Source organism: Labrus bergylta, chromosome 21 (assembly GCF_963930695.1).
Source record: "Labrus bergylta chromosome 21, fLabBer1.1, whole genome shotgun sequence".
In the NCBI taxonomy this organism is placed as follows: domain Eukaryota; kingdom Metazoa; phylum Chordata; class Actinopteri; order Labriformes; family Labridae; genus Labrus; species Labrus bergylta.
The window spans coordinates 1,268,713-1,411,722 of NC_089215.1; the positions used below are offsets into that span (position 1 = coordinate 1,268,713).

General features: G+C 41.8%; 9 protein-coding genes and 10 long non-coding RNA genes across 26 annotated transcripts in view; 7 read left to right on the forward strand and 12 right to left on the reverse strand.

The window, feature by feature from the left end:
* Window positions 1-17,103: 17,103 nt before the first annotated feature.
* LOC136177258 (uncharacterized) lies at window positions 17,104-31,231 on the forward strand. Its single transcript, XR_010664888.1, has 3 exons — window positions 17,104-17,279; window positions 30,694-30,891; window positions 30,999-31,231. It is a non-coding gene; the product is annotated as an uncharacterized lncRNA (long non-coding RNA).
* On the reverse strand, window positions 17,275-76,943 carry LOC136177255 (uncharacterized). 2 transcript variants are annotated; one of them, XR_010664883.1, is made up of 3 exons: window positions 76,535-76,943; window positions 67,771-71,969; window positions 17,275-17,728 (listed from the first exon to the last, which is right to left on the reverse strand). It is a non-coding gene; the product is annotated as an uncharacterized lncRNA (long non-coding RNA). The 2 variants fall into 2 exon arrangements; XR_010664884.1 differs by lacking the exon at window positions 76,535-76,943 and adding an exon at window positions 74,857-75,588.
* Window positions 25,261-29,708, reverse strand: LOC109976696 (nuclear factor 7, ovary-like). Its single transcript, XM_020626715.3, has one exon. The coding sequence runs from the start codon at window positions 27,880-27,882 to the stop codon at window positions 26,494-26,496; it is 1,389 nt and encodes a 462-aa protein (XP_020482371.2). The 5' UTR covers window positions 27,883-29,708; the 3' UTR covers window positions 25,261-26,493.
* On the forward strand, window positions 32,909-38,635 carry LOC136177294 (uncharacterized). The gene is made up of 2 exons (XR_010664936.1): window positions 32,909-33,086; window positions 37,126-38,635. It is a non-coding gene; the product is annotated as an uncharacterized lncRNA (long non-coding RNA).
* On the reverse strand, window positions 39,131-41,944 carry LOC110004940 (nuclear factor 7, brain-like). The gene has a single exon (XM_065949829.1). It carries the CDS (start codon window positions 41,301-41,303, stop codon window positions 39,915-39,917), a length of 1,389 nt encoding a protein of 462 aa, XP_065805901.1. The 5' UTR covers window positions 41,304-41,944; the 3' UTR covers window positions 39,131-39,914.
* LOC110005222 (G2/M phase-specific E3 ubiquitin-protein ligase-like) lies at window positions 40,996-49,760 on the forward strand. 3 transcript variants are annotated; one of them, XM_065949831.1, is made up of 10 exons: window positions 40,996-41,125; window positions 43,013-43,185; window positions 43,390-43,628; window positions 43,723-44,061; window positions 44,465-44,659; window positions 45,116-45,369; window positions 45,451-45,576; window positions 48,586-48,726; window positions 48,919-49,027; window positions 49,181-49,760. In XM_065949831.1, exons 4-10 carry the CDS (start codon window positions 43,926-43,928, stop codon window positions 49,396-49,398), a joined length of 1,179 nt encoding a protein of 392 aa, XP_065805903.1. In that variant the 5' UTR covers window positions 40,996-41,125; window positions 43,013-43,185; window positions 43,390-43,628; window positions 43,723-43,925; the 3' UTR covers window positions 49,399-49,760. The 3 variants fall into 3 exon arrangements, with proteins under 3 accessions (XP_065805903.1, XP_065805904.1, XP_065805905.1); XM_065949833.1 differs by lacking the exon at window positions 40,996-41,125 and adding an exon at window positions 44,936-45,030 and having other exon boundaries at window positions 42,403-43,185; XM_065949832.1 differs by lacking the exons at window positions 40,996-41,125; window positions 45,451-45,576 and having other exon boundaries at window positions 42,397-43,185.
* Window positions 49,672-51,079, reverse strand: LOC110005223 (uncharacterized). Its single transcript, XR_010664935.1, has 2 exons — window positions 50,356-51,079; window positions 49,672-49,963 (listed from the first exon to the last, which is right to left on the reverse strand). It is a non-coding gene; the product is annotated as an uncharacterized lncRNA (long non-coding RNA).
* On the forward strand, window positions 54,120-59,287 carry LOC136177256 (uncharacterized). Its single transcript, XR_010664886.1, has 4 exons — window positions 54,120-54,306; window positions 54,414-54,657; window positions 55,200-55,327; window positions 55,549-59,287. It is a non-coding gene; the product is annotated as an uncharacterized lncRNA (long non-coding RNA).
* On the reverse strand, window positions 54,981-63,493 carry LOC109980142 (nuclear factor 7, brain-like). Its single transcript, XM_065949254.1, has 3 exons — window positions 58,478-63,493; window positions 55,543-55,815; window positions 54,981-55,338 (listed from the first exon to the last, which is right to left on the reverse strand). The coding sequence occupies exon 1, from the start codon at window positions 61,956-61,958 to the stop codon at window positions 60,570-60,572; it is 1,389 nt and encodes a 462-aa protein (XP_065805326.1). The 5' UTR covers window positions 61,959-63,493; the 3' UTR covers window positions 54,981-55,338; window positions 55,543-55,815; window positions 58,478-60,569.
* Window positions 67,235-84,355, forward strand: LOC114919828 (uncharacterized). The gene is made up of 5 exons (XR_010664885.1): window positions 67,235-67,437; window positions 79,077-79,274; window positions 79,382-79,625; window positions 80,168-80,295; window positions 80,517-84,355. It is a non-coding gene; the product is annotated as an uncharacterized lncRNA (long non-coding RNA).
* Window positions 72,137-74,863, reverse strand: LOC136177254 (E3 ubiquitin-protein ligase TRIM39-like). Its single transcript, XM_065949253.1, has one exon. The coding sequence runs from the start codon at window positions 74,759-74,761 to the stop codon at window positions 73,370-73,372; it is 1,392 nt and encodes a 463-aa protein (XP_065805325.1). The 5' UTR covers window positions 74,762-74,863; the 3' UTR covers window positions 72,137-73,369.
* LOC136177257 (uncharacterized) lies at window positions 79,951-80,649 on the reverse strand. The gene is made up of 2 exons (XR_010664887.1): window positions 80,511-80,649; window positions 79,951-80,306 (listed from the first exon to the last, which is right to left on the reverse strand). It is a non-coding gene; the product is annotated as an uncharacterized lncRNA (long non-coding RNA).
* Window positions 84,356-84,871: 516 nt separating the features above from the next.
* On the reverse strand, window positions 84,872-87,359 carry LOC110005212 (nuclear factor 7, ovary-like). Its single transcript, XM_029275353.2, has one exon. It carries the CDS (start codon window positions 87,044-87,046, stop codon window positions 85,658-85,660), a length of 1,389 nt encoding a protein of 462 aa, XP_029131186.2. The 5' UTR covers window positions 87,047-87,359; the 3' UTR covers window positions 84,872-85,657.
* Window positions 87,360-95,687: 8,328 nt separating this feature from the next.
* Window positions 95,688-103,443, reverse strand: LOC136177304 (E3 ubiquitin-protein ligase TRIM39-like). The gene is made up of 2 exons (XM_065949945.1): window positions 96,150-103,443; window positions 95,688-96,035 (listed from the first exon to the last, which is right to left on the reverse strand). Exon 1 carries the CDS (start codon window positions 102,833-102,835, stop codon window positions 101,501-101,503), a length of 1,335 nt encoding a protein of 444 aa, XP_065806017.1. The 5' UTR covers window positions 102,836-103,443; the 3' UTR covers window positions 95,688-96,035; window positions 96,150-101,500.
* Window positions 103,444-115,077: 11,634 nt separating this feature from the next.
* Window positions 115,078-132,937, forward strand: LOC114919728 (uncharacterized). Its single transcript, XR_010664942.1, has 4 exons — window positions 115,078-115,358; window positions 131,716-131,913; window positions 132,021-132,264; window positions 132,809-132,937. It is a non-coding gene; the product is annotated as an uncharacterized lncRNA (long non-coding RNA).
* Window positions 115,354-130,294, reverse strand: LOC136177305 (uncharacterized). Its single transcript, XR_010664943.1, has 2 exons — window positions 129,804-130,294; window positions 115,354-120,216 (listed from the first exon to the last, which is right to left on the reverse strand). It is a non-coding gene; the product is annotated as an uncharacterized lncRNA (long non-coding RNA).
* LOC110004807 (nuclear factor 7, ovary-like) lies at window positions 120,384-123,641 on the reverse strand. Its single transcript, XM_020660311.3, has one exon. It carries the CDS (start codon window positions 123,002-123,004, stop codon window positions 121,619-121,621), a length of 1,386 nt encoding a protein of 461 aa, XP_020515967.3. The 5' UTR covers window positions 123,005-123,641; the 3' UTR covers window positions 120,384-121,618.
* LOC136177306 (uncharacterized) lies at window positions 132,590-134,732 on the reverse strand. The gene is made up of 2 exons (XR_010664944.1): window positions 133,660-134,732; window positions 132,590-132,947 (listed from the first exon to the last, which is right to left on the reverse strand). It is a non-coding gene; the product is annotated as an uncharacterized lncRNA (long non-coding RNA).
* Window positions 134,733-139,109: 4,377 nt separating this feature from the next.
* The window catches only part of LOC110004894 (G2/M phase-specific E3 ubiquitin-protein ligase-like), a 7,326-nt gene continuing 3,425 nt past the window's right edge, over window positions 139,110-143,010 (forward strand). The window contains exons 1-7 of one of the 5 annotated variants that reach the window (XM_065949950.1): window positions 139,133-139,853; window positions 140,058-140,296; window positions 140,391-140,729; window positions 141,133-141,327; window positions 141,617-141,703; window positions 141,789-142,042; window positions 142,124-142,249. In XM_065949950.1, the coding sequence (XP_065806022.1) occupies window positions 140,594-140,729; window positions 141,133-141,327; window positions 141,617-141,703; window positions 141,789-142,042; window positions 142,124-142,249 (798 nt within the window). In that variant the 5' untranslated portion in view covers window positions 139,133-139,853; window positions 140,058-140,296; window positions 140,391-140,593. Of the gene's footprint in view, window positions 139,854-140,057; window positions 140,730-141,132; window positions 141,328-141,608; window positions 141,704-141,788; window positions 142,043-142,123; window positions 142,250-143,010 lie in introns of all 5 variants that reach the window. The other 4 variants (XM_065949949.1, XM_065949951.1, XM_065949953.1 and 1 more) reach the window with 4 other exon arrangements.

Sequence of the window (143,010 nt, forward strand, 5' to 3'; positions counted from 1 at the left end):
CAGGATACACAAGGCTGATGTCATGCGTTCCCGTATGCATAGTTAAAAGCAGTGTTTCTCAACTGGTGGGTCGGGACCCAGAGGTGGGTCGCTGAGCCATTTTCAGTGGGTCACGAATGTGTGCCTGGAAAGAAAACTTGTGTAAAAAAAGTCTGAGAAGCACTTTTTAAAAATGTTTGTTTTTCAGTTTCTTGCTTGTGTCACATGTTTTGTACTGACTGAGGTCCAAACTGAACCATTTTTCACAAATGAATCTGATTGGTCAAAAAATATCCAAAGTTTGGGTCGCGATCTTTCCTGGAGGAGTTGGTGGTGGGTCTCGAGACTAGACCAGTTGAGAACCAGTGGTTAAAAGCACGTTTACTCAGAGCTTTAAAGTCACAGAACAGGACAAACCTTTGCTTCATCCACTTTGCAGGAAGGTTAGAGTTATTGAACAAAAACTGCAAAGCCGTGCAGAATGCATGACGATCGCTTGATTTAGCATGAATAGTTTCTCCTGCAGTGACAGATACAGAGGTGTGTGTGTGTGTGTGTGTGTGTGTGTGTGTAATTCGAGTGTATGCTTGTATTTATTTTTTTATTTTTTTAGGACTCATTCCTGTGGCACTCTATAGGTGTTTAGTGAGAAAATTGACTTTTAAAATCGGGGTGAAATATGTGTTTTCTGTGTGAGTGTGAAAACCCTGAAGATTATAGAAACAGCATCACAAAGCAAACTCAAAATCTGTCTCATTTATGTTTTATATTTCATGTAGAGATCCACTGTGGCACTTCTCTGCACATCCTGTAGAGCAGTGGTGTCCAAACTTTTGTTGGGCCACGCAGGCTTAGGACAGTCAAACAATGGACTTGGGCCTGCACCTCTGTAAAAGCCTCATTTGAGTTATTCACTGAGATCACAAAGAGGCCTAAAAGGACTCTTAATCCCAGAATCCCCTGCGGTACTTCACACCTACGCGTGAAGTAAGGGGGGGACCGGAACCTCTCTCTCCTCATTGGAGGAGACCTGAGGTAGACCCCCATGGAGCAGGTCAGCCTACAAAACTCCAAGACTTCCATTGTTCTTCCTCTTTCCACGCGCTGACTTCTGGTGCTCGGAGACCCAAGCTTATCTCCTGTTTCCTGCAACAATCTTCCTTTGTTTTAAGTTTTTGGCGCGCAGGTAATCCGCGGCCGGCAGTGTTCTAAATTCCGAGCTCGGATTGTCCAGTGAACGCATCTCAGTTTCTCGGAGATCGTCAGACTATAACAGATTATCAGAAAGATAACGGTCTTATTCCGTCCTGCAACGAAAGGACATCAACGGACATCTTTCCACTCGACGGAGAACCAACGAAGCCGCTCTCGCCGTAAGGGACCCTCGCCGCCATCAGACGTCTCTGCACCAGGATGGACAGAAGATCTGCTCCATCGCCGGACTCTTTTCCTTTCACCAATCGCGGACAAAGCGATTCACATGTGAGGCTTAATTAGGTCTGGGCAGAATTAGCTTCAGAGAGTGTTTTTAACAATTGTTGATCGAATCAGAAACTGTAATTTTTATCTTTGTTGGACCGCTGCGTCCTGAGTTTTAACTGTTTAAAACTCTTGTTGTTGTTTCGGACCGCTGCATCCTATATGTGTTTAGCGTAACAGCGTTATAACCGGGTATTACTCCTCTGATCAGAAAGGCCAGTGTAAGCCGTATTAACTTGAATTCGGCTATTGGTTTGTTTCTGTGAATGAAGGGAATTACTCCGAGTTGTGGCGCAGGAGTCGGACTGTGATCCGGCCTCTTCAGGCACGCATTTCTCTTTTATTCTCTTTTATCCTCTTTTATTTCCCCTTCTACGAACATACACACACACACATATTCCTGTGTAAACGTACATCTGGAGACCAACTCCACCACCGCGCCATTACGCACAGAGATCTATACACTCGCGGCTATCCAGACGCCTCAGAGACACAGATCGTGTAGGGCCGAACTCAGTCTCTTTTAGACCTTAAGGCCACATTTAGGCCTTTGTTGGGTGTGCGCCATCGGAAGGGCGACCATGTGGGACGAAGTAATCTTCCCCCCCCTTCTCTCTCCCTTTCATCCACACGCGCACGCACCCAGGTCTTTGTTAGGTTTGCGCCATCGTGAACGACCACGTGGGAAGCCATCTCCCCCCCTTTTCTTCTTCCCCCTCTCTCTCTCTCTCTCTCACACACACACACACACACACACACACACACACACACACACACACACACACACACACACACACACACACACACACACACACACACCTACATTCACACCCCTTCCACAAGCCTTTGCTTGATAATGTTTGTTGCTTAGATTAGTTTATAATAGTTATTTGTTTAATTAAGTTCATTGATTTTGGATTGATGTTGCTTTGTTTAAATAAATCCTGTTATAATTTAAGAGAGCAGTTGTTTGTGATTACTGGTGTGTTTGCATTGTGATATAAGCTGGGTGCGAAGGCTTTGTGTACGGATTTCAAGCCTTCAATTTATTAAATATAGTTATTCATTATTAATAATATTAGTAATTAAATAACTAATGTGAGACTGATTTGAGTGATATTTTGGTTATATTTACCTGATTACAGGTTGGTGCCCCAAAACGAGATTAAACATAGTTTAATGATATTTTATTTATATTATTAATAATTAAGTATAACTATTAAAGAATATAACCAAAGTTGACTTGATACAACCCCAACAAATGGTGCCCCGTGTGAGGCCTTCAATAAACCAGCTTTATTGCACTGTTGATGCACAGTAATCCAAACTTTAAATCCTAAAAAGGATCCTTCTGAAGAAAATTTTATTTTCTTTAATTTTTGTGGTTTAAGCAAAGCAGACATCAAGCTGTGGCTTAGTTGTGTTGTATGTTGTTAGTTAATGGTTAAAGCCATAACTGTTGTCCCCTTTGGGTCCATACAACAATTGGACATAATGATGCAGCTAGTGTGACTTTATCAAGGAACTTGATTCGTTGCATTAATCTAGATTTTGATCCTGAAGTATTCTACTAAAGGATTGTGGTGCTCCTTGTTGTTTGAGAGCCATTTGGCCAGATGAGAGTGTAACCTCATCATTGTTGCATAGCCAGCTGTCTTAGAGGTGTGAGTTCCTCCCTTCCTTTGAGGACTTGAGGTGTGAATCCCCTCTCCTATCTTCCAGGATAGACTGCAGTGGTCAGTTGGGAAACTTAGATAAGATTTGCTCTTGTGTACACAAAAGTCCCGTTCCTAACAAAAGACAGAATGGGCGAGGAAAGCCCACATTACTCAGGAGCTGAGACTCCCTGCGGATTAGACGATCGTTCCATTCAAGATGTAGTTGCTAGTCTGATCCATCTCCCTATAGAGCAGCTCAACAGTCTGAACTCCTACTCCCTCAGTACATGTGAAGAGAAACTAAAGGGCTTGGTTGAATATGCAAATCAACCAACTGGGAAGCCAATACGCACAATTTCAGATGTTCTAGGCGAAATTCTTCTCCTTTACCAGCGCAAATCAAATGTGCAGAATAAGATACACGGGGAACAACTAGCCCGGGTACAAGAAGAAGGACAGATCCTGCGGGACGACTTCAAAGAGATGCAGGATAAACTAAAGGCCCTGCAGGAGGAGAATAAAACACTGCACGAAAGCAGCAAACTGGCCGAACAGAAGAAACGAAGTGATATGGTACCCAGAGTTCAGGACAGGCAGAGAAGGACTTCAGCCCCCAGATCAGATGAGGAAACCTCAGATGAAGGATGGGAGACCGAACCAAGCCCATGGAGGAGGGAGATAGACAGGTTGAAGGATCTGGAGGAGAGGGGAAGGCACCGCCGGGTCGACCCAGGCACAAAAGCGCCCACGTCCTTAGACTACCCGGTAAAGAGTGGGATGAGTAAAGAGGAAGGGCCCCCGCGTTCCGCAATACGCTTTGAACAAAGAGAACCCTCACCCTGCAGGAGGAGGGCCACGTTTGAGCCGAACACAAACCCCGCCACGGTTACAACCCTACTACCGTGACAACCACAGGGCTTACGATTCGTCAGATGAATCGGACGACCACCGCCAGCCTTCAAGTCAGGGCCTGCGTACCAGGCAGATAGAATCTCTGGCCAAAGATGTGGAGCGTTTTGATCCAAATAGCCCAGACGCAAATGTCGATGACTACGTCACAGAAATCGACCAGTGTCTCCTTGACCTGCCCTACGCATCATCGCGTGAAAAACTAAAACTGATTTGGAAAACGTCAACTAGGACGGTTCGTGCGTTCATGGGGACACTCCCAGATGAGGTCCGTCAGTACTACCCTGCACTCTGCAGAGCTCTGCGGGAAGAATATTCAGTCTACACAGACTCAGCAGCAGCTACCCTTGGAGCTTTCAGTGTTGTGCATAAGAAGCACGAGGCCCCCAGGGAGTACTATAGGCGCCTAAGGGCTGCCTACTTCCAAGGAAGAAAAGCACCAGGATTAGAGGAAGATGAAGCCTTCAAAGCTTTGTTCACACACAACCTGCATGACAGTGTGCGATACGATGTCGCCATGCATTGTAGAGACCGTAGCCTAACTATGCAGGAAATGAAGAAATACGCGCAAGTAGCGTGGGAAACACGTCTGCGCCCGGAGTCCAGGAAGCCAGAGAGCAGCCACAGTGTCCTGGAAATCACAACACCAGAAGTCAACTCGCTAGCACTTGAGGGCGACGAACTACCGTGCCCCAAGACCATAACCAAACCACAATACTCGGGACCGCCTCGCCCACCGGGTGGGCAGCAGAGTCAAAGGGACGAAGGGTGGAACAAATCGCAGTCTAAGTATCGACAGCCGCAACGAAATCACACCAGACCAAGAGGGAATTTCAGAAATGATCAACATTCCAGACCGAAGGATAGGTTTGGCGGCAGGCCCTACGAGTCCGCTGAGGGCAGAAATACAAACACGGAGATGGTGGATATGATTCGCCAGTGCATGACAGATGTGATGACACAGATGGGAACCTCCCATCAACCATCTGCACCCCTTGACCGTCAGAGGAAACCTGATTCAGACCCGAGGACAGCATGACTAACCCAAGGTCCTTCCCCTGTCACCGCTAAAGTCTACTTCGTGGGATGGGGAAGGGAGCCAAAGGAGTCCAGGGGGCCCCCTGGAGTTTCCCCGCCTGACATTTCCCCCACCTTCTTGACCTTTCTGGGAGACCTTGTCCGGAAGGGCAAGGCCAGACGGATCTACACTTCAGTAGTGCTAGGGGGTTGTGTCAACACACTAGCCCTACTCGACTCAGGTGCCGAAATAAGTTTAATGTGTCGAGAGACCTTTGCTAAACTTGCCCGAACAATGCTCTCCCTAGGTAAACCTCTGCAGGTGGAGAACTGCAATGTCAGCATCACCACTTACACCCAAGACATCTCACCAATCACCCAGCGCGCTTGGGTCGATCTCTCTTTTCGGGAAATGACATTGGTCCACCCAGTTTACATCTGCCTCCTGGATACAGAACCACTTCTCATCGGTCAAGACCTCTTAGATCGGGTGGCACCTCTAATTGACTGTCAACGGGGACATATTTGGGCTCAGGTAAATGTACCCAAGCCATTCTCGCCCGATAGCGGTCAAAACCCCGGAGGGGGACAGGTGGCCGTCGTCAGAAGGTCGGGCGCTACCATACCCATGCTTATGCCCCCTTTTGAACCAGGCCCCAGGACTGACCTCCCTCAACCGGCTCCATCCCCAGTGGTTGTGTCAATTCCATTCCAGGCACATCAGTCATTTCTTTGCTCACTAAGGAGCACCGACTCGTCATTGTACTGCCCCCTGTTGGTCGAAAAAGTCCGGTTGCATGGTCGCGAAATTTCAGAAGCTATGCTGACACTCTGGTCCGAAAAATCAGCAATAAGTTATGACCTGTACCAGGATCTGTGCAACCACCCTGTTCCCCCAGTGTTGGTACCTTGGAGTCACCGCATCTTGTCTGCGGACTCCCCACAAACTCTTCTTAAATCTTAAAATCTTCTTAAATTGGACAACCAATCGACCTATCTGCTTGTCCAAAATCTCACCCATACCGCTGTTCAGGTGGAAGCTCGGCAACCACTCGGGATGCTGATCAACATTTCGTTTCACAATTTTGAACTGACTATATCTGTCATCGGGGAGCTTCCCCCGTCCTTGAGCAGGATTGACCCTTCCAGCCAAGTCAGTTTCACCTTCCCGACTAACATGATCAAAATCGCTCGCCATGAGATGTTGCAGGATGAAGCCATCTGTAGCGCCTCCTTGAGCGATGAAGGCGACATGGTTGTATATGCCTTAGCCGCACAGCCGGCAAGCACAACATCAAATGACTCCAGCCCCGAACCATATCTCAGCTTCGAGTCAGAGATCGAACAGCAAATAGGAAAGGCAGATGCACTAACCACAGAAGACCAGAAGGACGCACTTCGGAGTTTATTCCGCGACTTCCAGTCTATCTTTTCACGTGACTCCCAGGACTGTGGAGTCACCAACCTTCACACAGTGCGTATCCCAACGGACCCAAAGGCCCCACCAACATTTGTACGACAGTACAAAATCCCATTGGCGGCATACGAATCTATCCAGGAAATCTTGGATAAGCTGCTTGAGAAGCAGATCATAAGGGAGTGTAACTCAACGTACAACTCCCCCATCTGGCCGGTGCTGAAACCTACTGGAAAGTGGCGCTTGACCATCGACTACCGTCCACTAAACAAACAAGTCCCGCTTTCTCGCTGGCCTATGATCCATTTGGATCAAGAACTGTCCAAGGTAAAGGGGGCTCGCTTCTTCTCAACCGTGGACGTGGCCAATGGTTTCTGGACCATGAGGGTGGACCCAGCCGACCAGTACAAGTTGGCTTTCTCCTTCGGCAACCGTCAGTACACCTGGAACCGTTGCCCCTTTGGGTACTCAAACTCGCCAGCTGAGTTCAACATCTTCCTCCACAAGGAAATGAGCGACGCCGCAGCACGTGGTAATCTCATTTATGTGGATGACATCCTGATGAGAAGCTGTTCATTCGATGAACACCTGACTGAGATCCGCCATGTACTCAACCAACTCTCTAACGCAGGCGCCAAACTGGCGATTGCCAAGGGCCAATGGTGCCGCACCAAGGTTGAGTACGTTGGTCTGACAGTAGGGCTGAGGGCATCGAACCCCAAACAGGGAGGATCCGAGCCATCCAAGACATCAAGGCCCCCACCAACGTGTCAGAGCTGAGGAGCTTCCTTGGAGTCTGCAATTACTCTCGGCAGTTCATTGAAGACTACGCAGAAATAGCAAGGCCAATGACGGAACTCCTGCGCAAAGACAAGGCGTTCGAGTGGAGCAAAGGGCAGGAGCAATCGTTCATTCAAATGAAAGACAAACTGTGTTCGGCTCAATGCTTAGCCTACCCAGATAAAGACAAAGAGTTCTACCTGGAGGCAAGCTTTTCTCCCCAATGCCTCAGTGCGGCTCTAGCACAAATGCATGACACCGACAAGAGGGTGGTGGCCTATGCAAGCCAACCTCTAAGCGGCGTGGAAATTAAGTTTTCAGACTGTGAGAAGGCCCTCCTGGCCACTGTCTGGGCGGTGGAACACTTCCGCAGTTACATCGGAGGACAAAGGGTGATCATTGAAACATGCCATCAACCCGTTGCCTTCCTCAACAGCCAACGACTGCGGGAAGGACGGGTCACAAACAGCCGTATTGCCTCCTGGATGATGGCATTACAGGGCTACGACATCGAGGTCAAATATGCACAGAACCTGAAAATGGCCCTGGGCCAGGGGCTGGCTGAATGCCAACACTGTGACTGCGAAGAATCTCCAAACTCCCAGCCTGTTTCAGTCACTTCCCCTACAATACCCTCAAATCACCATTACTACGATGAGAACATCTGCCAAGCTCTCCCCAAGGTCTTCGTGGATGGGTGCTCATTTCAACACGAATGCATGGATTGGTCACCAGTCCGAACAACCGGACCACTACCAACTCGGGCCCAAGACCAGTCAGTATGTCAGTATTATTTCGCAACTAGTGGTCTGCTCTGACTCCAACTACGCTCGTCATAGTTTCATCTCCCATTTCCCGGTCTGGAAAGGAAATGACATGAAAAATGCGAGGAACAAGGAGGTCAAGCACTCTGAGCTGTTTCTGGCATGTGACCAGCTTGTATCAGAACGAGGCATGACTGTATATTGGAAGAAGGTCAAGGGCCACTCCCGGATTTCAGGCCCGGACAAGGACGGCAACGATGAAGCCGACCGCTTAACCAAGTTGGGTGCGATACAGGGTACACCCTGGTGTTTCAAGACCACGTGGCTCCCAGAACCGGAAGCAAAGCAGGTTAACAGGTTCCGATGACGTGAGGGCTCTCCACGCTGACCTGTCACACTTCAAACTAGAAAAGGACTTGTTGGTCTACACCTGCGGGAAACAAGGGCCACCCCGTTGGGTCGTACCAACCGACCATAGGGGGGTGATGCTAGCCCACGCCCATGACTCTCCGATTGGAGGACACCGGGGATACAAAGCGACCCTCGCCACCCTGAGACAAGTGGCATACTGGCCAACAATGGCCCGAGATGTTAAGGCTTATACACAAGGATGCCTGGTCTGCTGCCAGTTCCAGCCCTCTCAACCCCTGGGTCGAGCCCCACTCCAACGCAAGGGAATCACATTCCCCTGGTCAAACCTTCAGGTTGACTGGATCGGCCCAGTCACGAAATCAGCACGAGGTAATAAATACCTCCTTACAATCACATGCGCCTTCACTAAGTGGGTTGAGTGTCTCCCGGCACCCAATGACACAGCCATGACAACGGCAGTATTACTGCTGAATCATGTGTTCAGCCGGTGGGGACTTCCCCTCTCCGTCGACTCGGACCGGGGCATGCATTTCACGTCCAGTGTAATGACATCTCTGTTTGACATCCTGGGGGCGGAGGTCAAGTTCCACATCTCTCACCACCCCCAGTCATCAGGCCAAGTTGAACGTGCAAACCGCACCATTGTCAACATGCTCAAGAAATACGTGAGTAGCAATGGTAAAGATTGGGACATTAAACTCCCTCTCGTACTAATGGCCATCAGGGTGACCCCGCATCAGTCCACTGGGGTAACACCATTCGAAATGATGACGGGGAGGGAAATGACTCTTCCCCTGCACGTTCTCTACCAGCCAGAGGACATCAGCGTGGCTACTGCATACACAGCACACCAATACATCTCAGACCTGCGCGACCACCTCAAGGTGACATTCGCATGGGCCCAGGGGAACCTGGAAGCCTCAGCTAAAGGAGCCAAAGCCTACTATGACAGGAAGTCATCTGATCGAGAGTACCAAGTAGGCGACAGGGTTTTCTACTTCAAGTATGCACAACCCGTAGGAATCTCAAAGAAATTCCTCCCAAGCTGGTTAGGTCCTTTCGAGATTGTAGGGAAGCTGTCACCAGTAGCTTACCGTATCAGGGTCTCAAGGCCAAAGCAACAACCCACATACAAATGGGTCCACGCAAACCAGATCAAACCATTTAAGCCGTATCCACATGCAGAAAAGGAAGCGGATGACACACCTGACGTGGGGACGCAAACCCCACCTCAGGATCAATAGCACCCCTCCGTAAAACCTTGGAGCTAGTAGCATGACTTAACTCACTGACTAACTGGCACTAACTCCAACCGCTATCCATCCATAATTGTACTTTGGTTTATTTCAGGATGGAACTCCCCCTGACCCTCGGCCTCCTACTGATCCTACATGTGGTCAGCTCCGCAGAAGTTGTAGAACCAGGGCCACCGACGGGTACGGTTCTTCAAGAGACACCTGGGCTTCTGATCACCCACTGCGGCATCTACACCCAAAGAATCTATGTACGCCTTGATCCCTGGGATGTATACCGCAAACACATCCGTCTACCCCCACAACTAACTGAAGGGAGATTAAGTGGAGCCCAAGCGCACGACACAGTCGAAAGAGCGAAACAAACCACTATCCATATTCTCGAACAACTGCAGAAGTTCTTAGTTACTGAGGAAGACCTCAGCGGGAAACAGCGGCCAAAACGGTTCCTCGGCGGTTCTCTGTGGGCCTCTCCGCTGCTAACACAGTTAGCCTCAGCACTCTCCAGAGACATATGAGCGAACTTAATGATGAAATGCCAGAGATCAGACAGAGACTCTTTTCACAACAAGAACAGCTACAACAGCCTGACACCATGTCAGTGGTTGTAAAGGAAGATATCACCTATGTAAGGGTAATAAGGGATGTGATGCAGGATCTGATTCGAGAAGTGAGCTTATCAGTAAATAATCTTAGCGGAGGAAAGATCCCAGCCTACCTGGTTTCCTTGAACCTGGTAGAACAGATACTGAAAGCAGCCACTACCACTGTGGTACAACCCTCACAGGTACACCTAGCATACAGCCTTGGTAGTGCAGTCCCCATTGCGGTAGATCCCGAAAATCTAGAAATAGGTTTTATTCTTAACCTCCCTATCATAGAATGACAGAATATATATAGAATGAAATCTATATTGAATGTTGGCTTTTGGAAGGGTAACACACATGTATATCTCAAAACACCATCCACCATCGCATACCATGATGAAGATCCTTCACTCTACCTCATTCCCAACCTAAACATGTGCACTAAAACTAAGAACATCCACTGGGTTTGCCCAAGCAACCCCTTTATTAGGGATGTCACCACCTACCTCTGTGGTTTGAGGGCTGACTCCCCTGAGCAGAAATGTCAGGGTAGTATGTCTACACGAGACGAGGAAGCTGAAACCAAAGTAAAAAGAGCAGGATATCGGTGGCTCGTCAGCACGCCTGTCACCGAAGCTTTGATGTCTTATGACCGCCATGATACAGTCACTAAGTTAACTTTACCAAACCAGACAGTCTTCATGACTGTCCCCCAGGGAGCCACTGTGCACATTAATGACATTGTCCTCCATCACCTCGACCCATCCCGACATGATACGGAGATCAAGATCATGGACGCATTTAAGGGTTACAATCTCACACTCGACACAACCCTGCAACAGCAACTCAGAGCTGGGGGAACTAAATTGATTCAGTTCAGCCTTAAACCGACTGGACTCACCACCAAATTTAGTCAAATGATTAGGCCGGCACCTAGACAAAGCCAGCCTATTAGTGAGATTGCACTAGGGCTTCTGCTTAGTGGCTGGATCATCACGGCTGTGGTGGCATATGTAATGTATAAATACATTAGGAAACTGCAGGCCAAGCTAGACTCAATCATGCTCATCCAGCCGCGTTTCACACAGACTAAAACCACTCCACTGGTAGACTCCAGCCTACTCTAGGAGTAAGTCCTAACAACCTCCACTGTTCTTTCTTACCCTGTCCTCCCCTCTACTTTACCTTCATGTTACCTTATTGTTTTACCTTTTCCATTTCAAAGAATGCACCTTGAGTAGCAAAGCTTTGCTAACGCCTGGTTATGTTTTATGCCTAGCTTTAGACATAGTTAGACAGTCTGCCCAGACTTTGCCTCAGTGTCTGCCCAGACCGAATGCCTCTCAAAATGTATAGACTTTTGCTCACTAACTATTTGAACATTTGTCTCCTAACACATGGACTGTTGGCCCTATTTGCCCTAAAGACCGCGACCCACAATCCCATTCTTCAGGACAAAGGGGGGATGTTGGGCCACGCAGGCTTAGGACAGTCAAACAATGGACTTGGGCCTGCACCTCTGTAAAAGCCTCATTTGAGTTATTCACTGAGATCACAAAGAGGCCTAAAAGGACTCTTAATCCCAGAATCCCCTGCGGTACTTCACACCTACGTGTGAAGTAAGGGGGGGACTGGAACCTCTCTCTCCTCATTGGAGGAGACCTGAGGTAGACCCCCATGGAGCAGGTCAGCCTACAAAACTCCAAGACTTCCATTGTTCTTCCTCTTTCCACGCGCTGACTTCTGGTGCTCGGAGACCCAAGCTTATCTCCTGTTTCCTGCAACAATCTTTCTTTGTTTTAAGTTTTTGGCGCGCAGGTAATCCGCGGCCGGCAGTGTTCTAAATTCCGAGCTCGGATTGTCCAGTGAACGCATCTCAGTTTCTCGGAGAGTGTCAGACTATAACAGATTATCAGAAAGATAACGGTCTTATTCCGTTCTGCAACGAAAGGACATCAACGGACATCTTTCCACTCGACAGAGAACCAACGAAGCCGCTCTCGCCGTAAGGGACCCTCGCCGCCATCAGACGTCTCTGCACCAGGACGGACAGAAGATCTGCTCCATCGCCGGACTCTTTTCCTTTCACCAATAGCGGACAAAGCGATTCACAAGTGAGGCTTAATTAGGTCTGGGCAGAATTAGCTTTAGAGAGTGTTTTTAACAATTGTTGATCGAAGCAGAAACTGTAATTTTTATCTTTGTTGGACCGCTGCGTCCTGAGTTTTAACTGTTTAAAACTCTTGTTGTTGTTTCGGACCGCTGCGTCCTATATGTGTTTAGCGTAACAGCGTTATAACCGGGTATTACTCCTCTGATCAGAAAGGCCAGTGTAAGCCGTATTAACTTGAATTCGGCTATTGGTTTGTTTCTGTGAATGAAGGGAATTACTCCGAGTTGTGGCGCGAGAGTCGGACTGTGATCCGGCCTCTTCAGGAACGCATTTCTCTTTTATTCTCTTTTATCCTCTTTTATTTCCCCTTCTACGAACATACACACACACACATATTCCCGTGTAAACGTACATCTGGAGACCAACTCCACCACCGCGCCATTACGCACAGAGATCTATACACTCGCGGCTATCCAGACGCCTCAGAGACACAGATCGTGTAGGGCCGAACTCAGTCTCTTTTAGACCTTAAGGCCACATTTAGACCTTTGTTAGGTGTGCGCCATCGGAAGGGCGACCACGTGGGACGAAGTGATCTTCCCCCCCCTTTCTCTCCCTTGCATCCACATACGCACGCACCCAGGTCTTTGTTAGGTTTGCGCCATTGTGAACGACCACGTGGGTACGAAGCCATCTCCCCCCCTTTTCTTCTTCCCCCTCTCTCTCTCTCTCTCGCTCACACACACACACACACACACACACACACACACACACACACACACACACACACACACACACACACACACACACACACACACACACACACACACACACACACACACACACACACACACACACACACACACACACACACACACACACCTACATTCACACCCCTTCCACAAGCCTTTGCTTGATAATGTTTGTTGCTTAGATTAGTTTATAATAGTTATTTGTTTGATTAAATTCATTGATTTTGGATTGATGTTGCTTTGTTTAAATAAATTCTGTGATAATTTAAGAGAGCAGTTGTTTGTGATTACTGGTGTATTTGCATTGTGATATAAGCTGAGTGCGAAGGCTTTGTGTTCGGATTTCACACCTTCAATTTATTAAATATAGTTATTCATTATTAATAATATTAGTAATTAAATAACTAATGTGAGACTGATTTGAGTGATATTTTGGTTATATTTACCTGATTACAGGTTGGTGCCCCAAAACGAGATTAAACATAGTTTAATGATATTTTATTTATATTATTAATAATTAAGTATAATTATTAAAGAATATAACCAAAGTTGACTTAATACAACCCCAACACTTTTTTCCTTGCGGGCCAAAATTGTCGTGTTAGAATCGCTCGCGGGCCACAGGTTTTGTTTTTTAAAATATAGTTTTAAAAATAGTAAGGCTTTGTAGATCAGAATCAAAAGGCTCGCGAAAGAAACCCTTTAATAAAAGGAAATCAAATATTTTGATTTCTTCGTTCTACTTTATTTGTTTTTTTCTCAGAATAAATCCTGTAACGTGGTTCATGTTTTTGGAAAAGCTTTCTGCATTTAGCTCAGGTCATTAAATGGTCAAACAACAGTCCGCTTGTTTGCAAAAACTTTACATACGTTTTTTTTCACAGTTTACAAAAAAATGTGGAAAATAGTAAAAGCTGTAGATTTAAAAAAAACAACAACATACACGTTACTGAACATTTTCTATTTTAGGAATATTGTTCAGCGCTCGTTAACATGAAAAAGAAAAATAAGAAAATGTGCCAATCTTAATCAAAATCTTCTGATTCTTCATTTGAAGTCACGAGCCGCAAAAAATCCCCTCAAGGGCCACAAATGGCCCTCGGGCCGCACTTTGGACACCCCTGCTGTAGAGTTTTAGAGAAAGGTCAGACAGTAATGAATTTGTCCCTGCAGAGCTCCTCCTCTCTCATGTCTCTCTGGGGGTTTTGGTACGAGGAGACGGTGAATCAGTCTTTAATGACATAATGTGAGGACGAGCTCTGAAAAGAGACGTGGAGGCAGAGCTGGAGGTCAAACTCATGCAGGGAAAACCGGTCTGATCTGCATCTAGTCTACATCTGAAAAGATAAACCCCGGTCCTTTACTGGAGGATTACAAAAGCTGGATCCTCTCTGTGTGTGTGTGAGTCATACAGTAAAAAAAAAAGAGTCCAAACTAGACGCTGTACCACTCTGTCTGCGGTGAGGCGGTGCGTTCACTGAGGGAAATGAAGCGAGGGAAAATCAGCTCTTGAGCAACAAGTGTGAGTGAGAGTAAACTGGAGGAACATATGAGGAGCAGGAGGAGCTTTTCTCTGAGTGAACTACCGCTCCTTTAATCATTGACAGAGCGCTCAGACGCACACAAATCATCACTCTTACTCTGATCTTTAAAATCTCTGTCAAAATAAGAGCACACACTGTCGGCCTAATGCTGCAGATTTATTCAAATTAGAGGAAGAAATTCATGATTTTCTTTCTGTCGGTCGTGATTTTTAGAGGATGCCTTAGTCTTGTCTTTAAATGTTTGTTTTTATGACACATATCAACATGTATTTTCAGAGAAATATCCTAACTGAAGACAGTTTGATGAAATGTAAATATACATTTTCCTAAATCCACCCAGAAGGTATGGAGGACTAAAAGTGCCAAAATGAAATATATAAATATATAATTCATTAAATCATTAAATGTGTCACCAATTATTTAATATTGGAAATGAATCAACAAATATATAAATAAATATATAATTGTGTCATTAATTATTTAAAATTGGTAATAAATAAATAAATAAATAATTTATGAAATACATAAATAATTAAATAAATGTTTAAATAATTATTTAAAATGTTCATTCATTCTTCTTGGAGTTATTTCCGCTCTCTCTGACCAAGATATTGACCGAAGAGTGTTCACAAACTTAGAAGAAGTTCTCCAGCGCTTCTCCGGTACGGGGCCCCAGCACACACCCGGAGCAGGGCACCCGGCTTTTGACATCCCCACTGCCGTTCTACAGCATCGTGTCCGGTGTGGGCTACCAGCTCATGCGGATCCTCTGTGATTGCTGCCATGTTTGTTTGTTTGTTTGTTTGGTGGGAAACCGCCTATTCTGGCAACCCTTCAGACCAAAGCAATGGTTTGTGACTCGATCAGCGTTAATCCCGCCAACTGAGTTTGATGGGAGAGGATGACAGATAAAATTATTTCATGATGAACTGCTGGAGCAGGAATCATGAAATAATTAAATAAATAGTGGAATAAATAGATGTGTTTTTACATAGAATGAATGAACATTTTAAATAATTATTTAAACATTTATTTAATGATTTATGTATTTCATAAATTATTTATATATTTATTTATATATTACCAATTTTAAATAATTAATGACACATTTAAATAATTATTTAATAACACATGCATTTAATTAATTAAATAATTATATATTTATTTATATATTTGTTGATTCATTTCCAATATTAAATAATTGATGACACATTTAATGATTTGATTAATTATATATTTATATATTTCATTTTGGCACTTTTAGTCCTCCATAATAAGGTATCAAGTGACATCAATGATCTTATGAGGCCGTGGTTTGAAAAGGAGAAATGAGTTGCTTCTTCAGCGCCCCCTTTTGGTCAGATCACGGAAAGACTTTTCATTATTATTATTATTTGGTGAAAGCTGCACAATTTGTTCAGGGCCACAAATACCAGAGACAAGAACACAACTCTAGGGAGAGAGATATCGTCATTTCGAGAAAAGAGAAGAGAAATATAAAATCTAATAATCCTGAGAAGAACTCAGTGAGATGAACTTTGTTGTTCCAGTGGGACGTTAAGCCTCGGACTTCAAAGTGCTCTGAGCGAGTCAGAAAATATCAAAGTACATTTGGGGCGGCTGTGGTCCAGCGGTAATGTCGGTCGTCTCTGAACCGGAGGCTCAGGGGTTACACCTGCGGTGTAAAAGAGCTTTGAGAAGTCAGAAAAGGACGATACAAGCTCAAGTCCTTTTCCATTCGTTCATCAGTAAAACATGTCCAAATAAATGTTCATTTAATTCTGTACAAAGTAAATAACCACCCGCTCTGACTCTGGGTGAAATATTCAGCAGGTTGGGTTCTCACATGCAGCTCCTCCTGTAAATATCAGGAGTTTTTCAGGAGTTTTCTGCCCGTGTGAAAGCCCCTATCAGTTGGTTTAATCTTCAGCACTTCATTGTGACTTTGCACTTGAGCTGAAATAATTCATTTAACTGATAAAGTTAGGAAAACTTGACCTTTTAATGACAATGGGATTTTTTTCATTTTCTGTACTTTGCTGCCAATTTAATGTGGCTGAACCTCCCTGAACTGCTGCTGGGGTATTACCACTTTTTCACCACCAGGTGTCACCCCCACTCCACACTGAGGTCAGAGGCTTTAGAGAGACTGAAATTACATTTGATGGAAAACATGAAATAAAATACAATTTAAATTTCTACGCGCAAAAGAATCAGGAATAGAGAAGTTGAAGAGCTTCTTAAGGTAGAACTTTTATTATAAGATATTGAAACTGTGTGTGTGTGTGGTTGTGTATAAGTGTGTGAGGTTGTGTATAAGTGTGTGAGAGAGAGAGAGAGAGAGAGAGAGAGAGAGAGAGAGAGAGAGAGAGAGAGAGAGAGAGAGAGAGAGAGAGCGAGAGAGAGAGAGAGAGCTCTTCACATCAGTCTGCTCGCTCAGAGAATCGCTCCTGTGGTTCTTTAACTTTTTCTCAGCCGCTTTAACTTGAACTGGATTCCTCTTAGACCAGTCTGATGTGGACTTAAACGAGACTCGGACGTGGTGCTGCAACTTTTTGTAGACTCTCTCAGAGGATTTAGTGTCCAACCTGCAGTCTGGAGGAGTAGGTGGTGGAGACACGTCACAGAGAAAACCAGCCACACAAAAACATCCAGGTAGGATCTCATTTTAATCACATTTGACTTTTTGATGTTTTTTCTGCATATTTGGAAACATACATGAACATTACAGGGGGAATGTGTGCATTCAAAATGTAGTTTTGTAGTTTTCTGATTAAGTGTGCCTGCTTGTATTAGGGATATTTAGGATGATATTGTGGGTCTAACATGCAGATTATTATGTGTTCAGATGATGTTGTATCCCTGAAGTTAGAGTGAATTCGGTAAATAATGGATCAATTTCAATTCAATTCAATTTATTTGTATAGCGTCAACTCATAACAAGTGTTATCTCAAGACACTTTACAAAAAGCAGGTAAAATACCTTACTCTTTGTCTGTTAACATTACAAAAGAGCAGGTAAAAAGACCTTCCTCATTGTTATGTTACAAAAAGCAGGTAAAAGACCTTCCTCATTGTTATGTTACAAAAAGCAGGTAAAAGACCTTGTCTCTGTCAGTCATCCGGTGGGGAGGGGGTTGTTCTGACAGGCCGTCAACCAACGATCTTGAGGAGGCTAAGAGAGCTCAAGAGCTCCCAGTAAAGTAGGTGGTTAGTGACTGAGATTTACAGATAGATACATGCAGTAATATGATGTACTGTATATGCACAGAGAGAGAGAGAGACAGAGAGAGAGAGAGAGAGAGAGAGAGAGAGAGAGAGAGAGAGAGAGAGAGAGAGAGAGAGCACCCTGACAAAAGAGAGCTACAATAATCTAACCTGGAGGTAACAAATGCATGAACTAGTTTTTCTGCATCATTTTGCGACAGGATATTCCTAATCTTGGATATATTACGAAGGTGAAAATAGGCTGTTCTTGAAACTTGCCTGATGTGAGAGCTAAAAGACATATCTTGATCAAATAGAACTCCTAGATTCCTAACAGTGGTGCTAGATGCCAGGCTGATGTCACTAAGGACAGTCAAATCACTAGAAAAAGTCTCTCTGAGGTTCTTACTGCCTAGCACAACTTCAGTCTTGTCTGAGTTAAGTAGCAAAACATTTTTGGTCATCCAGGTCCTAACGTCCTTAAGGCACGTTTCTAGCTGACATAACTGACTGGTGCCATCAGGCTTCATTGATACATAAAGCTGAGTATCATCTGCATAACAATGAAACTGTATGGAGTGTTTCCTCATAATATTTCCCAGAGGAAGCATATATAATGTAAAGCGAATTGGTCCAAGCACTGAACCTTGTGGGACTCCATAGCAAACTTTAGTGTGCATAGAGGACTCATCATTAACATGTACAAACTGAGATCGGTCTGATAAGTAGGATTCAAACCAACTTAAAGCAGTCCCTGTAATTCCAAGCAAATGCTCCAGTCTGTACAACAGGATCCGATGGTCAATGGTGTCAAAAGCAGCACTAAGATCTAACAAGACGAGAACAGAGAGAAGTCCCCCGTCTGAAGCTAGAAGTAGATTGTTTGTAACTTTAACTAGTGCAGTCACAGTGCTATGGTGGACTCTAAATCCTGACTGAAACCCCTCAAATAAACTGTTGTCATGGAGAAAGTCACACAGCTGATTAGCTACCACTTTCTCCAGGATCTTTGAGATAAAAGGAAGGTTGGATATAGGCCTATAGTTAGCTAGAGTTCCTGAATCTAGAGCAGGCTTTTTAAGTAGAGGTTTGATTACCGCTACTTGAAATGCCTGTGGTACATAGCCTGCCAGTAAAGACGAATTGATCATATCTAATATAGAGTTGCTAACTCAGGGAAAGACTTCCTTAAACAGCTTGGTTGGGATTGGGTCCAAAAGACAGGTTGACGGTTTCAACGCAGAAAAAATGGAATATAGCTCTGAAAGGTCGATTGGAGAAAAACAGTCGAGACTAATATCTGGTCCTGGAACTGTTTCTCCCATATCAGAGGTATCTGCACCAGGTAAGGGCAGGAGGTTACCAATGTTGTCTCTGATGTCTAGAATTTTGTTGTTGAAAAAGCTCAGGAAATCATTACTGCTGAGGGCTAAAGGAATACAAGGCTCAATGGAGCCATGACTCTCTGTCAGCCTGGCTACAGTGCTGAAAAGGTATCTAGGATTGCCTTTGTTTTCCTCGATTAGAGAGGAGTAGTAGGCAGCTCGAGCGTGACGTAGAGCCTTCATATATCTTCCATGACTATCCTGCCAGAATAAACGAGATTCTACCGTTTTGGTCGAGCGCCATATTCTTTCAAAATTCCGCAACGATTATTTTAGAGTACGGGTTTCTGAGTTGAACCATGGAGCCACTCTCCGCCGCTTGACAACCCTCCATTCCAGGGGAGCAATCGAATCAAGAGTAACTCTCAGCGAATCCACTGCACTATCAACAAACTGATCTAGCCGAGAGGGACTAAAGCTATCACAAGAGTTTCCAACTGGGTTGAAACACGGTACTGAATCAAAAGCAGCTGAAATAGCTTCCTTAAATCTAGCTACAGCACTATCAGATGAACTTCTAGAGAGCACATTTTTATTAAGCAGAGATAATTCTGGTAGGACAAAGTCGAATGTAATAAGGAAATGGTCTGATAGAAGTGGATTTTCTAGGAAAACTGTAAGGTTTTGGATTTCAATGCCATAAGCTAAAACAAGATCCAGGGTGTGGTTGAAACTAACCACAGCTAACACCGCTGTGTTAGCTGTGTTAGCTGTGTGGTTGAAACTAACACAGCTAACACCGCACCGTCTCCCGTTACCCAGCATTTTCCTCGCTAATGTGCGGTCTTTGGTGAACAAAATAGACGAGTTACGACTTCGCATCATCCACAGCAAGAGAATTATGGACTGTAATGTCATGATCTTCACGGAAACATGGCTAAACAACGGAGTACCGGACGATGCTATCAAGCTAGCCGGTCGCCACACACACCGAGCAGACAGAACAGCAGAGGACTCCGGTAAGACCAGAGGAGGAGGGCTGTGCATTTATATTAACAAAGCTTGGTGCACAGACTCTGTCATTATTGGAAGACACTGCTCAGCTAACATAGAGTTTCTCATGGTTAAATGTAGACCTTTCTATCAGCCAAGGGAGCTCAGCTCCACTATTGTAACTGCAGCCTACATCCCCCCTGATGCCGATGCTAAAGCTGCCATGAAGGAACTTTACACCGCTATCAGTAAACAACAGACTGCTCACCCGGAGGCTGCATTTATAGTTGCAGGTGATTTTAATCACTCAAACTTAAAGACAGTGCTCCCTAAATTTCACCAGCATGTTTCCTGCAATACAAGAGGAAACAAAACTTTGGACCATGTTTACACAAACATCGCGGGAGCCTACACCACGACCCCCCTCCCCCACCTGGGACAGTCAGACCATCTTTCTTTGTTTCTCATCCCCAAGTACTCCCCACTCATCCAACGTGTGAAGCCATCAGTAACAACGATTAAAGTGTGGCCAGCGGGGACAGACTCTGTACTTCAGGACAAGTTCCATCACACAGACTGGAGTATGTTTGCTTCGCAGGCTACCTTGGGCTCTCACACAGACATTGACACCTACACTTCTTCTGTGCTGGATTATATCAACACCACCATCGACAGTGTTACAACATGGAAGCAGATCACCACGTACCCAAATCAGAAGCCATGGATGAACGAGGAGGTACGTCTCCTGCTGAAGGCCCGCAACACCGCCTTCAGATCAGATGATGCAATGGCCTACAGCGTATCCAGGGCAAACCTGAGGAGGGGCATCATCAAGGCCAAGCACTGCTACAAGCTGAAGGTTGAGGAACACTTCTCCAACTCCGACCCCAGACGCATGTGGCAGGGCATCCAGGCCATCAGTGATTAAAAACCCAGCAACTCCACCCCGATAACCACAGATGTCTCCTTCCTGAACGAACTAAATCACTTTTATGCTCGTTTCGATAGAGACAACAGGGAGACACAGACCACGACCAGACCTCCTGCAGACAACCAGCCCCTCTCACTCACCTCCACAGACGTCCACGCTGCACTGAGCCGGATCAACGCTCGAAAGGCTGCTGGTCCAGACGGCACCCCCGGGCGCGTGCTTAGGGCATGTGCGGAGCAGCTCACTGGGGTTTTTACGGACATCTTCAACCTGTCCCTCGCCCAAGCAGCTGTGCCAGCATGCTTCAAAGCCACCTCCATTGTCCCAGTGCCGAAACACTCCAACAGGCCTGAACGACTACCGCCCTGTGGCACTCACACCCATCATAATGAAGTGCTTTGAGCGACTGGTCCTAGCACACCTGAAAAACTGCCTCCCACCCACACTGGACCCATTCCAGTTTGCCTACCGCAGCAATAGGAGTACAGAGGATGCAGTCTCCACTGCGCTGCACTCTGTGCTCACTCATCTGGACAATAACAACACATACGCACGAATGCTGTTTGTTGATTTTAGCTCAGCATTCAACTCTGTCATCCCCTCCAAGTTGAACACTAAACTCGGAGACCTGGGCTTCAACTCCTCCCTCCGTCACTGGATAATGGACTTTCTGACCAACAGACCCCAGTATGTTAGGTCAGGACACACCTGCTCCACCACCATCACACTCAACACAGGCGTACCACAGGGCTGTGTGCTGAGCCCATTCCTCTACTCCCTCTTCACCCATGACTGCAGACCTGTACATGGATCCAACACCATCATCAAGTTTGCGGACGATACAGCGGTGATTGGCCTCATCAGCAACAACGACGACACGGCCTACAGGGAGGAGGTACAGCATCTGGCCGCCTGGTGTGCTGACAACAACCTGCTCCTCAACACCAGCAAGACGAAGGAGATCATCGTGGACTTCAGGAGAGAAAGAGGAAGCACGCACAACCCCATTCACATCAACGGGATGGCTGTTGAACGTGTCTCCAGCTTCAAGTTCCTGGGGACCCACATCACAGAGGACCTCTCCTGGTCCACTAACACCTCCAGTCTGGTTAAGAAGGCTCATCAACGACTCTTTTTCCTGAGGACACTGAAGAGACACCACCTGTCTTCAGCTGTACTGATGAACTTCTACCGCTGTGTGATCGAGAGCATCCTGACCAGCAGTGTCTCAGTCTGGTACGGAAACTGCTCTGTCGCAGACCGTAAGGCGCTACAGCGGGTGGTAAAAACCGCCCAGCGCATCACAAGGTGTCCACTTCCTGCCATTGAGGATGTCCAAAGAACACGCTGTCTGCGGCGAGCTCGTGGCATCCTTAAAGACTCCTCTCACCCTGCCCACAGCTTTTTCCCCAGAGCTGTTTCTCTACTGAACTCTACCCCCCGAACTCTGAACTCTGTCTCTCTCTCTCTCTCTCCCGCTCTCTCTCTCCGCACCCTGCTGACCCCCCTTTCCCCTCCATATCACCTCACACCCATCATCCCCCCACCACTCCTCCTGGTCACACACACACATCTCTCATCCATCTGTATTATTGTATTATAGTATGTTCATATTCTTTAAATTATCTGAAAACTTGTATAACATGCTCACTGCATCTTATTCTGTATATTATTAGTATAGCATGCTCACTGCATCTTAATCTGTATATTATTAGTATAGCATGCTCACTGCATCTTATTCTGTATATTATTAGTATAGCATGCTCACTGCATCTTAATCTGTATATTATAATCCTAAGAACACACTTATTTTGTAGCATTACTTATTTATAGCATTTATTTATATTTATTGCATCCCATTAATCCAGCCATCCAGATATACCTCATAATTCACTTTTTTTTGTCTACATCTGTAAATTTTGCAATTACTGTACATAGCACAGAATTACTGTACATAGCACAGACTATTGCACTCAATTACTGTACATAGCACAGACTCTTGCACTTTCTGCTTATTTGCACTTCTGGTGAGATGCCAAACCTCATTTCGTTACTCTATACTTGTATATGTGTAATGACAATAGAGTTGAATCTCATCTCATCTCATCTCATCTCATCTCATCATCTCATCTCATCTCAAACGATGAGTAGGTTCATTTACACCCTGGGTGAAACCAATAGAGTCTAACAGTGACATGAAAGCTGTGCTAAGGCTATCATTATCAACATCCACATGGATATTGAAGTCACCACCAACAATTATTCTATCACTGCTAAGGACTAAATCTGATAAAAATTCTGCAAATTCAAATAGAAACTCATAATACGGTAAACTACAACAACTAGAACTGGCTGAAAGGTTCTTGAGACTGGATGTGAAAGACTAAGAACAAGGCTTTCAAAAGAAGAAAAATTCAGCTTTGGTCGAGGGTTAACTAGAAGACCAGAATTAAAAACAGCTGCTACTCCACCACCTCATCCGGTGTCTCGAGGTATATGAGTACTAAAATGACTGGGAGGAGTGGATTCATTCAAACTAACATATTCATCTTGACACAGCCAGGTTTCAGTCAAACAAAGTAAATCAATATGCTGATCTGATATCAGATCATTCACTAAAAGAGATTTGGATGCTAAGGACCTAATGTTCAAAAGTCCGCAGTGAATCTTCTGATTTTTTTAGCAAAATCGTATTCGTAGTTTTGATTCTAATGAGATTTTGACGATTTACGCCGTTTGGATGACTTATAAAAACGCGTCTGGACCGGGGGACAGACACAGTACCTATAGTATAACTACAGTTCAATTCAGAATTACAGCTATAGTGACTGGGAGACAGATCTAAGTGTAAGACTGCAGCTCTGCCTCCTGGTCTGAACTCTGAGTTGTTGTCAAGGTTTTGGACTAATAACCTCTGCTATGTTTCTAGATAATAGAGCTGCACCGTCCAAAGTGGGATGGATGCCGTCTCTAGCTAGCAGACCAGGTTTTCCCCAAAAAGACTGCCAGTTGTCTATGAAGCCCACATCGTGTGCTGGACACCACCTCGACAGCCAGCGGTTGAGTGATGACATGCGGCTATACATGTCATCACTGGTCTGATTTGGGAGGGGTCCAGAGAACACTACGGAGTCCGACATCGTCTTAGCAAAAGTACACACCGACTCCACATTAACCTTAGTGACTTCCGACTGGCGTAGTCGAGAGTCATTAGTGCCGACATGAATTACGATTGTATCAAATCTACCTTTAGTCTTTGTCAGCAACTTTAAATGAGATGCGATGTCGCCCGCTCTGGCCCCGGGTATACACCTAACTATGCCCGCTGACTTCACTAGCTTCAGGTTTCAGACTATGGAGTCTCCAATAATCAGAGTTTTATTCTCTGTGTGTCGCTGAGTGGGGAAAATTTGTTTGAAACGTGAAGTGGTTGGTGGGGAACGGTGAGCTTCGATTTTCGACTATGCTTCCCTCGGACAGTAACCCAGCCACCGCCTCCCGGCTACTCGGGAGCTACCGGGGGGGAAGCCAAGCTATGTCGGCCCGCACCGGCTACAGGTGGCTGGCTAACTACTGCTGCGTACGATGACTCTGACTCAATGGTGCGGAGCCGTCTCTCTAACTCAGACACCCTCGCCTCCAAAGCTAAAAATAAACTACATTTCTTACAAGTATCATTATCACTAAAGGAGGACGAGGAGTAACTTAACATCTGACACGTAGAGCGGGGGGGGGGGCAGGAGAGGGAGAGACAGAAAAAGAAGCTAACTGCTAAGCTAAGCTAAGAGTAGGTACACAGTAACACAGTACAGAGGAGAACAGAACAGGAAATGATGCAATACGCTCACCCGTAGTTCGCTGCTCAGGTGCTGCTCGCTGCTCGGACACGTGATGTTCATCAGGTCGTTGACCTTCAATCATTAACCCCGTGTTCTCCAGAGCTCGTTGGATCTCTGAATCTAACTCCTCTCTGACCTGACGGACGAGTCAGAGACGACACTGATCCACTGGATCTGAAAGGTTCAGGTCGCAGGTTTAGACTGGACTTAAAGAAACACCTGAAATAATCAGAATAACTTTATAATGACTGACAGAGACAAACTCCTCCTCTCAGGAGAGACACTCCTCCATGATGACTTTTACAAGATCAATGAAACACAACACGAGTCATAAAGACGGATTCAGATCAAGAAACTTTATTAATGATTACAGGAACAGGATTCACACTAACCACATATTTAAACTCTTTGTTGTTCTAAAGAACGTAAAGCGTTCTTCAGAGGAGGGTTCATCCTCTGAACATGAAGATGGTAAAGAAATATGAACAGTCTTCAGGTCTTATATTTGACATTTCAAACATGATAACAAACCCACAGAGCCGAACCTTTACAGGACGAAGCTCCAGAAAGACTCAAACTCAGAACAGGTGACAAGGACAGTTATACGTGTCACGTTCAGGGGAAAAACAAGGAACTGGACCCACGTGCAGAATTAACTAAATGTATTTAATAAACAAAAACTTACTTCCAAAAGTTCAACAAAAAAAACACAGGGTTCAAAAACAGAGAGCCACACAGGAGCACGAGCAAAAACTGACAAATACCAACAAACAATGAACTGACACAGAGGACAAGAAACACAGAGACTAAATAGACACATGGGGTAATCAGACACAGGTGAGACTAACGACACAGGTGAAGACAATGAGGGTCATCAACACGGAGGGAAACACACAGAGGCAGGAATACAATACAAGAAACACTGAGGACAACTACAAACTAAATCATGAAACACTAAAAGACACACAGAACTCAAGAATTAAACATTACCAAGAAAACACACTAGAACAAAGAAACACAGGTATAGGAAATACAAAATAAAAACACTAGAAACTAAGCTAGGAGACAAACTGAAAATACAAACTACATAAGACCAAATCATGACAATACGTTGTTTTTAAGAGAGAGCCTCGTAGTTTAATTATTTCAAACTGATTGTATTTAATGAATTCATGTTTAAAATAACTTCAACAAAACATAAACTGAGAAGAAGACGAGCTTTTTATGGCTCATTAATTATTCATCATTAATGGATCATTGATTGTTAAGGTGTTCAAATATCGCTTAAGAAAAATGAGTGAAATTTGATTCTAATCATCAAGATGTTTTTTTAAATCTACAGTCACAGAGATTCAGTGGTTAAGTCCTCAGTGGGAGTTCTTCTCTCAGTTCTGATGCATGCAAACTGTTTCTCAGTGAAAGTGTGTGTTGGTGTCAGACTCACTGTGATCCTCTGCAGCCTCTTCTTCACTCAGAGAACAGGGACAGACTCTACCCCCCCACAGTGTCCCAGCTGTGAGTCCCTGAGTTACACCAAACAGATCTGAGCTCTGTCATAAAGACAACCAGAGACATCAGGACGACACAGTCACAGAGATCTTCTCTGGTAACATCTTCAGTGAGAGTTTATCCACAGTGGTAATGAATGGAAACATCCTCTCAGTGAAAGTGTGTGTGAAGGTGTGTATGTGTGTGTTAGTATCAGGATCAGAGAAGGACAGCTCTCCTCTGTTACAGTCCAGATTCACTCTGATCCTCTGACGCTTCTTCTTCACTGAGAGAGCAGTGTCTGGATGTGGTGGGGTGTATGCTCTGTATTTACCATCACTGAACCATATTAACCATAATCCAGACTCTTTGTCTCCCTTCCTCTGTCCAGACTCTGCTAACACACCCAGGTTCCAGTATGTATTGTCTCCAACCTGGACGTCCCAGCTGTGAGTCCCTGAGTTAAAGCCCTCAGAGCCCAGGACAGAGCCGTAATAATCAAACCTCTCTGGATTATCAGGAAGCTGCTGTCTCTCTCCTCGTGTCACACAGGTCAGATCTTCAGACAGGATGAGTTTTGGATGAGCAGTGTTTGGGTCCAGAATGACCGGACTGTAGGAGACCATGTCCTTCATCTTGTTCCAGATGTTGAAGCTCAGGTTGCCCAGGTGTTTGGCCTGGTCTATCAGAGCTCCTGAGGGCAGCTGTGGATCCTCCAGCAGGGGGCGCTGCTGGACTCTTTCCACTGCAGCCTTGTAGTTTTTCAGGAATGAGACGTCTTCAGCTCTCAGCTCGTCCTCTGTGTCTCTGACTGTGTGTGAAAGAGCTGCTATCTCTCTGCTCAGAGCCTCCATCTCCTCCTTCATCCTCTGACTCTTCTGCTCCTCTTCCTCCCTCAGTGCACACAGCCTGGCCTCCTCTTCCTCTTCTAGAAACTGGTGAAGCTTCTTAAACTGCTCCTTAATCTGCCTCTCTGTGTGTCGGGCCTGGACCTGAATGTGTTCTGCTGTTTGATCAAACTTCACTTTAACTTCTTTAAAAACATTTAACTTCTTCTTTACCGGCTCCAGAGTTTCCTGAAGTTTCTTCTTGTGTTGTCCAGCAGCTTCATCGATGGGTCTGAATCTGTGATCAGAGTGTTTTTCTGAATCTCTGCAGATGACACACACCGGCTCCTGATGGTCCAGACAGAAGAGTTTGAGTTTCTCAGAGTGCAGACTGCAGAGATCCTCTGAAGCTCTCTGATCTCTCTCCTGCACAAAACTCTCACACACGTTCTTTAAAGTAAAGTTAGGAGGTAAGAAATCCTTTGAATGTCTCCTCTTACAAACTGGACACTCCTTGTTCTCCTTCTTCTTCCAGCAGTTCTTCACACACTCTCTACAGAAGCTGTGACAGCAGGACAGGATGACTGGATCTTTAAAGATGTTGAGGCAGACCGGACAGCTCAGATCTTCCTCTAACTTGGACGCCATTTTATCTCAAACTGAAGACGAGGAGACGAACAGCTGGGAGTCACTCCCTGTCACTCAAAGTTCCTTTAATCTGTATTCTTTGTTCTTTTTTTACCTCTTATCCGGTTTGTGGATTCAGTTTCGGGTAAAAGTCCAGATTAGTAATGTTACGTTTGACACCGAGGCTTTGAAGCGTGTGTCGAGTAGGAGGCACATTTCTAGCTGAGGCCCCGTATCGTAGTGATGTGAAAAGCAGTTCTTTTCAGTGTACTGAATCAGTAGAATCAGTTCAGTAAAGTGATTCGTTCAAAAGATTCGTTCACTGAATCGTTCAGTACTTCTCTGCAGCTCTGTCTGTGAATCAGAATTTAATAAACTGAAACACGGTTTAGTTCTGCTCGCGATCGTACTGAGAACAGCCGGTGGTGAATAATAAACCAATGAGCTGAGAATTTAGTTGATAAAGCTCCAGTTTGCAAACTGAAAGCTGCTAAAACATTCACATTTATTTTCCCCGAGCGTTCAGTTCAATATGTTCAGAACACAAATCACTCACTGACTGACTGAGAGGAAGAGAGAGAGGAGGCGGAGCACACACACACACACACACACACACACACACACACACACACACACACACACACACACACACACACACACACACACACACACACACACACACACACACACACACACACACACACACACACACACACACACACACACAGACTCTTTTCAGTAAGTGATTCAGTTCAGTTGGTTCACCCAGATGATTCGTTCGTTTTGAACGAATCGTTCATGACGACACATCACTACCGTATCGAGGCTCGTGTTATTTTAGGAGAAGCGCGAGACAAACGAGGCCTCACTTCGAGTCTACGTCATTGATTTGAAGCGAAACCCACTTGTCATGTCTCCTCGTGAGTTTGCGTTAGTTGGTTGTTGGGAGTTGTAGTTTTGGTTCTCTTTTTTTGGAGAAATGGAGCCTGTGAGAAAGAGGAAAACGTCTCCTGTTCGGGAGCATTTTGAGTTATAATCTCCCAATAAAGTAAACGTTAAAACCAGGCGCGGAGCCTGTGGGTCATTGCAGAGGGGGGGGGACCAATAGTGGGCCCATAAACTGTCTATAGGCTATATAGCATATGCTGTAGCCTATATAGTAATATAGTATATCATTTATGGTATAATATCGGCTGTATGGAGATACAAGACGGGGCGGGACGAAGAGAAACATTATCAACCCATTAAACCACACATTATCAACCCATTAAACCACACATTATCAACCCATTAAACCACACATTATCAACCCATTAAACCACACATTATCAACCCATTAAACCACACATTATCAACCCACGCACGACAACAAACTTTGTAAACAGTGTGACAGCAATGGCCTGCCGTTCATACAGTACGATAACCAGCAGACACGGCGGTCTCCAACACATGCAGCCACAAACAAAAGACCAGCATCTAATCTCAAATAATGATGAAACAACTTACCAATGAAGTTTTCATCAGCACTGTTGCTTTCCTGCAGCTAGCTGGGTGCTCCTCTCTAACATGTTTATTTGCTTGGTTAGTTTCGTTTACGTTAGTGGAGCTAGCAACGGGAGGAGACTTGCCAGGTTGAGTTGTCAATGAGAAAACATTTTTTATTTAGTTTTTTACACTTTTAATGTTCCGAAAAACTGCGAGGGAAACAGAAATGAAGCAGACAGACGACTAGCTTTTTAAAACTCCAGACAGCAGCGGGGGCCCAGCAAAGGGGGTGCTAAGAGGTGGAATCAATGACATTACAAACAGGCCACAGCACCCTGATGGTGCTGTTTGCTGCCGTAGTTGAGAACCCCCTTGGCAGTGGAGGGGGGCCCCTCTCTGCTCTACAAAATACATTGTGTGTCTTGATTGCGGCAAAAGAAAAGAGACTCAGACCTCGTCAAACTAACTTTACTAGATAAGGAGCTTTCTTTCAATCTTTCTTTCAATCTTTCTTTCAATCTTTCTTTCAATCTTTCTTTCAATCTTTCTTTCAGTCTTTCTTTCAGTCTTTCTTTCAATCTTTCTTTCAGTCTTTCTTTCAGTCTTTCTTTCAATCTTTCTTTCAATCTTTCTTTCAATTTTTCTTTCAATCTTTCTTTTTTCCTGGACTTGTAGTTCCCGTAAGTCCTCAAACTTGTTGAACAATAGATTTATATATATTGTTGTTTCATAGGCTATATCTTAAAAAAATAAGATCACCGAATGATAATATGATTATATTAACTAAGGTATGTTATAAAGTAATATTACGTGAATCATTATTGGTTGAAGTAGGTAAGGTAACTTTACTACAGTCTGATGTGACTGTTAAAGTGTCATCAAGGTAACTTTACTACAGTCTTATGTGACTGTGTTAAAGTGTCATCAAGGTAACTTTACTACAGTCTGTTGTGACTGTTAAAGTGTCATCAAGGTAACTTTACTACAGTTGCAGTCTGTTGTTTCCATGTTAAAATCATTTTAGGTTGCTGTTCTTGCTGTCTGATGTTGCCTGTCTGTAGTCAAAGTTCAAATGAAAATCACTCCACACAATTCGTATGTTCTTGAGTATTTCTTGATCTAAGGTAAACCTGTTACTGACCTTAATCTACATTTCAAAAATCTAAAAACACATGTATGTTTGGTACATACTCCTGCCATTACTCCTGACCAAGGCATCATGAGACACCAAATGAATATTAAATTAAGAGCATATTTATTGTATCCTATCATATTCTATGATGTGTTGTAACAGTAATCTTCTTGGTTGTGAAAACCTGTAATTGTTTTTGTTACTTCCCCTAACAGATCACATTGGAAGCTGCCAAGGTTCCCATAGTGATAAGGTCCACATCTTGTTCCTGTGCTGCAGGGAGAGCCCTTTGGAACCACTTGGTGGGGCTTCTTTATCTAAGTGCCCGTTTCAGCACCTCGAACTACAAGATTGTGCCATTACATGTGTCTTGCACTGACAGACTGCAGACCTGGCACAGGCCTCGGACCCAGGTCAGGAATCAACACGAGGTTATGATTATAAGGAAGAGCAAGTTGGCAGTTCTATTAAAAACACACAAAATATAAGCGATGAATCCTCATATAATCTTGTGTGGTAGGGCCCCTTCCTGACCCGGGTGTGATGTCTGTTGGAGAGAAATTGAAAGACATTCAGCCACAGCTGGGGATCTGTAAGATTCTTCATGGACTTGAGGAACTCACCATGGTGGAGTCCAAATTTGGTCTTGTGCCCTTTGGATCAGTTCTATCATACCAGTGCCCCCTAGAGAGCGTGCCCTGGTGGGGAAAGTGGACGCGGGGAAGATCAAGCACAAGTGGGAGAACCTCAAACAGACATACAAGGTAGGCATAAGTAAGCTGCTGCCTTCCAAAGGTGTGAGATCACCTGCAATGACTTTAATGTAGCCTTTACACAAGTGTGTGTGTCTGTGTGTGTCTGTGTGTGTGTGGTGTGTGTGTGTCCCCAAAACGGGAGTGAACACGGAGGGAGGAGAGGCCACTGCTGCATCCTGGAAATGGTATGCCCTGATGGACGAGGCACTGGGTCGGAGGCCTTCAATAACACGTCCGGTCACCATTGACTCTTCAGGATGTAGTGGTGGTCTCTCCTCCCTCCCCTGTACAGAAACGACTAAAACACAGACACTTCTAAGTGAAATCCAAATAGGCAAAATGTGAAACAGGCACTTTTATTAACAGAAAATGCAATGTGAGCATGCTCATGAAAAATTATATTTGTGAACAAACAAAACCTAAATCTCCGTAAATAAAAGTAGTGGAAATGAAAATATATATGTTAGTAGTTATGGTCCTGCAGTGCTTGGATGACCCCAATAGGTGCAAAAACTTCTGCTGCCAGCCTGTTCCTCATGTTGTCTCCTGGCATCATCAGGGTGGTCCCAGTGGTCATCACCCTGGTCATGGAAGGCCCCCTCCTCCACCTCTGGCTCCACCAAATCCCCATTGTTGATGGAGAGGTTGTGGAGGAAGACACAGGTCGACACCACTGCAGGAACAAAGGTTGGCTTGATCTACAGGAAAAAATACAAGTTTAATGTAGCTGTATAATGAAAGTGAACATGATTGAATAGCTCGCATTACGCTGCTCTTTTGTTTTCATTATTGTCTCAGAATGTCCATACCTGTATTACTTTGCTGCTTATATTTAATAGCCACTGCTCAGCACTTATTCAACTAGTGTGTACTTAGAATGGCTGCCATGACGTGAGTGGGTGCTACAAGCTGCAGTCTGCTGGCTCAATTATTTGTCTATTGAGGTCGCTGAGATTTATATTTCCACTCTAAGCTTTGCTGATACTAATGAACTGCTTGTGGTGAATCAAAAGACGTAAACTATAGCAGCCTTCAGCATCAAACCAACAAGTTATTGGACCACATCCTTCTTATATTGAGGGAAAAAGTTTGCTGGCCTCACAATGGGTGATGCGCAAATGACTCTCCAAAGTGTCTTGGATATGATGCAGCACATGAAGCTTGACATGATTTCACACATGGACACTAAAATGGATCAACTTGGAGCTAGTCTGACCAAAATAGATGGCTCTCTTAGTGTGCCTGGAGAGCAGGTCAACTGGAGAGCAGGTCAACTGGAGAGCAGGTCAACTGGAGAGCAGGTCAACTGGAGAGCAGGTCAACGAGCTTGAGCACAGAGTTAGCTCGAACGAGGATGACATCACAGACCTGGCCAGACGTGTAAAAGTGCTCGAAAAAGAAAACACTGACCTGAAAGCATGGGTTGAAGACGCTGAGAACCGAAGCAGACGCTCCAACCTCCGCTTCATCGGCATCCCCGAGAGGGCCGAGGGTAATAACATCCTTGGCTTTATGAGTCGTCTGATCCCGCAGCTTCTAGGTGAAGCGGATTTCTCCTCCGGTGATCGAGCGCTGTCATCGTACTGCTGTCAAGGATAACTCCAGAGCCAAGGGTCCCAGGCCGATCTTGGTAAAGCTCCACTACTTCCAGGACAATATGAAGATAATGAAACTCTCCAGGGAGAAGAAGGAGCCCCCTCAGTACAAAGGAGCTCGAGTTTATATCTACCCGGACTTCTCCGCTGGTCTGATCCAGAGACGCCGGGGTTTTGATGCGGTTAAGAAAAAGCTCCGTGACAGAGACATCAAATACGCCTTGATCTTTCCCTGCACGTTGAGAGTTGTCCGTGCTGGTAAGACACTTTTTCTTCGCACACCTGATGAAGCTGAGACATTTTTTGGTGAACTTTCCTCCATTGATTCCTCCATTGACTCTGACATGACAGCTTAACGCTAGTGGCTAGTGCTAACGTTAGCACAGAACTCTGAAAAGAGGCTGATGAACTTTTTTGTTTATTTTCCCTTTCCATTTTTATTTCACCGTCAGGTGAACTCTTTTGTCTATTTCCCTTCTTGTAATTATTTTACCATTGGACCGGCAAGTTTTTTTGTTTGTTTGTGTTTTCTGTTTTGATTTACAAAGTGGGCGTTGGGCTGCTGTGATGGATGCTGCCTTGCTAGTGTTTGCCGTAAAATGTGTCGCAAATGCCGTAAAACTGTGTAACACTAAAAGAGTTCGGCTATTTTAAGTTGATGGGAAGGGATAGACCCTTACAATAATTTATTACAATCAGTGAAAACTCTGAATGATGAAGTAAATTAATTATGAAGCATCTGAGGTTTCTATTATTTTATTATTTTCTAGTATGTTATCAGATGACTTCATAAAGGCCTACTATATCATTTAGTATGAATAAACTTACCTCTGTTTTTTTAAATCTAATAATAACGAGCTATGCAGGCTGAGCTATGTACCACCTGTGTGTGTGTGTGTGTGTGTGTGTGTGTGTGTGTGTGTGCATTTTTGCTGCCACCTTACTTGCATATTTATTTTCACATCATCTCGGAATAATGAACTCTATTAAAGGTGTGCATGTTATTCACTTGAACATTAGGAGTTTGTCACCTAAAATTGACTTATTGAGAGCCTGGCTCACCTATAATAAACCTCATGTAATTACTCTTTCTGAAACCTGGTTAAACAGCAATATTTCTGATGATGAAGTCACAATTGATAACTATGTCCTTTATAGAAAAGACAGGGGCTCAAGAGGAGGGGGTCTTTTGACATATGTATCCTCAAATTTGACTGCAGAACTGATTTTACCAACTGAGAATCCCTCGCGTTTTGAATGCCTTTTTGTTAAAATTATTTTACATGAGAACAAACGACTTATCATAGGAAATATCTATAAACCTCCCAATGCTCCTGCTGAAACAACTGAATGTATCCTATCAACCATTAATTCTTTAGACTGCACTAGTGAAAAAATCATATTAGGTGATTTCAACTCCAATTGGGCAGATCGCTCATCCCGTAATGATCGCAATCTCTTCAACAGCATAAATTTAACCCAACTTATAAGTGAACCTACCAGAGTTGGTCCCAGTTCGTCTTCTCTACTTGATTGGATCCTAGTTTCCCATCCCGACAGAATCATACAATCTGGGGTATTACCTGACTCTTTCAGTGACCATTCTATTGTTTTTTGTGTTTGGAAAATCAAAGTGCCTCATCTTCCTCCTAAATTCATCCAAGTAAGGAAAACTAATAATATTAACTCTGAACTTTATATTCAAGATATCTTAAACATCAACTGGGAAAGATTTCAACTAATACCATTCGTTGAAGATGCCTGGAATTACTTTTATACTGAGCTTGTTGAGATAATTAATAAACATGCTCCCTGGACAACAATTAAAGTCAAGGGTCGACATTTACCTTGGATAAAAGGAGATCTTATACACTTATTCAAACAAAGAGACAAGGCTTGGAAAAAATACCGTGTAACAAATCATTCTTCTGACTGGAATGCTTATAAAGAGCTGAGGAATGAATGTAAAACCAATACTAGAAATGCTAAGGCAAATTATTACAAAGACTGTCTGTCAACTGATTTTAAGAACCCAAAGCAATTTTGGAAGAGAATCAATAGTATAACCAATAAACCCACAAAAAATCCTACTACTCGTATCAGAATAAACAATGAAACTGTCAGTGAACCATCATTAATTGCAGAGGCATTTAGCCAACACTTCTCTACAATTGGTAGCTCCCTGTCTGGTTATTCTCACTCTGACTTTACCCCGACTCAGAACAGATGTGGCAGTTCCTTTTCCTTCAGAACTATCACACCAACTGATGTCCAACAGGTCACTGATGGTCTAAGCTCTGGATGCAGTGCTGGTCCAGATGGTCTGGAGATTAAGTTCTTTAAACTTGCCTCTCATATTTTATCATTTCCTCTGGCTGATTTATTTAATTCATCTCTTGCAACTGGTAAAACTCCCTCTTCCTGGAAATGTGCCAGAGTAACCCCTCTCCATAAAGGGGGTGACCCCACGGACATCAATAATTATAGACCTATCTCAATTATTAATAGCATTGCAAAAATATTTGAAAAACTCATCTTTAATCAATTATCTAAATATCTTAATGATCACAACTTATTATCAACACACCAATCTGGTTTTAGACCAAACCACTCGACCGCCACTGCTCTCCTAAAATTCACCAATGACATACAGTCAGCATCTGACAGCAATATGTCTACAGGTGCTATATTTATTGACCTTGCTAAGCATTTGACATGGTTGATCACTATCTTCTTTTAGATAAACTACATGCTATTGGTTTCTCTACTGACTCTTTGTTGTTTTCAACTCTTTTCTTCATTATAGAAGTCAATGTGTTTTTTTCAGGGCAGCCAGTCAGACTTCAAGATTATTGATAAAGGTGTGCCACAAGGTTCATCTTTAGGTCCTCTATTATTCTCCATCTTCATCAATGACCTCTCACCAGTCTGTTCTGACTGTCAAATTCATTTATATGCAGATGACACTGTAATATACTCCTCCAGTTCGGACATTTCACAAATTCAATACTCAATACAATCTGATTTTAATCTAGTCCAAAAATGGTTCTCTGTCAATAAACTTCTTCTGAATAAGAAAAAATCATATTTTATGTTGTTCTGCACTCGACCAGATTCTTTGCCCTTAACAAAAAACTGGCATATTAATTTCCTGGATGGAACAGCATTAGAAAAAGTAGATGAATTTAAATATTTGGGCCTTTGGCTAGATTCCCAGTTATCTTTCAAACCTTATATCAACTCAATTTCTAAGAAAATATATGGTCGTCTAAAATCACTTTATCGTTCTGTTGAATGTTTTTCACTGCAAGTCCGGAGAAGAATCGTGACACAATTGGTGCTGCCAATCCTTGATTATGCTGATGTTATCTATGGAAACACCTCAGAGACAAATCTTCGACCTCTCACTATCTTATTCAGCAGTCTCTGTAGATTTGTTCTGAGGTGTCCATATAGGACCCATCATTGCCTAATGTATGAGTCCTTGAATTGGCTGGCTCCCAAGTCCAGAAGGACATTTCATTCATTACTTTTAAATGTATCTATTTTAATTTTCCTCCGTACTTGAAACAATTTCTAATCCCTTTCAGTTCACAGTATAGCCTAAGGCATACTGATCATCTATTTTTCCTCACACCAAGAATCAGGAAAGAAATTGGTCGCCGTGCATTTAAATTTAACGCTCCATCAGACTGGAATAACCTACCTCGCTCACTTAGATCTATCACCTCTTTTCATATCTTTAAATCATCTCTACATACTCATTGTCAAACATCCTGCTCTTGCTTTTGATTTTCTTTCTCTGTTGGACTTAGTTTGTCTGGACCTGCTCTCCTCTTGCTTGCGCTCGTGTATCTACATGTATGTACTGTTCTGTACCTTGTGCCTTAATGTTGCGTACACTATGTGTGTAAGTCCTGTATAGTGTGTATGCATATATATATGCAGAGGTTTTCCTTTCTTTTTTCTTTTTTCATTATTATTATTATTATTATATTTGTATTTTTTCTCTTTAGATTTTTTCTGATTGTGTAATACTGGCTGGTTGGTGGGTGGCTAGGCTTGGGGGAGCATTAAGTGTGAGTGATTGTGAGTGTGCGTGTGTTTGTGGTGTCTCTGTGTTTAAATGTTTGGTATTATGTTTTGGATTTACCTTTTATTTTGATTTCGTATTATGATGATTCATTTATGTTTTGTAAGGACCCCCTTGAAAATGAGATGCTGCATCTCAAGGGGCTATCCTTGAAATAAATTACAAATTACAAATTTACACATTAATGCTGTCTCTCACCTCCAGGGCCTTGAGGAAGATGCTGCGCCACCGCGTCTTCATCATGCCAATCGCCCTTTCCACCACACACCGTGCTTTGGCATGATGCCGGTTGTATCGTACATGAACAGGGTTTTGCACCGGCTCCCTGAATGGGGTCATCAAGCTGATTGGTGCAGCCAGGCGGGGATACCCCCATCCCCAACAATACACCAGCCATGAGGGGGGTAGAGTTGGTGTACGTACAGAGAACTCCACTGCAGGACCCTGCATCGTGGACAGAGCCTGGAAGTCCTGTGAACAAGGGTGATGTATTGTGAATATGTCATTGTACTTGACATGGTACAGGACACATTATGTTGAAAATGCCCGTCTCAGACACTTCTGAAATGTGACATCACAAATTCAATTGTGACTATACAACATCTTTTAAAGTAATTACAATGTTTACAATCATGAGATAAGTAGAAATTCACACATGAACATAATGACGTTGCAGTTGTTGGGTGACAAATACAAATCACAGTAAGTGTGAGTCCTGGTCCACATTCACTTTCATTGTATGTGAGATGACTGCAACACCCTTTTCCTGAGAAACTCAAAAAGTTAACCCAACCTTCCAGAGGTATTAATGTCAGTAACTGATGACTGAATTATTTATTAGATCAACAATCCCTTAAGCAGTGTAAGCTGTACTAATACATTTCTGACTTTCATTTCTACCTGTATATGTATTAAGGAAGCAGCCTTTGTGATCACACACCACCAGCAGCTGAATGGAAGAGCTTCCTGTTGAACAACACAAAATGGAAAGTGATAACCACTCACATTGATATGGGATTAAAAACAGGTTTATATGAAGTGGTATTTTGTACGCAGGTTACCTGTTAAGGTAGTCTTCTTTGTTTGCTGCAGGTGGCTTGATTCTAATGTGTGTCCCATCAATGCTGCCAGCCGCTCAGCAGAAGGCATGAGAGCCAGCCAGGTGGGCAAAGCCTTCCCCTATTCCCTCTAGCTCATCAGCAGCAGGGAGATGAACCACCCTCTTCATGATGCTGATGATACTTCCAGCGACTCGATGAACAACATCATGAACCGTGGTGATGGGGACATCAAAGGCTCCTGACACCACCCGATACGAGGTGGCACTGGCCAGCCAGTATAAATATATCCCCACTTCGAGGTCTTTGCTCCAGCCATGGTCCTTGGTGTATCCCAGACACTCCACCAAGGCCTTCACTGTCTGCCTTGACAGACTGAAGTCTTTCTTTAGTTCTCCATCTCCCAGGTAGAGGCGGACAGTAGCGCTGTGGCCGTTCAATTAGAGGTATTGTCCTCACAGTCCACGCTGAGTAGGGACAGGATGTTTCAGGTGTCTGAACTTGTGTTTCCAAAGTGAAAAGTGTTTTATCATTCATGAAGTGTTTTTTGGTTACTGATATAATACTGTTGTCAGTTTGCTGTGAAATTCACTGTTTGAATTTAGTTCAATGTTAAGAAATGAAGTGGTTACTAATAAACATGTCACACAATAGTATTTATTGACTTATCTGAGTGTATATACCTTCAATATTTGAGGTGAGGAGCTTACATTAACTTCCTTACATAATCCCAGTTTACCCTTACAAATATTGAATGTGTCCTATTTACATGGTCTTCATTTTGTAATAGGATAGCCAGAATGTTTCTCCTGTTGGCAGCTTGTCTCCTTCATGCCACATTGTGTGCATGAACCAATGACAAAAATGACATATTGTGATATTTATGTGTCTTACCACCTCAGATGTTCCTGCTTTTCTGACTGTACGATGCATGTGCCACATGTGGACAAGCTGCTGCAGTTACAGGGTCCTGTGCTGGCTCTCTTATTACATATTATTCATAGCTGTGTAAAAATTAAACCTGAATGCTTAAAAAGTATACTACAATGTTAATAGTATATTTCATAATGTAATGAAATAAATTACTACTAATATTAGCATGCTAATCATATTTCAACCACAGGTGTTATGTATAAATGACAGATGACAGATTGTTGACTGTTTTCTTTTAATTATGTTAATTTTTTTTTTTACATGGTCGATAATCAAAGTCAGAGTAAAACACACAAACAAACTACCAATGAACAAGTTGATGAAAAGGCACCCAGTTTGATTAAAGCAGAATTACAAGAATGATGGAACGCAGCCTTCGCCAGATGAATGAGATCAGAACTCAAGAATGAAACATTACCAAGAAAACACACTAGAACAAAGAAACACAGGTATAGGAAATACAAAATAAAAACACTAGAAACTAAGCTAGGAGACAAACTGAAAATACAAACTACATAAGACCAAATCATGACAATACGTTGTTTTTAAGAGAGAGCCTCGTAGTTTAATTATTTCAAACTGATTGTATTTAATGAATTCATGTTTAAAATAACTTCAACAAAACATAAACTGAGAAGAAGACGAGCTTTTTATGGCTCATTAATTATTCATCATTAATGGATCATTGATTGTTAAGGTGTTCAAATATCGCTTAAGAAAAATGAGTGAAATTTGATTCTAATCATCAAGATGTTTTTTTAAATCTACAGTCACAGAGATTCAGTGGTTAAGTCCTCAGTGGGAGTTCTTCTCTCAGTTCTGATGCATGCAAACCGTTTCTCAGTGAAAGTGTGTGTTGGTGTCAGACTCACTGTGATCCTCTGCAGCCTCTTCTTCACTCAGAGAACAGGGACAGACTCTACCCCCCCACAGTGTCCCAGCTGTGAGTCCCTGAGTTACACCAAACAGATCTGAGCTCTGTCATAAAGACAACCAGAGACATCAGGACGACACAGTCACAGAGATCTTCTCTGGTAACATCTTCAGTGGGAGTTTATCCACAGTGTTAATGTATGGAAACATCCTCTCAGTGAAAGTGTGTGTGAAGGTGTGTATGTGTGTGTTAGTATCAGGATCAGAGAAGGACAGCTCTCCTCTGTTACAGTCCAGATTCACTCTGATCCTCTGAAGATTCTTCTTCACTGAGAGATCAGTGGATGGATGTGGTGAGGTGCGTGCTCTGTATTTACCATCATAGAACCATATGAACCATAATCCAGACTCTTTCTTTCCCTTCCTCTGTCCAGACTCTGCTAACACACCCAGGTTCCAGAATGTACTGTCTCCAACCTGGACGTCCCAGCTGTGAGTCCCTGAGTTAAAGCCCTCAGAGCCCAGGACAGAGCAGTAAGTATCAAACCTCTCTGGATTATCAGGAAGCTGCTGTCTCTCTCCTCGTGTCACACAGGTCAGATCTTCAGACAGGATGAGTTCTGGATGAGCAGTGTTTGGGTCCAGAATGACCGGACTGTAGGAGACCATGTCCTTCATCTTGTTCCAGATGTTGAAGCTCATGTTGCCCAGGTGTTTGGCCTGGTGTATCAGAGCTCCTGAGGGCAGCTGTGGATCCTCCAGCAGGGGGCGCTGCTGGACTCTTTCCACTGCAGCCTTGTAGTTTTTCAGGAATGAGACGTCTTCAGCTCTCAGCTCGTCCTCTGTGTCTCTGACTGTGTGTGAAAGAGCTGCTATCTCTCTGCTCAGAGCCTCCATCTCCTCCTTCATCCTCTGACTCTTCTGCTCCTCTTCCTCCCTCAGTGCACACAGCCTGGCCTCCTCTTCCTCTTCTAGAAACTGGTGAAGCTTCTTAAACTGCTCCTTAATCTGCCTCTCTGTGTGTCGGGCCTGGACCTGAATGTGTTCTGCTGTTTGATCAAACTTCACTTTAACTTCTTTAAAAACATTTAACTTCTTCTTTACCGGCTCCAGAGTTTCCTGAAGTTTCTTCTTGTGTTGTCCAGCAGCTTCATCGATGGGTCTGAATCTGTGCTCAGAGTGTTTTTCTGAATCTCTGCAGACGAGACACACCGGCTCCTGATGGTCCAGACAGAAGAGTTTGAGTTTCTCAGAGTGCAGACTGCAGAGATCCTCTGAAGCTCTCTGATCTCTCTCCTGCACAAAACTCTCACACAGGTTCTTTAAAGTAAAGTTAGGAGGTAATAAATCCTTTGAATATCTCCTCTTACAAACCGGACACTCCTTGTTCTCCTTCTCCTTCCAGCAGTTCTTCACACACTCTCTACAGAAGCTGTGACAGCAGGACAGGATGACTGGATCTTTAAAGATGTTGAGGCAGACCGGACAGCACAGATCTTCCTCTAACTTGGACGCCATTTTATCTCAAGCTGAAGACGAGGAGACGAACAGCTGGGAGTCACTCCCTGTCACTCAAAGTTCCTTTAATCTGTATTCTTTGTTCTTTTTTTACGTCTTATCCGGTTTGTGGATTCAGTTTCAGGTAAAAGTCCAGATTAGTGAGGTTACGTTTGACACCGAGGCTTTGAAGCGTGTGTCGAGTAGGAGGCACATTTCTTTCTTTCCTCACTTCGAGTCTACGTCATTGATCTGTTTGTGTTTCGGTTTTGGATAAGAGGAAGTGAAACCCACTTGTCATGTCTCCTCGTGAGTTTGCGTTAGTTGGTTGTTGGGAGTTGTAGTTTTGGTTCTCTTTTTTTGGAGAAATGGAGCCTGTGAGAAAGAGGAAAACGTCTCCTGTTCGGGAGCATTTTGAGTTATAATCTCCCAATAAAGTAAACGTTAAAACCAGGCGCGGAGCCTGTGGGTCATTGCAGAGGGGGCGGGGACCAATAGTGGGCCCATAAACTGTCTATAGGCTATATAGCATATGCTGTAGCCTATATAGTAATATAGTATATCATTTATGGTATAATATCGGCTGTATGGAGATACAAGACGGGGCGGGACGAAGAGAAATGCCGCTGCAGATTACAAAGGGTGTTATTACAGTGACAGGGACTTATCAGTGAGTGACCTGCTGATGTTTAAACAGAACAAGTGCTGATATGTCTGTGCGCATATTCCACCGATTCAACAAGTAAAGCAGACTTCATTAACCGGACGGGAAACCAAAGATAGAAGGCAACTACAGTTTAACATTCAAGGAAGTTGGACGCTCACCTATGGAGGACTAAAAGTGCCAAAATGAAATATATAAATATATAATTAATGAAATCATTAAATGTGTCATCAATTATTTAATATTGGAAATAAATCAACAAATATGTAAATAAATATATAATTATTTAATTAATTAAATGCATGTGTTATTAAATAATTAAATAATTATTTAAATGTGTCATTAATTATTTAAAATTAGTAATATAGAAATAAATAAATAATTTATGAAACACATCATTAATTAATGAAATGTTGAATTAATTATTTAAAATGTTAATTCATTTAATGTAAAACCACATTTAATTATTTTACTATTTATTTAATTATTTCTCTATTTACTTTATCATTTCATGGTCCCTACACCAGCAGTGCATCATGAAATCATTTCATCTGTCACTGCTGCTCGTCAAAGTTTCTAACATCTGATTGGTTACTCAGCAAAGCAAGTCATGACAGATCGATCCCAGATAATGGATTGAAGCAGTGAATGCACTCCGATACGTTAGGTGACAGTGTTCATCCGTATATTCGTTTCGGTACGCTCTTCATTTGTCGCCGAAAAAATAGTTGCTGATGATACAAGTGAAGACGGATCAATCAGCTCACCATTGGTGCAAAGTGTTAGTGCAGGATGTCCAAAAGCTCTCCGGAGCACAGGTACAGCAGATACCTGTCGCTACACCACGTACACCTGTTCAAGGTAGGTAAGGATAGCCAGATGTGCTTCTAAACGAAGCTAGCTAGTCGGCAGAATGGTGTTAGCATGTCAGCAGCCCTGAAGTTGGACTTTTATCACTTCTTTCTTTTTAGTTGTTGTTTGCTTTCTTTATTACATTTATCAGGACTTAAGGATGTTTTAGCTGAGTGGCGATCATGGGAGCTGTAACATTTTCTCTGTGTTGCAGCCGAAGTAGCAAGGCTGTTTGCTCCATACAACAACAACAACAACAACAACAACAACAACAACAACAACAACAACAACAATTTGGCTGACAACAAGGCTGATAAAGTTCCAAGCATTCAGCTTAAAGCAGACCTTCTTGCTTCAGGACTTGGAGAACAAAGGTGATCTTTTCAGGTGCGTCTGAAACAAGAACTTTGACAAAGCACTGAGTCCTGACATTAGTAGGAGTTGTATTTTTAATTTCATTTTATCGCCATTTGTGTTCACCTATTTTACATATTAGACTCAAACTTTAATGACGTGATTTTCTTGGTGTGTATTTGTTATCACAGCTTAGCTTTTGGTATTTGAGTTAATGTGCATTATGTATATTTACAGGAAATGACAACGATCCCATGGTTGTAACAAACAAACTGATGGAGGTGTTTCCAAAGCTGCAAGAAGGGGGAGGCTTTGAGTTTCTAAAAATTGCAGGATCTACTCGCAGTCGAAATCTTGGACTTCTTCAATGTCCCAGCACAGGATACACCCTTACCTATCTAAAAGATCCATCTCCAACAATTGGACAGGCTACAATTGACATACGCCCACTTCAACAGGACCTACCCGTTGATTCAGTATGGAAATTTACACTGTCACCATTTGATACATAGTTCAAATAAATTGCACTGTGGAGTTTTAATCAATACTTAACAGATTTGTTGTTCTTAGGAAAGCTCGGGACATGCCTCTGGTCCAGAAGGAGGTTCCCTTCTCTGAAATGAAACTGCACCGAGCTAACTGGGATGGCTATGCACTTGTTAAAGATATATAAGAATTACATATTCATTTTTCAATAAGAAATGTCTTTTTAGTTTTTGTGCACACAGATGAGAGGAAATGACTATAACATTTTCTGAACTTCAAGGACCCCCATGCAGGAAACACATAGAGAAGGAGAGGGAGACCGTGGTGAGGAGAATGATAGAGAGCCACCCACTGACAGGGACAGCGTTCCAGTGAGGCCTGAAACATCTGTAGAGAGTGAAGTAGAACCAGTAGTGATTGAAAGTGAGAAGATTGATCTTAAAGAACTTGACAATGCTTTGTGTCATCACAGTAGGAATGCTATAATATTGTGCATGATTAGAACTCAGTCAATAGAAGAATAACACCTTTTAACCATAATAAATAACGACTAGAAGACATGCCATTATCACTGCTGTTTTATAGAACCTTAGAAACACTTCCTCATACAGTTCACAGACTCCACATCTAAGTGAAGCTTGGTTGACTTCAAACAGCAAATAAGCATCATTCTGATGAAAGTCAAGTAGAAATGGACTTTCCTAGTATCTATTAAAAGGCTGTTGGATTCTGTCACATTTTTCAGGTGTTCCTCCTTTTCTGTTGATTGGGAGTTTATCTGCATTTAACATGCAAAGTAGTTACATTTATTTTTCTTCTTGTCTAGACTGGAAGATTATTAAAGAACCAACTCTGGCTGCCCAAGTTTTCAAAGATAATCTACTAAGTGAACATGCAACCGGGAAGCCTCTTAAACTGAAACTGGATGTAAGGGAGCGTGAGGAGGACAGGGAACGGGCACTTCTCTCATTCTATAAACAGCAACAGGAATGGGCATGTCCACTTCATTGTACCCTTGATGGTTAGTAGAATAGAGTTCATAATATAAATATATCCTGTTACATTAATATCAATTCTATGTCTTATATGGAATGGTATTAGTGGTTTACTGGTCCCATCAGGTCATTTGGCTGATATTAATCATTATATGATAATCTGCATTGGCTGTTCATGCTGTCTGCATAACAGTTCATGTGTTTGTCCTTCCTTCCTAAAACTTGTCAAGCACCTATAGCCTTGTTACAGCTTGTTTCTAGTGTGTTATTAACAGTATACAGTATTCTTTAAAAAAAAAAAGTTTTATAGGTGATGCTGCTGTTGGACAGGGAGTGATGCGGTACTTTCTGACAACAATAATATCCAAACTCCAGTTTGGATTCAGAATGAATCTTGGTAAATGTGCTACTATTCAGGTTAATGTCATGCATTTTAAAAGTTAATTGTTTGATTTGAAGCCCTGCTCTGTTGGTACTTACAGGAGGAGTGGGCCAAACTCTGCTATTTGAAGGTGAGCCTGACCATCTCGTTCCAGCTGCATCAGAGGTGCTTATTGAGAGCAACCTCTTCCAGGTTGCAGGAAGGATGATAGCCCACTCCTTTTTGCATGATGGCCCCCATGTCACCGGATTAAGTCCTGCTGTTATTCATGTACTGTTCAATGGGGACCCTGAAATGGCAACAATTGTTGTCGAGGACTGTCCTGATCTGCACATCAGGAGTATTATAACAATGGTATGTAACACACAAACAAAAAAACCTTTGCCTTGCAAAATTCCTGGACAGGTGTAATACCTTTTATGATCCAAACTGTAGCTTGAACTTGAAGAACTTACTCAGGAACAGAAGGACACAGTGTCAGATCTTTCCCTGTCTTGGGATCTCCCAGCAGTCACTAAAACGAATCAGAGGTGGCTACATAACAAACTTCTAGTACACGCGGTGAGTTTCTCCTGCTGATTTGGTGAATTCTCCTTCTGAAATTGAACTCATCCCCCATTTATCCATCAATTATGTTTCAAGCTAAGCAATTCTATCACGTCTGCATTTCTTTTGCACATCTGTATTTCAATCACAAACTAATTGGAACTGCAGGCAGGATTATTACAGAACCTAAACACTCTTTAACTTGTAATCTAGGCAGGGAGTGGTTTGGTGTTGCAATATGAAAGGATATAATTGGGGAAAAATACATCTTAACCCTGTAAAGCCTGACACATGAAAAAATAACCAGGAAATTCTATTCTTTTGGAATTGAGATGTTTATTAAACCCTTAAACAAAATCCCCCAAATTATTTTTCTCATATCATGTTGTTTATGATATTTTTTTTGTAGCACATTTGATACATTGGGCGTTTTTGGCAATTTTTTGCACACATTTCAGGAAGCTTTTCTCGTTGTTTTTTTTAACATAACACTTTTTACAGCCTTTTTATTTCATTTTGTGGTAGGCACAAAAACAGTTTCTGTCCTTGTTCAGGCAAAGATGCACCTTACACTTCTCACAGTAGACATGTGAGAAGTGATTGCCAGTGCAGTGCTTGCATCTCTGTCGGGTTTCCCATGTTGGAAAATGATCAATGCCATCCCTTCTCACATCAAGAGGCACACTGCAGCTTGGTCTTTTACGGGGTGGTGTTGGAGTCTCTTCTGGAGAGGATAGTGGTCTGCCACACCTGATTTTGGCCTTTCCTGCCAACCAAAGCCTGAAACCTTCGCAGAGGCACGGGTTTCTTCTTGGGGTTTAGCTTCTTCTGGTCTCTTCTGTAGAGGTTCCACGCATTGATGACTGCCACTGTAACAGTGTGCCACCAGATGTACATGTACCATCTTCGGGATCTGAAGCTGAACTTGTAAAGTGCAGACAGCATATCAAGGAGATCAACACCTCCCATGAACTTGTTATATGTTTCAACAATGGCTGGTCTGGGAACCGTTATGTGAGTTTTGGATTTGCGATCCCAGCGTTTCACATTTCCCACAGGTTCAGTGCCAACAAAAGAGGAAATCAGGTTCACTGCTTTGTTGTCGTACCATCTTACAACGATGTTGTTTTCCTGGTTCACTCTGAAGTCCATTGACCCTCTTCCATTTTTCTTCAATTCTTTTTCATCCATCATGGTGCAGTGCTTCATCCTGTTCATCCGGATCGTGCCAACGTAGTGGATTCCTCTTTCTTTTAGGTGTTGCACCAGGGGAACTGATGTGAAGTAGTTGTCTGCAAAGACCTTGTGATTTTTTCCTGCTGGAAGTGTTGATGTCATTTTCAGCACAACTTCTCCTGTAACACCTACTTCAGACTTTTCTCTGTCTGGATTTTCTGCACCTTGACAAATATCAAAGTCATAAAGAAAGCCACTTTGTCCAGCACGTCCCCACATTTTGAAACCCCATTTGTGAGGTTTTGCAGGCATGTAGACACGTAGATGAGATTTTCCCTTAAATGGCACCATGATTTCATCAACTGCATGGCTTTCTTCAGGAGGTATGTAGAGAAACTGTTCTCGCAGTTTTTGTAACCATGGCCTGAGCTTCCACAGTTTATCTTTCTTTGCATCATCAGACACACTGAGGTTGTCCTGAAAGTGAATCACTGTCAGCAATTTCAGAAACCGATCTCGAGACATCACATGACAAACTGCAGGGAGCCTTGTCTCCATCTCCCAATAGGCTCTCACAGAGGACATCTGTACTAACCCCATATGAATGTACATGCCTAGAACCTGCTCTATTTCCTTGGCAGTTGTGTTTACTGACTTGCCCTCTTTTTGTACACTGTACAGGTTTGTTTGTTCTGCAGTTTCCTCTAGCATTTCATCAGTGACAAACTGTTTGAAATACATGTATGGTGTCCAGTCACACCTGTCTTCTGTGCCTTCCTCAACACTTGCATTGAAATTGATAGATGGAGCTTGATAATTAATTTTTCTCCATCTGTATTCTTTCCTTTGTGCATTGGCCTTCACTGACTCCTTTCTGATTGTGTCCTGTGTTGTTGTTGGGATCTCAACGTCTGTGCTTGTCTGGGCTACACTTTCCTCTTGATAGTCTTCCTCATCACTGCTATCTGAACTTCCATCATCATGCATGGCCTGAGGAGTCCATTCTTCCTCATCCTCCTCATCATCTTCCCCTAACTGCTCTATGTCACTTGAATTGCCATCCATTATCATGTTGATGACATTTTCAATGTACGTTTGTTTTCTCACTTCTTCCTCTATTCTTTTTGACATCTAAAAATACACACATAACAAATTGGTCAATATAGCATAGCGATTATGATTTCAGAGGAATTGTTATTGTGAAAATACCCAAAATGTATTTTAAAATGGCATTTCAGTCATTAATTAGATTTATTAAATCATTAAAATAGTGTGTGTTTGTATATTGGTAGGCATGATGTAGATTACATTACAAAAATTTAGAATGACCGTTCAAGGATAAAGCACCTTATATACCTGCAGTATCAAATGTGATACACACATTTTTAACATGATTTAACTGTAATATGAAGAATGAATTATTAAGTAATGATACATTGTTTTAATACAGAATATACTCATATTAAAGAATGAGTAACAATATAAATGTTATTCATACTGTAACTTCTTGAAAATTAGCAAAGATTTTCCTGCTGAAAGTGTGTGGATGCTAGCATGATGGTGGGCATTTTTTAAAAGGTCAAAAAAGCCCTTCCACTGCCTGCAGTAGAGTGCAAATCCTCTAGGGGGCAGAATACATGTATCAGGTCATATACAACAGGTTTTAAAGGAAAGTTTTGATCATGTTGATAAGACAGAGGTCTCAGAAACTTGCGTAGCAAATATGATACAAATGGTTTTATAGGGTTGTTAAGCACTGCATTAGAGTTTTATAAGCACTTTCTACTGTGCTGACTTTTGTAGAATTTTAATATTTGGTCAGTAATATGGGTTTGGCCTTTCTTGTAGGTCATCGGGAGGACCATGCGCCAAATTAAACAGTTGAGAAAGGGATTGAAAGATGTGATGCTATGGCCCCTGCTGACATCAAGGCCAGATGTTGTCCCACTTCTTTTTCTGAAAATGGCAGGAATGCAGTTTGTACCCCAGGTGATTTAGTACATCCAACTTATTAACAATACTTAAAATATTAATAAATGTGTGTGCAAATCTTATTGTCTAATTTACTGAGCTGGATATTTTCTCAATTACCAAGACTGTAATCTATATTCCTTTTCATCAGTGCTGAATTATAAATTATCCTAGACACCAAAATACTTTTCAAACTTTTTTTTTATTCAGATGTTCCTAGACAAAATCACATGGCCTGTGGAGGACAGTGATGATGAAGAACTTGACATTGAGTGCAAGTGCTGCATCACTGGTTTTCTACGGATGTTCATTGAAACAGGTATAGCTATCTTATTTTGCAATTTATTTTCATGTTTACCAATGTCTCTATGTCCCATAAACATCTCACTTAACATTGTAGAATATATGAAATGCATAGGGATTTGAACAGTTACAGTGCACTGTGTTCTTAATCCACTTTATGACCTTTTAGCTTCATCAGATACTCTGGCTCAGTTGCTGAAGTTCTGGGTCGGCTGGGAAATGCTCCCTCCAGAACTCAAAGTGGAGTTTTCCGGGGGAACCTTCCCATCATCCTCCACATGCTTTGAAACACTGAAGCTGCCAGCTCATTACAACACCTACAAAGACTTTGAGGAAGCACTTGTTGCTGCCATAGACAGTGCACACACTGGATTTGCTCTTGTTTAAGTATTTTCAGGCAATGATGTTGCTGTGCTTTTATTCAGTAGAAAAAGGTCAATTTGAGTGAAGTGAGTTCAGTGTTTTTCTAACATTTCAAATACAGTGCAGTATTTTCTTTCCCTGAAAATGACACTGCTTTGTTGTTGCTCTTCTGTCAACTGTTTGATACTTCAGTGTGCATCACCTTGCTGTCCTTGCCTGTTGTCATTGGCTACATGAGGTTGTTGAAATATCTCTTGATGCTAGAAAAATTGGTTTTATTTGCATTAAAACAGCATATTATTATTTCAGATTTTTATTGACAAATCAAGTGAACTAATTCATGAGTGACATTTGCACAATAAATAAAATAAAAGGCCTGCTTAAGATATCAGTCTCCAATGATTCTTGACAAAACTTGCACTGTCTCCAAATATGATCCAATTGCATCATTTAAAGAAACTCCTGAAACTGGCAAAATGGCAACCTCTTCATCTGAGAGCTCACGGGCCATCTGAATCTCAGGAACTGACACAGTGTCTCCATGCTGATTGTGAGGCCCATTCCAGTCGATCCCATAGTCTTCATAAACCTGAACAGAGGATAACCTTGATTGACATATTGTTTAAACTACTATGACATGTCATCACACAAGATTCATGAGATTGATCATTGGTCCTTATGTTGGTGACAAATTAAGTTTTAGGCACTTTGCTGCTCAGATGTTGTTCTGTCAGAGCTCAGGAGACAGAAGAGATTCTCATGTTTCATTCAAAAACAAGAACAAAGTGATAACAGAAACCCTTTTATTCAAATATAGTGGGTCCAATTATCATCTGTCTGAAATGTTTCTTCTAAGAAATTTGAGGAAAAATAAATCTGCTAAACATCAGTGACAAACACCTGTATCTCCTGACCAACAAAATATGAATATATTTTCAAAAGGTTTCAATAATAGTGTAAAACTACTATCTTTTTTTTAACCTCTGCAGGATCCTCCATGGGGCCTTGCTCTCTGTATCTTCTCCAGAGTTCATTAGGTGATTGATTCCTTTCAGTTCTAAGTCCATGAAAGTTCCAAGCATCTCTGAAGGAGCTGAGGGTTCTCTGAATTTGGGGAAGGAAGATCCGGTGCAGGGCATAAAGATGGACTTGGTTGTCTGGATTGAGTGTTCCCTGATCTTCCAATGAAGTGAAGATCTGATAGAAGAGGTCTAGGGCATGCTCATAAACATCTCTCCACATCCTCTCTATTCTGCAATTAGAATGCAATTGACAAATTGTTAATTAATATATAATCTCAAGCTTTAAAATACATTGAGCTGCTATGGTTTGTACAAGCAGTGGTGGACAGTAACGGAGTACATTTACTTGAGTATTTGTTTTTTTGGAAACTTGTGACTTTCACTCCACTACAAGATAAATATTGTGCTTTCGACTCCACTACATTTCTAGGAAGCTCGTCGTTACTGGTTCCTTTTAGGCTCAGCATAGCTTTGTAGTCAGCTGTTGGTGTTTTTCTTTTCTAAAATGCAATTGGCCTCACGCTGTGCTCCTCATAGAAGGGAACCAATCACAGTCACCGCTCACACATGGGATGGATTTGGAAATACGTCATCAACGCTCAGTGTAGCAAGCTCTCCCGCCTTCATTCAAACAAAACTCGGCAATGGAGATGGCAGGAGAAGCTGAGGAAAGAGACTAAATGTGCACCTCTTATCCGGTTTGTGGATTCAGTTTCAGGTAAAAGTCCAGATTAGTAATGTTACGTTTGACACCGAGGCTTTGAAGCGTGTGTCGAGTAGGAGGCACATTTCTAGCTGAGGCCCCGTATCGTAGTGATGTGAAAAGCAGTTCTTTTCAGTGTACTGAATCAGTAGAATCAGTTCAGTAAAGTGATTCGTTCAAAAGATTCGTTCACTGAATCGTTCAGTACTTCTCTGCAGCTCTGTCTGTGAATCAGAATTTAATAAACTGAAACACGGTTTAGTTCTGCTCGCGATCGTACTGAGAACAGCCGGTGGTGAATAATAAACCAATGAGCTGAGAATTTAGTTGATAAAGCTCCAGTTTGCAAACTGAAAGCTGCTAAAACAATCACATTTATTTTCCCCGACCGTTCTGTTCAATATGTTCAGAACACAAATCACTCACTGACTGACTGAGAGGAAGAGAGAGAGGAGGCGGAGCGCACACACACACACACACACACACACACACACACACACACACACACACACACACACACACACACACACACACACACACACACACACACACACACACACACACACACACACACACACACACACACATTTCAGTAAGTGATTCAGTTCAGTTGGTTCACCCAGATGATTCGTTCGTTTTGAACGAATCGTTCATGACGACACATCACTACCGTATCGAGGCTCGTGTTATTTTAGGAGAAGCGCGAGACAAACGAGGCCTCACTTCGAGTCTACGTCATTGATTTGAAGTGAAACCCACTTGTCATGTCTCCTCGTGAGTTTGCGTTAGTTGGTTGTTGGGAGTTGTAGTTTTGCTTCTCTTTTTTTGGAGAAATGGAGCCTGTGAGAAAGAGGAAAACGTCTCCTGTTCGGGAGCATTTTGAGTTATAATCTCCCAATAAAGTAAACGTTAAAACCAGGCGCGGAGCCTGTGGCTCATTGCAGAGGGGGGGGACCAATAGTGGGCCCATAAACTGTCTATAGGCTATATAGCATATGCTGTAGCCTATATAGTAATATAGTATATCATTTATGGTATAATATCGGCTGTATGGAGATACAAGACGGGGCGGGACGAAGAGAAACATTATCAACCCATTAAACCACATTATCAACCCATTAAACCACATTATCAACCCATTAAACCACACATTATCAACCCATTAAACCACATTATCAACCCATTAAACCACATTATCAACCCATTAAACCACACATTATCAACCCATTAAACCACACATTATCAACCCATTAAACCACATTATCAACCCATTAAACCACACATTATCAACCCACGCACGACAACAAACTTTGTAAACAGTGTGACAGCAATGGCCTGCCGTTCATACAGTACGATAACCAGCAGACACGGCGGTCTCCAACACATGCAGCCACAAACAAAAGACCAGCATCTAATCTCAAATAATGATGAAACAACTTACCAATGAAGTTTTCATCAGCACTGTTGCTTTCCTGCAGCTAGCTGGGTGCTCCTCTCTAACATGTTTATTTGCTTGGTTAGTTTCGTTTACGTTAGTGGAGCTAGCAACGGGAGGAGACTTGCCAGGTTGAGTTGTCAATGAGAAAACATTTTTTATTTTGTTTTTTACACTTTTAATGTTCCGAAAAACTGCGAGGGAAACAGAAATGAAGCAGACAGACGACTAGCTTTTTAAAACTCCAGACAGCAGCGGGGGCCCAGCAAAGGGGGTGCTAAGAGGTGGAATCAATGACATTACAAACAGGCCACAGCACCCTGCTGGTGCTGTTTGCTGCCGTAGTTGAGAACCCCCTTGGCAGTGGAGGGGGGCCCCTCTCTGCTCTACAAAATACATTGTGTGTCTTGATTGCGGAAAAAGAAAAGAGACTCAGACCTCGTCAAACTAACTTTACTAGATAAGGAGCTTTCTTTCAATCTTTCTTTCAGTCTTTCTTTCAATCTTTCTTTCAATCTTTCTTTCAGTCTTTCTTTCAGTTTTTCTTTCAGTCTTTCTTTCAATCTTTCTTTCAATCTTTCTTTCAGTCTTTCTTTCAATCTTTCTTTCAGTCTTTCTTTCAATCTTTCTTTCAATCTTTCTTTCAGTCTTTCTTTCAATCTTTCTTTTTTCCTGGACTTGTAGTTCCCGTAAGTCCTCAAACTTGTTGAACAATAGATTTATATATATTGTTGTTTCATAGGCTATATCTTAAAAAAATAAGATCACCGAATGATAATATGATTATATTAACTAAGGTATGTTATAAAGTAATATTACGTGAATCATTATTGGTTGAAGTAGGTAAGGTAACTTTACTACAGTCTGATGTGACTGTTAAAGTGTCATCAAGGTAACTTTACTACAGTCTGATGTGACTGTTAAAGTGTCATCAAGGTAACTTTACTACAGTCTGTTGTGACTGTTAAAGTGTCATCAAGGTAACTTTACTACAGTCTGTTGTGACTGTTAAAGTGTCATCAAGGTAACTTTACTACAGTCTGTTGTGACTGTTAAAGTGTCATCAAGGTAACTTTACTACAGTCTGATGTGACTGTTAAAGTGTCATCAAGGTAACTTTACTACAGTCTGTTGTGACTGTTAAAGTGTCATCAAGGTAACTTTACTACAGTCTGATGTGACTGTTAAAGTGTCATCAAGGTAACTTTACTACAGTTGCAGTCTGTTGTTTCCATGTTAAAATCATTTTAGGTTGCTGTTCTTGCTGTCTGATGTTGCCTGTCTGTAGTCAAAGTTCAAATGAAAATCACTCCACACAATTCGTATGTTCTTGAGTATTTCTTGATCTAAGGTAAACCTGTTACTGACCTTAATCTACATTTCAAAAATCTAAAAACACATGTATGTTTGGTACATACTCCTGCCATTACTCCTGACCAAGGCATCATGAGACACCAAATGAATATTAAATTAAGAGCATATTTATTGTATCCTATCATATTCTATGATGTGTTGTAATAGTAATCTTCTTGGTTGTGAAAACCTGTAATTGTTTTTGTTACTTCCCCTAACAGATCACATTGGAAGCTGCCAAGGTTCCCATAGTGATAAGGTCCACATCTTGTTCCTGTGCTGCAGGGAGAGCCCTTTGGAACCACTTGGTGGGGCTTCTTTATCTAAGTGCCCGTTTCAGCACCTCGAACTACAAGATTGTGCCATTACATGTGTCTTGCACTGACAGACTGCAGACCTGGCACAGGCCTCGGACCCAGGTCAGGAATCAACACGAGGTTATGATTATAAGGAAGAGCAAGTTGGCAGTTCTATTAAAAACACACAAAATATAAGCGATGAATCCTCATATAATCTTGTGTGGTAGGGCCCCTTCCTGACCCGGGTGTGATGTCTGTTGGAGAGAAATTGAAAGACATTCAGCCACAGCTGGGGATCTGTAAGATTCTTCATGGACTTGAGGAACTCACCATGGTGGAGTCCAAATTTGGTCTTGTGCCCTTTGGATCAGTTCTATCATACCAGTGCCCCCTAGAGAGCGTGCCCTGGTGGGGAAAGTGGACGCGGGGAAGATCAAGCACAAGTGGGAGAACCTCAAACAAAAATACAAGGTAGGCATAAGTAAGCTGCTGCCTTCCAAAGGTGTGAGATCACCTGCAATGACTTTAATGTAGCCTTTACACAAGTGTGTGTGTCTGTGTGTGTGTGTGGTGTGTGTGTGTCCCCAAAACGGGAGTGAACACGGAGGGAGGAGAGGCCACCGCTGCATCCTGGAAATGGTATGCCCTGATGGACGAGGCACTGGGTCGGAGGCCTTCAATAACACGTCCGGTCACCATTGACTCTTCAGGATGTAGTGGTGGTCTCTCCTCCCTCCCCTGTACAGAAACGACTAAAACACAGACACTTCTAAGTGAAATCCAAATAGGCAAAATGTGAAACAGGCACTTTTATTAACAGAAAATGCAATGTGAGCATGCTCATGAAAAATTATATTTGTGAACAAACAAAACCTAAATCTCCATAAATAAAAGTAGTGGAAATGAAAATATATATGTTAGTAGTTATGGTCCTGCAGTGCTTGGATGACCCCAATAGGTGCAAAAACTTCTGCTGCCAGCCTGTTCCTCATGTTGTCTCCTGGCATCATCAGGGTGGTCCCAGTGGTCATCACCCTGGTCATGGAAGGCCCCCTCCTCCACCTCTGGCTCCACCAAATCCCCATTGTTGATGGAGAGGTTGTGGAGGAAGACACAGGTCGACACCACTGCAGGAACAAAGGTTGGCTTGATCTACAGGAAAAAATACAAGTTTAATGTAGCTGTATAATGAAAGTAAACATGATTGAATAGCTCGCATTACGCTGCTCTTTTGTTTTCATTATTGTCTCAGAATGTCCATACCTGTATTACTTTGCTGCTTATATTTAATAGCCACTGCTCAGCACTTATTCAACTAGTGTGTACTTAGATTTACACATTAATGCTGTCTCTCACCTCCAGGGCCTTGAGGAAGATGCTGCGCCACCGCGTCTTCATCATGCCAATCGCCCTTTCCACCACACACCGTGTTTTGGCATGATGCCGGTTGTATCGTACATGAACAGGGTTTTGCACCGGCTCCCTGAATGGGGTCATCAAGCTGATTGGTGCAGCCAGGCAGGGATACCCCCATCCCCAACAATACACCAGCCATGAGGGGGGTAGAGTTGGTGTACGTACAGAGAACTCCACCGCAGGACCCTGCATCGTGGACAGAGCCTGGAAGTCCTGTGAACAAGGGTGATGTATTGTGAATATGTCATTGTACTTGACATGGTACAGGACACATTATGTTGAAAATGCCCGTCTCAAACACTTCAGAAATGTGACATCACAAATTATTGTATTAATGTCAGTAACTGATGACTGAATTATTTATTCGATCAACAATCCCTTAACACTAGAAAGACCAAGGCAGTCATTTTGACAGTTTTTTAATTTTGCAATGTAATAACTTACTTAAAATAAAACCTATGTAACTACAGGACCATGACTTTTCCTAAATGTGTCTATATTTTATTCTAGCATTGTAATTTTATCAAAAACACAAAAGAGTTTTGAGTATTTCTACCTTGAAAGTCCATAGCGGGCATATTGACTGCATGCATTATAGCCAGTGTATCATTTCAGTATTCGCTACTTTTTCCCGCTCTTGAAGGTAGAGGTGGGCGATATGGGAAAAATATCATATCACAATTTGTTTTGGGGCAAAATCACGATCACAATTTTTTTCATACTGATCTTTAGACTAATTTATAAGTTACTGACCAGTTCAACCAAACTTATTTCCCTGTATGATGTTTTTAAATGCACAAAAACTGTGCAGACAAGTTTAATCTATTTGAAAAACATCTTTGTAGGAGGTCTGGAGGTCTCTCACCCAGAACATCTTTAGCAACAGAAATGTCTTTCCCTCAATTTGATCAATATTTATGAACAATTTGAAGGTTTTCCTCACCACTTTGAAATGATGATTGAGTTATGTGTCCTCTTTTTATGTTCATCAGGAACATTTTCATGCAGTTATTCATTCATTTAAAAACATGTAGACTTCAAGTTCTTGTGTTTCTGTTCTATTTTAGCCCTGCAGAGTTCCTCCAGCTGGAGCTTCATACAGGCTCTGCAGACTTTGTTGTTTTTATGACATCATTGGACTAACTTTAGTTTAGTTTATATATAATCAAACATAATACAGAATGTGTTCATTCTGTGACACATGATCAAAGTAAGTTTTACTGACCGAAGAGTTTAATTCATAGAGGGGGCGGGACATTGTTGATTGACAGACAGACAGTCACCATGGTTACTCACTCTCACCTGCCTGCTGCTTTGTAACGTCGTTTAGTGTAATCCCTATAGGTTCAGTTATCACAACAGGTGAGCTTCAGGTGGAGAAGCTTGATAAGTAACTTTTAAAAACTGAGAGAGAGCAGAAAACACCGACAGCAACATTTGAAACACCGGGGTTATATCTCCCCTCACTGTCTGTCTGAGCTCCAACCTGTCTGTCTCTGACTGTTAACGTCTCTCCGTGTCGCTATCTGAGATGTAGACTAATCTTAACTGTGCACACTATGCAGAGAAGTTAACTGTTGCTCACAGCGTGTCGGTTTGGAAACATATCAGAACAGTTGCATATAACCGAGATGGAGTTGTTTTTGCGGACTTTCCTTTTAAGTTTCGTTTTCACCGCTGCGGAGCAAAAAAGGAGGAGACACGTCTGTGTAAGAGAATAAACTGCAGCATGATAGAATAAACACATCAGCCCGGTTCTGCGATCTCCCTGCTTTGGCACTTTAAAATCCTTCACGATCTAAGATCGTTATATCACCCACCACTACTTGAAGGTGCACATCGCTGTTGCCTAGCAACTATTGTTTATAACGCTGGAGCCAAGGAGGAAAGAAAGCTTACCCGCCTAAAACCATATAGAAAGAATAGGAGACATACTTTTGAATGAATCAACATTGAAAAGGCAGAATAGAGTAAATTAGGATCTGATTTAGAATAGAATAGAATGAAATGTCAGGAAGGAGGAGGATTGCTGCCACAGAGGCTCCAGAGCCTTGATGAGGCAGAGTCTGATGGAGGTGCAGGTTCGGATACAGAAAGTGATGTCTCCTGGTCTCTCTTCATCTGACACTGGCTCTGAGATTAAACCTGAGAATGATACAGAGATCATTCCTGTCATGATTTGGTTTCTTATTTTCAGAGTTTAGGTTTTCTTGTTGTTTTTAGTTCTCATTCTTGTCTGATGGTGTTGTTTCCCTTGTGTGTTTTCTAGGTTAGTGTTTCATGTGTTATTTTTGTCCTCACCTGTGTCGTTAGTCTCACCTGTGTCTGGTTACCCCATGTGTCTATTTAGTCTCTGTGTGTCTTCCCTTCTGTGTCAGTTCATTGTTGTAAGTTGCCAGTGTGTGTTGTGTGTTGTGTGTTGTGTGTTGTGTGTTGTGTGTTGTATATGGTTGTCGGTTTACCCGTGGCTCCTTGTTTTCTCCTGTTTGGATTTTTGGAAGTGAGTTTTTGTTTGCCTTTTTGTTTGATTAAATGTTTTTGTTGATTCTGCATCTGGGTCCTCCTCTTGGTTTTCCCGATCCGTGACACATTCCCATTCGCAAAAAACACCGGCTGCTGTTCCTGTGGTTGTCGATAAACTATTCAAATTTCAAATTCATTAGAATTTAATGTTTGTGTCCTGAAGTTTATTACCTTTCACAACATTACAGATCCATTTATTCTTATATTTGATACTGATTATTGAAATGATATGCAATTAATTTGTAAACAGTCAAAATGAGCGCTATGGCCTTTCTAGTAGTGATAGAATGCTGGTCGTTCTAGTGTTAAGCAGTGGAAGCTGTACTAATACATTTCTGACTTTCATTTCTACCTGTATATGTATTAAGGAAGCGGCCTTTGTGATCACACACCACCAGCAGCTGAATGGAAGAGCTTCCTGTTGAACAACACAAAATGGAATTGATAACCACTCACATTGATATGGGATTAAAAACAGGTTTATATGAAGTGGTATTTTGTACGCAGGTTACCTGTTAAGGTAGTCTTCTTTGTTTGCTGCAGGTGGCTTGATTCTAATGTGTGTCCCATCAATGCTGCCAGCCGCTCTGCAGAAGGCATGAGAGCCAGCCAGGTGGGCAAAGCCTTCCCCTATTCCCTCTAGCTCATCAGCAGCAGGGAGATGAACCACCCTCTTCATGATGCTGATGATACTTCCAGCGACTCGATGAACAACATCATGAACCGTGGTGATGGGGACATCAAAGGCTCCTGACACCACCCGATACGAGGTGGCACTGGCCAGCCAGTATAAATATATCCCCACTTCGAGGTCTTTGCTCCAGCCATGGTCCTTGGTGTATCCCAGACACTCCACCAAGGCCTTCACTGTCTGCCTTGACAGACTGAAGTCTTTCTTTAGTTCTCCATCTCCCAGGTAGAGGCGGACAGTAGCGCTGTGGCCGTTCAATTAGAGGTATTGTCCTCACAGTCCACGCTGAGTAGGGACAGGATGTTTCAGGTGTCTGAACTTGTGTTTCCAAAGTGAAAAGTGTTTTATCATTCATGAAGTGTTTTTTGGTTACTGATATAATACTGTTGTCAGTTTGCTGTGAAATTCACTGTTTGAATTTAATTCAATGTTAAGAAATGAAGTGGTTACTAATAAACATGTCACACAATAGTATTTATTGACTTATCTGAGTGTATATACCTTCAATATTTGAGGTGAGGAGCTTACATTAACTTCCTTACATAATCCCAGTTTACCCTTACAAATATTGAATGTGTCCTATTTACATGGTCTTCATTTTGTAATAGGATAGCCAGAATGTTTCTCCTGTTGGCAGCTTGTCTCCTTCATGCCACATTGTGTGCATGAACCAATGACAAAAATTACATATTGTGATATTTATGTGTCTTACCACCTCAGATGTTCCTGCTTTTCTGACTGTACGATGCATGTGCCACATGTGGACAAGCTGCTGCAGTTACAGGGTCCTGTGCTGGCTCTCTTATTACATATTATTCATAGCTGTGTAAAAATTAAACCTGAATGCTTAAAAAGTATACTACAATGTTAATAGTATATTTCATAATGTAATGAAATAAATTACTACTAATATTAGCATGCTAATCATATTTCAACCACAGGTGTTATGTATAAATGACAGATGACAGATTGTTGACTGTTTTCTTTTAATTATGTTATTTTTTTTTTTTACATGGTCGATAATCAAAGTCAGAGTAAAACACACAAACAAACTACCAATGAACAAGTTGATGAAAAGGCACCCAGTTTGATTAAAGCAGAATTACAAGAATGATGGAACGCAGCCTTCGCCAGATGAATGAGATCAGAACTCAAGAATGAGACATTACCAAGAAAACACACTAGAACAAAGAAACACAGGTATAGGAAATACAAAATAAAAACACTAGAAACTAAGCTAGGAGACAAACTGAAAATACAAACTACATAAGACCAAATCATGACAATACGTTGTTTTTAAGAGAGAGCCTCGTAGTTGAATTATTTCAAACTGATTGTATTTAATGAATTCATGTTTAAAATAACTTCAACAAAACATAAACTGAGAAGAAGACGAGCTTTTTATGGCTCATTAATTATTCATCATTAATGGATCATTGATTGTTAAGGTGTTCAAATATCGCTTAAGAAAAATGAGTGAAATTTGATTCTAATCATCAAGATGTTTTTTTAAATCTACAGTCACAGAGATTCAGTGGTTAAGTCCTCAGTGGGAGTTCTTCTCTCAGTTCTGATGCATGCAAACTGTTTCTCAGTGAAAGTGTGTGTTGGTGTCACACTCACTGTGATCCTCTGCAGCCTCTTCTTCACTCAGAGAACAGGGACAGACTCTACCCCCCCACAGTGTCCCAGCTGTGAGTCCCTGAGTTACACCAAACAGATCTGAGCTCTGTCATAAAGACAACCAGAGACATCAGGACGACACAGTCACAGAGATCTTCTCTGGTAACATCTTCAGTGGGAGTTTATCCACAGTGTTAATGTATGGAAACATCCTCTCAGTGAAAGTGTGTGTGTGTGTGTGTATGTGTGTGTTAGTATCAGGATCAGAGAAGGACAGCTCTCCTCTGTTACAGTCCAGATTCACTCTGATCCTATGAGGCTTCTTCTTCACTGAGAGATCAGTGGATGGATGTGGTGGGGTGTATGCTCTGTATTTACCATCTTTGAACCATATTGACCATAATCCAGACTCTTTCTTTCCCTTCCTCTGTCCAGACTCTGCTAACACACCCAGTAACCAGTATGTACTGTCTCCAACCTGGACGTCCCAGCTGTGAGTCCCTGAGTTAAAGCCCTCAGAGCCCAGGACAGACCAGTAATGATCAAACCTCTCTGGATTATCAGGAAGCTGCTGTCTCTCTCCTCGTGTCACACAGGTCAGATCTTCAGACAGGATGAAGCCTGGATGAGCAGTGTTTGGGTCCAGAATGACCGGACTGTAGGAGACCATGTCCTTCATCTTGTTCCAGATGTTGAAGCTCAGGTTGCCCAGGTGTTTGGCCTGGTCTATCAGAGCTCCTGAGGGCAGCTGTGGATCCTCCAGCAGGGGGCGCTGCTGGACTCTTTCCACTGCAGCCTTGTAGTTTTTCAGGAATGAGACGTCTTCAGCTCTCAGCTCGTCCTCTGTGTCTCTGACTGTGTGTGAAAGAGCTGCTATCTCTCTGCTCAGAGCCTCCATCTCCTCCTTCATCCTCTGACTCTTCTGCTCCTCTTCCTCCCACAGTGCACACAGCCTGACCACTTCTTCCTCTTCTAGAAACTGGTGAAGCTTCTTAAACTGCTCCTTAATCTGCCTCTCTGTGTGTCGGGCCTGGACCTGAATGTGTTCTGCTGTTTGATCAAACTTCACTTTAACTTCTTTAAAAACATTTAACTTCTTCTTTACCGGCTCCAGAGTTTCCTGAAGTTTCTTCTTGTGTTGTCCAGCAGCTTCATCGATGGGTCTGAATCTGTGATCAGAGTGTTTTTCTGAATCTCTGCAGATGTGACACACCGGCTCCTGATGGTCCAGACAGAAGAGTTTGAGTTTCTCAGAGTGCAGACTGCAGAGATCCTCTGAAGCTCTCTGATCTCTCTCCTGCACAAAACTCTCACACAGGTTCTTTAAAGTAAAGTTAGGAGGTAAGAAATCCTTTGACTGTCTCCTCTTACAAACCGGACACTCCTTGTTCTCCTTCTCCTTCCAAGAGTCCTTCAGACACTCTCTACAGAAGCTGTGACAGCAGGACAGGATGACTGGATCTTTAAAGATATCAAGGCAGACCGGACAGCTCAGATCTTCCTCTAACTTGGACGCCATTTTATCTCAAGCTGAAGACGAGGAGACGAACAGCTGGGAGTCACTACCTGTCACTCAAAGTTCCTTTAATCTGTATTCTTTGTTCTTTTTTTACGTCTTATCCGGTTTGTGGATTCAGTTTCAGGTAAAAGTCCAGATATTCCCAGTGTTCCCAGTGTTCCCAGTGTTCCCTCCTGCAGCGGTCTGGTTTTGCTCTGAAGGTGAATCTTAATGTCAGTCCTTCATGGCGTCTCGTCTCAGTGACTCAGAATAACAACCTTTGTCCAGGTTGTCTCAGGTGAGTCAGGTGAGGGGGAGGAGATTTATCACTACAGCTTATCAGGTTCAAGTTTCATAAAATAACTTTGTGATCATTGGTGACTCACCAACAGAGAGGCGGGGTTACACCGTAGAGTTTAAAACGGGTAAAACTGGTTCAGATAGAAGTGATTGTACCCGACCTAAAAAGCCTCTGCATGTTTCTAATAAGCTCCACGAGCAGAAACGTGCTCAAACTAGGATCAATATTGGAGATGCTTTTGAAAAATGGAGAGAGGTTAGAACACAGAAAGGTTTACAGACCCATGCAGAGCTGGATAAACACTGAAGCTTCAGAGTCCACCGCATGGTGACCTGAGTGAGCATCCACTGTAGAGAGGGGGGGGGGGGGGGGGGACAGCTCTCTCAAAAAGGCTGAAGGTCAAAACAAATGTAACAATATATAACCTCTAGAGGGAGCACCACATAATCAGAAATAGAGACCATCTGTCTGCATGTTGCAGATGCATCATAGTGTCGATGGTTGTGGACTTGATGTATAAACTCTTCTTTTAAACGTTCCTCCGTTGTTGTAGCAGCTCTTTGGTGTCTCTGATGTCGTCTCATCTGGTCTCATCACCACACAGCTCTACACTGCCCCTAGTGGTTATATGCATATTGCATCTTGAGGACGTGTGGCGTTCATTTCTGAGGACGTGCACAACCAACGCTCCAAACCACTGCAGGATACGCAAGGCTGATGTCATGCGTTCCCGTATGCATAGTTAAAAGCAGTGTTTCTCAACTGGTGGGTCGGGACCCAGAGGTGGGTCGCTGAGCCATTTTCAGTGGGTCACGAATGTGTGCCTGGAAAGAAAACTTGTGTAAAAAAAGTCTGAGAAGCACTTTTTAAAAATGTTTGTTTTGTTCAGTTTCTTGCTTGTGTCACATGTTTTGTACTGACTGAGGTCCAAACTGAACCATTTTTCAGTAAATGAATCTGATTGGTCAAAAAATATCCAATATTTGGGTCGCGATTTTTCCTGGAGGAGTTGGTGGTGGGTCCCGAGACTAGACCAGTTGAGAACCAGTGGTTAAAAGCACGTTTACTCAGAGCTTTAAAGTCACAGAACAGGACAAACCTTTGCTTCATCCACTTTGCAGGAAGGTTAGAGTTATTGAACAAAAACTGCAAAGCCGTGCAGAATGCATGACGATCGCTTGATTTAGCATGAATAGTTTCTCCTGCAGTGACAGATACAGAGGTGTGTGTGTGTGTGTGTGTGTGTGTGTAATTCCTGTGTATGAGGCCTGTGTATATTTATTTTTTGATTTTTGATTTTTTTTATTATTTTTTTTTTTTAGGACTCATTCCTGTGGCGCTCTATAGGAGTCTAGTGAGAAAAATGACTTTTAAAGTCGGGGTGAAATATGTGTTTTGTGTGTGAGTGTGAAAACCCTGAAGATTATAGAAACAGCATCACAAAGCAAACTCAAAATCTGTCTCATTTATGTTTTATATTTCATGTAGAGATCCACTGTGGCACTTCTCTGCACATCCTGTAGAGCAGTGGTGTCCAAACTTTTTTTCTTGCGGGCCAAAATTGTCGTGTTAGAATCGCTCGCGGGCCACAGGTTTTGTTTTTTAAAATATAGTTTGAAAAATAGTAAGGCTTTGTAGATCAGAATCAAAAGGCTCGCTAAAGAAACCCTTTAATAAAAGGAAATCAAATATTTTGATTTCTTCGTTCTACTTTATTTGTTTTTTTCTCAGAATCAATCCTGTAACGTGGTTCATGTTTTTGGAAAAGCTTTCTGCATTTAGCTCAGGTCATTAAATGGTTAAACAACAGTCCGCTTGTTTGCAAAAACTTTACATAAGTTTTTTTTCATAGTTTACAAAGAAATGTGGAAAATAGTAAAAGCTGTAGATTTAAAAAAACAACAACATACACGTTACTGAACATTTTCTATTTTAGGAATATTGTTCAGCGCTTGTTAACTGAAAAAGAAAAATAAGATAATGTGCCGATCTTAATCAAAATCTTCTGATTCTTCATTTGAAGTCACGGGCCGCAAAAAATCCCCTCAAGGGCCGCAAATGGCCCTCGGACCGCACTTTGGACACACCTGCTGTAGAGTTTTAGAGAAAGGTCAGACAGTAATGAATTTGTCCCTGCAGAGCTCCTCCTCTCTCATGTCTCTCTGGGGGTTTTGGTACGAGGAGACGGTGAATCAGTCTTTAATGACATAATGTGAGGACGAGCTCTGAAAAGAGACGTGGAGGCAGAGCTGGAGGTCAAACTCATGCAGGGAAAACCGGTCTGATCTGCATCTAGTCTACATCTGAAAAGATAAACCCCGGTCCTTTACTGGAGGATTACAAAAGCTGGATCCTCTCTCTCTCTGTGTGTGTGAGTCATACAGTAAAAAAAAAAGAGTCCAAACAAGACGCTGTACCACTCTGTCTGCGGTGAGGCGGTGCGTTCACTGAGGGAAATGAAGCGGGGAAAAATCAGCTCTTGAGCAACAAGTGTGAGTGAGAGTAAACTGGAGGAACATATGAGGAGCAGGAGGAGCTTTTCTCTGAGTGAACTACCGCTCCTTTAATCATTGACAGAGCGCTCAGACGCACACAAATCATCACTCTTACTCTGATCTTTAAAATCTCTGTCAAAATAAGAGCACACACTGTCGGCCTAATGCTGCAGATTTATTCAAATTAGAGGAAGAAATTGATGATTTTCTTTCTGTCGGTCGTGATTTTTAGAGGATGCCTTAGTCTTGTCTTTAAATGTTTGTTTTTATGACACATATCAACATGTATTTTCAGAGAAATATCCTAACTGAAGACAGTTTGATGAAATGTAAATATACATTTTCCTAAATCCACCCAGAAGGTATGGAGGACTAAAAGTGCCAAAATGAAATATATAAATATATAATTCATTAAATCATTAAATGTGTCATCAATTATTTAATATTGGAAATAAATCAACAAATATATAAATAAATATATAATTATTTAAATAATTAAATGCATGTTATTAAATAATTAAATAATTATTTAAATGTGTCATTAATTATTTAAAATTGGTAATAAATAAATAATTTATGAAATACATAAATAATTAAATAAATGTTTAAATAATTATTTAAAATGTTCATTCATTCTTCTTGGAGTTATTTCCGCTCTCTCTGACCAAGATATTGACCGAAGAGTGTTCACAAACTTAGAAGAAGTTCTCCAGCGCTTCTCCGGTACGGGGCCGCAGCACACACCCGGAGCAGGGCGCCCGGCTTTTGACATCCCCACTGCCGTTCTACAGCATCGTGTCCGGTGTGGGCTACCAGCTCATGTGGATCCTCTGTGATTGCTGCCATGTTTGTTTGTTTGTTTGTTTGGTCGGAAACCGCCTATTCTGGCAACCCTTCAGACCAAAGCAATGGTTTGTGACTCGATCAGCGTTAATCCCGCCCACTGAGTTTGATGGGAGAGGATGACAGATAAAATTATTTCATGATGCACTGCTGGAGCAGGAAACATGAAATAATTAAATAAATAGTGGAATAAATAGATGTGTTTTTACATAGAATGAATGAACATTTTAAATAATTATTTAAACATTTATTTAATGATTTATGTATTTCATAAATTATGTATATATTTATTTATATATTACCAATTTTAAATAATTAATGACACATTTAAATAATTATTTAATAACACATGCATTTAATTAATTAAATAATTATATATTTATTTATATATTTGTTGATTCATTTCCAATATTAAATAATTGATGACACATTTAATGATTTGATTAATTATATATTTATATATTTCATTTTGGCACTTTTAGTCCTCCATAAGAAGATATCAAGTGACATCAATGATCTTATGAGGCCGTGGTTTGAAAAGGAGAAATAAGTTGCTTCTTCAGCGCCCCCTTTTGGTCAGATCACGGAAAGACTTTTTATTATTATTATTATTTGGTGAAAGCTGCACAATTTGTTCAGGGCCACAAATACCAGAGACAAGAACACAACTCTAGGGAGAGAGATATCGTCATTTAGAGAAAAGAGAAGAGAAATATAAAATCTAATAATCCTGAGAAGAACTCAGTGAGATGAACTTTGTTGTTCCAGTGGGACGTTAAGCCTCGGACTTCAAAGTGCTCTGAGCGAGTCAGAAAATATCAAAGTACATTTGGGGCGGCTGTGGTCCAGCGGTAATGTCGGTCGTCTCTGAACCGGAGGCTCAGGGGTTCAATCCCCAGCTCCTGCAGCTACATTACTTCTGATGGACTCTTTACTCAGCAGCCTCTACCATCAGTGTGTGAATGTGTAGGTGTGACCTGCGGTGTAAAAGAGCTTTGAGAAGTCAGAAAAGGAGAGAAGGACGATACAAGCTCAAGTCCTTTTCCATTCGTTCATCAGTAAAACATGTCCAAATAAATGTTCATTTAATTCTGTACAAAGTAAATAAGCACCCGCTCTGACTCTGGGTGAAATATTCAGCAGGTTAGGTTCTCACATGCAGCTCCTCCTGTAAATATCAGGAGTTTTTCAGGAGTTTTCTGCCCGTGTGAAAGCCCCTATCAGTTGGTTTAATCTTCAGCACTTCATTGTGACTTTGCACTTGAGCTGAAATAATTCATTTAACTGATAAAGTTAAGAAAACTTGACCTTTTAATGACAATGGGATTTTTTTCATTTTCTGTACTTTGCTGCCAATTTAATGTGGCTGAACCTCCCCGAACTGCTGCTGGGGTATTACCACTTTTTCACCACCAGGTGTCACCCCCACTCCACACTGAGGTCAGAGGCTTTAGAGAGACTGAAATTACATTTGATGGAAAACATGAAATAAAATACAATTTAAATTTCTACGCGCAAAAGAATCAGGAATAGAGAAGCTGAAGAGCTTCTTAAGGTAGAACTTTAATTATAAGATATTGAAACTGTGTGTGTGAGAGAGAGAGAGAGAGAGAGAGAGAGCTCGTCACATCAGTCTGCTCGCTCAGAGAATCGCTCCTGTGGTTCTTTAACTTTTTCTCGGCCGCTTTAACTTGAAGTGGATTCCTCTTAGACCAGTCTGATGTGGACTTAAACGAGACTCAGACGTGGTGCTACAACTTTTTGTCGACTCTCTCAGAGGATTTAGTGTCCAACCTGCAGTCTGGAGGAGTAGGTGGTGGAGACACGTCACAGAGAAAACCAGCCACACAAAAACATCCAGGTAGGATCTCATTTTAATCACATTTGACTTTTTGACGTTTTTTCTGCATATTTGGAAACATACATGAACATTACAGGGGGAATGTGTGCATTCAAAATGTAGTTTTGTAGTTTTCTGATTAAGTGTACCTGCTTGTATTAGGGATATTTAGGATGTTATTGTGGGTCTAACATGCAGATTATTATGTGTTCAGATGATGTTGTATCCCTGAAGTTAGAGTGAATTCGGTTAATAATGGATCAACTTCAATTCAATTCAATTCAATTTATTTGTATAGCGTCAACTCATAACAAGTGTTATCTCAAGACACTTTACAAAAAGCAGGTAAAATACCTTCCTCATTGTTATGTTACAAAAAGCAGGTAAAAGACCTTACTTATTGTTATGTTACAAAAAGCAGGTAAAAGACCTTACTTATTGCTATGTTACAAAGATCCGGCCTATCCATCATGAGCACTTTAGCAAAGCAGCAAAAGTTACAGTGGTAAGAAAAAACTTTCTTATTAAAAGGCAGAAATCTTCTGCTCATGACGAAACAGCCTTCACAGGCCTAGACTGCGCCAGGCTTGGAAAGGGATAGGGGGAGAGATGGGATAAGATGCAGGAAGAGGGATAGGGAGCAAGGGGGTGGGGGGAGGCAAACCGTCCATCAACAATCCGGTGGGGAGGGGGGGGGGGGGGGGGGGGGTTGTTCTGGCAGGCCGTCAACCAACGATCTTGAGGAGGCTAAGAGAGCTCAAGAGCTCCCAGGAAAGTAGGTGGTTAGTGACTGAGATTTACAGATAGATACATGCAGTAATATGATGTACTGTATATATATATAGAGAGAGAGAGAGAGAGAGAGAGAGAGAGAGAGAGAGAGAGAGAGAGAGAGACGCTCAATGTGCCAGTTCCCCCGGTAGTCTAAGCCTATAGCAGCATAACTAAGAGCTGCTCTACACCAGCACCAGCCCTAACTATAAGATTTATCAAAAAGGAAAGTTTTAAGTCTATTCTTAAAAATACAGACCGTGTCTGCCACCCGGACCCCAGCTGGAAGGCGGTTCCAGAGGAGAGGAGCCTGATAACTGAAGGCTTTACCCCCCATAGTACACTTAGAGACTGTAGGTACCACCAGCAGGCCTGCACTCCGGGACCGCAACGCTCTCGAGGGACAGTACGGCACTAGTAGCTCCTTAAGATAAGATGGTGCCTGGCCATTTAGAGCTTTGTAAGTGAGAAGAAGGATCTTGAATTCTATTCTAGACTGTATAGGGAGCCAGTGCAGAGAAGCCAACACAGGAGTAATGTGGTCCCTTTTCCTAGTTCTAGTCAGTACACGAGCTGCAGCGTTCTGGACTAGTTGAAGAGTCTTTAGAGACTTACCAGAGCACCCTGACAAAAGAGAGTTACAATAATCTAACCTGGAGGTAACAAATGCATGAACTAGTTTTTCTGCATCATTTTGCGACAGGATATTCCTGATCTTAGATATATTATGAAGGTGAAAATAGGCTGTTCTTGAAACTTGCCTGATGTGAGAGCTAAAGGACATATCTTGATCAAATAGAACTCCTACATTCCCAACAGTGGTGCTAGATGCCAGGCTGATGTCACTAAGGACAGTCAAATCACTAGAAAAAGTCTCTCTGAGGTTCTTAGGGCCTAGCACAATAACTTCAGTCTTGTCTGTGTTAAGTAGCAAAACATTTCTGGTCATCCAGGTCCTAACGTCCTTAAGGCACGTTTCTAGCTGACATAACTGACTGGTGCCATCAGGCTTCATTGATACATAAAGCTGAGTATCATCTGCATAACAATGAAACTGTATGGAGTGTTTCCTCATAATATTTCCCAGAGGAAGCATATATAATGTAAAGAGAATTGGTCCAAGCACTGAACCTTGTGGGACTCCATAGCAAACTTTAGTGTGCATAGAGGACTCATCATTAACATGTACAAACTGAGATCGGTCTGATAAGTAGGATTCAAACCAACTTAAAGCAGTCCCTGTAATTCCAAGCAAATGCTTCAGTCTGTACAACAGGATCCGATGGTCAATGGTGTCAAAAGCAGCACTAAGATCTAACAAGACGAGAACAGAGAGAAGTCCCCTGTCTGAAGCTAGAAGTAGATCGTTTGTAACTTTAACTAGTGCAGTCACAGTGCTATGGTGGACTCTAAATCCTGATTGAAACCCCTCAAATAAACTGTTGTCATGGAGAAAGTTACACAGCTGATTAGCTACCACTTTCTCCAGGATCTTTGAGATAAAAGGAAGGTTGGACATAGGCCTATAGTTAGCTAGAGTTCCTGAATCTAGAGGAGGCTTTTTAAGTAGAGGTTTGATTACCGCTACTTGAAATGCCTGTGGTACATAGCCTGCCAGTAAAGACGAATTGATCATATCTAATATAGAGTTGCTAACTAAGGGAAAGACTTCCTTAAACAGCTTGGTTGGGATTGGGTCCAAAAGACAGGTTGACGGTTTCGACGCAGAAAAAATGGAATATAGCTCTGAAAGGTCGATTGGAGAAAAACAGTCGAGACTAATATCTGGTCCTGGAACTGTTTCTCCCATATCAGAGGTATCTGCACCAGGTAAGGGCAGGAGGTTACCAATGTTGTCTCTGATGTCCAGAATTTTGTTGTTGAAAAAGCTCAGGAAATCATTACTGCTGAGGGCTAAAGGAATACAAGGCTCAATGGAGCCATGACTCTCTGTCAGCCTGGCTACAGTGCTGAAAAGGTATCTAGGATTGCCTTTGTTTTCCTCGATTAGAGAGGAGTAGTAGGCAGCTCGAGCGTGACGTAGAGCCTTCATATATCTTCCATGACTATCCTGCCAGAATAAACGAGATTCTACCGTTTTGGTCGAGCGCCATATTCTTTCAAAATTCCGCAACAATTGTTTTAGAGTACGGGTTTCTGAGTTGAACCATGGAGCCACTCTCCGCCGCTTGACAACCCTCCATTCCAGGGGAGCAAGCTTTGGTCGAGGGTTAACTAGAATACTAGAATTAAAAATAGCTGCTACTCCACCACCTCGTCCGGTGTCTCGAGGTATATGAGTAATAAAATGACTGGGAGGAGTGGACTTATTTAAACTAACATATTCATCTTGACACAGCCAGGATTCAGTCAAACAAAGTAAATCAATATGCTGATCTGATATCAGATCATTCACTAAAAGAGATTTGGATGCTAAGGACCTAATGTTCAAAAGTCCACAGTGAATCTTCTGATTTTTTTTTAGCAAAATCGTATTCGTAGTTTTGATTCTATTGAGATTTTGACGATTTACGCCGTTTGGATGACTTATAAAAACGCGTCTGGACCGGGGGACAGACACAGTACCTATAGTATAACTACAGTTCGATTCAGAATTACAGCTATAGTGACTGGGAGACAGATCTAAGTGTAAGACTGCAGCTCTGCCTCCTGGTCTGAACTCTGTGTTGTTGTCAAGGTTTTGGACTAATAACCTCTGCTATGTTTCTAGATAATAGAGCTGCACCGTCCAAAGTGGGATGGATGCCGTCTCTAGCTAGCAGACCAGGTTTTCCCCAAAAAGACTGCCAGTTATCTATGAAGCCCACATCGTGTGCTGGACACCACCTCGACAGCCAGCGGTTGAGTGATGACTATACAGGGGTCCAGAGAACACTACGGAGTCCGACATCGTCTTAGCAAAAGTACACACCGACTCCACATTAACCTTAGTGACTTCCGACAGGCGTAGTCGAGAGTCATTAGCGCCGACATGAATTACGATTGTATCAAATCTACCTTTAGTCTTTGTCAGCAACTTTAAATGAGATGCGATGTCGCCCGCTCTGGCCCCAGGTATACACCTAACTATGCCCGCTGACTTCGCTAGCTTCACGTTTCGGACTATGGAGTCTCCAATAATCAGAGTTTTATTCTCCGTGTGTCGCTGAGTGGGGAAAATTTGTTTGAAACGTGAAGTGGTTGGTGGGGAACCGTGAGCTTCGATTTTCGACTATGCTTCCCTCGGACAGTAACCCAGCCACCGCCTCCCGGCTGCTCGGGAGCTACCGGGGGGGAAGCAAAGCTATGTCGGCCCGCACCGGCTACAGGTGGCTGGCTAACTACTGCTGCGTACGATGACTCTGACTCAATGGTGCGGAGCCGTCTCTCTAACTCAGACACCCTCGCCTCCAAAGCTAAAAATAAACTACATTTCTTACAAGTATCATTATCACTAAAGGAGGACGAGGAGTAACTTAACATCTGACACGTAGAGCAGGAGAGAGCAGGAGAGGGAGAGACAGAAAAAGAAGCTAACTGCTAAGCTAAGCTAAGAGTAGGTACACAGTAACACAGTACAGAGGAGAACAGAACAGGAAATGATGCAATACGCTCACCCGTAGTTCGCTGCTCAGGTGCTGCTCGCTGCTCGGACACGTGATGTTCATCAGGTCGTTGACCTTCAATCATTAACCCCGTGTTCTCCAGAGCTCGTTGGATCTCTGAATCTAACTCCTCTCCGACCTGACGGACGAGTCAGAGACGACACTGATCCACTGGATCTGAAAGGTTCAGGTCGCAGGTTTAGACTGGACTTAAAGAAACACCTGAAATAATCAGAATAACTTTATAATGACTGACAGAGACAAACTCCTCCTCTCAGGAGAGACACTCCTCCATGATGACTTTTACAAGATCAATGAAACACAACACGAGTCATAAAGACGGATTCAGATCAAGAAACTTTATTAATGATTACAGGAACAGGATTCACACTAACCACATATTTAAACTCTTTGTTGTTCTAAAGAACGTAAAGCGTTCTTCAGAGGAGGGTTCATCCTCTGAACATGAAGATGGTAAAGAAATATGAACAGTCTTCAGGTCTTATATTTGACATTTCAAACATGATAACAAACCCACAGAGCCGAACCTTTACAGGATGAAGCTCCAGAAAGACTCAAACTCAGAACAGGTGATAAGGACAGTTATACGTGTCACGTTCAGGGGAAAAACAAGGAACTGGACCCACGTGCAGAATTAACTAAATATATTTAATAAACAAAAACTTACTTCCAAAAGTTCAACAAAAAAAACACAGGGATCAAAAACAGAGAGCCACACAGGAGCACGAGCAAAAACTGACAAATACCAACAAACAAGGAACTGACACACAGGACAAGAAACACAGAGACTAAATAGACACATGGGGTAATCAGACACAGGTGAGACTAACGACACAGGTGAGGACAATGAGGGTCATCAACACGGAGGGAAACACACAGAGGCAGGAATACAATACAAGAAACACTGAGGACAACTACAAACTAAATCATGAAACACTAAAAGACACACAGAACTCAAGAATGAAACATTACCAAGAAAACACACTAGAACAAAGAAACACAGGTATAGGAAATACAAAATAAAAACACTAGAAACTAAGCTAGGAGACAAACTGAAAATACAAACTACATAAGACCAAATCATGACAATACGTTGTTTTTAAGAGAGAGCCTCGTAGTTTAATTATTTCAAACTGATTGTATTTAATGAATTCATGTTTAAAATAACTTCAACAAAACATAAACTGAGAAGAAGACGAGCTTTTTATGGCTCATTAATTATTCATCATTAATGGATCATTGATTGTTAAGGTGTTCAAATATCGCTTAAGAAAAATGAGTGAAATTTGATTCTAATCATCAAGATGTTTTTTTAAATCTACAGTCACAGAGATTCAGTGGTTAAGTCCTCAGTGGGAGTTCTTCTCTCAGTTCTGATGCATGCAAACTGTTTCTCAGTGAAAGTGTGTGTTGGTGTCAGACTCACTGTGATCCTCTGCAGCCTCTTCTTCACTCAGAGAACAGGGACAGACTCTACCCCCCCACAGTGTCCCAGCTGTGAGTCCCTGAGTTACACCAAACAGATCTGAGCTCTGTCATAAAGACAACCAGAGACATCAGGACGACACAGTCACAGAGATCTTCTCTGGTAACATCTTCAGTGGGAGTTTATCACCAATGGCAATGAATGGAAACATCCTCTCAGTGAAGGTGTGTGTGAAGGTGTGTATGTGTGTGTTAGTATCAGGATCAGAGAAGGACAGCTCTCCTCTGTTACAGTCCAGATTCACTCTGATCCTCTGAGGATTCTTCTTCACTGAGAGATCAGTGAATGGATATGATGGGGTGCGTGCTCTGTATTTACCATCATAGAACAATATGAACCATAATCCGGACTGTTTGTCTCCCTTCCTCTGTTCAGACTCTGCTAACACACCCAGGTTCCAGAATGTATTGTCTCCAACCTGGACGTCCCAGCTGTGAGTCCCTGAGTTAAAGCCCTCAGAGCCCAGGACAGAGCAGTAAGTATCAAACCTCTCTGGATTATCAGGAAGCTGCTGTCTCTCTCCTCCTCGTGTCACACAGGTCAGATCTTCAGACAGGATGTAGTCTGGATGAGCAGTGTTTGGGTCCAGAATGACCGGACTGTAGGAGACCATGTCCTTCATCTTGTTCCAGATGTTGAAGCTCAGGTTGCCCAGGTGTTTGGCCTGGTCTATCAGAGCTCCTGAGGGCAGCTGTGGATCCTCCAGCAGGGGGCGCTGCTGGACTCTTTCCACTGCAGCCTTGTAGTTTTTCAGGAATGAGACGTCTTCAGCTCTCAGCTCGTCCTCTGTGTCTCTGACTGTGTGTGAAAGAGCTGCTATCTCTCTGCTCAGAGCCTCCATCTCCTCCTTCATCCTCTGACTCTTCTGCTCCTCTTCCTCCCTCAGTGCACACAGCCTGGCCTCCTCTTCCTCTTCTAGAAACTGGTGAAGCTTCTTAAACTGCTCCTTAATCTGCCTCTCTGTGTGTCGGGCCTGGACCTGAATGTGTTCTGCTGTTTGATCAAACTTCACTTTAACTTCTTTAAAAACATTTAACTTCTTCTTTACCGGCTCCAGAGTTTCCTGAAGTTTCTTCTTGTGTTGTCCAGCAGCTTCATCGATGGGTCTGATTGTGTGTTTGCTGTGTTTTTCTGAATCTCTGCAGATGACACACACCGGCTCCTGATGGTCCAGACAGAAGAGTTTGAGTTTCTCAGAGTGCAGACTGCAGAGATCCTCTGAAGCTCTCTGATCTCTCTCCTGCACAAAACTCTCACTCAGGTTCTTTAAAGCAAAGTTAGGAGGTAAGAAATCCTTTGACTGTCTCCTCTTACAAACCGGACACTCCTTGTTCTCCTTCTTCTTCCAGCAGTCCTTCACACACTCTCTACAGAAGCTGTGACAGCAGGACAGGATGACTGGATCTTTAAAGATGTTGAGGCAGACCGGACAGCTCAGATCTTCCTCTAACTTGGACGCCATTTTATCTCAAGCTGAAGACGAGGAGACGAACAGCTGGGAGTCACTCCCTGTCACTCAAAGTTCCTTTAATCTGTATTCTTTGTTCTTTTTTTTACCTCTTATCCGGTTTGTGGATTCAGTTTCAGGTAAAAGTCCAGATTAGTAATGTTACGTTTGACACCGAGGCTTTGAAGCGTGTGTCGAGTAGGAGGCACATTTCTAGCTGAGGCCCCGTATCGTAGTGATGTGAAAAGCAGTTCTTTTCAGTGTACTGAATCAGTAGAATCAGTTCAGTAAAGTGATTCGTTCAAAAGATTCGTTCACTGAATCGTTCAGTACTTCTCTGCAGCTCTGTCTGTGAATCAGAATTTAATAAACTGAAACACGGTTTAGTTCTGCTCGCGATCGTACTGAGAACAGCCGGTGGTGAATAATAAACCAATGAGCTGAGAATTTAGTTGATAAAGCTCCAGTTTGCAAACTGAAAGCTGCTAAAACATTCACATTTATTTTCCCCGACCGTTCTGTTCAATATGTTCAGAACACAAATCACTCACTGACACACACACACACACACACACACACACACACACACACACACACACACACACACACACACACACACACACACACACACACACACACACACACACACACACACACACACACACACACACACACACACACACACACACACACACACACACACACACTTCAGTAAGTGATTCAGTTCAGTTGGTTCACCCAGATGATTCGTTCGTTTTGAACGAATCGTTCATGACGACACATCACTACCGTATCGAGGCTCGTGTTATTTTAGGAGAAGCGCGAGACAAACGAGGCCTCACTTCGAGTCTACGTCATTGATTTGAAGCGAAACCCACTTGTCATGTCTCCTCGTGAGTTTGCGTTAGTTGGTTGTTGGGAGTTGTAGTTTTGCTTCTCTTTTTTTGGAGAAATGGAGCCTGTGAGAAAGAGGAAAACGTCTCCTGTTCGGGAGCATTTTGAGTTATAATCTCCCAATAAAGTAAACGTTAAAACCAGGCGCGGAGCCTGTGGGTCATTGCAGAGGGGGGGGGGACCAATAGTGGGCCCATAAACTGTCTATAGGCTATATAGCATATGCTGTAGCCTATATAGTAATATAGTATATCATTTATGGTATAATATCGGCTGTATGGAGATACAAGACGGGGCGGGACGAAGAGAAACATTATCAACCCATTAAACCACATTATCAACCCATTAAACCACATTATCAACCCATTAAACCACACATTATCAACCCATTAAACCACACATTATCAACCCATTAAACCACACATTATCAACCCATTAAACCACATTATCAACCCATTAAACCACACATTATCAACCCATTAAACCACACATTATCAACCCATTAAACCACATTATCAACCCATTAAACCACATTATCAACCCATTAAACCACACATTATCAACCCATTAAACCACACATTATCAACCCATTAAACCACACATTATCAACCCATTAAACCACATTATCAACCCATTAAACCACATTATCAACCCATTAAACCACACATTATCAACCCATTAAACCACACATTATCAACCCATTAAACCACACATTATCAACCCATTAAACCACACATTATCAACCCACGCATGACAACAAACTTTGTAAACAGTGTGACAGCAATGGCCTGCCGTTCATACAGTACGATAACCAGCAGACACGGCGGTCTCCAACACATGCAGCCACAAACAAAAGACCAGCATCTAATCTCAAATAATGATGAAACAACTTACCAATGAAGTTTTCATCAGCACTGTTGCTTTCCTGCAGCTAGCTGGGTGCTCCTCTCTAACATGTTTATTTGCTTGGTTAGTTTCGTTTACGTTAGTGGAGCTAGCAACGGGAGGAGACTTGCCAGGTTGAGTTGTCAATGAGAAAACATTTTTTATTTAGTTTTTTACACTTTTAATGTTCCGAAAAACTGCGAGGGAAACAGAAATGAAGCAGACAGACGACTAGCTTTTTAAAACTCCAGACAGCAGCGGGGGCCCAGCAAAGGGGGTGCTAAGAGGTGGAATCAATGACATTACAAACAGGCCACAGCACCCCGCTGGAGCTGTTTGCTGCCGTAGTTGAGAACCCCCTTGGCAGTGGAGGGGGGCCCCTCTCTGCTCTACAAAATACATTGTGTGTCTTGATTGCGGCAAAAGAAAAGAGACTCAGACCTCGTCAAACTAACTTTACTAGATAAGGAGCTTTCTTTCAGTCTTTCTTTCAGTCTTTCTTTCAGTCTTTCTTTCAATCTTTCTTTCAATCTTTCTTTCAATCTTTCTTTTTTCCTGGACTTGTAGTTCCCGTAAGTCCTCAAACTTGTTGAACAATAGATTTATATATATTGTTGTTTCATAGGCTATATCTTAAAAAAATAAGATCACCGAATGATAATATGATTATATTAACTAAGGTATGTTATAAAGTAATATTACGTGAATCATTATTGGTTGAAGTAGGTAAGGTAACTTTACTACAGTCTGATGTGACTGTTAAAGTGTCATCAAGGTAACTTTACTACAGTCTGTTGTGACTGTTAAAGTGTCATCAAGGTAACTTTACTACAGTCTGATGTGACTGTTAAAGTGTCATCAAGGTAACTTTACTACAGTCTGATGTGACTGTTAAAGTGTCATCAAGGTAACTTTACTACAGTCTGATGTGACTGTTAAAGTGTCATCAAGGTAACTTTACTACAGTCTGTTGTGACTGTTAAAGTGTCATCAAGGTAACTTTACTACAGTCTGTTGTGACTGTTAAAGTGTCATCAAGGTAACTTTACTACAGTCTGATGTGACTGTTAAAGTGTCATCAAGGTAACTTTACTACAGTCTGATGTGACTGTTAAAAGTGTCATCAAGGTAACTTTACTACAGTCTGATGTGTTAAAGTGTCATCAAGGTAACTTTACTACAGTTTGTTGTGACTGTTAAAGTGTCATCAAGGTAACTTTACTACAGTCTGTTGTGACTGTTAAAGTGTCATCAAGGTAACTTTACTACAGTCTGATGTGACTGTTAAAGTGTCATCAAGGTAACTTTACTACAGTCTGATGTGACTGTTAAAGTGTCATCAAGGTAACTTTACTACAGTCTGATGTGACTGTTAAAAGTGTCATCAAGGTAACTTTACTACAGTCTGATGTGTTAAAGTGTCATCAAGGTAACTTTACTACAGTTTGTTGTGACTGTTAAAGTGTCATCAAGGTAACTTTACTACAGTCTGTTGTGACTGTTAAAGTGTCATCAAGGTAACTTTACTACAGTCTGATGTGACTGTTAAAGTGTCATCAAGGTAACTTTACTACAGTCTGTTGTGACTGTTAAAGTGTCATCAAGGTAACTTTACTACAGTCTGTTGTGACTGTTAAAGTGTCATCAAGGTAACTTTACTACAGTCTGATGTGACTGTTAAAGTGTCATCAAGGTAACTTTACTACAGTCTGATGTGACTGTTAAAGTGTCATCAAGGTAACTTTACTACAGTCTGATGTGACTGTTAAAGTGTCATCAAGGTAACTTTACTACAGTCTGATGTGACTGTTAAAGTGTCATCAAGGTAACTTTACTACAGTCTGTTGTGACTGTTAAAGTGTCATCAAGGTAACTTTACTACAGTCTGTTGTGACTGTTAAAGTGTCATCAAGGTAACTTTACTACAGTCTGTTGTGACTGTTAAAGTGTCATCAAGGTAACTTTACTACAGTCTGTTGTGACTGTTAAAGTGTCATCAAGGTAACTTTACTACAGTCTGTTGTGACTGTTAAAGTGTCATCAAGGTAACTTTACTACAGTCTGTTGTGACTGTTAAAGTGTCATCAAGGTAACTTTACTACAGTCTGTTGTGACTGTTAAAGTGTCATCAAGGTAACTTTACTACAGTCTGATGTGACTGTTAAAGTGTCATCAAGGTAACTTTACTACAGTTGCAGTCTGTTGTTTCCATGTTAAAATCATTTTAGGTTGCTGTTCTTGCTGTCTGATGTTGCCTGTCTGTAGTCAAAGTTCAAATGAAAATCACTCCACACAATTCGTATGTTCTTGAGTATTTCTTGATCTAAGGTAAACCTGTTACTGACCTTAATCTACATTTCAAAAATCTAAAAACACATGTATGTTTGGTACATACTCCTGCCATTACTCCTGACCAAGGCATCATGAGACACCAAATGAATATTAAATTAAGAGCATATTTATTGTATCCTATCATATTCTATGATGTGTTGTAATAGTAATCTTCTTGGTTGTGAAAACCTGTAATTGTTTTTGTTACTTCCCCTAACAGATCACATTGGAAGCTGCCAAGGTTCCCATAGTGATAAGGTCCACATCTTGTTCCTGTGCTGCAGGGAGAGCCCTTTGGAACCACTTGGTGGGGCTTCTTTATCTAAGTGCCCGTTTCAGCACCTCGAACTACAAGATTGTGCCATTACATGTGTCTTGCACTGACAGACTGCAGACCTGGCACAGGCCTCGGACCCAGGTCAGGAATCAACACGAGGTTATGATTATAAGGAAGAGCAAGTTGGCAGTTCTATTAAAAACACACAAAATATAAGCGATGAATCCTCATATAATCTTGTGTGGTAGGGCCCCTTCCTGACCCGGGTGTGATGTCTGTTGGAGAGAAATTGAAAGACATTCAGCCACAGCTGGGGATCTGTAAGATTCTTCATGGACTTGAGGAACTCACCATGGTGGAGTCCAAATTTGGTCTTGTGCCCTTTGGATCAGTTCTATCATACCAGTGCCCCCTAGAGAGCGTGCCCTGGTGGGGAAAGTGGACGCGGGGAAGATCAAGCACAAGTGGGAGAACCTCAAACAAAAATACAAGGTAGGCATAAGTAAGCTGCTGCCTTCCAAAGGTGTGAGATCACCTGCAATGACTTTAATGTAGCCTTTACACAAGTGTGTGTGTCTGTGTGTGTGTGTGGTGTGTGTGTGTCCCCAAAACGGGAGTGAACACGGAGGGAGGAGAGGCCACCGCTGCATCCTGGAAATGGTATGCCCTGATGGACGAGGCACTGGGTCGGAGGCCTTCAATAACACGTCCGGTCACCATTGACTCTTCAGGATGTAGTGGTGGTCTCTCCTCCCTCCCCTGTACAGAAACGACTAAAACACAGACACTTCTAAGTGAAATCCAAATAGGCAAAATGTGAAACAGGCACTTTTATTAACAGAAAATGCAATGTGAGCATGCTCATGAAAAATTATATTTGTGAACAAACAAAACCTAAATCTCCATAAATAAAAGTAGTGGAAATGAAAATATATATGTTAGTAGTTATGGTCCTGCAGTGCTTGGATGACCCCAATAGGTGCAAAAACTTCTGCTGCCAGCCTGTTCCTCATGTTGTCTCCTGGCATCATCAGGGTGGTCCCAGTGGTCATCACCCTGGTCATGGAAGGCCCCCTCCTCCACCTCTGGCTCCACCAAATCCCCATTGTTGATGGAGAGGTTGTGGAGGAAGACACAGGTCGACACCACTGCAGGAACAAAGGTTGGCTTGATCTACAGGAAAAAATACAAGTTTAATGTAGCTGTATAATGAAAGTGAACATGATTGAATAGCTCGCATTACGCTGCTCTTTTGTTTTCATTATTGTCTCAGAATGTCCATACCTGTATTACTTTGCTGCTTATATTTAATAGCCACTGCTCAGCACTTATTCAACTAGTGTGTACTTAGATTTACACATTAATGCTGTCTCTCACCTCCAGGGCCTTGAGGAAGATGCTGCGCCACCGCGTCTTCATCATGCCAATCGCCCTTTCCACCACACACCGTGCTTTGGCATGATGCCGGTTGTATCGTACATGAACAGGGTTTTGCACCGGCTCCCTGAATGGGGTCATCAAGCTGATTGGTGCAGCCAGGCAGGGATACCCCCATCCCCAACAATACACCAGCCATGAGGGGGGTAGAGTTGGTGTACGTACAGAGAACTCCACCGCAGGACCCTGGCATCGTGGACAGAGCCTGGAAGTCCTGTGAACAAGGGTGATGTATTGTGAATATGTCATTGTACTTGACATGGTACAGGACACATTATGTTGAAAATGCCCGTCTCAAACACTTCAGAAATGTGACATCACAAATTATTGTATTAATGTCAGTAACTGATGACTGAATTATTTATTCGATCAACAATCCCTTAACACTAGAAAGACCAAGGCAGTCATTTTGACAGTTTTTTAATTTTGCAATGTAATAACTTACTTAAAATAAAACCTATGTAACTACAGGACCATGACTTTTCCTAAATGTGTCTATATTTTATTCTAGCATTGTAATTTTATCAAAAACACAAAAGAGTTTTGAGTATTTCTACCTTGAAAGTCCATAGCGGGCATATTGACTGCATGCATTATAGCCAGTGTATCATTTCAGTATTCGCTACTTTTTCCCGCTCTTGAAGGTAGAGGTGGGCGATATGGGAAAAATATCATATCACAATTTGTTTTGGGGCAAAATCACGATCACAATTTTTTTCATACTGATCTTTAGACTAATTTATAAGTTACTGACCAGTTCAACCAAACTTATTTCCCTGTATGATGTTTTTAAATGCACAAAAACTGTGCAGACAAGTTTAATCTATTTGAAAAACATCTTTGTAGGAGGTCTGGAGGTCTCTCACCCAGAACATCTTTAGCAACAGAAATGTCTTTCCCTCAATTTGATCAATATTTATGAACAATTTGAAGGTTTTCCTCACCACTTTGAAATGATGATTTAGTTATGTGTCCTCTTTTTATGTTCATCAGGAACATTTTCACGCAGTGAAGCATTCATTTAAAAACATGTAGACTTCAAGTTCTTGTGTTTCTGTTCTATTTTAGCCCTGCAGAGTTCCTCCAGCTGGAGCTTCATACAGGCTCTGCAGACTTTGTTGTTTTTATGACATCATTGGACTAACTTTAGTTTAGTTTATATATAATCAAACATAATACAGAATGTGTTCATTCTGTGACACATGATCAAAGTAAGTTTTACTGACCGAAGAGTTTAATTCATAGAGGGGGCGGGACATTGTTGATTGACAGACAGACAGTCACCATGGTTACTCACTCTCACCTGCCTGCTGCTTTGTAACGTCGTTTAGTGTAATCCCTATAGGTTCAGTTATCACAACAGGTGAGCTTCAGGTGGAGAAGCTTGATAAGTAACTTTTAAAAACTGAGAGAGAGCAGAAAACACCGACAGCAACATTTGAAACACCGGGGTTATATCTCCCCTCACTGTCTGTCTGAGCTCCAACCTGTCTGTCTCTGACTGTTAACGTCTCTCCGTGTCGCTATCTGAGATGTAGACTAATCTTAACTGTGCACACTATGCAGAGAAGTTAACTGTTGCTCACAGCGTGTCGGTTTGGAAACATATCAGAACAGTTGCATATAACCGAGATGGAGTTGTTTTTGCGGACTTTCCTTTTAAGTTTCGTTTTCACCGCTGCGGAGCAAAAAAGGAGGAGACACGTCTGTGTAAGAGAATAAACTGCAGCATGATAGAATAAACACATCAGCCCGGTTCTACGATCTCCCTGCTTTGGCACTTTAAAATCCTTCACGATCTAAGATCGTTATATCACCCACCACTACTTGAAGGTGCACATCGCTGTTGCCTAGCAACTATTGTTTATAACGCTGGAGCCAAGGAGGAAAGAAAGCTTACCCGCCTAAAACCATATAGAAAGAATAGGAGACATACTTTTGAATGAATCAACATTGAAAAGGCAGAATAGAGTAAATTAGGATCTAATTTAGAATAGAATAGAATGAAATGTCAGGAAGGAGGAGGATTGCTGCCACAGAGGCTCCAGAGCCTTGATGAGGCAGAGTCTGATGGAGGTGCAGGTTCGGATACAGAAAGTGATGTCTCCTGGTCTCTCTTCATCTGACACTGGCTCTGAGATTAAACCTGAGAATGATACAGAGATCATTCCTGTCATGATTTGGTTTCTTATTTTCAGAGTTTAGGTTTTCTTGTTGTTTTTAGTTCTCATTCTTGTCTGATGGTGTTGTTTCCCTTGTGTGTTTTCTAGGTTAGTGTTTCATGTGTTATTTTTGTAACTTCATATCCTCGTGTATCTCTGTGTTCTAGTGTGTTTTGTTAGATTCTTGAGTTCTGTGTGTCTTCAGTGTTTCATGATTTAGTTTGTCCTCAGTGTTTCTTGTATTCCTGCCTCTGTGTGTTTCCCAGTGTGATTGCCCTGATTGTCCTCACCTGTGTCGTTAGTCTCACCTGTGTCTGGTTACCCCATGTGTCTATTTAGTCTCTGTGTGTCTTCCCTTCTGTGTCAGTTCATTGTTGTAAGTTGCCAGTGTGTGTTGTGTGTTGTGTGTTGTGTGTTGTGTGTTGTGTGTTGTGTGTTGTGTGTTGTGTGTTGTGTGTTGTGTGTTGTATATGGTTGTCAGTTTACCCGTGGCTCCTTGTTTTCTCCTGTTTAGATTTTTGGAAGTGAGTTTTTGTTTGATTAAATATTTTTGTTGATTCTGCATCTGGGTCCTCCTCTTGGTTTTCCCGATCCGTGACACATTCCCATTCGCAAAAAACACCGGCTGCTGTTCCTGTGGTTGTCGATAAACTATTCAAATTTCAAATTCATTAGAATTTAATGTTTGTGTCCTGAAGTTTATTACCTTTCACAACATTACAGATCCATTTATTCTTATATTTGATACTGATTATTGAAATGATATGCAATTAATTTGTAAACAGTCAAAATGAGCGCTATGGCCTTTCTAGTAGTGATAGAATGCTGGTCGTTCTAGTGTTAAGCAGTGGAAGCTGTACTAATACATTTCTGACTTTCATTTCTACCTGTATATGTATTAAGGAAGCGGCCTTTGTGATCACACACCACCAGCAGCTGAATGGAAGAGCTTCCTGTTGAACAACACAAAATGGAATTGATAACCACTCACATTGATATGGGATTAAAAACAGGTTTATATGAAGTGGTATTTTGTACGCAGGTTACCTGTTAAGGTAGTCTTCTTTGTTTGCTGCAGGTGGCTTGATTCTAATGTGTGTCCCATCAATGCTGCCAGCCGCTCTGCAGAAGGCATGAGAGCCAGCCAGGTGGGCAAAGCCTTCCCCTATTCCCTCTAGCTCATCAGCAGCAGGGAGATGAACCACCCTCTTCATGATGCTGATGATACTTCCAGCGACTCGATGAACAACATCATGAACCGTGGTGATGGGGACATCAAAGGCTCCTGACACCACCCGATACGAGGTGGCACTGGCCAGCCAGTATAAATATATCCCCACTTCGAGGTCTTTGCTCCAGCCATGGTCCTTGGTGTATCCCAGACACTCCACCAAGGCCTTCACTGTCTGCCTTGACAGACTGAAGTCTTTCTTTAGTTCTCCATCTCCCAGGTAGAGGCGGACAGTAGCGCTGTGGCCGTTCAATTAGAGGTATTGTCCTCACAGTCCACGCTGAGTAGGGACAGGATGTTTCAGGTGTCTGAACTTGTGTTTCCAAAGTGAAAAGTGTTTTATCATTCATGAAGTGTTTTTTGGTTACTGATATAATACTGTTGTCAGTTTGCTGTGAAATTCTGAACAATAGTATTTATTGACTTATCTGAGTGTATATACCTTCATTATTTGAGGTGAGGAGCTTACATTAACTTCCTTACATAATCCCAGTTTACCCTTACAAATATTGAATGTGTCCTATTTACATGGTCTTCATTTTGTAATAGGATAGCCAGAATGTTTCTCCTGTTGGCAGCTTGTCTCCTTCATGCCACATTGTGTGCATGAACCAATGACAAAAATGACATATTGTGATATTTATGTGTCTTACCACCTCAGATGTTCCTGCTTTTCTGACTGTACGATGCATGTGCCACATGTGGACAAGCTGCTGCAGTTACAGGGTCCTGTGCTGGCTCTCTTATTACATATTATTCATAGCTGTGTAAAAATTAAACCTGAATGCTTAAAAAGTATACTACAATGTTAATAGTATATTTCATAATGTAATGAAATAAATTACTACTAATATTAGCATGCTAATCATATTTCAACCACAGGTGTTATGTATAAATGACAGATGACAGATTGTTGACTGTTTTCTTTTAATTATGTTAATTATTTTTTTTACATGGTCGATAATCAAAGTCAGAGTAAAACACACAAACAAACTACCAATGAACAAGTTGATGAAAAGGCACCCAGTTTGATTAAAGCAGAATTACAAGAATGATGGAACGCAGCCTTCGACAGATGAATGAGATCAGAACTCAAGAATGAAACATTACCAAGAAAACACACTAGAACAAAGAAACACAGGTATAGGAAATACAAAATAAAAACACTAGAAACTAAGCTAGGAGACAAACTGAAAATACAAACTACATAAGACCAAATCATGACAATACGTTGTTTTTAAGAGAGAGCCTCGTAGTTTAATTATTTCAAACTGATTGTATTTAATGAATTCATGTTTAAAATAACTTCAACAAAACATAAACTGAGAAGAAGACGAGCTTTTTATGGCTCATTAATTATTCATCATTAATGGATCATTGATTGTTAAGGTGTTCAAATATCGCTTAAGAAAAATGAGTGAAATTTGATTCTAATCATCAAGATGTTTTTTTAAATCTACAGTCACAGAGATTCAGTGGTTAAGTCCTCAGTGGGAGTTCTTCTCTCAGTTCTGATGCATGCAAACTGTTTCTCAGTGAAAGTGTGTGTTGGTGTCAGACTCACTCTGATCCTCTGCAGCCTCTTCTTCACTCAGAGAACAGGGACAGACTCTACCCCCCCACAGTGTCCCAGCTGTGAGTCCCTGAGTTACACCAAACAGATCTGAGCTCTGTCATAAAGACAACCAGAGACATCAGGACGACACAGTCACAGAGATCTTCTCTGGTAACATCTTCAGTGGGAGTTCATCACCAGTGGTAATGTATGGAAACATCCTCTCAGTGAAGGTGTGTGTGAAGGTGTGTATGTGTGTGTTAGTATCAGGATCAGAGAAGGACAGCTCTCCTCTGTTACAGTCCAGATTCACTCTGATCCTCTGAAGCTTCTTCTTCACTGAGAGAGCAGTGGATGGATGTGGTGGGGTGTGTGCTCTGTATTTACCATCTTTGAACCATATGAACCAACGTCCAGACTGTTTGTCTCCCTTCCTCTGTCCAGACTCTGCTAACACACCCAGAAACCAGTATGTATTGTCTCCAACCTGGACGTCCCAGCTGTGAGTCCCTGAGTTAAAGCCCTCAGAGCCCAGGACAGAGCCGTAAGTATCAAACCTCTCTGGATTATCAGGAAGCTGCTGTCTCTCTCCTCCTAGTGTCACACAGGTCAGATCTTCAGACAGGATGTAGTCTGGATGAGCAGTGTTTGGGTCCAGAATGACCGGACTGTAGGAGACCATGTCCTTCATCTTGTTCCAGATGTTGAAGCTCAGGTTGCCCAGGTGTTTGGCCTGGTCTATCAGAGCTCCTGAGGGCAGCTGTGGATCCTCCAGCAGGGGGCGCTGCTGGACTCTTTCCACTGCAGCCTTGTAGTTTTTCAGGAATGAGACATCTTCAGCTCTCAGCTCGTCCTCTGTGTCTCTGACTGTGTGTGAAAGAGCTGCTATCTCTCTGCTCAGAGCCTCCATCTCCTCCTTCATCCTCTGACTCTTCTGCTCCTCTTCCTCCCTCAGTGCACACAGCCTGGCCTCCTCTTCCTCTTCTAGAAACTGGTGAAGCTTCTTAAACTGCTCCTTAATCTGCCTCTCTGTGTGTCGGGCCTGGACCTGAATGTGTTCTGCTGTTTGATCAAACTTCACTTTAACTTCTTTAAAAACATTTAACTTCTTCTTTACCGGCTCCAGAGTTTCCTGAAGTTTCTTCTTGTGTTGTCCAGCAGCTTCATCGATGGGTCTGATTGTGTGTTTGCTGTGTTTTTCTGAATCTCTGCAGACGACACACACCGGCTCCTGATGGTCCAGACAGAAGAGTTTGAGTTTCTCAGAGTGCAGACTGCAGAGATCCTCTGAAGCTCTCTGATCTCTCTCCTGCACAAAACTCTCACACAGGTTCTTTAAAGTAAAGTTAGAAGGTAATAAATCCTTTGAATGTCTCCTCTTACAAACCGGACACTCCTTGTTCTTCTCCTTCCAGCAGTTCTTCACACACTCTCTACAGAAGCTGTGACTGCAGGACAGGATGACTGGATCTTTAAAGATGTCGAGGCAGACCGGACAGCTCAGATCTTCCTTTAACTTGGACGCCATTTTATCTCAAACTGAAGACGAGGAGACGAACAGCTGGGAGTCACTCCCTGTCACTCAAAGTTCCTTTAATCTGTATTCTTTGTTCTTTTTTTTACCTCTTATCCGGTTTGTGGATTCAGTTTCAGGTAAAAGTCCAGATATTCCCAGTGTTCCCAGTGTTCCCTCCTGCAGCGGTCTGGTTTTGCTCTGAAGGTGAATCTTAATGTCAGTCCTTCATGGCATCTCGTCTCAGTGACTCAGAATAACAACCTTTGTCCAGGTTGTCTCAGGTGAGTCAGGTGAGGGGGGAGGAGATTTATCACTACAGCTAATCAGATTCAAGTTTCATAAAATAACTTTGTGATCATTGGTGACTCACCAACAGAGAGGCGGGGTTACACCGTAGAGTTTAAAACAGGTAAAACTGGTTCAGATAGAAGTGATTGTACCCGACCTAAAAAGCCTCTGCATGTTTCTAATAAGCTCCACGAGCAGAAACGTGCTCAAACTAGGATCAATATTGGAGATGCTTTTGAAAAATGGAGAGAGGTTAGAACACAGAAAGGTTTACAGACCCATGCAGAGCTGGATAAACACTGAAGCTTCAGAGTCCACCACATGGTGACCTGAGTGAGCATCCACTCTAGATAGGAGGGGGGGGGGGAGACAGGTCTCTCAAAAAGACTGAAGGTCAAAACAAATGTAACAATATATAACCTCTAGAGGGAGCACCACATAATCAGAAATAGAGACCATCTGTCTGCATGTTGCAGACACATCATAGTGTTGATGGTTGTGGACTTGATGTATAAACTCTTCTTTTAAACGTTCCTCCGTTGTTGTAGCAGCTCTTTGGTGTCTCTGATGTCGTCTCATCCGGTCTCATCACCACACAGCTCTACACTGCCCCTAGTGGTTAGATGCGTATTGCATCTTGAGGACGTGTGGCGTTCATTTCTGAGGACGTGCACAACCAACGCTCCAAACCACCGCAGGATACGCAAGGCTGATGTCATGCGTTCCCGTATGCATAGTTAAAAGCAGTGTTTCTCAACTGGTGGGTCGGGACCCAGAGGTGGGTCGCTGAGCCATTTTCAGTGGGTCACGAATGTGTGCCTGGAAAGAAAACTTGTGTAAAAAAAGTCTGAGAAGCCCTTTTTAAAAATGTTTGTTTTGTTCAGTTTCTTGCTTGTGTCACATGTTTTGTACTGACTGAGGTCCAAACTGAACCATTTTTCAGTAAATGAATCTGATTGGTCAAAAAATATCCAAAATTTGGGTCGCGATCTTTCCTGGAGGAGTTGGTGGTGGGTCCCGAGACTAGACCAGTTGAGAACCAGTGGTTAAAAGCACGTTTACTCAGAGCTTTAAAGTCACAGAACAGGACAAACCTTTGCTTCATCCACTTTGCAGGAAGGTTAGAGTTATTGAACAAAAACTGCAAAGCCGTGCAGAATGCATGACGATCGCTTGATTTAGCATGAATAGTTTCTCCTGCAGTGACAGATACAGAGATGAGATGAGATTCAACTTTATTGTCATTACACATATACAAGTATAGAGTAACGAAATGAGGTTTGACATCTCACCAGAAGTGCAAATAAGCAGAAAGTGCAAGAGTCTGTGCTATGTACAGTAATTGAGTGCAAGAGTCTGTGCTATGTACAGTAATTCTGTGCTATGTACAGTAATTGCAAAATTTACAGATGTAGACAAAAAAAGTGAATTATTAGGTAAATCTGGATGGCTGGATTAGTGGGATGCAATAAATATAAATAAATGCTATAAATAAGTAATGCTACAAAATAAGTGTGTTCTCAGGATTATAATATACAGATTAAGGTGCAGTGAGCATGCTATACTAATAATATACAGATTAAGATGCAGTGAGCATGCTATACTAATAATATACAGAATAAGATGCAGTGAGCATGCTATACTAATAATATACAGATTAAGATGCAGTGAGCATGCTATACTAATAATATACAGATTAAGATGCAGTGAGCATGTTATACTAGTTTACAGATAATATAAAGAATATGGACATAATATGAACATACTATAATACAATAATACAGATGGATGAGAGATGTGTGTGTGTGACCAGGAGGAGTGGTGGGGGGATGATGGGTGTGAGGTGATATGCAGGAGAAAGGGGGGGGGGTCAGCAGGGTGCGGAGAGAGAGAGGGAGAGAGAGAGAGAGACAGAGTTCAGAGTTCGGGGGGTAGAGTTCAGTAGAGAAACAGCTCTGGGGAAAAAGCTGTTCCTCAGTCTGCTGGTTCTGGTCCGGAGGTTTCTGAAGCGCCTGCCGGAGGGCAGGAGGGTAAACAGTCTGTGGGCAGGGTGGGAGGAGTCTTTGAGGATGCCATGAGCTCGCCGCAGACAGCGTGTTCTTTGGACATCCTCAATGGCAGGAAGTGGACACCTTGTGATGCGCTGGGCGGTTTTTACCACCCGCTGTAGCGCCTTACGGTCTGTGACAGAGCAGTTTCCGTACCAGACTGAGACACTGCTGGTCAGGATGCTCTCGATCACACAGCGGTAGAAGTTCATCAGTACAGCTGAAGACAGGTGGTGTCTCTTCAGTGTCCTCAGGAAAAAGAGGCGTTGATGAGCCTTCTTAACCAGACTGGAGGTGTTAGTGGACCAGGAGAGGTCCTCTGTGATGTGGGTCCCCAGGAACTTGAAGCTGGAGACACGTTCAACAGCCATCCCGTTGATGTGAATGGGGTTGTGCGTGCTTCCTCTTTCTCTCCTGAAGTCCACGATGATCTCCTTCGTCTTGCTGGTGTTGAGGAGCAGGTTGTTGTCAGCACACCAGGCGGCCAGATGCTGTACCTCCTCCCTGTAGGCTGTGTCATCGTTGTTGCTGATGAGGCCAATCACCGCTGTATCGTCCGCAAACTTGATGATGGTGTTGGATCCATGTACAGGTCTGCAGTCGTGGGTGAAGAGGGAGTAGAGGAATGGGCTCAGCACACAGCCCTGTGGTACGCCTGTGTTGAGTGTGATGGTGGTGGAGCAGGTGTGTCCTGACCTAACATACTGGGGTCTGTTGGTCAGAAAGTCCATTATCCAGTGACGGAGGGAGGAGTTGAAGCCCAGGTCTCCGAGTTTAGTGTTTAACTTGGAGGGGATGACAGAGTTGAATGCTGAGCTAAAATCAACAAACAGCATTCGTGCGTATGTGTTGTTATTGTCCAGATGAGTGAGCACAGAGTGCAGCGCAGTGGAGACTGCATCCTCTGTACTCCTATTGCTGCGGTAGGCAAACTGGAATGGGTCCAGTGTGGGTGGGAGGCAGTTTTTCAGGTGTGCTAGGATCAGTCGCTCAAAGCACTTCATTATGATGGGTGTGAGTGCTACAGGGCGGTAGTCGTTCAGGCCTGTCGGGCTGGAGTGTTTCGGCACTGGGACAATGGAGGTGGCTTTGAAGCATGCTGGCACAGCTGCTTGGGCGAGGGACAGGTTGAAGATGTCCGTAAAAACCCCAGTGAGCTGCTCCGCACATGCTCTAAGCACGCGCCCGGGGGTGCCGTCTGGACCAGCAGCCTTTCGAGCGTTGATCCGGCTCAGTGCAGCGTGGACGTCTGTGGAGGTGAGTGAGAGGGGCTGGTTGTCTGCAAGAGGTCTGGTCGTGGTCTGCGTCTCCCTGTTGTCTCTATCGAAACGAGCATAAAAGTGATTTAGCTCGTTCAGGAAGGAGACATCTGTGGTTATCGGGGTGGAGTTGCTGGGTTTATAATCACTGATGGCCTGGATGCCCTGCCACATGCGTCTGGGGTCGGAGTTGGAGAAGTGTTCCTCTACCTTCAGCTTGTAGCAGTGCTTGGCCTTGATGATGCCCCTCCTCAGGTTTGCCCTGGATACGCTGTAGGCCATTGCATCATCTGATCTGAAGGCGGTGTTGCGGGCCTTCAGCAGGAGACGTACCTCCTCGTTCATCCATGGCTTCTGATTTGGGTACGTGGTGATCTGCTTCCATGTTGTAACACTGTCGATGGTGGTGTTGATATAATCCAGCACAGAAGAAGTGTAGGTGTCAATGTCTGTGTGAGAGCCCAAGGTAGCCTGCGAAGCAAACATACTCCAGTCTGTGTGATGGAACTTGTCCTGAAGTACAGAGTCTGTCCCCGCTGGCCACACTTTAATCGTTGTTACTGATGGCTTCACACGTTGGATGAGTGGGGAGTACTTGGGGATGAGGAACAAAGAAAGGTGGTCTGACTGTCCCAGGTGGGGGAGGGGGGTCGTGGTGTAGGCTCCTGCGATGTTTGTGTAAACATGGTCCAGAGTTTTGTTTCCTCTTGTATTGCAGGAAACATGCTGGTGAAATTTAGGGAGCACTGTCTTTAAGTTTGAGTGATTAAAATCACCTGCAACTATAAATGCAGCCTCCGGGTGAGCAGAGGTGTGTGTGTCTGTGTCTGTGTGTGTGTGTGTGTGTGTCTGTGTGTACATCAAACACACTGAATACTCAGCATAGTTGTTTTTTAATTTTATTTTTTTATTAGGAGATGCAGAACAACACAAGACGAGTGAGGGACATGACAAGAGCAAAAGTATGTAGGAGACAGGGGAGACACGACGATACAATGCACAGCATAGACAGAGACAAAACAGACAAGCAGGCAGTAATAATAACGTTTAGCAATTTTGTATGTTGAGGGTGTTGAAGGGCCCTGCTTGTGTGTGTGTGTGTGTGTGTGTGTGTGTGTGTGTGTGTGTGTAATTCGAGTGTATGCTTGTATTTATTTTTTAGGACTCCTTCCTGTGGCGCTCTATAGGAGTCTAGTGAGAAAAATGACTTTTAAAGTCGGGGTGAAATATGTGTTTTGTGTGTGAGTGTGAAAACCCTGAAGATTATAGAAACAGCATCACAAAGCAAACTCAAAATCTGTCTCATTTATGTTTTATATTTCATGTAGAGATCCACTGTGGCACTTCTCTGCACATCCTGTAGAGCAGTGGTGTCCAAACTTTTTTTCTTGCGGGCCAAAATTGTCGTGTTAGAATCGCTCGCGGGCCACAGGTTTTGTTTTTTAAAATATAGTTTTAAAAATAGTAAGGCTTTGTAGATCAGAATCAAAAGGCTCGCTAAAGAAACCCTTTAATAAAAGGAAATCAAATATTTAGATTTCTTCGTTCTACTTTATTTGTTTTTTTCTCAGAATCAAGCCTGTAACGTGGTTCATGTTTTTGGAAAAGCTTTCTGCATTTAGCTCAGGTCATTAAATGGTTAAACAACAGTCCGCTTGTTTGCAAAAACTTTACATAAGTTTTTTTTCATAGTTTACAAAAAAATGTGGAAAATAGTAAAAGCTGTAGATTTAAAAAAACAACAACATACACGTTACTGAACATTTTCTATTTTAGGAATATTGTTCAGCGCTTGTTAACATGAAAAAGAAAAATAAGATAATGTGCCGATCTTAATCAAAATCTTCTGATTCTTCATTTGAAGTCACGAGCCGCAAAAAATCCCCTCAAGGGCCGCAAATGGCCCTCGGGCCGCACTTTGGACACCCCTGCTGTAGAGTTTTAGAGAAAGGTCAGACAGTAATGAATTTGTCCCTGCAGAGCTCCTCCTCTCTCATGTCTCTCTGGGGGTTTTGGTACGAGGAGACGGTGAATCAGTCTTTAATGACATAATGTGAGGACGAGCTCTGAAAAGAGACGTGGAGGCAGAGCTGGAGGTCAAACTCATGCAGGGAAAACCGGTCTGATCTGCATCTAGTCTACATCTGAAAAGATAAACCCCGGTCCTATACTGGAGGATTACAAAAGCTGGATCCTCTCTCTCTCTCTGTGTGTGAGTCATACAGTAAAAAAAGAGTCCAAACAAGACGCTGTACCACTCTGTCTGCGGTGAGGCGGTGCGTTCACTGAGGGAAATGAAGCGGGGAAAAATCAGCTCTTGAGCAACAAGTGTGAGTGAGAGTAAACTGGAGGAACATATGAGGAGCAGGAGGAGCTTTTCTCTGAGTGAACTACCGCTCCTTTAATCATTGACAGAGCGCTCAGACGCACACAAATCATCACTCTTACTCTGATCTTTAAAATCTCTGTCAAAATAAGAGCACACACTGTCGGCCTAATGCTGCAGATTTATTCAAATTAGAGGAAGAAATTGATGATTTTCTTTCTGTCGGTCGTGATTTTTAGAGGATGCCTTAGTCTTGTCTTTAAATGTTTGTTTTTATGACACATATCAACATGTATTTTCAGAGAAATATCCTAACTGAAGACAGTTTGATGAAATATAAATATACATTTTCCTAAATCCACCCAGAAGGTATGGAGGACTAAAAGTGCCAAAATGAAATATATAAATATATAATTCATTAAATCATTAAATGTGTCATCAATTATTTAATATTGGAAATAAATCAACAAATATATCAATAAATATATAATTATTTAAATAATTAAATGCATGTGTTATTAAATAATTAAATAATTATTTAAATATGTCATTAATTATTTAAAATTGGTAATAAATAAATAATTTATGAAATACATAAATAATTAAATAAATGTTTAAATAATTATTTAAAATGTTCATTCATTCTTCTTGGAGTTATTTCCGCTCTCTCTGACCAAGATATTGACCGAAGAGTGTTCACAAACTTAGAAGAAGTTCTCCAGCGCTTCTCCGGTACGGGGCCGCAGCACACACCCGGAGCAGGGCGCCCGGCTTTTGACATCCCCACTGCCGTTCTACAGCATCGTGTCCGGTGTGGGCTACCAGCTCATGCGGATCCTCTGTGATTGCTGCCATGTTTGTTTGTTTGTTTGTTTGGTGGGAAACCGCCTATTCTGGCAACCCTTCAGACCAAAGCAATGGTTTGTGACTCGATCAGCGTTAATCCCGCCCACTGAGTTTGATGGGAGAGGATGACAGATAAAATTATTTCATGATGCACTGCTGGAGCAGGAAACATGAAATAATTAAATAAATAGTGGAATAAATAGATGTGTTTTTACATAGAATGAATGAACATTTTAAATAATTATTTAAACATTTATTTAATTATTTATGTATTTCATAAATTATGTATATATTTATTTATATATTACCAATTTTAAATAATTAATGACACATAACAAATAATTATTTAATAACACATGCATTTAATTAATTAAATAATTATATATTTATTTATATATTTGTTTATTCATTTCCAATATTAAATAATTGATGACACATTTAATGATTTGATAAATTATATATTTATATATTTCATTTTGGCACTTTTAGTCCTCCATAAGAAGGTATCAAGTGACATCAGTGATCTTATGAGGCCGTGGTTTGAAAAGGAGAAATGAGTTGCTTCTTCAGCGCCCCCTTTTGGTCAGATCACGGAAAGACTTTTCATTATTATTATTATTTGGTGAAAGCTGCACAATTTGTTCAGGGCCACAAATACCAGAGACAAGAACACAACTCTAGGGAGAGAGATATCGTCATTTAGAGAAAAGAGAAGAGAAATATAAAATCTAATAATCCTGAGAAGAACTCAGTGAGATGAACTTTGTTGTTCCAGTGGGACGTTAAGCCTCGGACTTCAAGGGCTCTGAGCGAGTCAGAAAATATCAAAGTACATTTGGGGCAGCTGTGGTCCAGCGGTAATGTCGGTCATCTCTGAACCGGAGGCTCAGGGGTTCAATCCCCAGCTCCTGCAGCTACATTACTTCTGATGGACTCTTTACTCAGCAGCCTCTACCATCAGTGTGTGAATGTGTAGGTGTGACCTGCGGTGTAAAAGAGCTTTGAGAAGTCAGAAAACAAGAAAAGGACAATACAAGCTCAAGTCCTTTTCCATTCGTTCATCAGTAAAACATGTCCAAATAAATGTTCATTTAATTCTGTACAAAGTAAATAACCACCCGCTCTGACTCTGGGTGAAATATTCAGCAGGTTGGGTTCTCACATGCAGCTCCTCCTGTAAATATCAGGAGTTTTTCAGGAGTTTTCTGCCCGTGTGAAAGCCCCTATCAGTTGGTTTAATCTTCAGCACTTCATTGTGACTTTGCACTTGAGCTGAAATAATTCATTTAACTGATAAAGTTAGGAAAACTTGACCTTTTAATGACAATGGGATTTTTTTCATTTTCTGTACTTTGCTGCCAATTTAATGTGGCTGAACCTCCCTGAACTGCTGCTGGGGTATTACCACTTTTTCACCACCAGGTGTCACCCCCACTCCACACTGAGGTCAGAGGCTTTAGAGAGACTGAAATTACATTTGATGGAAAACATGAAATAAAATACAATTTAAATTTCTACGCGCAAAAGAATCAGGAATAGAGAAGCTGAAGAGCTTCTTAAGGTAGAACTTTAATTATAAGATATTGAAACTGTGTGTGTGTGTGTGGTTGTGTATAAGTGTGTGAGCGAGAGAGAGAGAGAAAGAGAGAGCTCGTCACATCAGTCTGCTCGCTCAGAGAATCGCTCCTGTGGTTCTTTAACTTTTTCTCAGTCGCTTTAACTTGAAGTGGATTCCTCTTAGACCAGTCTGATGTGGACTTAAACGAGACTCGGACGTGGTGCTGCAACTTTTTGTAGACTCTCTCAGAGGATTTAGTGTCCAACCTGCAGTCTGGAGGAGCAGGTGGTGGAGACACGTCACAGAGAAAACCAGCCACACAAAAACATCCAGGTAGGATCTCATTTTAATCACATTTGACTTTTTGACATTTTTTCTGCATATTTGGAAACATACATGAACATTACAGGGGGAATGTGTGCATTCAAAATGTAGTTTTGTAGTTTTCTGATTAAGTGTGCCTGCTTGTATTAGGGATATTTAGGATGTTATTGTGGGTCTAACATGCAGATTATTATGTGTTCAGATGATGTTGTATCCCTGAAGTTAGAGTGAATTCGGTTAATAATGGATCAATTTCAATTCAATTTAATTCAATTTATTTGTATAGCGTCAACTCAACAAGTGTTATCTCAAGATATCTCTGTTAACATTACAAAAGAGCAGGTAAAAAGACCTTCCTCATTGTTATGTTACAAAAAGCAGGTAAAATACCTTACTCATTGTTATGTTACAAAAAGCAGGTAAAAGACCTTACTCATTGTTATGTTACAAAAAGCAGGTAAAAGACCTTCCTCATTGTTATGTTACAAAAAGCAGGTAAAAGACCTTACTCATTGTTATGTTACAAAGATCCGGCCTATCCATCATGAGCACTTTAGCAAAGCAGCAAAAGTTACAGTGGTAAGAAAAAACTTTCTCATTAAAAGGCAGAAATCTTCTGCCGGATCCCCGGCTCATGACGAAACAGCCTTCACAGGCCTAGACTGAGCCAGGCTTGGAAAGGGATAGGGAGAGAGATGGGATAAGATGCAGGAAGAGGGATAGGGAGCAAGGGGGTGGGGGGAGGCAAACCGTCCATCAACAATCTGGTGGGGAGGGGGTGGGGGGGTTGTTCTGACAGGCCGTCAACCAACGATCTTGAGGAGGCTAAGAGAGCTCAAGAGCTCCCAGGAAAGTAGGTGGTTAGTGACTGAGAGAGAGAGAGAGAGAGAGAGAGAGAGAGAGAAGCTCAATGTGCCAGTTCCCCCGGTAGTCTAAGCCTATAGCAGCATAACTAAGAGCTGGTCTACACCAGCACCAGCCCTAACTATAAGATTTATCAAAAAGGAAAGTTTTAAGTCTATTCTTAAAAATACAGACCGTGTCTGCCACCCGGACCCCGGCTGGAAGGCGGTTCCAGAGGAGAGGAGCCTGATAACTGAAGGCTTTACCCCCCATAGTACACTTAGAGACTGTAGGTACCACCAGCAGGCCTGCACTCCGGGACCGCATCGCTCTCGAGGGACAGTACGGCACTAGTAGCTCCTTAAGATAAGATGGTGCCTGGCCATTTAGAGCTTTGTAAGTGAGAAGAAGGATCTTGAATTCTATTCTAGACTGTATAGGGAGCCAGTGCAGAGAAGCCAACACAGGAGTAATGTGGTCCCTTTTCCTAGTTCTAGTCAGTACACGAGCTGCAGCGTTCTGGACTAGTTGAAGAGTCTTTAGAGACTTACCAGAGCACCCTGACAAAAGAGAGTTACAATAATCTAACCTGGAGGTAACAAATGCATGAACTAGTTTTTCTGCATCATTTTGCGATAGGATATTCCTGATCTTGGATATATTATGAAGGTGAAAATAGGCTGTTCTTGAAACTTGCCTGATGTGAGAGCTAAAGGACATATCTTGATCAAATAGAACTCCTACATTCCTAACAGTGGTGCTAGATGCCAGGCTGATGTCACTAAGGACAGTCAAATCACTAGAAAAAGTCTCTGAGGTTCTTAGGGCCTAGCACAATAACTTCAGTCTTGTCTGAGTTAAGTAGCAAAACATTTTTGGTCATCCAGGTCCTAACGTCCTTAAGGCACATTTCTAGCGGACATAACTGACTGGTGCCATCAGGCTTCATTGATACATAAAGCTGAGTATCATCTGCATAACAATGAAACTGTATGGAGTGTTTCCTCATAATATTTCCCAGAGGAAGCATATATAATGTAAAGAGAATTGGTCCAAGCACTGAACCTTGTGGGACTCCATAGCAAACTTTAGTGTGCATAGAGGACTCATCATTAACATGTACAAACTGATATCGGTCTGATAAGTAGGATTCAAACCAACTTAAAGCAGTCCCTGTAATTCCAAGCAAATGCTTCAGTCTGTACAACAGGATCCGATGGTCAATGGTGTCAAAAGCAGCACTAAGATCTAACAAGACGAGAACAGAGAGAAGTCCCCTGTCTGAAGCTAGAAGTAGATCATTTGTAACTTTAACTAGTGCAGTCTCAGTGCTATGGTGGACTCTAAATCCTGACTGAAACCCCTCAAATAAACTGTTGTCATGGAGAAAGTCACACAGCTGATTAGCTACCACTTTCTCCAGGATCTTTGAGATAAAAGGAAGGTTGGACATAGGCCTATAGTTAGCTAGAGTTCCTGAATCTAGAGTAGGCTTTTTAAGTAGAGGTTTGATGACTGCTTCTTTAAATGCCTGTGGTACATAGCCTGCCAGTAAAGACATATTGATCATATCTAATATAGAGTTGCTAACTAAGGGAAAGACTTCCTTAAACAGCTTGGTTGGGATTGGGTCCAAAAGACAGGTTGACGGTTTCGACGCAGAAAAAATGGAATATAGCTCTGAAAGGTCGATTGGAGAAAAACAGTCGAGAAGAGTAACTCTCAGCGAATCCACTGCAGTATCAACAAACTGATCTAGCTGAGAGGGACTAAAGCTATCATAAGAGTTTCCAACTGGGTTGAAACATGGTACTGAATCAAAAGCAGCTGAAATAGCTTCCTTAAATCTAGCTACAGCACTATCAGATGAACTTCTAGAGAGCACATTTTTATTAAGCAGAGATAATTCTGGTAGGACAAAGTCGAATGTAATAAGGAAATGGTCTGATAGAAGAGGATTTTCTAGGAAAACTGTAAGGTTTTGGATTTCAATGCCATAAGCTAAAACAAGATCCAGGGTGTGGTTGAAACGATGAGTAGGTTCATTTACACCCTGGGTGAAACCAATAGAGTCTAACAGTGACATGAAAGCTGTGCTAAGGCTATCATTATCAACATCCACATGGATATTGAAGTCACCTACAACAATTATTCTATCACTGCTAAGGACTAAATCTGATAAAAATTCTGCAAATTCAGATAGAAACTCAGAATACGGTAAACTACAACAACTAGAACTGGCTGAAAGGTTCTTGAGACTGGATGTGAAAGACTAAGAACAAGGCTTTCAAAAGAAGAAAAATTCAGCTTTGGTCGAGGGTTAACTAGAAGACCAGAATTAAAAATAGCTGCTACTCCACCACCTCATCCGGTGTCTCGAGGTATACGAGTACTAAAATGACTGGGAGGAGTGGATTCATTTAAACTAACATATTCATCTTGACACAGCCAGGTTTCAGTCAAACAAAGTAAATCAATATGCTGATCTGATATCAGATCATTCACTAAAAGATATTTGGATGCTAAGGACCTAATGTTCAAAAGTCCACAGTGAATCTTCTGAATTTTTAAGCAAAATCGTATTCGTAGTTTTGATTCTAATGAGATTTTGACGATTTACGCCGTTTGGATGACTTATAAAAACGGGTCTGGGCCGGGGGACAGACACAGTACCTATAGTATAACTACAGTTCGATTCAGAATTACAGCTATAGTGACTGGGAGACAGATCTAAGTGCAAGACTGCAGCTCTGCCTCCTGGTCTGAACTCTGTGTTGTTGTCAAGGTTTTGGACTAATAACCTCTGCTATGTTTCTAGATAATAGAGCTGCACCGTCCAAAGTGGGATGGATGCCGTCTCTAGCTAGCAGACCAGGTTTTCCCCAAAAAGACTGCCAGTTATCTATGAAGCCCACATCGTGTGCTGGACACCACCTCGACAGCCAGCGGTTGAGTGATGACTATACATGTCATCACTGGTCTGATGTGGGAGGGGTCCAGAGAACACTACGGAGTCCGACATCATCTTAGCAAAAGTACACACCGACTCCACATTAACCTTGGTGACTTCCGACTGGCGTAGTCGGGAGTCATTAGTGCCGACATGAATTACGATTGTATCAAATCTACCTTTAGTCTTTGTCAGCAACTTTAAATGAGATGCGATGTCGCCCGCTCTGGCCCCGGGTATACACCTAACTATGCCCGCTGACTTCGCTAGCTTCATGTTTCGGACTGTGGAGTCTCCAATAATCAGAGTTTTATTCTCTGTGTGTCGCTGAGTGGGGAAAATTTGTTTGAAATGTGAAGTGGTTGGTGGGGAACCGTGAGCTTCAATTTTCAACTATGCTTCCCTCGGACAGTAACCCAGCCACCGCCTCCCGGCTGCTCGGGAGCTACCGGGGGGGGAAGCCAAGCTATGTCGGCCCGCAGCAGCTACAGGTGGCTAGCTAACTACTGCTGCGTACGATGACTCTGACTCAATGGTGCGGAGCCGTCTCTCTAACTCAGACACCCTCGCCTCCAAAGCTAAAAATAAACTACATTTCTTACAAGTATCATTATCACTAAAGGAGGACGAGGAGTAACTTAACATCTGACACGTAGAGCAGGAGAGAGCAGGAGAGGGAGAGACAGAAAAAGAAGCTAACTGCTAAGCTAAGCTAAGAGTAGGTACACAGTAACACAGTACAGAGGAGAACAGAACAGGAAATGATGCAATACGCTCACCCGTAGTTCGCTGCTCAGGTGCTGCTCGCTGCTCGGACACGTGATGTTCATCAGGTCGTTGACCTTCAATCATTAACCCCGTGTTCTCCAGAGCTCGTTGGATCTCTGAATCTAACTCCTCTCCGACCTGACGGACGAGTCAGAGACGACACTGATCCACTGGATCTGAAAGGTTCAGGTCGCAGGTTTAGACTGGACTTAAAGAAACACCTGAAATAATCAGAATAACTTTATAATGACTGACAGAGACAAACTCCTCCTCTCAGGAGAGACACTCCTCCATGATGACTTTTACAAGATCAATGAAACACAACACGAGTCATAAAGACGGATTCAGATCAAGAAACTTTATTAATGATTACAGGAACAGGATTCACACTAACCACATATTTAAACTCTTTGTTGTTCTAAAGAACGTAAAGCGTTCTTCAGAGGAGGGTTCATCCTCTGAACATGAAGATGGTAAAGAAATATGAACAGTCTTCAGGTCTTATATTTGACATTTCAAACATGATAACAAACCCACAGAGCCGAACCTTTACAGGATGAAGCTCCAGGAAGACTCAAACTCAGAACAGGTGATAAGGACAGTTATACGTGTCACGTTCAGGGGAAAAACAAGGAACTGGACCCACGTGCAGAATTAACTAAATATATTTAATAAACAAAAACTTACTTCCAAAAGTTCAACAAAAAAAACACAGGGATCAAAAACAGAGAGCCACACAGGAGCACGAGCAAAAACTGACAAATACCAACAAACAATGAACTGACACAGAGGACAAGAAACACAGAGACTAAATAGACACATGGGGTAATCAGACACAGGTGAGACTAACGACACAGGTGAAGACAATGAGGGTCATCAACACGGAGGGAAACACACAGAGGCAGGAATACAATACAAGAAACACTGAGGACAACTACAAACTAAATCATGAAACACTAAAAGACACACAGAACTCAAGAATGAAACATTACCAAGAAAACACACTAGAACAAAGAAACACAGGTATAGGAAATACAAAATAAAAACACTAGAAACTAAGCTAGGAGACAAACTGAAAATACAAACTACATAAGACCAAATCATGACAATACGTTGTTTTTAAGAGAGAGCCTCGTAGTTTAATTATTTCAAACTGATTGTATTTAATGAATTCATGTTTAAAATAACTTCAACAAAACATAAACTGAGAAGAAGACGAGCTTTTTATGGCTCATTAATTATTCATCATTAATGGATCATTGATTGTTAAGGTGTTCAAACATCCTCTCAGTGAAGGTGTGTGTGAAGGTGTGTATGTGTGTGTTAGTATCAGGATCAGAGAAGGACAGCTCTCCTCTGTTACAGTCCAGATTCACTCTGATCCTCTGAGGCTTCTTCTTCACTGAGAGAGCAGTGACTGGATGTGGTGGGGTGTGTGCTCTGTATTTACCATCATAGAACCTTATGAACCATAATCCAGACCATTTCTTTCCCTTCCTCTGTCCAGACTCTGCTAACACACCCAGAAACCAGAATGTATTGTCTCCAACCTGGACGTCCCAGCTGTGAGTCCCTGAGTTAAAGCCCTCAGAGCCCAGGACACAGCTGTAATAATCAAACCTCTCTGGATTATCAGGAAGCTGCTGTCTCACTCCTCCTCTCACACAGGTCAGATCTTCAGACAGGATGAGTTTTGGATAAGCAGTGTTTGGGTCCAGAATGACCGGACTGTAGGAGACCATGTCCTTCATCTTGTTCCAGATGTTGAAGCTCAGGTTACCCAGGTGTTTGGTCTGGTCTATCAGAGCTCCTGAGGGCAGCTGTGGATCCTCCAGCAGGGGGCGCTGCTGGACTCTTTCCACTGCAGCCTTGTAGTTTTTCAGGAATGAGACGTCTTCAGCTCTCAGCTCGTCCTCTGTGTCTCTGACTGTGTGTGAAAGAGCTGCTATCTCTCTGCTCAGAGCCTCCATCTCCTCCTTCATCCTTTGACTCTTCTGCTCCTCTTCCTCCCTCAGTGCACACAGCCTGGCCTCCTCTTCCTCTTCTAGAAACTGGTGAAGCTTCTTAAACTGCTCCTTAATCTGCCTCTCTGTGTGTCGGGCCTGGACCTGAATGTGTTCTGCTGTTTGATCAAACTTCACTTTAACTTCTTTAAAAACATTTAACTTCTTCTTTACCGGCTCCAGAGTTTCCTGAAGTTTCTTCTTGTGTTGTCCAGCAGCTTCATCGATGGGTCTGAATGTGTGTTTGCTGTGTTTTTCTGAAGTAATGCAGACGAGACACACCGGCTCCTGATGGTCCAGACAGAAGAGTTTGAGTTTCTCAGAGTGCAGACTGCAGAGATCCTCTGAAGCTCTCTGATCTCTCTCCTGCACAAAACTCTCACACAGGTTCTTTAAAGTAAAGTTAGGATGTAATAAATCATTTGACTGTCTCCTCTTACAAACCGGACACTCCTTGTTCTCCTTCTCCTTCCAAGAGTCCTGCAGACACTCTCTACAGAAGCTGTGACTGCAGGACAGGATGACTGGATCTTTAAAGATGTTGAGGCAGACCGGACAGCTCAGATCTTCCTCTAACTTGGACGCCATTTTATCTCAAGCTGAAGACGAGGAGACGAACAGCTGGGAGTCACTCCCTGTCACTCAAAGTTCCTTTAATCTGTATTCTTTGTTCTTTTTTTTACGTCTTATCCAGTTTGTGGATTCAGTTTCGGGTAAAAGTCCAGATATTCCCAGTGTTCCCAGTGTTCCCTCCTGCAGCGGTCTGGTTTTGCTCTGAAGGTGAATCTTAATGTCAGTCCTTCATGGCGTCTCGTCTCAGTGACTCAGAATAACAACCTTTGTCCAGGTTGTCTCAGGTGAGTCAGGTGAGGGGGAGGAGATTTATCACTACAGCTAATCAGGTTCAAGTTTCATAAAATAACTTTGTGATCATTGGTGACTCACCAACAGAGAGGCGGGGTTACACCGTAGAGTTTAAAACGGGTAAAACTGGTTCAGATAGAAGTGATTGTACCCGACCTAAAAAGCCTCTGCATGTTTCTAATAAGCTCCACGAGCAGAAACGTGCTCAAACTAGGATCAATATTGGAGATGCTTTTGAAAAATGGAGAGAGGTTAGAACACAGAAAGGTTTACAGACCCATGCAGAGCTGGATAAACACTGAAGCTTCAGAGTCCACCACATGGTGACCTGTGTGAGCATCCACTCTATAGAGGAGGGGGGGGGGAGACAGCTCTCTCAAAAAGGCTGAAGGTCAAAACAAATGTAACAATATATAACCTCTAGAGGGAGCACCACATAATCAGAAAATAAGGACCATCTGTCTGCATGTTGCAGACGCATCATAGTGTCGATGGTTGTGGACTTGATTTATAAACTTTTCTTTTAAACATTCCTCCGTTGTTGTAGCAGCTCTTTGGTGTCTCTGATGTCGTCTCATCTGGTCTCATCACCACACAGCTCTACACTGCCCCTAGTGGTTATATGCATATTGCATCTTGAGGACGTGTGGCGTTCATTTCTGAGGACGTGCACAACCAACGCTCCAAACCACCGCAGGATACGCAAGGCTGATGTAATGGCAATTTTCCAATTTTTTCATTTGCTCCAATTTTTGCCAATAATACACAGGTAGGGGTGAAGTCTTACGCAGATTCAAACAATGATTTTCCAGCCGTTATTAAAGTTGAGTTGAAGGTTTATTGAAGTCACTTGATGGAGATATGAGAACCAAAAAACATACCATTTCCAGTGAAGCGTAGCCAGTAGAATGAATGAATTGTAGTTTGTCTGAGTGCTGGTCTGAAACATGAATGCCGGTCTGGTGAGAACTGTCTGTGCTCCCCGTACCTGTGCCCTCCCTTTCCTGTCACCTGTGCTACTATATATACACGCCCCTGTGCATTCAGTGTCCCTATTGGAAAATAATATATTCAGATAAATCTAATAATAAAACATGCCAACGATAAACACAAAATGGCTCCTACACACCGGTCCCTAACTGTTAAGTAAATAAACAAACAATTAAATCTACAAAAGAAAATAATAATAAAAAGGAGCTATAAACAGTACATAACATTTTCCCTTTTTTTTCTTTATACATTTTCAAAAAAGTTATGTACTATGTGTTGGCATGTAATCTTCTTTTAGTGATTCTTCACTCCTCTGGCTTCCTTTAGTCTTTCATTTTTTAGGGCCAGAGGTTCTAGAACATAGCACCTGTTGGGACATGGTCTTTACCACCAGTCCTTGCTATAACTAGGTTACAGCTTCTTGGAGCAGACATATCTTTGTTATTGGTCTTTCCAATATGTTGCTCTTTGTCTGGAGTCTCACTGTGCGCACTAGACCTTGTGCATCTGGTTTAGTCTCCAGGATTCTGCCCATTAACCAGGAACCTCGGGGTGCAGTGGAATCAACCACCACAACAATGTCACCTGGAGAAAAGCTTCTTCTTTCTTTAGACCATCGTTGTCTTTCTTGGATTAACGGCAAGTACTCCTGTATCCACCGCTTCCAGAAGAGATCTGCCATATACTGCACCTGCCTCCATCTGCATTTAATGTATAGATCCTGCTTTACAAAGAGTCCAGGTGGTAGTACTGGCTTAGTTTTCAACAAAAGAAGATGGTTTGGTGTGAGTGCTTCCAGGTCCATTGGATCGTCAGAAATTTTGGTTATGGGTCTATCATTTAATATTGCTTCCACTTCACAAATGAAAGTTTGCAATCCTTCATCATCAAGAACTTGTTGGTTAAGAACAGAGCGCATCACAAGTCGAACCATGCGGATCAGTCGTTCCCAAACACCGCCGTGATGGGATCCTGCTGGGGGGTTAAAGTACCACTTTATCCCTCGCTGAAGCATAGCACTGTTGATTTTGTCTTGATTCAAGCAATTCAGTGCTTCCCTCAATTCTCTTTCCGCTCCAATAAAATTTGTGCCATTGTCTGATCTTAAAGTTGAAACTCGACCTCCTCGACAGATAAATCTTCGTAATGCATGGATGCAGGAATCTGTGTCAAGTGTATGTGCAACTTCAAGGTGTACTGCCCTGCTTGCCATGCAGGTGAAGATTACCCCATACCTTTTAACAAGACTTCGTCCTCTCTTGATTTCTATGGGACCAAAGTAGTCGACTCCTACGTCTGTGAATGGAGGCTTATCTGGCAGAATCCTCTCCAGGGGCAAATCTGCCATTTTTTGTTCTCCAATTCTTCCTCGCTGTCGTTTACACACAACACAGTCTGTTATGATTTTTCTTGCAGCAGAGTTTGCTTTGATAATCCAGTATTTTTTGCGGAGGCGAGACAGCATATGATTTCTTCCCCCATGTCCGAGTTGTTCATGGATGTTTCTCAACAATAGTGTGGATATGTGAAGGTCTTTTGAGAGAATAATTGGATGTTTGGACTCTTCAGGCATCGCTAGTTTGTTCAGGCGACCACCTACTCTTAAAAGTCCATTATCCAGCACAGGATCTAGTTTGTACAAATGACTGCATCTTTTGACACAATTTTTGCCAGATTCGAGTACGAAGAGTTCCTCCTTGAATTTTTGTTTTTGACTGAAAGAAATGACTGCGTTTTCGGCTTGGGTAAGATCTTCAGGACATGAATACTGTCCGTGGAGCGTTGTTTTATAGACATGCATTTCCTTTTCAACCTTGTCCTTTAGCTTGTATGGGTCATTTTCAAAGTCACTCACCGTGGTCTGAATCTCTTTTCTCTTTTGAGTCAGCTGTAAGAGGGTTGTTTTTACTTTGAGAAGCCAAGCTACAGCAGTTGTGAGATTCCTCCATGATGAGAAATAGTTGATCAGAGTGTTTGTGGGATTCATTGGGTTGGTGACAATAGTATTTATTGTGATGTCCTGTTTGATTTCTGGATCATGACCAGAGATTGTCGTTGCCAAGTAAGGTTTTGACCATTCTTGTCGTTGATTACAGAGAAACTCTGGTCCTGTGATCCATCTCTTGCAGCTTAAGAAGCGCTCTGCTGTTAGTCCTCTGGAGGCTTCATCTGCAGGGTTTTCCTTTGAGCTAACATACCTCCATTGTGTAACTTCTGTATTATCCCTTACGAAGGAGATCCTGTTTGCTACGAAGGTTTGGAAGCGTTTTGTTTCATTGTTGATGTATTTAAACACTGTTGTGCTATCAGTCCAGAAGATGGATTTGTCCAATTTAAGATGTAATTCTCTTTGCAACATTATGTCAACTCGTACAGCTAGGACTGCAGCTGTGAGCTCCATTCTTGGAATTGTCATTTGTCTTAAAGGTGCAACTCTGGATTTTCCTAATATGAATGCAACATGCACTTCATCGTTATCGTTTTCCAGTCTTAGATATGACACCGTACCGTATCCACCTTCACTGGCGTCTGAAAAGTGGTGCAGTTGTGCATATCTGATTTGACCAAAGTTTGTCGGCTTCATACATCTGTCCACTTTGAACTCTGCCATCTTGTTAAGATCTGCTAGCCATCCTGTCCACTGTTGACAGAAGGTTTGGGGTATGTTTTCATCCCATCCAAGGGTTTTCTTACAGAGCTCTTGCATAATCAGTTTGGCTGGCAAAGTAAATGGTGCTAGAAACCCCAAAGGGTCATATATAGAGCCTACCACAGATAAGATGCAGCGTCTTGTGTATGGTCGTTCCTGTACAGTAATTTGGAATTTGAACACATCTGTTTCAACGCACCAGTGCAATCCCAGTGCCCTTTCCATTGGCAGATGATCCTTGTCCAAGTCCAACTCCTTTGTCTCTTTTGTTCTGTGTTCTTGAGGGATGGATGCTAATACAGCACGGCTGTTGCTGATCCACTTTGACAGTATGAATCCCCCCTTTCCACAAAGGGTTGTCAGGTCTCTTACCATTTGAATTGCTTCTTGTTCTGAAGATGTAGATTTCAAGCAATCATCTACATAGAAGTTGTTGAGTATTGTGTTTGTTACCTCTGCTGGAAAGTGAGCTTTATTGTCTTCCGCAGTCTTTCTCAATGCAAAGTTTGCACAACTTGGTGATGACACGGCTCCAAATAGATGTACATTCATCCTGTACTCAACAAGATCATTCTGCACATCACCGTCAGGCCACCACAGGAATTGCAGATAATCAATATGCTTCTCTGCTACTTTGACTTGGTGAAACATTGCTTTGATGTCAGCCAGTAAAGCAATCGGTTCTTGTCTGAATCTGATGAGAATTCCGATGAGTGAGTTGGTGAGGTCTGGACCTTTCAGCAGTTGGCAGTTAAGCGACGTTCCTTTGAAGACTGCACCACAGTTGAAGACCACTCTTAAGGTTCCCTTCTTTGAGTGATACACCCCGTGATGTGGTATGTACCAGAGCTCTCCATCACTTCCCTTCAGCTGATCTAGTGGAACCATCTCAGCATAACCATTGTTTATCATTTCTGTCAGAAAAGATGTATATTCATCATGAAAGTTCTTATTTTTGACAAATTTGCGTTTCAGGCTCTGGATGCGCTGTTCTGCAATGCAACGGTTATTTGGCATGGTGGGATTTTCTTGTTTGAAAGGCAAGTCTATACAGTAGTGCCCATCTGTCATTTTTGCAGAGTGATTTACAATTTCCAAGAATTTGACCTCTTCTCTAGACATTTCCTCTGTTTCCTTGCTGGTTTCACTGAAGTCATGGTTGTACTGTTTAATTAACAACTCCTCCAGGTTCACAATGGATATTCGATTGACAGCAGCAGCAGCAGCACCGCCATTTGCATCTCTGATGATGTTGTCTCCTCTCAGTGGACCATAGATGACCCACCCCAGTAGGGTCCTTACAGCATATGGTCCATCTCCTTTGCTATTGACCAGCTCCCAAGGTTCCGATACCTTTGAATTATTTGTCCCAATCAGTAGGTCAATGCCAGAGTCTATTTCATTGATTTTGATATCTTTCAAATAAGGCCATTTTGTGAGGTCTTCTTGTCTGGGAATGTTCAGCTGGGAAACAGGCATAGTCCTATGTGTAAACACATCAGGTAGTAGAAAGAAATTGTCTTTGTCCAGATTAGATATCTCCAAACCTGAGATATGATGACTGGTCACCTGTTTCACTTGATTCATGGTCTGCAAAAGAATACTGGTTCTTTGTCCTGTTATATTCAGTCTTCTCACTAAACTTTCTGTGCAAAAGGTAGATGAACTTCCATTATCCAAGAATGCATATGTTTGCAGCACTGTGTCTCCCTTTGGGCTCTTTACTTGTACTGGTACAATAGAGAAGATGCAATTTTCCTCACCAGCCCCAATATGCCCACATGTATGAGGTGAGAGAACAGCAGTACCCACAGTTGGTCTCTCATTCATTTCTGAATGTTCAAGTTTCTTCTCTTTCTCCCTTTGTTCAATGTGAAGTATTTCAGGATGATTTTGCTTGCACACATCACATGTCAATCGACTTTTGCAATCTTTGCTCATGTGTCCTATTTTCAAGCATCCAAAACAGATTCCCTTTCCCTTTAGGAAGTCTATTTTTTCTCTGTGCATTATTTTCTTGATCTGTGGACACTGCATCAATGTGTGACCACTCCTATTACAGAACAAACAACTTTGATAAATGGGGGCTGATACATTTCTTGTCACATTTAATTGTTCTGGTGTTTCAATGGGTGTTACAGTTGTTGCAAAACTGCTTCCTCTTGGTCCTGACTTTCCTCTTGGTTTAAATGCAGTAGAGCTTTTGACAGTTACAGCTGGCTTAGGATCTTGGATGTTCCCAAAAAGCGGATCTGACAGTACCTTCACTTCTCTCTCTATGAAGTCTACCAGGTCAGAAAATCTAGCTCGTCGTACATGCTGCTCTTGTAGCTGCATTGTCCTATTCCTCCACTTGTCTCTGAGCTTATAATGCAGTTTCAGAAGTATGATCTTCATATTGGAAACAACATTCATTTCTTCCATGTAGGTGAGATGTGTCATTGCAATGCAGCAACCTCTGAGGAACAGTGCGAATGCTTGGAATGTTTTTATATCTTCCGATTTGATTGTTGACCAGGCGAATGCTTTCTCCATATATGCAGTAGCAATTTTATATTCATTCCCAAAATGCTCTTTCAGAAGATGTTTTGCTCTTTGATAGCCCTGGGCTGCAGGCATATGTTGGCAGCTGTGGACCAAGTCTTTTGCGTTCCCTCTTGTGTATTGTTCAAGGAAATGTAAGCAGTCACTGTGGTCTTCAGTCTTTTGTTCCACTCCTCTTTCAAATGACCTGATAAAAGTTTCATACAGCAAAGGATCACCGTCATAAACAGGAATCTCTCTTGGTGGCAGGGTAGAAGACAGATTTTGCTTAACCAGTAGAGTAGTGATGTCATTTTGTCTCTGAATTATGTCACAGATATCATCTTGGTTCCCAGAATTGAATACAGGCAGTGTAGTGTGATCATGCTTTTGTACACCTTCCATAAGAGTCTGTACTTTATTCCCTTGAAGAGAGTATTGGTTGACATGGGTCATATCATGAAATTTAACTGATGTTTCATTTTGAGCTGTTATTTTTCTCCAATAAGAGTTCATCCCATCAGATACTCTGGAACCGTCTCTCCTATTTAATACATTGATTTTTGCATTGGTTGCTGCCAGTTCAGTCTCCAGTTCCAGTTGTTCCTTCTTTCTTTTCAACTGTTCCTCCTGTGCGTCAAGCTCATGTTTCTTCTTCAAGGCAGCAGCTCTTTCCATGAGAGCAGCCTTCTCCGCGTGAGCTTTAATGCGAGCAGATGAAGTTGAAGATGCACGTGATGAAGAACTGGATTTATGGTTTGATTTGGGTTTAGAGGCATTTGACACACTGTCATCAGGCAGTGCATATTTCCAATAATTCCAAACAATGTTTCAAACAGCTGATGTGTACGTCAACGATACAATGTTTCAAACAGCTGATGTGTACGTCAACGATACAATGTTTCAAACAGCTGATGTGTACGTCAACGATACAATGTTTCAAACAGCTGATGTGTACGTCAACGATACAATGTTTCAAACAGCTGATATGTTCTGTGATTGTAGCTTTCAGTTAGCTGACTCCATCTTAGTAGCCGCTGTCCAATACAGCAGTTATTTTAGCTTCTCCAATAAAGCTTAATGTTTGCACATACCCAGTCATTTGCGCTCCGGAGGTTTCCAGTCCTCTGTCGGCAATTAGCGTAGCGCAGGTGTCACCAATGTCCAGTTGATTGGGGATGGCAGCGTCAGGTTTGTGAAACAAAACAATCTGGTATTCCGTTTGAATCGTTGCAAGTTTCACTCATAGAGCAAAGTTCTCACTTAATTGCAATGGCAATTTTCCAATTTTTTCATTTGCTCCAATTCTTGCCAATAATACACAGGTAGGGGTGAAGTCTTACTCAGATGCAAACAATGATTTTCCAGCCGTTATTAAAGTTGAGTTGAAGGTTTATTGAAGTCACTTGATGGAGATATGAGAACCAAAAAACATACCATTTCCAGTGAAGCGTAGCCAGTAGAATGAATGAATTGTAGTTTGTCTGAGTGCTGGTCTGAAACATGAATGCCGGTCTGGTGAGAACTGTCTGTGCTCCCCGTACCTGTGCCCTCCCTTTCCTGTCACCTGTGCTACTATATATACACGCCCCTGTGCATTCAGTGTCCCTAGTGGAAAATAATATATTCAGATAAATCTAATTATAAAACATGCCAACGATAAACACAAAATGGCTCCTACAGCTGATGTCATGCGTTCCCGTATGCATAGTTAAAAGCAGTGTTTCTCAACTGGTGGGTCGGGACCCAGAGGTGGGTCGCTGAGCCATTTTCAGTGGGTCACGAATGTGTGCCTGGAAAGAAAACTTGTGTAAAAAAAGTCTGAGAAGCACTTTTTAAAAATGTTTGTTTTGTTCAGTTTCTTGCTTGTGTCACATGTTTTGTACTGACTGAGGTCCAAACTGAACCATTTTTCAGTAAATGAATCTGATGCACAGCATAGACAGAGACAAAACAGGCAAGCAGGGAGTAATAATAACGTTTAGCAACTTTGTATGTTGAGGGTGTTGAAGGGCCCTGCTCGTGTGTGTGTGTGTGTGTGTGTGTGTGTGTGTGTGTGTGTGTGTGTGTGTGTGTGTGTGTGTAATTCGAGTGTATGCTTGTATTTACTTTTTTATTTTTTAGGACTCCTTCCTGTGGCGCTCTATAGGAGTCTAGTGAGAAAAATGACTTTTAAAGTCGGGGTGAAATATGTGTTTTGTGTGTGAGTGTGAAAACCCTGAAGATTATAGAAACAGCATCACAAAGCAAACTCAAAATCTGTCTCATTTATGTTTTATATTTCATGTAGAGATCCACTGTGACACTTCTCTGCACATCCTGTAGAGCAGTGGTGTCCAAACTTTTTTTCTTGCGGGCCAAAATTGTCGTGTTAGAATCGCTCGCGGGCCACAGGTTTTGTTTTTTAAAATATAGTTTTAAAAATAGTAAGGCTTTGTAGATCAGAATCAAAAGGCTCGCTAAAGAAACCCTTTAATAAAAGGAAATCAAATATTTAGATTTCTTCGTTCTACTTTATTTGTTTTTTTCTCAGAATCAAGTCTGTAACGTGGTTCATGTTTTTGGAAAAGCTTTCTGCATTTAGCTCAGGTCATTAAATGGTTAAACAACAGTCCGCTTGTTTGCAAAAACTTTACATAAGTTTTTTTTCATAGTTTACAAAAAAATAGTAAAAGCTGTAGATTTAAAAAAAACAACAACATACACGTTACTGAACATTTTCTATTTTAGGAATATTGTTCAGCGCTTGTTAACATGAAAAAGAAAAATAAGATAATGTGCCGATCTTAATCAAAATCTTCTGATTCTTCATTTGAAGTCACGAGCCGCAAAAAATCCCCTCAAGGGCCGCAAATGGCCCTCGGGCCGCACTTTGGACACCCCTGCTGTAGAGTTTTAGAGAAAGGTCAGACAGTAATGAATTTGTCCCTGCAGAGCTCCTCCTCTCTCATGTCTCTCTGGGGGTTTTGGTACGAGGAGACGGTGAATCAGTCTTTAATGACATAATGTGAGGACGAGCTCTGAAAAGAGACGTGGAGGCAGAGCTGGAGGTCAAACTCATGCAGGGAAAACCGGTCTGATCTGCATCTAGTCTACATCTGAAAAGATAAACCCCGGTCCTTTACTGGAGGATTACAAAAGCTGGATCCTCTCTCTCTGTGTGTGTGAGTCATACAGTAAAAAAAAGAGTCCAAACAAGACGCTGTACCACTCTGTCTGCGGTGAGGCGGTGCGTTCACTGAGGGAAATGAAGCGGGGAAAAATCAGCTCTTGAGCAACAAGTGTGAGTGAGAGTAAACTGGAGGAACATATGAGGAGCAGGAGGAGCTTTTCTCTGAGTGAACTACCGCTCCTTTAATCATTGACAGAGCGCTCAGACGCACACAAATCATCACTCTTACTCTGATCTTTAAAATCTCTGTCAAAATAAGAGCACACACTGTCGGCCTAATGCTGCAGATTTATTCAAATTAGAGGAAGAAATTGATGATTTTCTTTCTGTCGGTCGTGATTTTTAGAGGATGCCTTAGTCTTGTCTTTAAATGTTTGTTTTTATGACACATATCAACATGTATTTTCAGAGAAATATCCTAACTGAAGACAGTTTGATGAAATGTAAATATACATTTTCCTAAATCCACCCAGAAGGTATGGAGGACTAAAAGTGCCAAAATGAAATATATGAATATATAATTCATTAAATCATTAAATGTGTCATCAATTATTTAATATTGGAAATAAATCAACAAATATATAAATAAATATATAATTATTTAAATAATTAAATGCATGTTATTAAATAATTAAATAATTATTTAAATGTGTCATTAATTATTTAAAATTGGTAATAAATAAATAAATAAATAATTTATGAAATACATAAATAATTAAATAAATGTTTAAATAATTATTTAAAATGTTCATTCATTCTTCTTGGAGTTATTTCCGCTCTCTCTGACCAAGATATTGACCGAAGAGTGTTCACAAACTTAGAAGAAGTTGTCCAGCGCTTCTCCGGTACGGGGCCGCAGCACACACCCAGAGCAGGGCGCCCGGCTTTTGACATCCCCACTGCCGTTCTACAGCATCGTGTCCGGTGTGGGCGACCAGCTCATGCAGATCCTCTGTGATTGCTGCCATGTTTGTTTGTTTGTTTGGTGGGAAACCGCCTATTCTGGCAACCCTTCAGACCAAAGCAATGGTTTGTGACTCGATCAGCGTTAATCCCGCCCACTGAGTTTGATGGGAGAGGATGACAGATAAAATTATTTCATGATGCACTGCTGGAGCAGGAAACATGAAATAATTAAATAAATAGTGGAATAAATAGATGTGTTTTTACATAGAATGAATGAACATTTTAAATAGTTATTTAAACATTTATTTAATTATTTATGTATTTCATAAATTATGTATATATTTATTTATATATTACAAATTTAAATAATTAATGACACATTTAAATAATTATTTAATAACACATGCATTTAATTAATTAAATAATTATATATTTATTTATATATTTGTTGATTCATTTCCAATATTAAATAATTGATGACACATTTAATGATTTGATTAATTATATATTTATATATTTCATTTTGGCACTTTTAGTCCTCCATAATAAGGTATCAAGTGACATCAGTGATCTTATGAGGCTGTGGTTTGAAAAGGAGAAATGAGTTGCTTCTTCAGCACCCCCTTTTGGTCAGATCACGGAAAGACTTTTCATTATTATTATTATTTGGTGAAAGCTGCACAATTTGTTCAGGGCCACAAATACCAGAGACAAGAACACAACTCTAGGGAGAGAGATATCGTCATTTAGAGAAAAGAGAAGAGAAATATAAAATCTAATAATCCTGAGAAGAACTCAGTGAGATGAACTTTGTTGTTCCAGTGGGACGTTAAGCCTCGGACTTCAAAGTGCTCTGAGCGAGTCAGAAAATATCAAAGTACATTTGGGGCGGCTGTGGTCCAGCAGTAATGTTGGTCATCTCTGAACCGGAGGCTCAGGGGTTCAATCCCCAGCTCCTGCAGCTACATTACTTCTGATGGACTCTTTACTCAGCAGCCTCTACCATCAGTGTGTGAATGTGTAGGTGTGACCTGCGGTGTAAAAGAGCTTTGAGAAGTCAGAAAAGGAGAAAAGGACGATACAAGCTCAAGTCCTTTTCCATTCGTTCATCAGTAAAACATGTCCAAATAAATGTTCATTTAATTCTGTACAAAGTAAATAACCACCCGCTCTGACTCTGGGTGAAATATTCAGCAGGTTGGGTTCTCACATGCAGCTCCTCATGTAAATATCAGGAGTTTTTCCAGGAGTTTTCTGCCCGTGTGAAAGCCCCTATCAGTTGGTTTAATCTTCAGCACTTCATTGTGACTTTGCACTTGAGCTGAAATAATTCATTTAACTGATGAAGTTAGGAAAACTTGACCTTTTAATGACAATGGGATTTTTTTCATTTTCTGTACTTTGCTGCCAATTTAATGTGGCTGAACCTCCCTGAACTGCTGCTGGGGTATTACCACTTTTTCACCACCAGGTGTCACCCCCACCCCACACTGAGGTCAGAGGCTTTAGAGAGACTGAAATTACATTTGATGGAAAACATGGAATAAAATACAATTTAAATTTCTACACGCAAAAGAATCAGGAATAGAGAAGCTGAAGAGCTTCTTAAAGTAGAACTTTTATTATAAGATATTGAAACTGTGTGTGTGGTTGTGTATAAGTGTGTGAGCGAGAGATAGAGAGAGAGAGAGAGAGCGAGAGAGAGAGCGAGAGAGAGAGAGAGAGAGAGAGAGAGAGAGAGAGAGAGAGAGAGAGAAAGAGAGAGCTCGTCACATCAGTCTGCTCGCTCAGAGAATCGCTCCTGTGGTTCTTTAACTTTTTCTCAGCCGCTTTAACTTGAAGTGGATTCCTCTTAGACCAGTCTGATGTGGACTTAAACGAGACTCGGACGTGGTGCTGCAACTTTTTGTAGACTCTCTCAGAGGATTTAGTGTCCAACCTGCAGTCTGGAGGAGTAGGTGGTGGAGACACGTCACAGAGAAAACCAGCCACACAAAAACATCCAGGTAGGATCTCATTTTAATCACATTTGACTTTTTGATGTTTTTTCTGCATATTTGGAAACATACATGAACATTACAGGGGAAATGTGTGCATTCAAAATGTAGTTTTGTAGTTTTCTGATTCAGTGTGCCTGCTTGTATTAGGGATATTTAGGATGTTATTGTGGGTCTAACATGCAGATTATTATGTGTTCAGATGATGTTGTATCCCTGAAGTTAGAGTGAATTCGGTTAATAATGGATCAATTTCAATTCAATTCAATTTATTTGTATAGCGTCAACTCATAACAAGTGTTATCTCAAGACACTTTACAAAAAGCAGGTAAAATACCTTCCTCATTGTTATGTTACAAAAAGCAGGTAAAAGACCTTCCTCATTGTTATGTTACAAAGATCCGGCCGATCCATCATGAGCACTTTAGCAAAGCAGCAAAAGTTACAGTGGTAAGAAAAAACTTTCTCATTAAAAGGCAGAAATCTTCTGCCGGATCCCCGGCTCATGACGAAACAGCCTTCACAGGCCCTAGTTCTGGCAGGCCGTCAACCAACGATCTTGAGGAGCCTAAGAGAGCTCAAGAGCTCCCAGGAAAGTAGATGGTTAGTGACTGAGATTTACAGATAGATACAGCACCAGCCCTAACTATAAGATTTATCAAAAAGGAAAGTTTTAAGTCTATTCTTAAAAATACAGACTGTGTCTGCCACCTGGACCCCGGCTGGAAGGCGGTTCCAGAGGAGAGGAGCCTGATAACTGAAGTCTTTACCCCCCATAGTACACTTAGAGACTGTAGGTACCACCAGCAGGCCTGCACTCCGGGACCGCAACGCTCTCGAGGGACAGTACGGCACTAGTAGCTCCTTAAGATAAGATGGTGCCTGGCCATTTAGAGCTTTGTAAGTGAGAAGAAGGATCTTGAATTCTATTCTAGACTGTATAGGGAGCCAGTGCAGAGAAGCCAACACAGGAGTAATGTGGTCCCTTTTCCTAGTTCTAGTCAGTACACGAGCTGCAGCGTTCTGGACTAGTTGAAGAGTCTTTAGAGACTTACCAGAGCACCCTGACAAAAGAGAGTTACAATAATCTAACCTGGAGGTAACAAATGCATGAACTAGTTTTTCTGCATCATTTTGCGACAGGATATTCCTGATCTTGGATATATTACGAAGGTGAAAATAGGCTGTTCTTGAAACTTGCCTGAAGTGAGAGCTAAAAGACATATCTTGATCAAATAGAACTCCTAGATTCCTTACAGTGGTGCTAGATGCCAGGCTGATGTCACTAAGGACAGTCAAATCACTAGAAAAAGTCTCTCTGAGGTTCTTAGGGCCTAGCACAACTTCAGTCTTGTCTGAGTTAAGTAGCAAAAACTTTCTGGTCATCCACGTCCTAACGTCCTTAAGGCACGTTTCTAGCTGACATAACTGACTGGTGCCATCAGGCTTCATTGATACATAAAGCTGAGTATCATCTGCATAACAATGAAACTGTATGGAGTGTTTCCTCATAATATTTCCCAGAGGAAGCATATATAATGTAAAGAGAATTGGTCCAAGCACTGAACCTTGTGGGACTCCATGGCAAACTTTAGTGTGCATAGAGGACTCATCATTAACATGTACAAACTGAGATCGGTCTGATAAGTAGGATTCAAACCAACTTAAAGCAGTCCCTGTAATTCCAAGCAAATGCTCCAGTCTGTACAACAGGATCCGATGGTCAATGGTGTCAAAAGCAGCACTAAGATCTAACAAGACGAGCACAGAGAGAAGTCCCCTGTCTGAAGCTAGAAGTAGATCATTTGTAACTTTAACTAGTGTAGTCTCAGTGCTATGGGGGACTCTAAATCCTGACTGAAACTCCTCAAATAAACTGTTGTCATAGAGAAAGTCACACAGCTGATTAGCTACCACTTTCTCCAGGATCTTTGAGATAAAAGAAAGGTTGGCTATAGGCCTATAGTTAGCTAGAGTTCCTGAATCTAAAGTAGGCTTTTTAAGTAGAGGTTTGATTACTGCTTCTTTAAATGCCTGGGGTACATAGCCTGCCAGTAAAGACGAATTGATCATATCTAATATAGAGTTGCTAACTAAGGGACTTAGTTAAACAGTTAAGTTAGTTAAGACTTCCTTAAACAGCTTGGTTGGGATTGGGTCCAAAAGACAGGTTGACGGTTTCGACGCAGAAAAAATGGAATATAGCTCTGAAAGGTCGATTGGAGAAAAACAGTCGAGACTAATATCTGGTCCTGGAACTGTTTCTCCCATATCAGAGGTATCTGCACCAGGTAAGGGCAGGAGGTTACCAATGTTGTCTCTGATGTCCAGAATTTTGTTGTTGAAAAAGCTCAGGAAATCATTACTGCTGAGGGCTAAAGGAATACAAGGCTCAATGGAGCCATGACTCTCTGTCAGCCTGGCTACAGTGCTGAAAAGGTATCTAGGATTGCTTTTGTTTTCTTCGATTAGAGAGGAGTAGTAGGCAGCTCGAGCGTGACGTAGAGCCTTCATATATCTTCCATGACTATCCTGCCAGAATAAACAAGATTCTACCGTTTTGGTCGAGCGCCATATTCTTTCAAAATTCCGCAACGATTGTTTTAGAGTACGGGTTTCTGAGTTGAACCATGGAGCCACTCTCCGCCGCTTGACAACCCTCCATTCCAGGGGAGCAATCGAATCAAGAGTAACTCTCAGCGAATCCACTGCAGTATCAACAAACTGATCTAGCTGAGAGGGACTAAAGCTATCATAAGAGTTTCCAACTGGGTTGAAACATGGTACTGAATCAAAAGCAGCTGAAATAGCTTCCTTAAATCTAGCTACAGCACTATCAGATGAACTTCTAGAGAGCACATTTTTATTAAGCAGAGATAATTCTGGTAGGACAAAGTCGAATGTAATAAGGAAATGGTCTGATAGAAGAGGATTTTCTAGGAAAACTGTAAGGTTTTGGATTTCAATGCCATAAGCTAAAACAAGATCCAGGGTGTGGTTGAAACGATGAGTAGGTTCATTTACACCCTGGGTGAAACCAATAGAGTCTAACAGTGACATGAAAGCTGTGCTAAGGCTATCATTATCAACATCCACATGGATATTGAAGTCACCTACAACAATTATTCTATCACTGCTAAGGACTAAATCTGATAAAAATTCTGCAAATTCAGATAGAAACTCAGAATATGGTAAACTACAACAACTAGAACTGGCTGAAAGGTTCTTGAGACTGGATGTGAAAGACTAAGAACAAGGCTTTCAAAAGAAGAAAAATTCAGCTTTGGTCGAGGGTTAACTAGAAGACCAGAATTAAAAATAGCTGCTACTCCACCACCTCGTCCAGTGTCTCGAGGTATACGAGTACTAAAATGACTGGGAGGAGTGGATTCATTTAAACTAACATATTCATCTTGACACAGCCAGGTTTCAGTCAAACAAAGTAAATCAATATGCTGATCTGATATCAGATCATTCACTAAAAGAGATTTGGATGCTGAGGACCTAATGTTCAAAAGTCCACAGTGAATCTTCTGATTTTTTAAGCAAAATCGTATTTGTAGTTTTGATTCTACTGAGATTTTGACGATTTACGCCGTTTGGATGACTTATAAAAACGGGTCTGTGCCGGGGGACAGACACAGTACCTATAGTATAACTACAGTTCGATTCAGAATTACAGCTATAGTGACTGGGAGACAGATCTAAGTGCAAGACTGCAGCTCTGCCTCCTGGTCTGAACTCTGTGTTGTTGTCAAGGTTTTGGACTAATAACCTCTGCTATGTTTCTAGATAATAGAGCTGCACCATCCAAAGTGGGATGGATGCCGTCTCTAGCTAGCAGACCAGGTTTTCCCCAAAAAGACTGCCAGTTATCTATGAAGCCCACATCGTGTGCTGGACACCACCTCGACAGCCAGCGGTTGAGTGATGACTATACATGTCATCACTGGTCTGATTTGGGAGGGGTCCAGAGAACACTACGGAGTCCGACATCATCTTAGCAAAAGTACACACCGACTCCACATTAACCTTAGTGACTTCCGACTGGCGTAGTCAGGAGTCATTAGTGCCGACATGAATTACGATTGTATCAAATCTACCTTTAGTCTTTGTCAGCAACTTTAAATGAGATGCGATGTCGCCCGCTCTGGCCCCGGGTATACACCTAACTATGCCCGCTGACTTCGCTAGCTTCACGTTTCGGACTATGGAGTCTCCAATAATCAGAGTTTTATTCTCTGTGTGTTGCTGAGTGGGGAAAATTTGTTTGAAACGTGAAGTGGTTGGTGGGGAACCGTGAGCTTCGATTTTTGACTATGCTTCCCTCGGACAGTAACCCAGCCACCGCCTCCCGGCTGCTCGGGAGCTACCGGGGGGGAAGCCAAGCTATGTCGGCCCGCACCGGCTACAGGTGGCTGGCTAACTACTGCTGCGTACGATGACTCTGACTCAATGGTGCGGAGCCGTCTCTCTAACTCAGACACCCTCGCCTCCAAAGCTGAAAATAAACTACATTTCTTACAAGTATCATTATCACTAAAGGAGGACGAGGAGTAACTTAACATCTGACACGTAGAGCAGGAGAGAGCAGGAGAGGGAGAGACAGAAAAAGAAGCTAACTGCTAAGCTAAGCTAAGAGTAGGTACACAGTAACACAGTACAGAGGAGAACAGAACAGGAAATGATGCAATACGCTCACCCGTAGTTCGCTGCTCAGGTGCTGCTCGCTGCTCGGACACGTGATGTTCATCAGGTCGTTGACCTTCAATCATTAACCCCGTGTTCTCCAGAGCTCGTTGGATCTCTGAATCTAACTCCTCTCCGACCTGACGGACGAGTCAGAGACGACACTGATCCACTGGATCTGAAAGGTTCAGGTCGCAGGTTTAGACTGGACTTAAAGAAACACCTGAAATAATCAGAATAACTTTATAATGACTGACAGAGACAAACTCCTCCTCTCAGGAGAGACACTCCTCCATGATGACTTTTACAAGATCAATGAAACACAACACGAGTCATAAAGACGGATTCAGATCAAGAAACTTTATTAATGATTACAGGAACAGGATTCACACTAACCACATATTTAAACTCTTTGTTGTTCTAAAGAACGTAAAGCGTTCTTCAGAGGAGGGTTCATCCTCTGAACATGAAGATGGTAAAGAAATATGAACAGTCTTCAGGTCTTATATTTGACATTTCAAACATGATAACAAACCCACAGAGCCGAACCTTTACAGGATGAAGCTCCAGAAAGACTCAAACTCAGAACAGGTGATAAGGACAGTTATACGTGTCACATTCAGGGGAAAAACAAGGAACTGGACCCACATGCAGAATTAACTAAATGTATTTAATAAACAAAAACTTACTTCCAAAAGTTCAACAAAAAAAAACACAGGGATCAAAAACAGAGAGCCACACAGGAGCACGAGCAAAAACTGACAAATACCAACAAACAATGAACTGACACAGAGGACAAGAAACACAGAAACTAAATAGACACATGGGGTAATCAGACACAGGTGAGACTAACGACACAGGTGAAGACAATGAGGGTCATCAACACGGAGGGAAACACACAGAGGCAGGAATACAATACAAGAAACACTGAAGACAACTACAAACTAAATCATGAAACACTAAAAGACACACAGAACTCAAGAATGAAACATTACCAAGAAAACACACTAGAACAAAGAAACACAGGTATAGGAAATACAAAATAAAAACACTAGAAACTAAGCTAGGAGACAAACTGAAAATACAAACTACATAAGACCAAATCATGACAATACGTTGTTTTTAAGAGAGAGCCTCGTAGTTTAATTATTTCAAACTGATTGTATTTAATGAATTCATGTTTAAAATAACTTCAACAAAACATAAACTGAGAAGAAGACGAGCTTTTTATGGCTCATTAATTATTCATCATTAATGGATCATTGATTGTTAAGGTGTTCAAATATCGCTTAAGAAAAATGAGTGAAATTTGATTCTAATCATCAAGATGTTTTTTTAAATCTACAGTCACAGAGATTCAGTGGTTAAGTCCTCAGTGGGAGTTCTTCTCTCAGTTCTGATGCATGCAAACTGTTTCTCAGTGAAAGTGTGTGTTGGTGTCAGACTCACTCTGATCCTCTGCAGCCTCTTCTTCACTCAGAGAACAGGGACAGACTCTACCCCCCCCACAGTGTCCCAGCTGTGAGTCCCTGAGTTACACCAAACAGATCTGAGCTCTGTCATAAAGACAACCAGAGACATCAGGACGACACAGTCACAGAGATCTTCTCTGGTAACATCTTCAGTGGGAGTTTATCCACAGTGTAAATGTATGGAAACATCCTCTCAGTGAAAGTGTGTGTGAAGGTGTGTATGTGTGTGTTAGTATCAGGATCAGAGAAGGACAGCTCTCCTCTGTTACAGTCCAGATTCATTCTGATCCTCTGAAGCTTCTTCTTCACTGAGAGAGCAGTGTCTGGATGTGATGAGGTGCGTGCTCTGTATTTACCATCACTGAACCATATTGACCATAATCCAGACTCTATGTCTCCCTTCCTCTGTTCAGACTCTGCTAACACACCCAGGTTCCAGTATGTACTGTCTCCAACCTGGACGTCCCAGCTGTGAGTCCCTGAGTTAAAGCCCTCAGAGCCCAGGACAGAGTAATAATAATCAAACCTCTCTGGATTATCAGGAAGCTGCTGCTCCTCTCCTCGTGTCACACAGGTCAGATCTTCAGACAGGATGAAGACTGGATGAGCAGTGTTTGGGTCCAGAATGACCGGACTGTAGGAGACCATGTCCTTCATCTTGTTCCAGATGTTGAAGCTCAGGTTGCCCAGGTGTTTGGCCTGGTCTATCAGAGCTCCTGAGGGCAGCTGTGAATCCTCCAGCAGGGGGCGCTGCTGGACTCTTTCCACTGCAGCCTTGTAGTTTTTCAGGAATGAGACGTCTTCAGCTCTCAGCTCGTCCTCTGTGTCTCTGACTGTGTGTGAAAGAGCTGCTATCTCTCTGCTCAGAGCCTCCATCTCCTCCTTCATCCTCTGACTCTTCTGCTCCTCTTCCTCCCACAGTGCACACAGCCTGGCCTCCTCTTCCTCTTCTAGAAACTGGTGAAGCTTCTTAAACTGCTCCTTAATCTGCCTCTCTGTGTGTCGGGCCTGGACCTGAATGTGTTCTGCTGTTTGATCAAACTTCACTTTAACTTCTTTAAAAACATTTAACTTCTTCTTTACCGGCTCCAGAGTTTCCTGAAGTTTCTTCTTGTGTTGTCCAGCAGCTTCATCGATGGGTCTGAATCTGTGATCAGAGTGTTTTTCTGAATCTCTGCAGATGACACACACCGGCTCCTGATGGTCCAGACAGAAGAGTTTGAGTTTCTCAGAGTGCAGACTGCAGAGATCCTCTGAAGCTCTCTGATCTCTCTCCTGCACAAAACTCTCACACAGGTTCTTTAAAGTAAAGTTAGGAGGTAATAAATCCTTTGAATGTCTCCTCTTACAAACCGGACACTCCTTGTTCTTCTCCTTCCAAGAGTCCTTCACACACTCTCTACAGAAGCTGTGACAGCAGGACAGGATGACTGGATCTTTAAAGATGTTGAGGCAGACCGGACAGCTCAGATCTTCCTCTAACTTGGACGCCATTTTATCTCAAACTGAAGACGAGGAGACGAACAGCTGGGAGTCACTCCCTGTCACTCAAAGTTCCTTTAATCTGTATTCTTTGTTCTTTTTTTTACGTCTTATCCGGTTTGTGGATTCAGTTTCAGGTAAAAGTCCAGATTAGTAATGTTACGTTTGACACCGAGGCTTTGAAGCGTGTGTCGAGTAGGAGGCACATTTCTAGCTGAGGCCCCGTATCGTAGTGATGTGAAAAGCAGTTCTTTTCAGTGAACTGAATCAGTAGAATCAGTTCAGTAAAGTGATTCGTTCAAAAGATTCGTTCACTGAATCGTTCAGTACTTCTCTGCAGCTCTGTCTGTGAATCAGAATTTAATAAACTGAAACACGGTTTAGTTCTGCTCGCGATCGTACTGAGAACAGCCGGTGGTGAATAATAAACCAATGAGCTGAGAATTTAGTTGATAAAGCTCCAGTTTGCAAACTGAAAGCTGCTAAAACATTCACATTTATTTTCCCCGACCGTTCTGTTCAATATGTTCAGAACACAAATCACTCACTGACTGACTGAGAGGAAGAGAGAGAGGAGGCGGAGCACACACACACACACACACACACACACACACACACACACACACACACACACACACACACACACACACACACACACACACACACACACACACACACTCTTTTCAGTAAGTGATTCAGTTCAGTTGGTTCACCCAGATGATTCGTTCGTTTTGAACGAATCGTTCATGACGACACATCACTACCGTATCGAGGCCAAGGGGCAACCTCCGGTCTCGAAAAATGAAGCCTATGCGGAAGTACAAAAAACTGCAGTTCCTCGAGGTTCCGCTTGAGGCTGGCTGCAGAAGCGCCGGAAGTGCCATAAGCCCACAGCCAAAAAAGCCCGTTTTTACCACAGGAATCAACATGTTTACAGCCTGGTTCAAAAAACGAGATATATCTGAGAAGTTGACGGCCCCTTCTCCTCACACTGTGGGGGGGTGAATTTTTTTATAACTCATTGGATTTTATTCTATTAAGGAAAACGGCTATGCCCATATTTGGTTGTGTCAGATTTGATTGACAGCTCTGCGCGCTGCATCTGTCTGTCAGGTCAGCAGGTCAGGAGGCTAACAGCTTGATCCGTCTGATTTCTCCTCTTTGTTACTTCGTTTGGAGAGTTTGTTTAACACATATCTGACAACATACATGGCTTGCTGTGCGGTTAACAGACCATCCAACAAGTTGATGCTTCAGTTTTTTTCGGTAAGTGATATAGTAGTGTTATATTTACTGCTTACTCATGTGTTTATATTTACGGACCTAGCTTGTTTAGCGTTAGCTTGTAAACCAGTCGGCTAACTGTGTAGCTCATTATTTACATTAATTACGGTCAATGGTTTAGAAATGTTTGTTGTGAAGATGTTGTTGTTGAAAATAATGAGTTTGTGTGATGTTAGAAGCTAAAGGTTCACCTCGGTGGTTATCTGACGTTATGATGAATGTTATACTCCACCTAAATGTGGACATTAAAAAACAAACTTTGTGTAGTAATTATCCGTCAGTAACATAAACTGAACTGAACCTAATGTGCTGTGTAGGTTATAGAGGATGACATTAAAGTTACATGGTTGATGTAGTGTCTTAAGATTTGAGCAAACTGTTAACAAATTTAAAAAAATGCACTTTGTAAGAGCATCTGTAACCATTAAGAACTATATTAATAACCATATTAATTTTCACTGAACTCATACACAGAATAGAGCAGTAGAAATATAAAATATAAATAACATATGGAATGAAAATAAGATATAAAGCACATAGATATAAAGTATAAGAAATAGTTTGAAGAAGCCATGTACTGAGCTCATGTTAATAATAAATGAGTTACTGTATGTTCTGTACTAAAGCACAGAGAGTTGGGACCTGTTAATGATTTAAATAATTCAGATTATATTTGTTTCATGTTAAGATGAAGTATTATCCACAATAAATTGCTGAATTTTTCCTCACACAAAATCTGAGACCATTTGATGTGGAATATCATTGTGTGAGTGAGAGAGCTGAAAATAGCATGATTACAATAATGTTTATCTTCTTAACTTTGAATAGATGTTGATTACCTGAATACTGTACCTTTGTTGTCTGGGTAGTACACTGTTGAATTTATAAATGTACTCTTACACACAGATGAATACAGAAAAATAGATGAGAACAAAAAAATGATTTAATGAATAACTGATATTTTCTCTCTTTCTTTGTCATCCTGAAGACCCCTCACTAAAAGTCCATGTTCTCCTGGATCCATGTCACATGCTCGAGCTTCTTCTGAATGACTTTTCAACAGTCGAAGTTCTGCTGAGAGAAGATGGCCAGCAGATAAGACAGCAGTACATCAACGAGCTCCACAGGCTTCATCAGGAGGAGGAGGAGGGTTTGCACCTTGGAGACTGTATTCATGCTTCAGCTGTTCAAATAAAACTAGATCTCCTCCAAACAACTTGCAATCAAACCATTTTCTTCCCATTTTAAAACCCTTTGTCCAGTTTAGATGGGAGAAGTTGATATTATGTGATATTGATCAGGGAAGACTACATTTCTAAATCATTTTTAACTGTGTTTTTATTCACAAGTTATTGATCTTATTTACTCTCCATGTATCTTGATTTAAGAGTGGGGCTGTGTTTAAGGGCAAATTTTTGCAATGACTCTGTTCCATCCCACTTTCAGAAATGAACTACATTAGTATTTATCAAAAGAATAAGAAGTTGTGTAAAAGTAGACTTCCTTCCCTAAGCTATTGAGTTGAGCATTAATCTGAAATGTATCCTCATAAGTAGACATAAAGGAGTGCATTTATATAGAAATATTTATTTAATCTGAAAACCAACATTAAAAAAGTCTGTTTTTACAGCAGAGATGAACATGTTTACAGCTTGGTACAAAACAAACAAATAGGTGTGATTAGCTCATGTCTCCATGGAAACACACTGTACGGGGGGGGGGGGGGGGGGGGGGGGGTGAATGTTTTGATGACTCATCAGTTTTGATTTGATGAAGGATAAGAGTTATTCACAATAAGGCGTGTAGCTGACCTGATTGACAGGTGGGCGCGGTGTAACGGTTTGTCAGGAGGTTTAAAACCCGCCTCAGCTCCAGCTCTCAGCCTGTCGTTAGGTTGACTGAAAGTTACAAACGTCTCACTTGCGCTGCCTCATCTCGGTCTCTTCAATCATATTCTCAAAGCGTCATTATGAGCTACTTGTAGTTTTCTGCATACTTTGTGTGCTAATATTTTGTCCACACATTCGGTTCACATTATTTTTGTTTTGAAAGAGTGAAGCAGCTGTCGTGACTGATATCTTCGACCGAGCACTGATTGCTGTTTGTGTTTTGTCTTTGTTAGATCGTCAGGGTTCAATCCCCAGATGGGATGAGGAAAATTGCTTCTACCAAGAGGGAGATGGCGTCTGCGTTTCTGAAGAAGGTAAAGTGTTTAAAACTCTAACTTCAAGTCATGATTCAAACAAGCGGTTTGCTGTTTTTTTATGGTATCAGATCTGCTCTTCTAAAACATCTTCGGTCTATTTTTTCTGAACACACATGTACACCAGGGGAGACTGGGGGCCCTGACTGCCCCTTTTGGTGGTCAAGGCACTTTTTGTATAAAAAAAATACAAATTTAACTTCCTTAAAAGGTTTTCTTTGGAAGGCATCTTCCTTCTTTGTGGCTCACAACCCTCGGGGGTCTTAACCCCCACTTGGTGAACGACTGATCTACACAACACGTTCTATTGCTTTGTAATTAAGGTCGTCCAAATGTGCCATACTTTTTCAGGTACCCAGTGATCCAAACGATTAATTTATTTTTACTTCAATAGTCAAAAAAGAATAAAAACTACAGACATTTGGTCATAATAACTTTAATCCAAAACTGGAGTGAATAAACCCCAGCTGTGGTCCATTCAAATTCACAGGCTGTCATGTTGGTGTCTTATAAAGATACAAAAGTAACATTTGTGTCTCTCAAAAACAGAGAGAGAGCAGAGGAGGTGACAGCAAAGGTGACATTATCTAAACTGTACAAACATGCTGGAACTTTGTTTGTATTTGTGCAATTTAGACAGCATGCAGGAGTTTGCTTGCAGTGTTTATTTATGGGTTTGGCCTTTATCTATAGATAGGACAGTCGATAGTCAGAAATCAGAGAGAGAGAGAGAGAGTGTGGGGAACAACATGCAGTGAACAGAGCCACAGGTCAGAAACAGACTTGGGCCCCTCACTTGGAGGACTATAGGCTCAGTACATGAGGGCACCCCTCGCTTGCAGTTTTTGGTAATTAGAAAACAAGAAATGTATTATTAAATGTGTTTCTGTGGTATCAGAGAGGTAGCAGAGACAACAACTCCCATGATTCCCCGCCAGCCTCAGCGTCATATTTTGTTATTGTTTTGATTGAGAGCCCCCTGGTGGAGGAATGTATATACTGTACGTTTAATTAATTGACGTTAATCGCAAAAAAAGCAAGTGAATATGACTTCACAAATTCTACTTCTGAGTAACAACCTGAAAAATAATCTAGTCTCTGCAGGAACGATAGGAGACCTTCACTTTAAGCCAGACGAGGAGGTTCAGTCTGACCGAAACAGTGAAACAGTTTAGAAATGATTTCTTCAAGATGATGATGTGGATGAAAGTTCAAACGCTGCAGTATGGATTGTTGATCATCTATGTGTCACTACACTGCCGCTGCTCATCAGTTGTTGTTTACAACCCCGGCCCTAGAGACCACACTGATAGAGATAATTAGGGCTTCAGTTTTTGTACGACTGTTTTATCTAAGTTTGGCTCCAGCTGTCCTCCAGTCATACTCAAGCACATGAAAATATTCTTTTGACTCAATAAATGATTGATGAAGGATAAGAGTTATTCACAATAAGGCGTGTAGCTGACCAGCTTGACAGGCGGGCGCGGTGTAACGGTTTGTCAAGAGGCTTAAAACACGCCTCAGCTCCAGCTCTCAGCCTGTGGGTGTCATCACTCAGGCCATCCGGGGGAGACCTCCCTCACAGCGAGCTGTTGAAGAGAAGCAACTGAAGTCCACCCAGAAGAACCAACAAATACAGATGTTGTTGAGGCTCAGGTTTCTTCCTCTGTCTCTGCAGCTCTCTGGGCACCTCGACGGACAAGTCACCAATAATCCACACTGTGTCTATAGGAGAAATACAAAGGTGTTCAATTAATGCCTCAGACAAGACAAAATGTACAGTTAACTACATGTGACAGCTCAGGGTGTTTTTTTGTTATGAGCCACATCTGCAGGAATAATATTGAACAAGGTAGCTGCAACTCATCATAATAGATGCCAGTCTTAAACACTATTTTTTCTAATACTTAAAGTTTTTAGTGTGAAGCTGACACTGTCCACAGACTCCATGACTTCACAGGGTTCAATAGAAAACAAATATCTTATAATAAATACTAAATCATTATTTTTCAATTGTCATGTTCACCTCATCGCTGTTGACATCAGTAAATATAAAACACAGACATTCCTCTTTTTGTCAGAACAGTAACATGAACTGTATGCTTTGTAATATTGATTTCTTCTGGATGTCTCATATTTATTTACAGTCTATGGATAAAACTTTGTTAATGTATTTCTCTGCTAACACTGACAAAGTCTAACTGCTCTGACAAATAACTAATAACCATAGTTGTATATTTAACAAAGTGTAGTTTTAAGTCTTTAATAAAATATATGGATTGAATATAATTAGTTTTAACTGTGTTGTAGAAAAGTTAAATGTTAACTTACTGTTTATAGAGTTTTCTCAGGATGAGCAGCAATAGTTGATGATAGCAGCCTAGCTGTTAGCTATGCTGTCAAGTGGACTGCTAACGTCGAGCTGAATGGGCGGAGCTAAGTCCCGCCGGTCCCGCCTTACTGCTGTCGTTAGGTTGATCCGAAGTTAGGTTGAGACTGCAAATCCAATATGGATGCGGCCGTCGATTGGACTCATTTTCTGCCTATGTCACAGACGGGTCAGGGTTCGTCCAGTAATATTTACAGTCTATGATCGAGGCTCGTGTTATTTTAGGAGAAGCGCGAGACAAACGAGGCCTCACTTCGAGTCTACGTCATTGATTTGAAGCGAAACCCACTTGTCATGTCTCCTCGTGAGTTTGCGTTAGTTGGTTGTTGGGAGTTGTAGTTTTGCTTCTCTTTTTTTGGAGAAATGGAGCCTGTGAGAAAGAGGAAAACGTCTCCTGTTCGGGAGCATTTTGAGTTATAATCTCCCAATAAAGTAAACGTTAAAACCAGGCGCGGAGCCTGTGGCTCATTGCAGAGGGGGGGGGGACCAATAGTGGGCCCATAAACTGTCTATAGGCTATATAGCATATGCTGTAGCCTATATAGTAATATAGTATATCATTTATGGTATAATATCGGCTGTATGGAGATACAAGACGGGGCGGGACGAAGAGAAACATTATCAACCCATTAAACCACATTATCAACCCATTAAACCACACATTATCAACCCATTAAACCACACATTATCAACCCATTAAACCACACATTATCAACCCATTAAACCACACATTATCAACCCATTAAACCACACATTATCAACCCATTAAACCACACATTATCAACCCACGCACGACAACAAACTTTGTAAACAGTGTGACAGCAATGGCCTGCCGTTCATACAGTACGATAACCAGCAGACACGGCGGTCTCCAACACATGCAGCCACAAACAAAAGACCAGCATCTAATCTCAAATAATGATGAAACAACTTACCAATGAAGTTTTCATCAGCACTGTTGCTTTCCTGCAGCTAGCTGGGTGCTCCTCTCTAACATGTTTATTTGCTTGGTTAGTTTCGTTTACGTTAGTGGAGCTAGCAACGGGAGGAGACTTGCCAGGTTGAGTTGTCAATGAGAAAACATTTTTTATTTAGTTTTTTACACTTTTAATGTTCCGAAAAACTGCGAGGGAAACAGAAATGAAGCAGACAGACGACTAGCTTTTTAAAACTCCAGACAGCAGCGGGGGCCCAGCAAAGGGGGTGCTAAGAGGTGGAATCAATGACATTACAAACAGGCCACAGCACCCCGCTGGAGCTGTTTGCTGCCGTAGTTGAGAACCCCCTTGGCAGTGGAGGGGGGCCCCTCTCTGCTCTACAAAATACATTGTGTGTCTTGATTGCGGCAAAAGAAAAGAGACTCAGACCTCGTCAAACTAACTTTACTAGATAAGGAGCTTTCTTTCAATCTTTCTTTCAATCTTTCTTTCAGTCTTTCTTTCAGTCTTTCTTTCAATCTTTCTTTCAATCTTTCTTTCAGTCTTTCTTTCAGTCTTTCTTTCAATCTTTCTTTCAATCTTTCTTTCAATCTTTCTTTCAGTCTTTCTTTCAATCTTTCTTTCAATCTTTCTTTCAGTCTTTCTTTCAGTCTTTCTTTCAATCTTTCTTTCAATCTTTCTTTCAGTCTTTCTTTCAGTCTTTCTTTCAATCTTTCTTTCAGTCTTTCTTTCAGTCTTTCTTTCAATCTTTCTTTCAGTCTTTCTTTCAGTCTTTCTTTCAGTCTTTCTTTCAATCTTTCTTTCAGTCTTTCTTTCAGTCTTTCTTTCAATCTTTCTTTCAATCTTTCTTTCAGTCTTTCTTTCAATCTTTCTTTCAGTCTTTCTTTCAGTCTTTCTTTCAGTCTTTCTTTCAATCTTTCTTTCAATCTTTCTTTCAGTCTTTCTTTCAGTCTTTCTTTCAATCTTTCTTTCAATCTTTCTTTCAGTCTTTCTTTCAGTCTTTCTTTCAGTCTTTCTTTCAATCTTTCTTTCAATCTTTCTTTCAGTCTTTCTTTCAGTCTTTCTTTCAATCTTTCTTTCAGTCTTTCTTTCAATCTTTCTTTCAGTCTTTCTTTCAATCTTTCTTTCAGTCTTTCTTTCAGTCTTTCTTTCAATCTTTCTTTCAGTCTTTCTTTCAGTCTTTCTTTCAATCTTTCTTTCAATCTTTCTTTCAATCTTTCTTTTTTCCTGGACTTGTAGTTCCCGTAAGTCCTCAAACTTGTTGAACAATAGATTTATATATATTGTTGTTTCATAGGCTATATCTTAAAAAAATAAGATCACCGAATGATAATATGATTATATTAACTAAGGTATGTTATAAAGTAATATTACGTGAATCATTATTGGTTGAAGTAGGTAAGGTAACTTTACTACAGTCTGATGTGACTGTTAAAGTGTCATCAAGGTAACTTTACTACAGTCTGATGTGACTGTTAAAGTGTCATCAAGGTAACTTTACTACAGTCTGTTGTGACTGTTAAAGTGTCATCAAGGTAACTTTACTACAGTTGCAGTCTGTTGTTTCCATGTTAAAATCATTTTAGGTTGCTGTTCTTGCTGTCTGATGTTGCCTGTCTGTAGTCAAAGTTCAAATGAAAATCACTCCACACAATTCGTATGTTCTTGAGTATTTCTTGATCTAAGGTAAACCTGTTACTGACCTTAATCTACATTTCAAAAATCTAAAAACACATGTATGTTTGGTACATACTCCTGCCATTACTCCTGACCAAGGCATCATGAGACACCAAATGAATATTAAATTAAGAGCATATTTATTGTATCCTATCATATTCTATGATGTGTTGTAATAGTAATCTTCTTGGTTGTGAAAACCTGTAATTGTTTTTGTTACTTCCCCTAACAGATCACATTGGAAGCTGCCAAGGTTCCCATAGTGATAAGGTCCACATCTTGTTCCTGTGCTGCAGGGAGAGCCCTTTGGAACCACTTGGTGGGGCTTCTTTATCTAAGTGCCCGTTTCAGCACCTCGAACTACAAGATTGTGCCATTACATGTGTCTTGCACTGACAGACTGCAGACCTGGCACAGGCCTCGGACCCAGGTCAGGAATCAACACGAGGTTATGATTATAAGGAAGAGCAAGTTGGCAGTTCTATTAAAAACACACAAAATATAAGCGATGAATCCTCATATAATCTTGTGTGGTAGGGCCCCTTCCTGACCCGGGTGTGATGTCTGTTGGAGAGAAATTGAAAGACATTCAGCCACAGCTGGGGATCTGTAAGATTCTTCATGGACTTGAGGAACTCACCATGGTGGAGTCCAAATTTGGTCTTGTGCCCTTTGGATCAGTTCTATCATACCAGTGCCCCCTAGAGAGCGTGCCCTGGTGGGGAAAGTGGACGCGGGGAAGATCAAGCACAAGTGGGAGAACCTCAAACAAAAATACAAGGTAGGCATAAGTAAGCTGCTGCCTTCCAAAGGTGTGAGATCACCTGCAATGACTTTAATGTAGCCTTTACACAAGTGTGTGTGTCTGTGTGTGTGTGTGTGGTGTGTGTGTGTCCCCAAAACGGGAGTGAACACGGAGGGAGGAGAGGCCACCGCTGCATCCTGGAAATGGTATGCCCTGATGGACGAGGCACTGGGTCGGAGGCCTTCAATAACACGTCCGGTCACCATTGACTCTTCAGGATGTAGTGGTGGTCTCTCCTCCCTCCCCTGTACAGAAACGACTAAAACACAGACACTTCTAAGTGAAATCCAAATAGGCAAAATGTGAAACAGGCACTTTTATTAACAGAAAATGCAATGTGAGCATGCTCATGAAAAATTATATTTGTGAACAAACAAAACCTAAATCTCCATAAATAAAAGTAGTGGAAATGAAAATATATATGTTAGTAGTTATGGTCCTGCAGTGCTTGGATGACCCCAATAGGTGCAAAAACTTCTGCTGCCAGCCTGTTCCTCATGTTGTCTCCTGGCATCATCAGGGTGGTCCCAGTGGTCATCACCCTGGTCATGGAAGGCCCCCTCCTCCACCTCTGGCTCCACCAAATCCCCATTGTTGATGGAGAGGTTGTGGAGGAAGACACAGGTCGACACCACTGCAGGAACAAAGGTTGGCTTGATCTACAGGAAAAAATACAAGTTTAATGTAGCTGTATAATGAAAGTAAACATGATTGAATAGCTCGCATTACGCTGCTCTTTTGTTTTCATTATTGTCTCAGAATGTCCATACCTGTATTACTTTGCTGCTTATATTTAATAGCCACTGCTCAGCACTTATTCAACTAGTGTGTACTTAGAATGGCTGCCATGACGTGAGTGGGTGCTACAAGCTGCAGTCTGCTGGCTCAATTATTTGTCTATTGAGGTCGCTGAGATTTATATTTCCACTCTAAACTTTGCTGATACTAATGAACTGCTTGTGGTGAATCAAAAAACGTAAACTATAGCAGCCTTCAGCATCAAACCAACGAGTTATTGGACCACATCCTTCTTATATTGAGGGAAAAAGTTTGCTGGCCTCACAATGGGTGATGCGCAAATGACTCTCCAAAGTGTCTTGGATATGATGCAGCACATGAAGCTTGACATGATTTCACACATGGACACTAAAATGGATCAACTTGGAGCTAGTCTGACCAAAATAGATGGCTCTCTTAGTGTGCCTGGAGAGCAGGTCAACTGGAGAGCAGGTCAACTGGAGAGCAGGTCAACTGGAGAGCAGGTCAACTGGAGAGCAGGTCAACGAGCTTGAGCACAGAGTTAGCTCGAACGAGGATGACATCACAGACCTGGCCAGACGTGTAAAAGTGCTCGAAAAAGAAAACACTGACCTGAAAGCATGGGTTGAAGACGCTGAGAACCGAAGCAGACGCTCCAACCTCCGCTTCATCGGCATCCCCGAGAGGGCCGAGGGTAATAACATCCTTGGCTTTATGAGTCGTCTGATCCCGCAGCTTCTAGGTGAAGCGGATTTCTCCTCCGGTGATCGAGCGCTGTCATCGTACTGCTGTCAAGGATAACTCCAGAGCCAAGGGTCCCAGGCCGATCTTGGTAAAGCTCCACTACTTCCAGGACAAGATGAAGATAATGAAACTCTCCAGGGAGAAGAAGGAGCCCCCTCAGTACAAAGGAGCTCGAGTTTATATCTACCCGGACTTCTCCGCTGGTCTGATCCAGAGACGCCGGGGTTTTGATGCGGTTAAGAAAAAGCTCCGTGACAGAGACATCAAATACGCCTTGATCTTTCCCTGCACGTTGAGAGTTGTCCGTGCTGGTAAGACACTTTTTCTTCGCACACCTGATGAAGCTGAGACATTTTTGGGTGAACTTTCCTCCATTGATTCCTCCATTGACTCTGACATGACAGCTTAACGCTAGTGGCTAGTGCTAACGTTAGCACAGAACTCTGAAAAGAGGCTGATGAACTTTTTTGTTTATTTTCCCTTTCCATTTTTATTTCACCGTCAGGTGAACTCTTTTGTCTATTTCCCTTCTTGTAATTATTTTACCATTGGACCGGCAAGTTTTTTTGTTTGTTTGTGTTTTCTGTTTTGATTTACAAAGTGGGCGTTGGGCTGCTGTGATGGATGCTGCCTTACTAGTGTTTGCCGTAAAATGTGTCGCAAATGCCGTAAAACTGTGTAACACTAAAAGAGTTCGGCTATTTTAAGTTGATGGGAAGGGATAGACCCTTACAATAATTTATTACAATCAGTGAAAACTCTGAATGATGAAGTAAATTAATTATGAAGCATCTGAGGTTTCTATTATTTTATTATTTTCTAGTATGTCATCAGATGACTTCATAAAGGCCTACTATATCATTTAGTATGAATAAACTTACCTCTTACCTCTGTGTGTGTGTGTGTGTGTGTGTGTGTGTGTGTGTGTGTGTGTGTGTGTGTGTGTGTGTGTGTGTGTGTGTGTGTGTGTGTGTGTGTGCATTTTTGCTGCCACCTTACTTGCATATTTATTTTCACATCATCTCGGAATAATGAACTCTATTAAAGGTATGCATGTTATTCACTTATTGAGAGCCTGGCTCACCTATAATAAACCTCATGTAATTACTCTTTCTGAAACCTGGTTAAACAGCAATATTTCTGATGATGAAGTCACAATTGATAACTATGTCCTGTATAGAAAAGACAGGGGCTCAAGAGGAGGGGGTCTTTTGACATATGTATCCTCAAATTTGACTGCAGAACTTATTTTACCAACTGAGAATCCCTCGCGTTTTGAATGCCTTTTTGTTAAAATTATTTTACATGAGAACAAACGACTTATCATAGGAAATATCTATAAACCTCCCAATGCTCCTGCTGAAACAACTGAATGTATCCTATCAACCATTAATTCTTTAGACTGCACTAGTGAAAAAATCATATGAGGTGATTTCAACTCCAATTGGGCAGATCGCTCATCCCGTAATGATCGCAATCTCTTCAACAGCATATATTTAACCCAACTTATAAGTGAACCTGCCAGAGTTGGTCCCAGTTCGTCTTCTCTACTTGATTGGATCCTAGTTTCCCATCCCGACAGAATCATACAATCTGGGGTATTACCTGACTCTTTCAGTGACCATTCTATTGTTTTTTGTGTTTGGAAAATCAAAGTGCCTCACCTTCCTCCTAAATTCATCCAAGTAAGGAAAACTAATAATATTAACTCTGAACTTTATATTCAAGATATCTAAAACATCAACTGGGAAAGATTTCAACTAATACCATTCGTTGAAGATGCCTGGAATTACTTTTATACTGAGCTTGTTGAGATAATTAATAAACATGCTCCCTGGACAACAATTAAAGTCAAGGGTCGACATTTACCTTGGATAAAAGGAGATCTTATACACTTATTCAAACAAAGAGACAAGGCTTGGAAAAAATACCGTGTAACAAATCATTCTTCTGACTGGAATGCTTATAAAGAGCTGAGGAATAAATGTAAAACCAATACTAGAAATGCTAAGGCAAATTATTACAAAGACTGTCTGTCAACTGATTTTAAGAACCCAAAGCAATTTTGGAAGAGAATCAATAGTATAACCAATAAACCCACAAAAAATCCTACTACTCGTATCAGAATAAACAATGAAACTGTCAGTGAACCATCATTAATTGCAGAGGCATTTAGCCAACACTTCTCTACAATTGGTAGCTCCCTGTCTGGTTATTCTCACTCTGACTTTACCCCGACTCAGAACAGATGTGGCAGTTCCTTTTCCTTCAGAACTATCACACCAACTGATGTCCAACAGGTCACTGATGGTCTAAGCTCTGGATGCAGTGCTGGTCCAGATGGTCTGGAGATTAAGTTCTTTAAACTTGCCTCTCATATTTTATCATTTCCTCTGGCTGATTTATTTAATTCATCTCTTGCAACTGGTAAAACTCCCTCTTCCTGGAAATGTGCCAGAGTAACCCCCCTCCATAAAGGGGGTGACCCCACGGACATCAATAATTATAGACATATCTCAATTATTAATAGCATTGCAAAAATATTTGGAAAAACTCATCTTTAATCAATTATCTAAATATCTTAATGATCACAACTTATTATCAACACACCAATCTGGTTTTAGACCAAACCACTCGACCGCCACTGCTCTCCTAAAATTCACCAATGACATACAGTCAGCATCTGACAGCAATATGTCTACAGGTGCTATATTTATTGACCTTGCTAAGCATTTGATGGTTGATCACTATCTTCTTTTAGATAAACTACATGCTATTGGTTTCTCTACTGACTCTTTGTTGTTTTCAACTCTTTTCTTCATTATAGAAGTCAATGTGGTTTTTTTCAGGGCAGCCAGTCAGACTTCAAGATTATTGATAAAGGTGTGCCACAAGGTTCATCTTTAGGTCCTCTATTATTCTCCATCTTCATCAATGACCTCTCACCAGTCTGTTCTGACTGTCAAATTCATTTATATGCAGATGACACTGTAATATACTCCTCCAGTTCGGACATTTCACAAATTCAATACTCAATACAATCTGATTTTAATCTAGTCCAAAAATGGTTCTCTGTCAATAAACTTCTTCTGAATAAGAAAAAATCATATTTTATGTTGTTCTGCACTCGACCAGATTCTTTGCCCTTAACAAAAAACTGGCATATTAATTTCCTGGATGGAACAGCATTAGAAAAAGTAGATGAATTTAAATATTTGGGCCTTTGGCTAGATTCCCAGTTAACTTTCAAACCTTATATCAACTCAATTTCTAAGAAAATACATGGTCGTCTAAAATCACTTTATCGTTCTGTTGAATGTTTTTCACTGCAGGTCCGGAGAAGAATCGTGACACAATTGGTGCTGCCAATCCTTGATTATGCTGATGTTATCTATGGAAACACCTCAGAGACAAATCTTCGACCTCTCACTATCTTATTCAACAGTCTCTGTAGATTTGTTCTGAGGTGTCCATATAGGACCCATCACTGCCTAATGTATGAGTCCTTGAATTGGCTGGCTCCCAAGTCCAGAAGGACATTTCATTCATTACTTTTAAATGTATCTATTTTAATTGTCCTCCGTACTTGAAACAATTTCTAATCCCTTTCAGTTCACAGTATAGCCTAAGGCATACTGATCATCTATTTTTCCTCACACCAAGAATCAGGAAAGAAATTGGTCGCCGTGCATTTAAATTTAACGCTCCATCAGACTGGAATAACCTACCTCGCTCACTTAGATCTATCACCTCTTTTCATATCTTTAAATCATCTCTACATACTCATTGTCAAACATCCTGCTCTTGCTTTGGATTTTCTTTCTCTGTTGGACTTAGTTTGTCTGGACCTGCTCTCCTCTTGCTTGCGCTCGTGTATCTACATGTATGTACTGTTCTGTACCTTGTGCCTTAATGTTGCGTACACTATGTGTGTAAGTCCTGTATAGTGTGTATGCATATATATATGCAGAGGTTTTCCTTTCTTTTTTATTTTTTTATTATTATTATTATATATATGTATTTTTTCTCTTCAGATTTTTTCTGATTGTGTAATACTGGCTGGTTGGTGGGTGGCTAGGCTTGGGGGAGCATTAAGTGTGAGTGATTGTGAGTGTGTGTGTGTTTGTGGTGTGGGTGTCTCTGTGTTTAAATGTTTGGTATTATGTTTTGGATTTACCTTTTATTTTGATTTTGTATTATGATGATTCATTTATGTTTTGTAAGGACAATGAGAAAATGAGATGATGCATCTTAAGGGGCTATCCTTGAAATAAATTACAAATTACAAATTTACACATTAATGCTGTCTCTCACCTCCAGGGCCTTGAGGAAGATGCTGCGCCACCGCGTCTTCATCATGCCAATCGCCCTTTCCACCACACACCGTGCTTTGGCATGATGCCGGTTGTATCGTACATGAACAGGGTTTTGCACCGGCTCCCTGAATGGGGTCATCAAGCTGATTGGTGCAGCCAGGCAGGGATACCCCCATCCCCAACAATACACCAGCCATGAGGGGAGTAGAGTTGGTGTACGTACAGAGAACTCCACCGCAGGACCCTGCATCGTGGACAGAGCCTGGAAGTCCTGTGAACAAGGGTGATGTATTGTGAATATGTCATTGTACTTGACATGGTACAGGACACATTATGTTGAAAATGCCCGTCTCAAACACTTCTGAAATGTGACATCACAAATTCAATTGTGACTATACAACATCTTTTAAAGTAATTACAATGTTTACAATCATGAGATAAGTAGAAATTCACACATGAACATAATGACGTTGCAGTTGTTGGGTGACAAATACAAATCACAGTAAGTGTGAGTCCTGGTCCACATTCACTTTCATTGTATGTGAGATGACTGCAACACCCTTTTCCTGAGAAACTCAAAAAGTTAACCCAACCTTCCAGAGGTATTAATGTCAGTAACTGATGACTGAATTATTTATTAGATCAACAATCCCTTAACACTAGAAAGACCAAGGCAGTCATTTTGACAGTTTTTTAATTTTGCAATGTAATAACTTACTTAAAATAAAACTTATGTAACTACAGGACCATGACTTTTCCTAAATGTGTCTATATTTTATTCTAGCATTGTAATTTTATCAAAAACACAAAACACAAAAGAGTTTTGAGTATTTCTACCTTGAAAGTCCATAGCGGGCATATTGACTGCATGCATTATAGCCAGTGTATCGTTTCAGTATTCGCTACTTTTTCCCGCTCTTGAAGGTAGAGGTGGGCGATATGGGAAAAATATCATATCACAATTTTTTTCATACTGTTCTTTAGACAAATTTATAAGTTACTGACCAGTTCAACCAAACTTATTTACCTGTATGATGTTTTTAGAAGCACAAAAACTGTGCAGACAAGTTTAATGCTGCTCGTCAAAGTTTCTAACATCTGATTGGTTACTCAGCAAAGCAAGTCATGACAGATCGATCCCAGATAATGGATTGAAGCAGTGAATGCACTCCGATACGTTAGGTGACAGTGTTCATCCGTATATTCGTTTCGGTACGCTCTTCATTTGTCGCCGAAAAAATAGTTGCTGATGATACAAGTGAAGACTTTCAGCTCACCATTGGTGCAAAGTGTTAGTGCAGGATGTCCAAAAGCTCTCCGGAGCACAGGTACAGCAGATACCTGTCGCTACACCACGTACACCTGTTCAAGGTAGGTAAGGATAGCCAGATGTGCTTCTAAACGAAGCTAGCTAGTCGGCAGAATGGTGTTAGCATGTCAGCAGCCCTGAAGTTGGACTTTTATCACTTCTTTCTTTTTAGTTGTTGTTTGCTTTCTTTATTACATTTATCAGGACTTAAGGATGTTTTAGCTGAGTGGCGATCATGGGAGCTGTAACATTTTCTCTGTGTTGCAGCCGAAGTAGCAAGGCTGTTTGCTCCATACAACAACAACAACAACAACAACAACAACAACAACAACAACAACAACAATTTGGCTGACAACAAGGCTGATAAAGTTCCAAGCATTCAGCTTAAAGCAGACCTTCTTGCTTCAGGACTTGGAGAACAAAGGTGATCTTTTCAGGTGCGTCTGAAACAAGAACTTTGACAAAGCACTGAGTCCTGACATTAGTAGGAGTTGTATTTTTAATTTCATTTTATCGCCATTTGTGTTCACCTATTTTACATATTAGACTCAAACTTTAATGACGTGATTTTCTTGCTGTGTATTTGTTATCACAGCTTAGCTTTTGGTATTTGAGTTAATGTGCATTATGTATATTTACAGGAAATGACAACGATCCCATGGTTGTAACAAACAAACTGATGGAGGTGTTTCCAAAGCTGCAAGAAGGGGGAGGCTTTGAGTTTCTAAAAATTGCAGGATCTACTCGCAGTCGAAATCTTGGACTTCTTCAATGTCCCAGCACAGGATACACCCTTACCTATCTAAAAGATCCATCTCCAACAATTGGACAGGCTACAATTGACATACGCCCACTTCAACAGGACCTACCCATTGATTCAGTGTGGAAATTTACACTGTCACCATTTGATACATAGTTCAAATAAATTGCACTGTGGAGTTTTAATCAATACTTAACAGATTTGTTGTTCTTAGGAAAGCTCGGGACATGCCTCTGGTCCAGAAGGAGGTTCCCTTCTCTGAAATGAAACTGCACCGAGCTAACTGGGATGGCTATGCACTTGTTAAAGATATATAAGAATTACATATTCATTTTTCAATAAGAAATGTCTTTTTAGTTTTTGTGCACACAGATGAGAGGAAATGTCTATAACATTTTCTGAACTTCAAGGACCCCCATGCAGGAAACACATAGAGAAGGAGAGGGAGACCGTGGTGAGGAGAATGATAGAGAGCCACCCACTGACAGGGACAGCGTTCCAGTGAGGCCTGAAACATCTGTAGAGAGTGAAGTAGAACCAGTAGTGATTGAAAGTGAGAAGATTGATCTTAAAGAACTTGACAATGCTTTGTGTCATCACAGTAGGAATGCTATAATATTGTGCATGATTAGAACTCAGTCAATAGAAGAATAACACCTTTTAACCATAATAAATAACGACTAGAAGACATGCCATTATCACTGCTGTTTTATAGAACCTTAGAAACACTTCCTCATACAGTTCACAGACTCCACATCTAAGTGAAGCTTGGTTGACTTCAAACAGCAAATAAGCATCATTCTGATGAAAGTCAAGTAGAAATGGACTTTCCTAGTATCTATTAAAAGGCTGTTGGATTCTGTCACATTTTTCAGGTGTTCCTCCTTTTCTGTTGATTGGGAGTTTATCTGCATTTAACATGCAAAGTAGTTACATTTATTTTTCTTCTTGTCTAGACTGGAAGATTATTAAAGAACCAACTCTGGCTGCCCAAGTTTTCAAAGATAATCTACTAAGTGAACATGCAACCGGGAAGCCTCTTAAACTGAAAATGGATGTAAGGGAGCGTGAGGAGGACAGGGAACGGGCACTTCTCTCATTCTATAAACAGCAACAGGAATGGGCATGTCCACTTCATTGTACCCTTGATGGTTAGTAGAATAGAGTTCATAATATAAATATATCCTGTTACATTAATATCAATTCTATGTCTTATATGGAATGGTATTAGTGGTTTACTGGTCCCATCAGGTCATTTGGCTGATATTAATCATTATATGATAATCTGCATTGGCTGTTCATGCTGTCTGCATAACAGTTCATGTGTTTGTCCTTCCTTCCTAAAACTTGTCAAGCACCTATAGCCTTGTTACAGCTTGTTTCTAGTGTGTTATTAACAGTATACAGTATTCTTTAAAAAAAAAAAAAAAAGTTTTATAGGTGATGCTGCTGTTGGACAGGGAGTGATGCGGTACTTTCTGACAACAATAATATCCAAACTCCAGTTTGGATTCAGAATGAATCTTGGTAAATGTGCTACTATTCAGGTTAATGTCATGCATTTTAAAAGTTAATTGTTTGATTTGAAGCCCTGCTCTGTTGGTACTTACAGGAGGAGTGGGCCAAACTCTGCTATTTGAAGGTGAGCCTGACCATCTCGTTCCAGCTGCATCAGAGGTGCTTATTGAGAGCAACCTCTTCCGGGTTGCAGGAAGGATGATAGCCCACTCCTTTTTGCATGATGGCCCCCATGTCACCGGATTAAGTCCTGCTGTTATTCATGTACTGTTCAATGGGGACCCTGAAATGGCAACAATTGTTGTCGAGGACTGTCCTGATCTGCACATCAGGAGTATTATAACAATGGTATGTAACACACAAACAAAAAAACCTTTGCCTTGCAAAATTCCTGGACAGGTGTAATACCTTTTATGATCCAAACTGTAGCTTGAACTTGAAGAACTTACTCAGGAACAGAAGGACACAGTGTCAGATCTTTCCCTGTCTTGGGATCTCCCAGCAGTCACTAAAACGAATCAGAGGTGGCTACATAACAAACTTCTAGTACACGCGGTGAGTTTCTCCTGCTGATTTGGTGAATTCTCCTTCTGAAATTGAAGTCATCCCCCATTTATCCATCAATTATGTTTCAAGCTAAGCAATTCTATCACGTCTGCATTTCTTTTGCACATCTGTATTTCAATCACAAACTAATTGGAACTGCAGGCAGGATTATTACAGAACCTAAACACTCTTTAACTTGTAATCTAGGCAGGGAGTGGTTTGGTGTTGCAATATGAAAGGATATAATTGGGGAAAAATACATCTTAACCCTGTAAAGCCTGACACATGAAAAAATAACCAGAAAATTCTATTCTTTTGGAGTTGAGATGTTTATTAAACCCTTAAACAAAATCCACCAAAATGTTTTTCTCATATCATGTTGTTTATGATATTTGTTCTTGTAGCACATTTGATACATCGGGCGTTTTTGGCAATTTTTTGCACACATTTCAGGAAGCTTTTCTCGTTGTTTTTTTTAACATAACACTTTTTACAGCCTTTTTATTTCATTTTGTGGTAGGCACAAAAACAGTTTCTGTCCTTGTTCAGGCAAAGATGCACCTTACACTTTTCACAGTAGACATGTGAGAAGTGATTGCCAGTGCAGTGCTTGCATCTCTGTCGGGTTTCCCATGTTGGAAAATGATCAATGCCATCCCTTCTCACATCAAGAGGCACACTGCAGCTTGGTCTTTTACGGGGTGGTGTTGGAGTCTCTTCTGGAGAGGATAGTGGTCTGCCACACCTGATTTTGGCCTTTCCTGCCAACC

Excerpts from the sequence above, each read along its gene's own strand:
- LOC110005222 (XM_065949831.1), top strand. The coding sequence starts at position 43,926 with ATGCAGGAAACACATAGAGAAGGAGAGGGAGACCGTGGTGAGGAGAAT. Across the intron at positions 44,062-44,464 it reads AGAACCAGTAGTGATTGAAA|ACTGGAAGATTATTAAAGAA; the intron begins GTGAGAAGATTG and ends CTTCTTGTCTAG. Across the intron at positions 44,660-45,115 it reads ACTTCATTGTACCCTTGATG|GAGGAGTGGGCCAAACTCTG; the intron begins GTTAGTAGAATA and ends TGGTACTTACAG.
- LOC110005212 (XM_029275353.2), bottom strand. The coding sequence starts at position 87,046 with ATGGCGTCCAAGTTAAAGGAAGATCTGAGCTGTCCGGTCTGCCTCGAC.
- LOC110004940 (XM_065949829.1), bottom strand. The coding sequence starts at position 41,303 with ATGGCGTCCAAGTTAGAGGAAGATCTGTGCTGTCCGGTCTGCCTCAAC.
- LOC109976696 (XM_020626715.3), bottom strand. The coding sequence starts at position 27,882 with ATGGCGTCCAAGTTAGAGGAAGATCTGAGCTGTCCGGTCTGCCTCAAC.
- LOC136177254 (XM_065949253.1), bottom strand. The coding sequence starts at position 74,761 with ATGGCGTCCAAGTTAGAGGAAGATCTGAGCTGTCCGGTCTGCCTCAAC.
- LOC109980142 (XM_065949254.1), bottom strand. The coding sequence starts at position 61,958 with ATGGCGTCCAAGTTAGAGGAAGATCTGAGCTGTCCGGTCTGCCTTGAT.
- LOC110004807 (XM_020660311.3), bottom strand. The coding sequence starts at position 123,004 with ATGGCGTCCAAGTTAGAGGAAGATCTGAGCTGTCCGGTCTGCCTCAAC.
- LOC136177304 (XM_065949945.1), bottom strand. The coding sequence starts at position 102,835 with ATGGCGTCCAAGTTAGAGGAAGATCTGAGCTGTCCGGTCTGCCTCAAC.